A 116,560-nucleotide genomic window follows, 5' to 3' on the forward strand; every position below is an offset into this window, starting at 1 on the left:
GGATGTGGATAACGATTTGGCCGCCGTTGAATACGTTGAAGATATATACAAGTTCTACAAGCTGGCAGAGGTGAATGGTTTTCTCTTAATCTGTAATTTTCTCCTTAATTGGTGTAATTTTCTCTTAATCCGTGTAACTGTGTCGCTGCAGAATGAGAGCAGAGTCCACGATTACATGGACTCACAACCGGAGATCAACGAGAGAATGAGATCCATTCTGGTGGATTGGCTGATAGAAGTTCACCTCAAGTTCGAGCTGATGCCGGAGACTCTGTATCTGACCGCAAACATCGTTGATCGGTACCTTGCTTCGACGACGGTGCGGAGGCGGGAGCTGCAGCTTCTGGGCATGGCCGCCATGCTCATCGCCTCCAAATACGAGGAAATCTGGGCCCCGGAAGTGAACGATTTCGTCTGCATCTCCGACAGAGCTTACACCAACGAACAGGTGTTGGTAATGGAGAAAAGCATCCTGGGAAGTCTCGAATGGAACCTCACTGTCCCCACGCCTTACGTCTTCCTCGCCCGCTTCATCAAGGCCTCGGTCCCCGACCAAGACGTAAGCAGCGGCCTTCAGTTTTTTGTTTTCGGTTTTTCAGTCTTCAGTATTCCTTTTCACTGTCCTAAAACTGTTCAGGTTGAAAACATGGCGTATTTTCTGGGGGAGTTGGGGATTATGGGCTACGACGCCATAATCTTCTGCCCGTCGATGCTGGCCGCCTCGGCCGTGTACGCCGCTCGGTGCACCCTCAGCAAGAGCCCCCTCTGGAACGAGACGCTGAAGCTGCACACTGGCTTCTCAGAGCCACAGCTGATGTGAGTTTTCCAATCCAAAGGGTCTCTGTCTCTCTCATTCTTTCTTTCTTGTGTGAATCAATCAAATGCTGATGAATTTTCTCCTGAACAACAGGGACTGTGCCAAGCTTCTGGTTGGTTTCCACTCGGGAGCAGCAGAAAGCAAGCTCAAGGCCATCTATAGGAAGTACTCGAAGCCTGAGAAGGGCAGCGTTGCATTGCTGCCACCGGCCAAAGCTTTGTTGGCCGCCACCACATCATGAACAAACTCTTGTTTCTTCATCTTAATGTATTTTTTGCGTCATTGAGAAATCCATTGACCAAGATGTCGCTGACTGTTCAAACTTGCTTTCTACTTCATTCATGCAAATTGATCAAAAATCCATGATATCCAACCCGACTTATAAATGGATTAAGACCCATGTCCCAGAATAATGAACTTGGGTCCAATACAAATGAATTTAGAATGAAGTATATTATTTGTCAGATCTAAATCTCCCAGTCCATGACACGCAATACTTCCATTAGAAGTTTTACTTTCTTCTTCCAAACAAAAATACTTCCCCCTTTTGTACTAACTTATCAATGGAATCCCGTTTGGTGGGTGGCACAGTTAAGCAATAAACGTGGATTAGATTTATATAAGAAGGCAGGAATCTTGGAATGGAAGTCAAAAGCTGGGTATTAAATGGGCAAATACAAGAAGGGGGGGGGGGGGGGGGGGGGGGGGGCCTTACTATCACCGCAACCAAACAGAGGCGCAGGGGGGTTTATTATTGGGGATCATGAAAAAAGCATCTTTTGTGGGTTGGATGAGATAATTGAGTGATGATCTTAAAAATCAAAGCCCTCGTTTGATTCATTCCCACATCATATCTATTATCCACAGAGCTCACGCGCTCCCAAAGTCACCCACCCTTTTAAAGCATTTCTCTAATCCCAATCATGTCCCCTCCCTTGCCTTCTTCTCCTTCACCTCCCACTCTCCACCCCACTCCACGCGCCCATCAATATCCATTTGATTAGGGCTTAAGAACAACCACCCCTACCCCTAGTTAAGGTTAGAGACAAGGTAAGCAAGACCTTCTCCCACTCTATCTTATTGTCGTCACTAGTGAAAAGTATCATCTATAAGTATCATCTATGATACATATTATGAGTTAAGGTTAGAGACAAGGTAGGCCAAGACCTTCCCCCACCCTATCTTATTGTCATCACTAGTGAAAAGTATCATCTATGATATATATGAATTAATATGAACCAAGGGAGAAATTATCGATAATTTTTCAATGACGCAAGTTGTCATTTTTTGAGAAAAAAAAAATTGTGAAAGACCCTCAAATGCTATGAATATGATTGTCCAAAGAGTTGTGAGAAAAAGCATAACAATGAAACAAACAGTGAATAACAAAGGATAATGAATTTTTTCAAAGTATAGGAAAAACTAATCTATCTCGTACTTATTGATATTTATCCTCTTATATTTGTGAAAGTTTATTTATTAGTAAAAATTTATACTTTTAAGAGTCTTAGATTTATGATATGATGATATACATTAGTCTCTCTTATCTTATATGGTGAGACTATGTTGAATTAAATATATCATCTTTAATTTTCCTAAATTAGTCGGGCAACTTCTCATTTTAATTTACAATCCTAAAATATCAAATGTGTATGCGTCACATAAATATGTTAGACTTGCCTCTTCTATTACATATGTTTATGTACAATCATTATATAATGTTCGATCACTATAAAATATTAATATGATTAAAATTATGTTGTTTGAACTAAATCTTAGACTTGCGATATTTGTACACATGCTTTGCACATGCTTTGGAGAGTGGAATGCTGTGATAATAAGTGATATATAATGCCACAGTTTTTATTAGTTAAATGATGAAATTACTTATATTTATTGTCGTCACATTAATAATAAACACTCATATAATAAATGATTATTTAAATAATTATAAAATATTAATGTGATAAAATCATCACATATTTGTTAATATAATGACACATGATATAATCTTGTCGAATGAACATTCTACTATTATTTACAATATAACATGCTATATGATCATTTACTAGTATAAAGATTGAAAAAAGAAAAGAAAAGATGAAGGTCGGCTTAATTGAATGTTAACGGAGAAGTAGGAGTGGGATGGATGAGTTGCACGCGCTGTGGAGAGAAATGGGGAGTGGGAATGTATGTGAAAAGGGGGAAGAGAATAATAGGAGTGTGGAATAACGCTCGCTCACTCTCAGGTAGTAAGGAAGGAAGGAAAAGAGCCCCAAATCCCGGAAAAATAAAACCTCATGGAAATCGCATAGAAAGGAGAGAGAGAGGAGAGCATCAGCAACAGTAGCCCATAATAAAAGCTGCAGAGAAGAAAACAAGATCCACCTCGAGCACCTCTCCACCACCAACTTCCTAATTTCATCCCTTCAATCTCTTCCCCCACCCCAGACCCCCCCCTCAATTTCATTCTTCAATCTCCACTTTTCCCTCAATTCACCATGCCAATCGAGTCAAAACCCACGATTTAGCCCTTTCCTTGCTTGCTCTCCTTTCGTCCGTTGCAAAATCACAATCCCCAGAAATCTCGAGCCCTTAGAGAGAGAGAGACGGAAATTTGGTGGATAGATTAACTAATTCTCAATTGGGTTTTCTAGATTTTTGGGAGGATTGAATTGGGTTTTTCTGGGTGGGAGCGGATTCATTATGAGGGAAGAGGATTGTAATTGGTTCTCCAAGTGGGAAGAGGAGCTGCCGTCGCCGGAAGAGCTTATGCCCTTGTCTCAAACCCTGATTACGCCCGATCTCGCCATCGCTTTCGATATTCCAAACCCCAATAGTAGCTCCCAACCACAAGCCCCGCCGCCGCCGCCTCCTCCGCCTCCGCCTCCTTCGTCGGCGGAATTCGACTCGGCCGAGCTGGGAACGGGATCCGCCGGCGACGAGCCCGCCCGGACCCTCAAACGGCCACGCCTCGTCTGGACGCCGCAGCTCCACAAGCGGTTCGTGGACGCCGTAGCCCACTTGGGCATCAAGAACGCCGTCCCCAAGACCATAATGCAGCTCATGAGCGTCGACGGCTTGACGCGCGAGAACGTCGCCAGCCATCTCCAGAAGTACCGCCTCTACTTGAAGCGTATGCAAGGGATTTCGACAGGAGGAGGCGCCAACGGCGCTGCCGGTGGCGCTGGCGGAGCGTTGGCTCCCGGCGGGGACCCCGCCACCGATCATTTGTTCGCGAGCTCGCCGGTGCCGCCGCATTTCTTGCCGTATGTTCCGGTGGCGGCGCTGCAGCACCACCCGCAGATGGCGGCGGTGGCTGGGCATCCGCAGCTGCAGTCGCCGTATCGGCAAATGGGGCATTATGGGTCGCAGCCGCACGGGCAATTCGAGCATCCGTTTATCAGTAGGCAATCACAGCCTGTTCAAAGAATGGGGGCGCCACTGCACAATTCTGTAGCTTCCTACGCGGAGGACGTTGATTCGGGCACGGCGGTGAATGGGAGGAAAGTCCTCACTCTGTTTCCAACTGGGGAGGATTGAATTTGGGTAAAATTTGCCTTCTTTTTCCACCTTTCCTTGTCAATTTGGTGTCTGGGTCACTTTGTGCATGGACTTACTTCTTAGAGTTTGGCATTAGAGCTTTTCTTCTTGTTAGTGTTAATGGGAGTAATTGGCATTGGGATCTCATGCAATTCCAGATGGACTAGATGGAGCTAATGCTATCTGTCTGCCAATTTGGTTAATTTTGTCATAACTAATGTTGGAAGGGTAGACTCAATTCCAGTGTCTTTTAAGTTACTTGACTTTCTGTGCTTGTAATTAAGTAATTGGTAGTCAGTAGTCTATTTTCTCTAGTTGGCTTCTAGTGAGTGATATTCGTAGTGATGTCACTCTTGTGGGGCGAATAACTCTCTGGACACGTCGATTATTGCAGTCATAGTGGTGTCTTGTTCATGCTGTTTCCCATCACTTCCATGCTAGTTTAAGTTGCTGTGTTTTCTTACAACGGAGTCTTCATCTTTTGGGAGAATTGATATCAGTGGTGGTGATTTTTGTGGCTCAGTGAAGATTTACAACATCACAAGCTTGCAGGTAGAGATGAATAATGCTCGCACAGAACTATATATACTCCCTAGAGATCATACAGTGGCATTTATGTCATGGACAGCATAATTGAATTTGATATCGGGTTTCCTGGCAACTTCAAGTAGTCTAGTGTTACATATCTAGTTCTTTGTTTCCTAATTAGTGTCATGTAGATGTGAGTCCTGCTTGTTGTAAATTGTGTGTCATCGAAGAGAACTTGAACCTGATATTTTGGCAACTAAGACAAATTCAGTTTGATATTATTAGAATGTGAATGTTGCTTTAATGCTCCATGATTGGTAGCCGCATTTACCACAAATATTTGTTTTTAGGTAGCTTATTTTTCAAGCTCTTGTTAAATGGTATGTTTTCATTCATTGTATGTTATATCATTTCTTTCTTTCTTTTTTTCTTATTAACTATGTGTCTTAATTTTCATAAAATATGAAATATATTACAAATCAGTACCAAATCTTTAGTTATCAGCATAAACAACCGTTTCTAAGCCAAGAGCAAAGAATGTTGAGTGAAGAGTGTTAAGTGAACTATTTGTGATTGAATTGGCTGCTTCAAAATAGGGTAAGCATTTGCTATCTCTTAGTATATGCAGTTCAAGGCAGCTTTACAATTGCCATCTGATAAGCTAATAGTTTTTTTTTTTTTTTGGATAGATTGATTAAGCTAATAGTTAACATAACCTTTTAGTGGATTAGAGCTAGCTTATTGGAAGCTCATTATACCGTATAATTCTATTTGCTTACTCAAAAAATGCATATAGCATTCATTAGTGAAGTTTCAGTTGATATTTCTGTTTTTGATTATGGTTCTGTTTAGTGCTCATTGAAAAATGATATGCATAATTAATGAGCCAAACCATGGCTGGTATTCCCTTTGTTGCTAAGAAACAGGAAATAAAAACTTTAAAATCTTTAAACCATTCAGGTTTTAGTATTTCTTCTGGTTCCAACTATAATTTCACGTTTCCTCTTACTTCCTGGCAACCAAATTCAGCATCTGGTGCATATCATGCTTTATGGTGGTCATAGATTGCAGAGGTCCAGAGCATCACCCAAGACATTCAGTTTTCAAATTCAAAAATGATTTTACCCAGAATTTACTCTTTATGATAGCACTATACGCATCCATTGAAGTGTCATATTACTTGGTTGTATGCCACTATTTCTCCCATAGTAAATGGAAAGACAGTATCAGCATCAATTTATATGTCTTCCTTTTTGTTATTATTGTTATTTTTAATTTTAAATCTTGCGATAACTGGATATCCTTGTGGATCCACCCAAGGAAGCAAAGAACTTATTTGTTCTTGGGTTTCTACTGTAATTCTCAAGTTTCTGCTTGTTTGTTTTGGTCTAGTTGATAGAATTTTCATAATTCAGTGCCCATTGTTTTCATTGATTCATTTTCTTGTTTAGATGAAGTTCTTCATCTCCCAAAGTTTATGAGACAAAATGTAGTCTACCATTTGACTGATTAGAATGAAACATTGTTGTATTCACCCCAAGTTTGTAGTATGATGAGCAGATAGATTCCTCTCTCTTAGAATTCCTGCCTGAATATTGTAGATTTTTTATTCAAGTATTTTATCAAGGGCTATAGAAGTGTCATCCCCTCTTTCCTGAAACCCTTTTTCTTCTGCTTGCTAGGTTTCAGAGCATTAGGGCCAAGGTCCTTTGATTTGAGTGTATTTCCAAGTGATATTTCAAGATTTGGTATTTTGATTTGACAACTCATTTCAAGCCTGTTTGAATGTATTTGCAGTGTTCATCCAAGGTGATTTTTTCTCTATTAATTACTTTTCCATATGAAGATGGTGTTGAAATTTCATCTCCTCATTCCCTCAGTGTCAGGAAAGGCACCCAACATAAAATTTTGCCACGTTGTTCTTTTGCATGGGTTGTATTGTTAATGTAACTTTTACAAGTCAATTGACATTAAAATGTCGTACCACCGATAAGGTGCAATTAATGATGATAAATTATGATTACTTTAATGATCTAGAATTTAATACTATGCAGTCTAGAACTTCAGGATCTTGCTCAGTACATCCAGGATGGTGGGAACACCCAAATTTTTGGTTACCTCATTGATCTGGGAATTTAATATTTGCTTGGTCTATCATGGATTACATTTGTTACCTTGTTTGGTTGTACTTCGATTGCTCATCAAACTTAGATTTCAAAAAATGACTATACTGGAGATTGCTAAAGATGCCTTTATTGTAAAAACAACTAGGACTGAAGAAGTTCTTGAGAGTCTAAATATGTTCGATAACTGCCCATTTCTTGAGAGTCCAGATTTGTCTGATAGTTGTTCATTTGAAATTAGGATTTATCAATGGAAAGTAAGAGGAAAAGAAAATGAAATAATGTATATATGCATCTTGGCATGCACACAAGAAGAATTATTTTCTTTTCATTTTCCTGTTCTTCCACAATCCTGTTCCAAACATGGTGTAAGGGTTTATCTTGGATTCCCATTCTCTTGTTCTTCCAGAACAATAGTTCAACAACATTCATCAACCGGCAGAAAGCATTGCCATTTTGTGTTATTTTCCTCTAATGCACCCTTTTAGGGCTTCCCTACTCTATTTCACTTCCTCCGGCACGCTATCAGCAAAAAATTTGCCTTTCCTTTTTCGGTCAAGTGTTCTGATTGATTGTCACAGCAGAGGAAGTAGGGGAAAAGGCAAAATTGCTAACAAGCAGTTTATTAGACAACTGGTGTTTCGTTGTGATTTTCTGGCTTCTTGTGATGTAATGTTAGACGGAGTTTTCACATTACTGTTTGGTTACTGTTTTTTTTTTTTTTCTGTTTGGATGAATGACTGCTTGTCAAATTCACTGCAAGTGTTCTTGAACTCTTGAAAATTTTCCACTTCATCTTTTTGCCCTGTTACAATGTAGCATGTTGCACGCACGAGGGAGAGTTTTGGTAGCAATAGTAATGTTGTTCCTTTGCGAATGGAAAAGCGACAGGTTCTGAGTCGAGAAAATAGCCTTTTTGCAAAGCAAAGGTAAGTCTCGATAACAAAACTACCCTTCTCCAATTCTCTCTCAAAGCGGGCGTCCCGTACACAAGGACGACCTTTTTTTTAGAGTCTATGTAGCATGTGCGCTAACAGATGAACAAAGCTTCTAGGCAGCCCTGTGCTTTCCTTGAAGCCTGGACTCCATGGAAATGCTCCACATGCATACCCACTGGTTTTCTTTCTTTGCATTTTCATTCATATATGTTAAAGAGTAGATGCCATGTTTGTAGTAAACAACCCCTTTTTGTGCACTTATGCAAGTATCGTGTCACTAAATAACTGCTAATGGCCATTAAACAATCCCAGCATCAACACTCAGCCCTGCACATGGTTATGCAGCTCACGCCAGCCTATATGCTAGAGCTTGAGACTAGGCAGCCCTGAACTAGTAATTAAATAACACTAGCTGCCAGTTGGTACCACATTATTAGTATTATTATTATGTAAGGAACCCTTGTTGCATCTTTGTGTTATCAGTCAATAAATGATGCCCATGTGAATTTTCAAACCCTAATTAGCCACTAAATGGATTTTGCATAGATATCATAGTTGTTGGCTCTTTTATGAATTTTACAATGATAAAATTGTTCTTTTATAATCAGAAGGTCATTTGTTTGAGTTAATAGACAATATCTCTTGTAAGTCCATGTACTAAACATCAAACCTAACTCTCTCCCTTCTATTAATTATATCTCATTTGACAGTTCATGGATGGTAGGATGCATGCGGAGTTTGCCATGCCATTGGGCATCCCCATGTGCTTTCACCTCATATTTTACATTAGGAGGCACTTTACAATTGAGCCATATTCCATTCCATGATCTAGCCCTATTAATTAAAAATAGTGGCATCTCTCATCCAATGGGATAGATACTGTCCTAAATTATTATTCTTTAAGGTGGATGGTTGTTTTTTGGAATCTACAATTAAATATATTTTTTTTATAATCATTGTGAATATATTTTAAATTTTCAAAAGAGAGAAATAGTTCTCCATATTTAATGATAAAACATGTTTTCCTTTTATTTTTTTTTAAACTAAGGATAAAAGTGAGAGAAAACTAAAATTAGTTTGGACTCATCAAAACAATATTGCTAGACGTCTTTTTGATCTGAATAGTGTTATTTTGCTTGATAGATCAACTGAGAGAGTTATTGAAATGTGTCAAAAAAATCAAAATATCTTCGCTGAAATTGCAAATTTTCAAAATCTGTCACTATCTTACTTGTTACTCTCTCTTTTCTCCATAGCCGTCGATGCAACCACCGACTGCTACTGTCTTCGCTTTGTTGCCTTGTTGACCGCCCCTGAGGCGATGCAACAGCGGTTGGCGAGGCGATGGTAACGAGGCTACAGTGACGAGGTGGCAAGGTGAAGGCAGTGGCGATTGGTGGTTGCATCAGCAATCATGGAGAAAGGAGAGAGCAACGAGCAAGACGTGGCATATTTTGCAAATATGTAATTTGGGTGAGGACATTTTGGTCTTTTTGACTCCTTTTGGTAACTTTCTCGATTGATTTGTTGAGTAAAGTAGATTAATTCTTTGATCTTTCTTCTTTCCCATTCTTCTCTTCTTTGCTTGTCTTCTTTTTTTTGCTATCTGGGAACGAGAAGATGAAGCATTGGCAAGCAATAGTAAAGAAGACAAAGATGATGTGATGTTGGAGATGATAGGGCGAATGAACAAGAAGAAACAACGTAGGCAATGGCAAAATAGGCAGCATAAAGAAGCAACGTAGGCAAAGGCACAAGCGCAGTTTGCAAATTTAGGTTATGCGACGTCCCTTATTTGCCACAGGGGCTTCATCTTCCTCGGTCCATTCGTAGATTTGCAAACTGGGCATGCGTCGTTGCTTGCATTGATTCTTCTCATCACCTATTTCGCCATCACCTACATTGCTTCTTTTCGTTCATTGTTGGTGCTTTATCTTCCTAGGGGGTGTTTGTTAACCAAGATAAGAGGGAGAAAATGTCAGATATGTGAAACATTTCGGATGTTTGGCCTTTCCAACATATTTGTTAAACTTATCTGGCCATCTCCGAAAAAGTTCTCATCTAAGAGCTTTTTGTAGGTAAGTCTCAATTACCTATATGTCCCTTGTATGATGGAAATCTTGGAATGTTTTTCAGTATTATTTTAACCTTCTATATTTTGGTCCGAAAAATATTCCAAACTTATCTTGATGTCTTTTATCTTGTTCATTTTAACAAATGCTCCCTAGGTCCATTTGCCTCATCATCTTCGGCGTCACAATGTTTCATCATCTCCATCATCTTTGCATTGTCATCTCTGGCGTCACAATGTCCCATCATCTCCATCTTTTTTATTGTTGCTTGCTAGCATTGTTGGTGCTTTATCTTCTCGTTCCCAAACTACAAAAAGAGAATAAGAGCAATAGGAAGTAAGGAAAGGAGAAGAGAATGATCAAAGCCATGTCATTGTTATAAAGTTTGAATTATAATTTCTTATATAATTCAGACTGATTTAAGCTATTCTCAAAGTAAAAAGATAAAGAGATGTAAAATTGAAAGTATAGTATATGTAAACAAAAGTTACCTAAAAAGTCAAGAATTATGTTACTTGTACTCCTTGGGCTACAAAAAAGACTGCACATATGTAAAAATGATGGAAATACCCTTTTCTTCTCTACGAATTTACTTTCCCTCACTTAGTGATGCCACGACCACCTCTTTCCCCCCTTTCCATGGTCATCTCCAGCAATCGTCAGTCGTTGTCATCTTGTCGTCACATTGACTGTCGCTAAGGATGCATAGGTGAGACAACACGAGACGACGAGGTAAAGACGGTGACAAGATGTCAAGGATAAGAAATTGTTAGAAGCGACCATGGAAAATGGGGGAGAGATGAGAGAAAGGAAGAACAAGAAATGGACTTTTGCAATTTTGCAAATTGAGCAAGAGTATTTTTGTCATTTAAGCTACTTTTTGTAGTCCAAAGGGGTACAAGTAACATTTTTAAAAAATCAACTCTTTGTTACTTTTTTTAATCTTTATGGGCTAAACTTCTTGTATCTCGTTCCAAGCCTAATTTCATAGCTCATTGACCGTTTAAGAGTTATTGTTTTGGAAGCCCATTATTCTCATTTTAAGGCCCAAATTGGCCCATTTCTTATATTTTGGCCCAATTTTGAATTTTGCTCACGCTATTGTATCGTGACCGACAAATAATTAATTATTTAATTACATAATTTTATAGATTATTGGTATGATCATCAATAAATGAATTTTGAGCTGTTTATTTATAGACATCGTTAATTAGATTAGGTTTTCTATATTAATCCTTATTCCCTATTTATAATTAAATTAAATTTAAGTGAATACTTAATCTCAATTAGATGTAAATTTGAGGAGGTATATAATCTTGGCCAGATGAGAATCAGGAGGGACAAAATTGTCATTTCGTGTGAGATTTTTTTCTAAAAAATTAAATTTCTATTTTCTTTTTTTTTTCTTGAGTTCGTCGAACTAAGACAGGATTTCTTTAAAGATAAAAATATAAAGTGCCAAATAAGTTCTCATACTTTACGAAGGGTCAAACAAGTTACTATATTTTTAGACTCGAGGCTAATTTGACCATTGTACTTTAAAATGCATTGAACGAGTCATTATATTTTCACACTCGTCCAACGACGTGTTAATTTTGTTAATAGCACGAAATCTTTCCCAATCAAAATTAACCTGACATAGAAAATCTAGTGATAGTGCGTAATCTAAAAAAAAAAAAAAAATTAATCCCACACAATCATAAACGTGGTTCGCCCATTCGCAATTTGTTTTTTTGAAGATACGATGGTTAATTGACCCTAACTTTTAAATTACAGTAGTTTATTTGACTTTTTCAAAATAACATGGTCAAATATATATTTTAACCTCTATTTTTGTATTTTTTTATTTAGATGTTTATACTTTTTGTTATTTTAAATATATTCCTAAATTATGTAATTTTAATTTTTTGTTATTTCAATTACACGTCTAAACTCTGTAATTTCGGGTTAATTGCACATGTTAACAAATTTATTGAGAATAATAAATTCAGGCATATAATTGAAATAATAAAAAGTTTAAGAGTACAATTGATTTAAAATTATAAATTTAAGGGTGTTTTTGAAATAATAAAAAGTTTGAATTTTTAAATAAAATAAAAAAAAAACATGCAAAGTATGTAGGTTAAGATATGTATTTTGCCAAGTAAGATGATGCATTTGATCTTAAAATAAAAGGAATAACTTATTTGATAGTTTGGCTAAGTTAAAGATAAAAAGTGTTACGAAATTTGGATCAAATATAAATCATCAATCATACACATAAATACATAATTTAACGTGAAAAATTTAAATTGAAAAAAATCACAGACAATAAGAACAAAATATCATTAAGCAAATATTACTAGTACAAAAGTGATATTAGCACACAAAATTTTATGGTATTGCATACCTATTTATAGAGTTAAAATCATCTTTAGATGTACATAAGAAATTATATTCTGATCAGAAAATGATTCATGAGGATAATCTTTTAGATAAGATAAATCCCACATAAAATCGAATTTGGCAACATCATAATCATAATCAAATTCGAAGTCATGATCGTCAAATTAGGAAACCTAATTACAGATGAATTAGGATTTTGAATCACAATTATCACAAATCTCCACTTTGACTCAAAATCCACAAATGGTATTATTCAGAATTTTTTCTTCCAATAAAATCACGAAAAAATCATGAAAAAATAATCTCCCTGATGAATACCAACCAAATCCACTCAATGTTCAATATTTGTAATAGGTAGGGACTTAGTCAACATATCTATATGATTATCATAAGTGCTAGTTTTTTTTACAGTAACTTCACCATGAGCAATAATCTCCTAAATAAAATAATATCACATATCAATGTGCTTCATTCTCTCGTGAAACATTTGATCTTTAGTGAGGAAAATAGCATTTTGATTGTCACAATGGACCATACTGTCTTGAAGGTTCTCATTGATTTCACCAATCAACCATTTCAACCAAATAACTACTTTTAACGGCCTCAATAATTGCCATATATTCTGTTTTTGAGTAGATAAGGCAACGGTGGACTGTAAGGTAGCCTTGCAATTGATAGCACAATCACCAATGGTGAATACATACTAGTAAGCGATATTCTCTTATTAGGATTACCTGCAAAATCAGAATTAACAAAGCCTATAACTCAATTTCTAGAGTTTTCGAACTATAAACATGCATCAACGGTACCACGTGAAAGGTTATGATGTATGATGTCGCCACGGCTAGTAGGCACAAATGCTTAGCAGCAGATGCAAGAAGACAAACCGATTTTTAATTTTTTTTCAAAAACCATACAAATAAATAGCAGAAGCAGATCGCTTCTTGCATGATACAATGATAGTAGCCATATTGCATATATAAAAACATAACCATTCATAATGGAAATGCAATAAACGGTAAATGGTACCTTAAGCTCAAAAAGCATGCCAGTTGTTTCTATTACACACTTAACCCGAACTCTCCAGTCTCCTGGTTGAGCTCCCACAATCCATCACATACCAGCTCACTATCTTACTTCTCAAATAAGTTCCTCGTCTGCTCCGGTACTTGTTCTTGGCTGACCAAGCCACCCCTACAAGTGTAGGGGATCAAGTCAGTCCATCCATAGGCCGCCTTGAAACCTTTGCTGAAGTTGTGCTAGGATTATCTCAACAAAGATGAATAAGAACTGGGACCGTTTCTCCAAAAGAGATTGTCCATCCAATGGACCTTAAAGTGGGATATAACAAAAGGGTGGTGGCTAGAAATTCACCACCAGCAACTCTTACCGGACAGCCACCGAGAACTCGCCGAAAAACCCAATCGCTATACCAACAACAACTTTTGTTATCACAGTTGTCGAGACCACCAGGGTATGAACCACAACCACCACAGGCTGTCGGCAATAACCCACTCATGGTTGCTGACAACTTTTGTCGCGCCATTGATGTTGTATTCGGCTACCCGCGTCGGTCTACTCGAACCGCCACAATGAATGCTATCGCTGGAGCATCCAACAACTGTCCATTCTTTCGACTATAAATATTTTCGGCCACGAGCTTCTGTTCGTCCCTAGAGCATCCAACAACTGCAACTCTTTGCAATTGAATTTCTTCTCCACACCAATAGATCCAATCCGCCGTGGATAAAACCAGACACCACTCCAAGCTACTACCAGCACACTGCTTCTTCTTTCAAATATATATATATATCTAATATATATTAAATCGAGAGAGGGAGAGGAAGTTGTGCCGCCTATTGCTGCAATATATATCCCATATATATTTGTATTCACTCAGTGGAACAGACGGACAGAATCGAATGAAGAATGAGACAGAATGACGACTACTGGTATTTTTGGGAATGAGAAGAAGAACGCACGATTGTGCACAACACGTTCTCTACTGGAAAAATAAGCAAGGAGAGAGAGAGAAGAGGACGAGGCTTCTTCTTCTATGTGTGTCCAACGCACTGGAGAAGAAATCAAGAAAAGAGAGAGATGGAGAATGGGCTTCCATGTGCGTCCAACGCATTACCTAGCGACTGCTTTCTTTTAATAAATTAATATATTATATACAATATAATACATATATAGGGTTAATTACACCAATAATCACTGAACTTTGCATTTTGTTAGAACCGCAGCACAATATGTTCGTAAACTAAACAGCTAATCAATGTCCCAAAATGACACGACTAAAGCAGAGTCCCAAAGAAGCCAACAACAGCAATATATATATATATATATATATATTCAGTTCACCAACTACAGCAGATAGCAACACAATGTAACAGCAGTAGCTAGCAAGAAATGATAGAGGCTTAAACTCAAACTCAGAACCTGGACATCGCAAACCGCATAAGGGAAGAAGACATAGACCGAGGCCGCTTGGAAGCGCCGACCTAAAGACAGACTCGCCCTGCTCTAGTCACTGGCAGGCTCCGACAACTGTCAAAGCAGGATACAACGGTCTTGCTTCGGCGAACGACGACCTCGAATGACCGGATCTGGCAGAACTGAAGGGGGTTACTCTCTGTGGAATAGAATATGAATGAGGAGGGAAGGCAAACGCTACAACTCGGATGATCAAAACAGGGGGCTCGACCAGCCTTTTATAGGCTGTGTCGAGGGCACCGAGACGACGATCATTCAAGTCAGCATTGATCGCAGCTTGAATGCCCGACTCTTGAGGAAGATGAACAAGTAGCGAAATTAGGAAGGAAGCCACTTTGAGTATCCAGACATGCTTCCAGAAGAAGCAAAAATAAAGTTAAAGAAAATAATTTATTTTTAAATTTTCTTTATATAAAAATATATCTATATGACCTGACCCACCCACCCGACCGACCGGACGACGGCGATGTGCGCGTGGGCCAAGAGGTTTGCCCGCTCACAAAATCTGGGTGCCCGTTAGGACCCAAACCCAAGTGTGAGGGAGGAGTATAAATACCCACTCTCACCTCTTTACACAACCAATGTGGGACAACCACTCACACACTAGGAAAAACAACAATCCCCCACATGAGTGTAAGTGTGTTAAACCAAACAGACCGACACGACACCACAGAGAGCAAACAACAAGTTATGCATCAAGGAATGTGTCTTTTGGACTTGAACCTCCCTTAGTGAGTACCTGTCGAACTTACTAAAGAAGTAGTGAGCCCAGCTCTTGAACTACCCTCCTGATGGTAAATCAAGACAACAGATATCACACACAACTCATCTTACACCTTCGAGTTCTATACGATTGCGTCCATTTTGGTCCTGGACAGTATCCTAAATTCATGAGAGCTCTAGAGAACCCAAGCCTTTAGAACAGTTCTCATAGAAGCGACCCACTTCTACTCTCACATAGGTAATCATTGATTAAGAGCACTCTGTTAATACTCCTCTTATAACAAGATACCAATATTACCTGTACCATCAACAGAATACACACTCTTACTACTGGGAACTGGGAAGGAACTATAAGTTCCTTGGTGTGTAAACTATGAATTATCCCAGCTAGTTTGCCTATTTAACCCAGATCTTGGGATCTCCAGTCAACTAGGTTAGGTTACCACTGGGTAATTCATTTCACAGGCTTTAACCCCATTCCCTTCGATGCAGAAGTGACTTGGTTCCTCGTCACTCCTTTTGTCTAAGGATCTGCCAAATTTTCCTTCGACTTCACATAATTAATAGAAATTATTCCATTGGTGAGCAACTGTCTTATAGAATTATGCATACGCCTTATGTGTCTCGACTTTCCATTGTAGACATTATTTTTAGCTCGCATAGAAGCAGCTAAGTTGTCACAGTAGACACATATGGCATTTACAGGCTTAGGCCACAATGGAATGTCTTCAAGGAAATTTCGAAGCCATTCTGCTTCTTCTCCTACTTTATCTAGAGCAAGCAATAAACTCTGACTCCATAGTAGACCGTGCAATGCACGTCTGTTTCGAAGACTTCCATGATATAGCGGCTCCACCTAAGGTAAACACATACCCACTAGTCGATTTAGTCTCCATGCTATCCGAGATCCAATTAGCATCACTAAACCCTTCCAGTACAGGTGGATACCTCATGTAATGCAACCCATACTCTAATGTGTACTTCAAGTACCTGAGTACCCTGACCAGAGCATCCCAATGGTCATGTCCAAGATTGCTCGTGTATCTTGCCAACCTTCCTACCGAGTAGGCAATATCGGGTCTTGTACAATTCATGATGTACATCAAACTTCCAATGACCCGAGCATACTCCAAATGAGATACACCTTCACCATTGTTCTTCTTTAGTTTAGAATTTGGATCAAATGGAGTAATCGCGGGCTTACTCTCGAAATGACCAAATCTACACAACACTTTCTCGATATAGTGTGATTGAGAAAATATATATCCTTCAGCATTCTTTGTTATGCGAATACCAAGAATGACATCAACAAGACCCAGGTCTTTCATATCAAAGTTGGAATTCAACATCCCTTTTGTGAATTCTATGACACTCCTATCAGTGCCCATTATCAGCATATCATCCACATACAAGCACACAACAACACATTCGTGATTTATGGTTTTAACATAAACACATTTATCACAGTCATTTATCTTGAACCCATTTGCAAGTATAGTGTGATCAAATTTCTCATGCCATTGCTTTGGTGCCTGTTTCAGTCCATAAAGGGACTTTATAAGTTTGCACACTTTTTTTTCATGTCCCTTTATGACAAACCCTTCAGGTTGTTCCATATACACTTCTTCCTTTAAGTCTTCATTTAAAAATGCAGTCTTTACATCCATCTGGTGAATTTCCAAATTGTGTAACGCTGCGATTGCGATCAACACCCTTATAGATGTGATTCTCATCACTGGAGAATAGGTATCGAAGAAGTCTTGCCCTTCCTTTTGGCGATAGCCTTTAGCTACTAGACAGGCCTTGTACTTATCAATAGTACCATCAGCCCTTAGTTTCTTTTTAAATATCCATTTGCACCCAATTGGCTTACTTCTCGAAGGTAAGTTAACTAACACCCATGTTTGGTTTTGCATAATGGACTCCATCTCACTATTAATCGCCTCCTTCCAATACGGAGCATCAAACGATGTCATAGCCTCATTAAAAGTTTGAGGCTCATCTTCTACCATATAGGTTAGGAAATCTGGTCCAAAAGAAGTAGCTTTCTTAGCTCTTTTACTCCTTCTAGGTTCAACCTCGGTCTCCTAACCAACTTGACCCTCAGAAGAGCTCGCCTCATACTTCTTCTTGGAACCACCGTCACTGTGTCTTTCTTCCTTAAAAGGGAATATGTTCTCAAAGAACTCCACTTCTATTGACTCCATTATGGTGTTATTATTAATATTAGGAATTTTTTATTTTATCACTAGGAACCTATAGGCAGCACTGTGTAGAGCATAGCCAATAAAGACACAATCTATCGTCTTTGGTCCAAGTTTGATCCTTTTCGGTAAAGGAACTTGCACCTTAGCCAAACACCCCCACACTTTGAGGATTTTATACGAGGGTTGCTTCCCATTCCACACTTCATAAGGAGATTTGTCAGTCTTCTTATGTGGAATTCAATTCAAAACTAAGTTTGTTGTAAGCAACGCTTCCCCCCACAAGTTGTGGGGTAAACCTGAACTGTTAAGCATGCAATTAACCATGTCCTTCAACGTTCGATTTTTCCTTTCAGCTACACCATTTTGTTGTGGTGTGTACTGTGCTGTGGTTTGATGGATTATGCCATTAACCTCACAGAACTCAGTGAGAGACGACGATTCATACTCACCACATCTATCTGATCTCTTCACCTTCACTTTCTTCCCAAGTTGATTTTCAACTTCTGCCTTATATGTCTTGAAAACATCTAAGGTCTCATCCTTACTGTGTAATAAATACACATAGCAATATTTGCTACAATCATCTATGAATGTGACAAAGTACTTTTTCCCACCTCTAGTAAGAGTATTTTTCATATCACATAAATCATTGTGAATTAAATCGAGTAACTCACTATTTCTTTCCACAGATGGAAACGGTTTCCTCGTGAATTTTGACTCGACATAGACTTCACATTTGTGCCCTTTGTCAAAGATGAAATTAGGCAATAGTCCTAAATTTACCATTCTTTGGAGAGAACGATAATTGACGTGCCCTAACCGAGAGTGCCACACATAACACAACTCAACAGAATAAGTGAAAGCCTTGTTCTTATTCTCATTATTTTTGGGAACCTAGGCTAGTACATTAAGTTTGAACATACCATCAAGTAAATAACCCCATCCCACATACATACCCCACTTAGTAAAAGTGAACTTGTCTTACTCAAACACTAGTTTGAACCCATTTTTATTCAGCAGGGTTCCAGACACCAAGTTCTTCCGGATTTCTGACACGTGGCACACGTCATTAAGGGTAAGTATCTTCCCAAAGGTCCACTTCAGCAAGACCTTGCCTTTTCCGATCACATGAGATGCAGAGGCATTCCCCATGTATAGCTTCTCAGAGCCGTTAGCACTTTCATATGTGGCGAACAGAGCCCTGTCATTGCAGATGTGCTTAGTAGCCCCAATGTCTATCCACCAGCCCTTGGCATTTGACACCATGTAGACATCTGTGACAATTGCAATCAGGTCGACATCTTCTTCCATCATGTTGGCCTAATTGTTCTTGTGCTGGTTGTTGGCAGAGCCCTGTCCTTTCTTGTGAAGGCAATCAATGGCCCTATGGCCCGTCTTGTCGCACACCCAACAACTCCCTTGGATGCGCTTGGTGAAGGTCTTATTTTTGGGACCCATGTTCACGTTCTTCTTCTTGCCTTGTTGTTTCTTGGGCTGAGGTTTAGAAGCTTCAACCACGTTGGCTCTTGCTTCCATCTTGAGATGAGCTTTATCTCCCTTCCAGTTGTCCTCTTCAATGTGGAGTCTGACAGCCAGATCCTCCATGGATAGCTCTTTTCGCTTGTGCTTGAGGTAATTATTGAAGTCTTTCCACGAGGGTGGTAACTTCTCAATCACAACGACAACTTGGAATGGTTCATTTATAACCAATCCCTCACTCAACAAGTCACTGAAAAGCACTTACAGTTCTTCCAACTGGTTGACCACCAACTTGGAATCAACCATCTTGTAGTTAAGAAATTTCCCCACGAGGAATTTCTTAGTACCAGCATCCTCCAGTTTGTACTTCTTATCCAGAGCATCCCACGGTTCCTTGGCTGTCGGGTAGGCGGTACAATATACGTTGTACAGTGAGTCCGCCAAGGCACTCAGTATATAGTTCCGGCACAGGAAGTCCATATGCATCCATGCTTCCTTGGCAGCAACTTCCTCCGCAGTTGCATTCTCCAGGATAACTGGGCATGCTTCCTTCAGGATATGCGCCAGGTTCAGAGTGGCTAGATAAAAGACCATCTTTTGTTGCCATCTCTTAAAGTCCTCCCCATTGAACTGTTGTGGCTTCTCAACATGAGTTGTTGGTTTGGAAACAGCTAGACCAACAACAGAGGCCGTAGGGACGTTGGTGTTAGGGGCAGCCATCTTCAACTTATGGAAAGAATTTTCAGTTTATTTTCCTTTCAAAAGTCTGTCTTCAGAATGTTAGAACCGTAGCACAATATGTTCGTAAACTAAACAGCTAATCAATGTCCCAAAACGACACGACTAAAGTAGAGTCCCAAAAAAGCCAACAGCAGCAATATATATATATATATATATATATATTCAGTTCACCAACTACAGCAGATAACAACACAACGTAACAGCAGTAGCCAGCAAGAAATGATAGAGGCTTAAACTCAAACTTAGAACTTGGACATCGCAAACCGCATAAGGGAAGAAGACATAGACCGAGGCACGCTTGGAAGCGCTGACCTGAAGATAGACTCGGCCTGCTCCGATCACTGGCAAGCTCCGGCGGCTGTCAAAGCAGGATACAACGGTCTTGCTTCGGCGAATGGCGACCTCAAACGACCGGATCTGGTAAAACTGAAGGGGGTTGCTCTCTGTGGAATAGAATACGAATGAGGAGGGAAGGCAGACGCTACAACTCGAATGATTAGAACAGGGGGCTCGACCAACCTTTCATAGGCTGTGTCGAGGGCACCGAGACGACGATCATTCAAGTCGGTATTGATCGCAACTTGAATGCCCGACGCTTGAGGAAGATGAACAGGCAGCGAAATTAACAAGGAAGCTGTTTCGGGTATCCAGACCTGCTTCTAGAAGAAGCAAAAATAAAGTTAAAGAAAATAATTTATTTTTAAATTTTCTTTATATAAAAATATATCTATATGACCCGACCCGCCCGCCCGTCCGACCGACCGACCGGATGAACGGCTAGCGTGTGGGCCAAGAGGTTTGCCTGCTCACAAAATCTGGGTGCCCCTTAGGGCCCAAACCCAAGTGTGAGGGAGGAGTATAAATACTCACTCTCACCTCTTTACACAACCAATGTGGGACAACCACCCACACACACACTTATACTCACACACTAGGAAAAACAACAGTTATCACTTGGTCATTGAACTTTAAAATGTTACATGTTACTCACTCATCTTTCAACATCATTTCTTATCTGTCATTCATTAGCTATCTGTTAGTTAGAGTTAACCATATCAAACGAAAAACACACGTGACGTTGATGTGGATTGATAGTGGCATTAATTGCCAATCATAATCTGTCACGTGTCCAACCCCCCCACCCCTACCTCCCTCATTCTCCATACCTCTCTCATTCTCTTTCTATCTCTTGCCTTTAGTTTCATCAGCAGTAGCAGACTCGTCATTCACCACTGTTGCACCTATCCCCATAGCCTCCATCGGCGTTTGCTACCATAGCCTACATCGATGATCGCCGCCGTAGCCTTCATTGACAGAGGCGAATAGCTACCACTGCAAACCAGAAACAAAGAGGGAAACAGAGAAGCAAAGAAAAATGACAAATTTTGCAATACAAGCAGAGCCACAGTGATGAGAGAGAGCGAAGAATATTAGATGGTGCTTTTTTAAGGGTGCAAGGAGACTAGGAAGAACACCATTGGATGGGACAACAAGGTTGAAAATGACAGCAGACTCAGCCACAAGTCTGGCCTTTCTCCATTTTGGAAATGGTGAGAAGCTCTTCCACTGCCATCTCACAACCTCCAACATCATCGTCGACTTCTTGGGCAACGCCTGCATCTCATATGCCGACCTCCACCATCTCTTCCCAATCCCACCTCCTCTTTCTCAGACGATACTTACAGAGCACCAGAGTTGGCCCACAACACCCCGTCAGCGGTGCTCACAACACCAAGTTCTTGCAAGCATGCAACATCTACACCTTCAGGGAAGTGCTGCTGGAGATCTTGACAGGAAAAATCGTCGATGGCGACGAAGCAGGAACTAGCTTGGCCAAGTGATGCGAGCAAATGAAGATCTCTTTGATTGCATCTAAAAACCCACAAACAATATAAGCATCATCTAGAGGAAGTTAAACCAAATCTAAGCAAACGAAACAAAAAAATAGAAAAAAAAATTATATAAATGCCACACTCCAGAATAAGAGAAGAAGAAGTTGGGAGTGATAAGCCTTGGAAATTGAACGCCACAGGATTGGAACAATCTTGATGAGTCTCAAGTTCTTGGAAAAGCCAAATGGGAAAGTTCTTCTTTCAAGAAGCACAAAAAATAACTAACCTTTTGAAGTGTTTATAGTCCCCTTTAAATAGAAAAGGAAATATGAAATAACTACTAATCTAAAATAACTACCCATAAACTCAATAACTACCCAAATGCTCTATAACTACTAGCCACACACACACCCCACTACCTTAATGACTGGCCCCCTCTTTCTCCATGCCTATAAATATAATTTAACAAATTAAAATTATAAATTAGATAACTATTTTTGGTCGGGTACACATGGGCATGAGCTTGGCTGCAACGTGTCATCTTCTAATAGGTTGATGCATCAATTTAGGTCCACTAGCATGCTGATTAAATGGACATAGACTTGACTTCCACTTGTTTTTTTCCAATTGGTAGATGCATTAGTAAAGACTTGTTTGGCTCGAATGTCTTCAATTTGCCCATTAAGTGTCTCTCTCATTTTCTTTTCCTTTGCTCGGGTGATTGGACCTCATTGTAGGCTTAGAGGATCTTTCGCTTCTTCATTGATCTCATTAGTCCCCCTCTCCTCAAGAGGATTCGTCCATGAATCATCACCTACATCAAAAGGGGTTAAATCAAAAACAATAAAGGTGGCACTTATATTATACTCACCAGGTAGGTCCAACTTGTAGGCGTTGTCATTAATCCTAGCAATCACTTGAAATGGTCCATCACCCCTAGGATGCAACTTAGAAGGCCTTAGAGTTTGGTATCTCTCTTTGCTCATATGTACCCAAACCCAATCACCTGGTTCAAAAACCAGTTTCTTTTGGCCTTTGTTGGCTTGAGTAGCATATTGTTCGGTTTTTCTTTGAATGTGATGCTGGACTTTCTCATGCATTTGTTTCACCATTTTTGCTTTTCGCTTTCCATCTAAGTGATACCATTTCTGATTTTCGCTTTTCATCTGCTAGCATCAATTTTGGTATTAGAGCCAGGTTCTAAATCAGGTTTGGAATCATCTAAAAAAAAAAAAAAACACTTCAAGTTTATGGAATCTGTTAATTTCCATATTTTGAATAGGTTCTAACCCTGTTGTTTTTGTTTTTGTTGTTTCCTTTATTCCAAATTCCAATTTTGTTCTTATGTTCTTCTTTTCTACCCTTTGAATTTTGTTCTCGTTGGTCTCCTTTTATTCATCCTTTGACTCTATTCTTATTGTACTTATTTTTTTTTTCATGCGTTGTTTTGTGTCTATGCTTAAATGTTACTAGGTTACTTTTGATGCCTCGTGATCTGTTCATCTTGATTTTGTGAACTCTAATAGCCTTCATTATTGTCGTTTGTGTGAATCAATTGAACCCGCACACCCATACATAAAGAGGTGCTAGATTTCAAGAATCAAACCAATATTCAAATAGCGAAATTTTTGTGCTTATAAAAAAAAAAAAATTCAATCAAGCACATTAAAAAAAAACATACAAAAAATCAGTGGGTACATAGCATTTTAACACACAACCAGAGTTTATTTTCTCCCTAATTCATGCAAGGCTTTGGAGACTTTGACGAATCTGGTTTTTTTTTTTATTTCCCAAGTCCATCCATTGTTATTAAATTTCATGTTCAAAATTTACTCAATTATGTGTTCCTTGTTCCAATCTAACCCGATTTATAACTCTTTGCAAATTGGGTTGTCCATAGATTTAACTTTCTTAATTATAGTTGTTGAGTTCTTTTAAAAGCTAATTGAGAAAGTTGAGTGGTATCAGAGTCGGCCTCATGGCTCCCAGTGCAAGCGAGCGGCGATGAAAGTGATGTCGGCATTGCAGTGTTCACCCAATACTAGCAGTGGCTAGTGCACAGCCTGCCATCGTGGGTGCCAGGCTACAAAGCGTGGTGGTATATTATGGTCCACTGCAAGGTATGAGACTTGTCCCACATTGGAAGTTATGCTCTATTCTTGCCCCTCAAAGACAACAAACCACTTGGAATGTCATTGGAAAAGACATCATCAAACTCCTGCAAAAGAGATTTAACACCACTAGGCAAAGAAATGTTAAATTCATTAGTATTTAAGCATGTCTCTTTGTATAAGAGTACAAACATAGGCTGCCTAACATAAAAAAACACTCCTCATATCTCTCTCTTTTGTATAAAAACTTCATTTTTTCTCTCTATTTTTCCCTTTTCACTCTTTGAATTTTTTTCATTTTTATTGTCATTGTTCCTTTTTTCAACCTTCTTTCTTCTCTATGAATTTCTTTCCTTTTGAATCCCCTTAGATTCACTCTCTTCTTCCTTACTCTTTTGTTCTCCCTCCTTTTTATTTCCCTTATTCTCATTCCCTCTTTTCTTTTCATTCTCTTTTTTAACCCTCATATGATCTTCATATATCTGTTGGGGTATCAAGGGTACAAGAGTAACGGACTTCCCATTCATTACAAAAGAGTATTTGTTAGTGTATTCGTCATGCTTAACCCGCCTATCAAACTGCCATGGCCTCCCTAAGAGGATATGACCAAATTGCATTGGCATAACATCACAAAAAACCTCATCACAATACCTACCAATGGAAAATGAAATCAGCACTTGTTTATTTACCTTAATCTCACCACAATCATTCAACCATTGTAGCTTGTATAGCCGGGGATGTGTTTGAGTTGGCAAATTCAGCTTCTCCACCAATTTTGTGCAAGCTACATTGGTGCAACTTCCTCCATCAATAATCATTCTACAGGCTCTCTCTTTGATGTGGCACTTTGTGCGAAAAATGTTACCACGTTGCACCTCATTCTCTTCTCTTGCCTGCAAATTCAAAGCTTTCCTTGTCACCAAAGCGACTCCATCCGCGGGACGCTCTTCTCCATCACTCTCATCCATTAGTGGTAAAAATTCAACCTCTATCTCACATTTAGTTTCTACCTCTCCATTGCTCCTTAAAACCATTGTCCTTTTGCTTGGACATTGAGATGCAATATGCTCATTTCCTAAACACTTAAAACATTTTATATCCCTATTTCTATTAGATTGAGGTTCAGGAGTACCTTTCTCCTTGCTAGCACTTCCTTGCCCTTGTAAGGCTTGGGCTCAAATTTGGTTTCCAAGTAGAAGATGAACCCAAAATGTGTCCCACTCGTGCAACACCTTTTCTTTTAAGCTGCCTCTAAACCTTCATGGCCATGTATACCATATCCTCTAACTCAACATAATGTTGCAGCTCCACCACATTAGCAATGTCTCTATTTAGCCCTTATAAAAACCTAGCCATGGTTGCCTCTCTATCTTCCTCCACATTGGCTCAGATCATGGCAACCTCTATTTCTTTGTGGTAATCCTCCACATTCTGGGCACCTTGAGTGAGGCCTTGCAGCCGCTGGTACAAGTCTCGATAGTGTATGACTTGGAATAAATCTCTTTCTCATGATTGACTTCATTTGCTCCCAAGTGCCCATGGGGCCTTCATGGTTTCTTCTTTTATTCAAAACAACTTGATCCCACCAAATTATAACATATTCAGTAAATTCAACCACAACAAGTTTTACCTTTTTGTCCTCGAAGTAGTTGTGACAGTCAAACACAAGTTCCACTTTCTTTTTCCACTCTAAGTAGGCTTCCGTATCATTCTTTCCTTGAAATAAAGGAATATTTATTTTAATACTCCCCAAGTCACGATCATAGGTGTCCCTCCTTCCCGAATTCCCCCCACCAAATCTGTTAGCCCATTCATTACCCTATCTGTTTGTGGCTTGATCCTCAAATTCAAGCTCTTCATCTCCATCTCGATCTAGAGTTCCTAGCCTCCTCAAATTTCTCCTTCCAAATATGTGGTCGAATCTTGGCAAAGTAGATTGATCATCAAAGTCTAGGTCATCTTCTCCATAATACTGATATCCATCAAGATAACTTTGTCTCCCCAAGTTAGCACTTTCACGAGCTATTCCTCTTCTCACATCGCATTACAAGAAAAATTAGTTTTAGTGACGGAAAAATCCGTTACTAAAAATAAAAATTTCGTCACTAAATTTTTTAGTGACAGGTTTAGTGATGGGTAAGGAATCTGTCACTAAAGTGGGCGTCACTAAATTTTAGTGACGGATTTTTGGATTTCGTCACATTTTAGTAAAAGGGTTGCAGAGCCGTCACAGTCTGTGACAGGAATTCCTTGTCATAGATCCTTTTAAAAAATTAAAAAAAATAAAAATTTTAAATTAATTTTAAAGTAAAAAAATAAAAAATTAATAAATAACAAAAATAGTTTTAAAATTTTAAATTATAGATATAATAAATAAAAAATTAAAATTAATTATAGAAATAATTAAAATTTTACATTAAAAAGAAAATATTAAAAATTTGAAATTGAATACTTTTAGTGTTTTAAATAAAAAAATAATATTTATTAATATAATTACATAACAAAATAAGATACATTTATACCATGACTACTAAATAATAATCAATAAATTTTACATTTTAATTTCTAAATGTAACAAATAATATAAACAATTAAACTAAAACTAAACTACACAAAATACCTAAAATTAAACTAATACAAAACAATTAACTTTAAACAATTAAAGTAAACTAACTAACAACACTGAATAACACAAAATAACTAAAATTAAACTAACAAAAAATAACTAACTTTAAACAATTAAACTAAACTAAACTAAAATACAGAATAATTAAAATTAAACTAACATAAAATAACTATTAACTGAATAATAAAACTAACTTTAAATTAAATTACCTCCAAAAGATTGAAAAAGCGATAGTAATAGCATAGAGGCAGCAACGGACGAAGAAAACAACGAGGGGGGAGATGTGGGAGAAGAGAGAAATCGCAGAGGGAGATGGGGAAAAAGAAAACAATGCAGAGGGAGATGTGGGAGAAGAGAGAAATTGTAGAGGAAGATGGGGAAAAAGAAAACAGCGCGGGGAAAAGAGAGGGAGGGCAGGATTTTAAAGTCATTGTTTAGTGACGAGGCTGATAGCCCGTCACAAAATCTGTGATGGGGGCTGACATCCCCGTCACTAAACAACGAGTTTAGTGACGGGACTGTCAGCCCCTGTCACTAAATTTGTGACGGGACTGACAGCCCGTCACTAAATCTGTGACGGGGGCTGATAGCCCCGTTACTAAATTTGTGACGGGGTTGACAGCCCGTCACTAAATCTGTGACGGGGGATGATTGCCCCATCACTAAATCTGAAATTTTATATAAAACTAACCTTAAATTTTTTAATGACCGGTGTCTGTCACTAATTTGTGACGGGTATGTTCCCGTCACTAAATTTAAATTTTCTTGTAGTGTCGGTTGGGGCAACTTCTCGCATTTCTATTCGATCAGCCAATTCTCCAAACATAACATTGAGGTGTTCAAAGTGTTGTTGCATTGCTTGGATCAGAAATGAATTGTCCCTACTCCCTTCTTCTCTAACTCGTTTGTCCTTTGGATCCATGTTAGTATCCTGCATTAAAATTCAGATATAATCTCACAAGCACTCCCTCGCATGTTTTCTCTCAATTTGTTTGATTCACTCAACCCTCGTGTATAGCACTCTTTATCGGCTTTTCTTTTAATGCGCTTACACTCTTGCCTTTTACCACTCAACTTTCTCAATTAGCTCTTGAAAGAACTCAGCAAGTATAATTAAGAAAGTTAAATCTATGGATAACTCAATTTGCAAAGAGTTATAAATCTGGTTAGATTGGAACAAGGAACACATAATTGAGTAAATTTTGAACACGTAATTTAATAACAATGGATGGACTTAGGAAATAAAAAAAAAAAAAACCAGATTCGTCAAAGTCTCTAAAAGCTTGTATGAATTAGGGAGAAAGTAAGCTCTGGTTGTGTGTTAAAATGCTATGTACCCACTGATTTGTAGTTTTTTTTTTTCATGTGCTTTACTGATTTTTTTTTTTTTTTGTAAGCACGAAAATTCCACTATTTGAATATTGGTTTGATTCTTGAAATCCAACACCTCTTTATGTGTGGGTGTGCGGGTTCAGTTGATTCACACAAACAACAACAAAGAAGGTGACTAGAGTTCACAAAATCGAGATGAACAGATCACAAGGCATCAAAAGTAACCAAGTAACACTTAAAATAGACACAAAACAACGCAAGAAAAAAAAAATGAAGTACAACAAGAACAGAGTCGAAGGACGAATAAAAGGAGACCAACGAGAACAAAATTCAAAGGGTAGAAAAGAAGAACATAGGAATGAAATTGGAATTTGGAAGAAATGAAACAACAAAAACAACAAGATTAGAACCTATTCAAAATTTGAAAATTAACAGATTCTAGAAACTTGAAGTGTTTTTTTTTTTTAAATGATTTCGAACTTGATTTAGAACTTGGCTCTGATACCAAAAATGATTCGAGCAGATGAAGATCCCTTTGATTGGATCTAAAAACCCACGAACAAGATGAGTATCATCCCAATGAAGCTAAACCAGATTCAAGCAAACAAAACAAAAAGTAGGAAAAAATGATATAAACGCCACACTCCAGAATAAGAGAAGAAAAAGTTGGGACTGATAAGCCTTGGAAATTGGACGCCACAAGATTGGAATAATCTTGATAAGTCTCGAGTTTTTGGAAAAACCAAATGGGAAAGTTCTCATTTCAAGAAGCACGAAAAATAACCAATGTTTTGAAGTGTTTACAGTCCCCTTTAAATAGAAAAGAAAATATGAAATAACTACGCATAAACTCAATAACTACCAAAATGCTCAATAACTACCATCCACACACACACCACTACTTTAATGGTTGGCCCTCTCTTTCTCCATGCTTATAAATACAATTTAACAAATTAAAATTACAAATTATACAACTATTTTTGGTCATCTACACATGGGCATGAGCTTGGTTGCCATGTTTCATCTTCTAATGGGTTGATGCATCAATTTAGGTCAGCTAGCATGCTGATTAAATGGACATAGGCTTGACTTCCACTTGTTGTCTTCCAATTGGTAGATGCATCAATAAAGGCTTGTTTGGCTTGAATGTCTTCAATTAGCCCATTGAGTGTCTCTCTCATTTTCCTTGCCTTTGCTCGGGTGATTAGACCTCTTTGTAGGCTTAAAGGATCTTTCACATCTTCATTGATCTCATTACCAAGTGGGTTAAGCTCATGGTTGAAGAGAAGGAATGTGGGAATTGCTTGATTTCAAGCTACTCGAGTACAAAGAGATGGACAAGGAGATGGTGGTGTTTTTGCATGTGGCTTTGCTTTGTTGTGGTGGCGGGTGCAATGGTGGAAAATGGCGGGTCTGCTACCGTCAACAAAACCAGAGACAAGAGATAGAGAGAGAGATAGGAGGGAGACAAGGAGAAAGAGATAGGTTGGGAGAGTGGACTTGGACACATGGCATAATATGATTGGCAATTAATACCACTATTAGTCAATATCAACGCCCCGTATGTTTTTCGTTTGACATTGTTAACTTTAATTAACAGGTAGCTAACAAGTGACAAAAGGAAAATAATTTTAAAAAATAAGTAAAGAGCAACATTTTAAAGTTAAATAATCAAATAATATCAACATACAAAGTTAACTGATTTTCCTTACATATATAAAGAGGTATTAAATGGACAGCCCATGTGCATCAAATGCAATTAAATCGGAATGAAGAGGGTGCTCAAGTCCACTGCCCACGCGTCCCGCAGCACAGCCACAGACTTCTTGTTTTATTTCTTTTTATTTCTTTTTTTAATAATATAATATCATATCTATTAGAAAAGCAATGCACCCACGATGTCTCCAATTCTGTCCCACTCATTAATTAAATACTATTCTTTAATTTGATCCATTTCCAATCTCACTGGCCATCCCACTTCCAATTGTTTCCCCTTTATTAATTAAATAATTAATTTTTATAATATTATATATATATAATAATTATACACATAATATTATATCCAAATTAATTTACACACTGAAAATATTTTTCATAAATAATATCCCGCTAAAAACATCTTTAACTCTTAATAATATTTTTATCAATCATTAAGATTTAATGGTAATTTAGTCTCCATTAATTCCTAATAGTAGAAGTATAGTCAACCAGTTCGGATTCACTATTCTATAACATTACCTACTTAGGGTGTGAAACTTTAGATTCACAGTTATGTAGCAATCAGGACAGGTCAAACTCTTGATGCCGCCCGAACCCTTTGCTAAAAGGATTTCTCTAAATCCTAAAACTTTCTGAAAGATCATGAGTATCCTTTAACTAGGATTCAGGACGATTCTAATGACAATGAAGTCAAAACTTCTTGTAAACCCATTAGAGCTCTTAATTATCGTGCACTATAGTCCCTCCACTACTAGCATCCTGACCAAGTGAGAGTCATGGACTGATTAAACACATAAGAATCGATAACTATGCTGGATCTAGTCTAGGGTGATTGAGATAACATATTGGAACTCTTTTCGACACCAAAAACTCATTTCCGATCATACATACCTTGGCCAAGGACTTCCACAATCACCAACCGACTCAAAATGCATAGGACAATCACTTCCATCCAATGGAAGACAATGGATTCCATTAGCGAGCATTTGCCTCCATACACCACTACACAAAGACCACACAGAGAACATTCTCACCTTTCACATCGGATAGTTCTGCTCAATGAAAAATATTGGACACAAGTACACAAGACAACTCTATCGCTTCCGGTCAAAGGACCAGACACACAATCGATAACCAACATAGATCATTAATTCTCAAAGCTATGTGATCTGTCGCAAGCGTTACATTAAGTGGATATTCAACTAATTCTCACCCACATATCTACTATATGCATCACATACAATGTGGCGTGTGACTCACCACCTCATCCCATGTTAAACAATGATAATAACCCATGTGCCAGTCCATTAATCGACAAATCATAATCCCTTTCTGATAAATTTAAGGATTGAGAATATTCTTAAGAAATCTTGAACTAGAGATCCATGTCACACAATCTTAACATCTTGAAAGTAGGACCTCTATCAAGAAATCTAAGGACTCATTCATAATAATAAGATGGAGAGTTATGAATGAAGATATGACCATGTAAAATTATATCATTAGGTCCAATACTCATACGAGACGTCATCTAAATTTAATATTAAAGACACTAACAACAACACCACGCAAATATTTGAGAATTCATTAAATTGTCTTCCAATATTCTTTACTAGAGTTAGTCATGTATCTATTTACTACGCTCATTACATGAGCTAAATCAGCGCATATACAAATTATATCATATATAAAACAACTCATTGTACTAGAATATGAAATTTTTATATTTTTTCAATTTCGGTATCTCACCGAAGAAATAAGCTCGATGAAAATTTAAAATATATAACTAATAGAATACTGACAGATTTAACCTCTCCATATTGGATTTTTCCATAACTTTCTCAATGTATCCCGTTTCCCTTCCACTTAATACCTCATAACATATAATATATATATATATATATATATATTTCATTGAATATTTTATCCTAAAAATACACTCTCAGCAAGTGGGTTAGAAGAGTGGAAGATTACAGAAGAGTTTGGAAGAAAGAAGAATGCACACTGCTATGCCAACTTCAACTGGCTTCTCTTTTCTAAATAATAATAATAAGTTATTTCTCAATCTTTCGTCATTTGTATTCTTAATTTCGATGATATATGAGATAAATCATAAATAAAAATTTCATCTCATTACACAAGACAAGCAATCGAATCCATAATTTATTGATACGAATCATAACTTATCATAATCTAATTATTTAACTTGTGTACTAAAAATTAGTGTAGATATTACTTCTTTATATATATATATATATATATATGTTGGAAGTATGCACTGCAGCTCCTTAATTCCCTTATTATTAATATAATATTTAATATGTTATCAATATAATATATTATCATATACATATGCATCCATTTATGCACGGCCACCCCATTCTAAATTGCCAGCACGTCCTTCATTTAATTATTTTATTATATCTTATTTGCTACATAATGAATATTATTATTATTATATTTTATCTATCTTGAACGCTTAATGATAATTTAGACCCCGACAATTCTACAACTCCCAATCACTTCTCAATTCAAAAAATATATTAAATTTAATATTCTCTATTAAATTTCTTAAAATCACAAATCTTCAACAAATTATAAAAGTTACGGGAATTCATTTTCTTCTAAAATATCAAGTTGTTACACCATTTCTCATATTCAACATAATTAACTGCTTTAGAATAAGTGGAAGACTTTTCACTGTAGTTAATATCTTTAGCCACACTCACGGTATAGGCAACAAGATCAGTTTCACCATATATTTGAGGTGATTTGATATTTTTTTTAGGTCTATCTTTAATAATACAATAATCTGATAGATCGACACTTATTTTCGGATTTGACTTGGGGCTTGACTTAACCTAAAATGATGATGATGGATCAGATGTTTGACTCTTGTTAATTTCAAACTCCACTTGAATATCAGAACTCTGGTGACTTGTAGGGTTAGATTTTTTTGTATAGACCACGAAGCATAGCAATTTTATCAAAACTAACATCTCTATTAATCATAACTTTTGACGCTTTTGGATCATATAACTTATAACTCTTAACACCAGATTTATAACCAAGAAATAAACACCATTTAAACCTTGGTTCTAATTTACCATTATCAACATGAACAAATACATGACATCCAAAAATTTTCAAATCAGAATAATTCGCAGGAGTACTTGACCATAACTTTTTCGGAGTTTTTTTATCAATAGCAAACAAATGAGACCGATTAATCAGAAAACATGCTATATAAGTAGCCTTGGCCCAAAAAGACTTAGATAGATCAAAATTAGATAACATACACTGTACCTTTTCCATCAAGCTTATGTTCATCCACTCAGCTACACAATTTTTTTGTGACGTACCTGCAACTGTTAGAGGCCTTAGAATTCATTCTTTCCTGTAGAAATCATTAAATTCACGTGAACAAGATTATGAACCATTATCAATGTGGAGACCCTTAATCTGTCTTTCGACTTGTTTCTCAATTATAGTATTTCACTACTTGAAAGTAGCAAAAACATCAGCCTTTTATTTCAAGAAGAATATCCAAACTTTACTAAAAAAATCATCAATGAAAGTCAACATGTATTTGGCACCACTTTAAGAAGGTACTCTAGATAAACCCCAGAGATTATAATGGACATAATCTAGTATACCTTTAGTATTGTAAATGCATTTATTAAATTTGATCCGTTTTTGCTTATCGAAAACGCAGTGCTCATAGAACTCTAATTTTTCAGTGCTCTGCCTTTCAAGAATTCCTTCTTCTTTTTTTTCTCAATTCAACCATACTTATTTCACTCATATGTCTAAGATGCATATGTCATAATTGAGTGATATCGATATCAAATAAAGAATAAATAGAAACAAAAGTATCACCTGTAACGATAAAACCCTGCAGAACACATAATCGATCGTATTGTTTTATACCTTTCATCACAACAAGAACATATTCAAATCAAGAGTACTTAATGAAATAAGATTTCTTTTGAGATCGTGAACATGTCTGACATTAGTTAAATTTTGAAGGATACCATCAAACATCTTAATTTTAACTATTCCAATACCAGCAATTTTACAAGAATAATTATTACCAATCGACACATCTCTAAAAGTCAAAGTTTTATATATGCTGAAAATCAATCCCTATTAGGAGACATATGAAACGTTTATACTGTGTTGAGAATCCAATTTTCACTAGGTTTAGTAACCTCATTAATAGTCACCATAAGTTCTCCATCACTACTGTTATTTTCAATAATAATGGTTTCACCAAAAGTTTCTAGTTTTTTTGTGGTCTGATTCTTGTCTCTTCAGTTTGTTCTACAGCTTATAACACTCCTTCTTTATGTGTCATTTCTTCTTAAAGTAATTACAAGTTTTTTTTTTATTTCTAGACTTAGATCTACTTTTCCCTTTACTACCATAATTTCCATCATGCGTTCTCCCTCTAATCAACATACCGTCTCCCTAATTTTCATAATTTTTCAATAATTGCTTATTAATTTTTTCTTTCATGAACAAAACATCATAAACTTCATCTAGGGTAAGAGTATCCCGACTATAAAGTATGGTGTCTCTAAAAGTTAAATACGAGACTGGTAGAGAACATAACAAAATTAGACCCAAATCCTCATCGTCATAATTAACCTCTATGTTTTTCAAATCAGAAACAATTTCTTTAAAAGCGGTTAAATGGCTTCCAATAGATGTATCTTCATCCATTTGATGAGAATATAGCCTCTGCTTGAAATGGAACTTACTAGTTAAACTTTTCATCATACACAGCTATTCCAGTTTCAATTATAGAGCGAGAACGATTTTTTCTTTAAAAACATCCTACAAAATTTGATTCGATAAATGCAAATGTATTTCTGACAAGGCCTTATAATCCTTAACTATTTTTCTTCAATACTCCATGATTGTTGCATTTTTTCAAAACCAAACGTTCATTATCTAAATTCATATGTGCCAAAATTACACTCATCCTAACTTGTTATAGCGAAAATCTAATATTTCAATCCAACAAGATAGTACCATACTTTAACATAGTTATTAAATAACCTTGAATGATATCAAATAATTGGTAAATAAGAAACCCAATTAAAATAGATCAAAAAATACCAAATTTGGGAAAAAAAAATATATCTAGATCTGTTAATCTAGCTAACCAAATCTAAAGAAGGTCTGGATGGGATTGTGACCTGGTGGTCCGGTCAACCTAGATCTGGGCTGAGATTTGGGTTGGCTAATGCTTGTTGTTAATAGAAGAGACTTGAAGCTTCTTCAATGGCAAAAGCTTGTAGGCAACACTAGTGGCGATGGAAGCGATCGGCGACAATGGGCAAATGATTGACGAGGATAAGGCGACAGACAAGGATGTCGTCGGTCGATCGAATAGAAAGGAAAAAACATATCAGAAACGTGACAAGGTGATGGACGGTAGACAACAGATGGCGTAGGCAACGACAAAGGCAAAGGGGGTTGTCGGCGTAGGCAGTCAGGAAAAGGCCGATGGCTAAAGGTCTAGACATCAACAGTTGCTGGGTGAAACAACGGATGACGAGGTTGTGTTGTGAATGCGGTAAAGGCTGTGACGGTGTGTGGCGGTCAATCGATGACAACATGCTGCAATCGGTCGATGACGACTCAAACAGCGGTGGAGAAAGTGTTCGATGGCGGTGGTAATGGTGGCAGCGACAACGACTAGGGCTGAGCAACCTATAACCAGTTGAGGAAAATGATTATGATGATGAAGCAGATCCAATAACTGAGATATGTTAAACGTAATAGTTTGATCCAACAACTCTGATATTAGTTTCAGAGCCGGCGCCCCGTCCGTTAAGCCAAGTAGGCGGTCGCCTAAGGCCCCCAACAATAAGAAGGCCCCCAAAGTCAAAAAGTCATAAGTTATATATGTATACTTTATTAAAAAATTAAAATACAATATATATATAATCTAAACCTTCGATCTTCCTTCCCAATTCCCCATTCTTTGTTTTTAAACATTGTCAGTCAAATCAATCTTCAACTTCAAGATTTTAAGCTAATATGTGCTTGTTCATCTCCCTCCCTCCCTCCCCCTTCTCTCTCTCTCTCTCTCTCTCTCTCTCTCTCTCTCTCTCTCGCTTCAAGCTTTATCACTGCTTGCTTTGCTACAGCATATGTTGAGTGTTGTGTTAATTAGTGTTACGCTATTAGTGTATTACTATTGTGCTATGTATTGAGTCTATTGACAGTATAGTTCAGCATTTGCATTCATTGTTTGATCGACATCAACGGTCACTTCTTCAGTGAATCAATGTTTCTGGGTTAGTTCTGACCCCCCCTCTCTCTCTGTTGCAAGTCAAGGTCACACGTTGCAAACTGCCTCCTTCGCTTCAGCCTTCATATTTCAGTAACAACAATCGCTTCTTCAGAATCGGTACACACTTTGATTTCTTTTTAGTTTAACTTTTGTTTTTGGCTGTGTTATTTTTTAGGTGTTGTGGTATGGGTGTTTTTTATTAAAGTGTATATTTTTTGGTGCTCTTTTGTTTCTAGGTGTGTTCTTTTATGTTTTTGGCTTTAATTTGTTCGAAATTGAGTCCAATCCATGATTTAAGTTTAATTTTACAAAGATTATGTCTATTGTGGTTTAAAACTAAAATTTCATATTTGCCCAATTTGTATTTATATTCTTCTATGAAATTGAATGCTAATATTTAATTGATTTTCATTCAATTAACACTCAAAATTTTATTTTTGTTCATATTAGGATTCAATTGATTTGATCATCATTGAGGAAAATCACTTGAAGAGTCTAATTTGAATTTTGAAAAAATTTGGAATTGCTATATACTTGGAGCTTATAAAACTTTTCAGGTGATACATTTCTTTTTACTCAATTTCTTAATTTTTATCGCCAAGTTAATATTTCTAATAGAAAATATCCATCAATGTATGAGAAACTTAAAAAAAAAAAAAAAAAAAGAGTAGAATAGATAGTTTGATTCAATCTCAAAAGGACGCCCTTGAAAAATTTATCACGAGTAATAAGAGATATCTAAATAGCCAAAGTAATGAAACAACTAAACAAACAACTTTAAATGAAATAGGAGATAATGAGATGATGGTAGATCAAACTATAGAAAATTATAATGATGAAATCTATGATAATAATATGGTTAGTGAAGAATGTCAAGAAAATACAGAAGAAAAGGAAATTAATATGGAAACTAAGGATATTGATAATAACCCGAGTAATGTTTCTATTAATATCTATAATCTGGGAAGATGAGAAAAAATTGATATTAAATTAAGAGACTTGTTAGTCAAAAAATGTCCAATTAGGGAAAGTGATTTAGATTTTTCGAATGATGAAACTTCTAGGCATTTCTTCACTTTTTATTATACGAGGAGGCTATTAAATGGGAAAACTCGTTATAAGAGATGGTTGGTATATTCAAACGATTTTGACAAAATTTATTGCTTTTGTTGCAAACTGTTTGGTACAAGACCTAGTGGAAGCCAATTTGGCAATGAAGGAACAAATGATTAGAAAAATCTTAGTATTAAGTTGAAAAGTAATGAAACAAGTAAAGAGCACTTACTTAACATAAATGCTTGGTTTGATTTAGAATTGAGATTTTTTAAGAGTAAAGAAATTGATAGGGATGTGCAAGTAAGAATTAGTAAAGAAAAAGAACATTGGAGAAATGTTTTAAAAAGAATCATTGATGTGGTAAAAGCTCTAGCTAAAAATAATTTGGCATTTCGTGGAACTAATGAAAAGATCTATCATGTGAATAATGAAAATTTTTTAAGTCTTATTGAGATGATAGCTGAATTTGATCCAGTATTATAAGAACATGTCCGACATATTTAAAATGGTGAAATTCATAATCATTACTTGGAACATAAAATTCAAAGTGAATTGATATAGATGTTAGCACATGAAGTCAAGAGTACGATTTTAAAAAAAATTAAAGAGGAAAAATATTTTTCCATTATACTTGAGTGTACTCCAGATTTAAGTCACCAAGAACAAATGTTTCTCATATTAAGGTATATGGATATTTCAACTAGTCCCATAATAATTGAAGAATACTTTGTAAGATTTTTAAAAGTGGATGACACTTCTAGAAAATGCCTCTTTAGTGAACTTATAAGAGAAATTGAAAATTTGGATCTTGATATCAATTATATAAGAGGACAAGGATATGATAATGGGTTTAACATGAAGGGAAAGCAACAAGGTGTGCAGAAAAGACTATTGGAGATAAATTCTAGAGTATTATATACATCATGTAGTTGTCATAGTCTTAATTTAGTAATTTCTGATGTTGTCCCCTCTTGTGTTAGAGTTGTATCATTTTTCGGAGTTTTACAACACATATATTCATTATTTTCTTCTTCACCTAAGAGATAGAAAATATTAAAGAATAACATATCTAATTTAACTATCAAATCATTATCACAAACTTGCTGGGAAAATCGTATTGAAAGTATCAAGACAATTAGATTTCAAGCTTAAAAAAGAAACGTGATGCTTTGTTTGAATTAGCACAAAGTAATGATGATCCTAAAATAAAGAATGAAGTTAGATGTCTTGCAATGTATGAATTAGAGAATTTTGAATTTTTATTGGGTATGACTATTTGGTATGATATTTTGTATGCGGTTAATTCAATTAATAAAAGTTTTCAAAGTGAAGGTATGCATATTGATGTTACTATAGATCAATTAAAAGGTTTCTTTCTTTTTGTGAAATTTATAGGCAAAATAGATTTGAATCTACTATGATTTATGCCAAAGAACTTGTAAATGAAATGGAAGTAGAACCCATATTTCATGAAAAACGTGTTATTCGTAGGGAAAAATAATTTGATAAAAACGTTAATGATAAAACACAATCTGCTAAAAAATCTTTTAGATTTGATTATTTTATATACATAATTAATCAAGTCATTTCTTCAATTAGAAATAGGTTTGAGCAATTTGGAATATATGAAAAAAAATGGATTTCTATATAATTTTAAGAAATTAAAATCAATTAATGAAGATATTTTAAAAGAATATTATTTGAATCTTGAAAACGTTCTTAAATTTTATGAAATTTCTGATATAGATGGTTTAGATTTATTTTTAGAATTAAAAATGTTAAGAGAAACTTTTCAAGAGTAAAAAATTAGTTCAATGAAAATTCTTCATTATATTAAAAGAGTCGATTATTTTCTAAATGTATATATTACTTATGGAATATTGTTTACAATTTCAATTTCAGTAGTTTCTGCAAATAAAGAAGTTTTTTAAAATTGAAATTAATAAAATCATATTTGAGGTCAACTATATCTCAAGAAAAATTGAATAGATTACCTATATTATCTATTGAACATAATTTATTAAATAAACTTGATTATGAAGATTTAATTAGTAATTTTGCATCTCAAAAGGTAAGAAAATTTGATTTTACAGACGGTTGAATATAATTCAACATATGTTTGTAGAATGAAAAGTTACTCATTATTGGTGAATTTTATTCTTTTAATGTTATCAGTTTAATATTTTGTTTTGTTTCCTTTGGAGAATCAAGAATGTATAGTTTTTTATTCGGTTTGTATTGACCTTTTAAGGGTTTTAATAAAAATTAGTTTTATTTTTCTTTGTTTGTTTAGTAGTTTTTTTTTTTATTTCTGAGAGATTATATTTTAGTTAAAAATTTATTTATTATTAGTAAGAGATTATTGTATTTTGTAGTTGATTGAACTTCAATTTTTTTTTTAATTTAGTAAAATGATGATTTTTTTTTTTTTTGAAAAAGGTATATTATTTATTTTTTTTATAAAAGTAAATTAATAATTTGAAAAGACCTCGATAAACTTTTTCACCTAAGGCCTCCAAACTCATTGGGCCGGCTCTGATTAGTTTGTTAAGAAATTTGAATCAAATACAAATAACGATCAAACCATCAATTACACACACAAACATAAAATTTAATATTTAAAACCCAAATATAAAAAATACGGACAAAAAAAATAAAATATCGCTAAACAAATATTACTAGTATAAAAGTGATATTGTTACACAAAATTTCATGACATTAGGCAACCATTTATAAATCTAAAATCATATGTAGAAATACACAAAAAATCGTATTATTATCAAAAGATGATTCGTGAGAATATTTCTTCAGATGAGATAAATTTCATATAAAATTAAATTTAACAATATCATAATCATAATCAAATTTAAAATTATAATCAAAATTAAATTAAAAAACTTAATTATAAATAAATTAGAATTTTAAATCACAATATGCAATCAAAATACATCATTTTATTTTGGTTCTCAATTTTTTAAAATGAAAAGAATTAATAAAAGGGGGGCCCAGTCTAGTCCGCCAAACACGCCAGGGATTGTATGGGGAAAGTCAAGCGTAGTCGTAACGGAAAGAGAACTGAAAGCGGAAATAAAAAAAAAAAAAAAAATAAGAAGAAGTTTCCAGAGATAAGAGCTGAGTCAATCGTGATGCCCAACCCCAACAGCCCAAGTGGTCTTCCCTACCCCTTCCCTTCCCGTACACGTCCTCTCCTCTGCTTTCAAATTCTCCATTTCTTTCCACCACGCGCCCACCGCCTACGCGCCAACCCAACCTTCTTTTTCTTTATACATATATAATTGATTGATTATTTTCAATTTAGATTATATTTATTTCTTTAATTTTAGTTATAAAATATTTTAAATAATTTAATATTTTGATATTAATATTTTAAGTAAAAGTGAAGTGACGCCTTTTTGGGGCGCGTGGGAAACTTAAATTTCCCCATCTTGAGTGAGCCCATGCCAATTTCACTTCTCTCTCTCTCTCTCTCTACATGGACTCATCCATATAGTCGTCGTCGTCGTCCTTACTGTGGTTCTGGAAAGCTCCCAAAATGGCCGACCCACCGTCTATGGCGGAACCCATGCCTCCTGACCCTAACGTACTTGCCGCAGACTGCGATTGGATGCCGTCTCCGGTGAATGACGACGACTCCACTATGCTTTCGGACTTGCTCCTCTTCGACGGCGACCTTGATTTCAACTTCGACTTCGATCTCGATCTCGGCCTCCCTCCCGACGCGCCGTACTTACTCGACGATCCTTCTTTTTCTGCTCCTCAGATCCGGCCTTCCTCGTCCGATTCGGATGCCGGCGGCCTCGTTGAGCCTTGTAGGATTTTGAATTCCCCGTCCGCCGTTGATCGAAGCTCCGACGTCTCTAAGTTTCTCTCGCAGGAGGCTTCTCAGGAGACGGATCTGGCTGGGCTTTTGGCGTGTCCCTCTTCCGAGTCGGAGGCTCTCGATCGGCAAGCTTCTGGCCCCGCCTCGTCTCAGGGTTCCGGCAATAATTCTGCTGCGAACTATTATCCATCGCCGGACTCGGAAAATTCCGCTCGTTCGGCTGCCTCTTCGCCGAACTATGCCAATTCCATGAATGGCGTTGTTGATCAGAAGATTAAGTTGGAGGAAGAGGGCAATAATTGCTTGATGAAGAGGAAAAAGCATACTAATGAAGACGCTAATTCCGAATCGAGGACAAGCAAGTACCAGAGGGCAAATGCGGAAGACAACCCCAAGAATCCGACGTATAGTTCCCCCAGAGAAATGACCGCGACGGGCGATGGGGAAAATAAGAGGAAGGCGAGGTTGATGAGGAACCGTGAAAGCGCTCAGCTTTCTAGGCAGAGGAAGAAGCAGTATGTGGAGGAGTTAGAGGATAAGGTAAGATCCATGCATTCCACCATTCAAGATTTGAACTCTAAGATTTCGTATATAATGGCTGAAAATGCAACTCTCCGGCAACAATTCAGTGGCGGTGCCATGTGCCCAGCCCCCGTGCCACCACCTGGTGCCATGTACCATCCTCATCCGGCTATGCCTTATCCCTGGATGCCCTGTCCTCCTTATGTTGTTAAACCACAAGGTTCTCAAGTTCCATTAGTCCCCATACCCAAATTGAAGCCGCAGCAGCCTTCCTCTGCTCCAAAATCTAAGAAGTTTGAGGGTAAGAAGAAGGAGAGCAAAACGAAGAAGGTTGCAAGTGTTAGTTTTCTTGGTCTGTTGCTTTTTATTCTTCTGTTTGGTGGGTTGGTGCCAGTAGTAAACGTGAAATTTGGAGCAATGCAGGATGGTGGATCGGGTTGGTTTGGTAATAGGTTTTATGAACATCAATATCGTGGGAGGATATTCAATGTTAAAGGTCACCTGAATACTTCCGAGCACAGCTTAGGAATGGGATTTTCTGATGGGAGATTTGCTACTGGAAACAATTATGCCAGTAGAATTGATTGTGGGAGAGATAATTGTAGGGGATCAGAATTGAAAGCTGGGGAGAAAGAAGGATCACAGCCTTTTCCTGCGTCAAACAAATTTGTGCAGCCAGGCAATTCTAGTGAACCTCTTGTTGCCTCTTTGTACGTGCCAAGGAATGATAAGCTTGTAAAGATTGATGGCAACTTGATAATTCATTCTGTTCTGGCTTGTGAAAAATCCATGGCATCTTGTAGAAAAACTGATGAAACAACGAGCAGTAAGGAAACTGGTTTGGCAGTTGCGGGAAACAGGCCTCCTGCTATCCCTCTTACTGGGAGGAATAATGGCAGATACCCCCAATACAGGAATCCATCTGAACAGAAAAGAGCTCTTGGTTCTGGTTCTATGGATAAGGATAAGCTGAAGTCAACAACTGCTGATGGTGAATTGCAGCAGTGGTTCCGGGAAGGCCTCGCAGGTATCAGTTAACTCACATTCACAGTTTAATATAAGTTAGTTTCGTTGATTTATTATTCAAATTTACCTGCTGTCTATTTTGTGTGATTACTTAAACTGCCTAAATTGTTTTGGCACGGGAAAGGTCATACCATTTTGTGTGATCGTGTTCCTTGTGCAAGGCCTTTATCCATACCTTTATATAGGTTGCTCTAGTTTAGATTCCTACTGTTGAATTGGTTGGTCAGGCTCTAGGATCTTATCAAGGCATTCACTACACTCATACTTGCACAAAGTGGCAATATACCCAACATTCATTGATTTTTATGCTGTAATCTTTTAGAGGACGTTATTGCTGTAATCTTTTGGACTTCAGTCTTTGTGAACTTTTGTGCTATGTTCAAAAGAGAGGACCAGTGCCTTAACTAGTGTAAAATATGGCGTCATTTACAAGTCTGCAATAATATTTGATGGTTAAAGGGAAAAGAAAAAAGAGGGGGGGGGCGCAGATTGTGTATTTTTGCTATGTTATCTGGCCAAATATCACTTGACAAATGAAACATGGTCATACATAAGAAGTGCAAACTCTTTTAAAAGTGTTTCATACCATATCCGGACATTTTATCAAACAAGGCCAACAGAACACTTGTAGAAGTGATTGTGTCCCATCACCTGCTTGTTCAAACGTGTCTTAGTATTTCAAGATCAATTAGAACACTAAAAACAACATTGATTTATTCCATTTTCCTCCCTCTAAATTTTTCAGGTTCAAGAATTGAGCCCAAAAACTTTCAATGAATGTGCTCTCTCTCTCTCTCTTCCCCCCGAAAAAAAAAAAAAAATTACTATTCCTTTTCCATCATCACCACTGGCCAACCCATAATTCATATTGGAATTATGGTACTTTTCTTTCAAAATTTTCTAGTGTTATATTTGGTTATTCCATTCATAAAGATTGCTAATAAAAAATATAGAAACATTTTTATTTCATACGGCATGTTTGTTTCCTTATCCAAGCTTCTTGAACTTTCATCTTCTTTATGGATAGATCTGGAAAAAGAAAGTACTGGGTTTTGCCATCATATTGCACCCATGATGCATATGCTTTGTATGTGATCAACTTGTGTCATCCTTACATGGCAACTTAAGGTAATTGCAGGTTTCAAACAAACAAAAGTATATGACAATGAGTTGGATGACTACATGAGTCATTTTTAAGGTGGAAATCTTGTTATTACTGTTCTTATCATTACTACCTTGTAATTATTGTGTTGCCGCTGCTGCTTTGTGGTTGTGGATGTGGGGAATTAAATAGGGAGACAATTTTTTTTTTTAAAAAAAGCCCATTTTTTCTTAAATGCCATCACATTACTTTGTTCAACCACTTGGAAGTATGACTTGACTGCCCAAAGTTCGATGTTACAAATATAGCAGCAGAACTTCAACAACCAAGTTCCTACAATCTTATTGTTAAACTTTAAGTTTAAATTGATTCTCGCCCCCGTCCAAAAAAAAAAAAAAAAACAACTTATCCAGTCTTTATCCCACTATGTGGGGTCGGCTACATGAATTTTAAACTTCCATGTATTTCTGTCTTTTGGCATATCTTCATTTAGGTCCATATACTTCATATCAAACTTTAATGTCTCTCTCAAAGTCTTTTTGAGTCTATTTCTACCCATTTTTTTTTATTAATTAATTGTTTCATTTCCTCAACTCTCCTTACAGGAAGGTCTCTTGGTTTTCTTCTCACATGACCAAACCATCTTAGTCTAGTCTCTCTCATCTTCTCCTCGATTGGCACTACACCTACCTTATTACGAATAACCTTATTTCTAATTTTATCTTTTCTTATATGACCGCACATCGATCTTAGCATCCTCATCTCAGCTACGTTCGTCTTTTGCTCATGTTGGTATTTGATTACCCAATATTCTGAGTCATACAACAAGATTGGTCTTATAGTTGTCCTATAGAATTTTTCTTTTAATTTTAATAAGATTTTACCATCACATAACACTCCCGATGCAATTCTCCATTTTAGCCAACCTGCCTTGATTCTATGCATGACATCCTCGTGAATTTCTCCATCTTTTTGAATCACTGATCCCAAATATCGAAAATGATTTTTTCTTTATATGATTTGGTCTTTCAATTTTATTATAACATCCTCCATTTTGCATTCTTATTAAATTTACATTCCATATATTATGTTTTCTTTCTACTTAATTTAAATCTCTTAGATTCTAAATTGTTTCATCACAACTCAAGTTTAGTGTTTACTCCCTTTTTTGTTTCATCCACCAGCATTATGTCATCTGCAAATAACATACACTATGGCACCACATAGAAGAATTTCAAAGATATTTTGCATAAGCTCTCCATAAGGGAGAAAACGAAGCTCTTTTTTTATTGTTGGTTCAAAGTTGCCTTTCTACCACTGACACTATGCTCTTCGCAGGGCCAATGTTGAGTTCAGGCATGTGCACTGAAGTGTTCCAGTTTGATGTCTCACCAACTCCGGGAGCCATAATTCCAGCAACCTCAGTTATGAATGTTTCTGCGGACAACCGGCCTAATGCTACGCATCTCGCCAAGGGGCGGAATAGACGGATTCGTCCTGGGGCTGCCATTCCTCTTGCCGGGTCTCAGAACAACATTACCAAAGAACATGTAGGAAGAACAACAAAGGAAGAAAACTTCCATGGAAATAATTCTCTTTCACAGATGGTGGTTTCTGTGCTTGTTGACCCGAGGGAGATCGGGGATGTTGACAGCGATAGTGTGATGGGACCAAAGTCCCTCCCTCGGATTTTTGTTGTTGTTCTAATAGACAGCATCAAGTATGTCACTTATTCGTGTATGCTTCCGCTAAAGGGATCAGGCGTCCTAGTAACTACTTGAGGATGGGAACAGAATCGCAGAGCCTTGGAGAACTATATATTATCCATCTTCGTATCCAGTTTTGTACATAGTTAAAAGTTTCAACAGTTAGCAGCTGAGTACAAGTCCTCTAGCTATCTTCATATCTTTATGTAGCTTTATCAGCATCTTTATGTACTCTTGAGAAATTGCTTGTCATCAAGTTCTTAACCATGGACATGAGTAACATTGTTGGACGATAAAATCATAGATTTAGTATCCTCTTAGTAACTATTTTGTAGTTTGTTATTGTCATTTCTTAATGCTTAATCATGCACAATTTCGGGGGCAACTCATAATTATGTCAGCGGAGCAATATTAACTGTAAACTTCTTGACCTTTTCAAACTAAAATTTCACAGTTGATACAAATGGGTATGAATTTTATCGCAGAAAACAATCTTGCTGTGTCATATGTGCCAAATATAAATAAAGGAACTGAGTGTAAGTGTAACCCTAAACATTTTAGTTTTCAGGGAAAAGAAAATTACACTTGGAAGGAATCAAGGATGGCTTTGAGTGTTTTCTGGGATGACTGCCACTGTTTATCATTTGCACTGGCCACAAACAAGATGACTGTGTTTCCTTTTGCAGTTGCCTTGGCAAGATTGTGTGATCCCGTCAGAGCATATGGAGTCTCAAGAACATATTTGTAATACTGCACACAAAATGATCACGAAATTTACAATCATATCAGTCAAGGAACGGGCTTTTACTAAAGTTTATTCACAGAAATTGTCCCAAGAAATCACAGACGTCCAGTGGATCTGAAAATGATTGTTGAACGTATAAAACCCGGCTAACAGGGAGGGCATTCCAGTACATTATCATCCTGTCTCAATTCAATTATATATTGTCACACATATTTTATTTTAAATACACTGCGGTAGGTGGGTCAAATTCTTTCTTTGTAAATTTATCAAAAACTATGCACTGTAATGTATTAGAGAGCAAGATAAAACTGAATTATGATACCATGTCAGCATAATAATGCAATACTAAAGTTGCATTAGTATTTTCTTGTAGATTTCGACAATAAGACTATTAGTCTCATAACTGTTGCATTTTAGAGGGTAAATTGCATGCACACCCCATGTGGTTTGGCACATTTTCAGTGACCCACCTGTGTACTTTAAGATTGGCCTTGAAAGACCCAATGTGTTCAATTCTTTGCAAATACACTGTCAATTTTAAGAGCTAAGGTTGTCTATAATAAGATTAGTCACATAAAAACTAAATCTAAATAAAATAAAAATTAATCAGAAAAACAAAAAAGAATTGCTAGCTGGAACCATTTTGGTCGGCGACAAACTTCTTGCCAATGGATGACCCACCGATAACAAGTTCTAGAGAACCAACACAGAGAAAGGAGAGGAAAAGAAAGGGGAGGAGGAAGAAAGAAGAAGAACCCCTCTGTGATTCAATCGAACCATCTCTAGAACAAATGAACGCACGAGGATGTACCCAAATCGATTCGTCAAAGATGAACTGATCTGATTTTGTTCTAGATCTGGAACGAACCCAAATCAGTTTGCAAAGAATTGAAAGCACAAAGGATTCCAGGGCCAATTTTGAAATACAGGGGTGTCATTGAAAACGCTTTAAACCACATGGGGTGTATATGCAATTTACCCCATTTTAAACAGGCTGATGTAAAGATGATAGAAAAGGCTGAACTCTTTTCCCTAGTTGCAACAAAGAGCAAGACATTCTTGTCATTGGAGCTGAAGGGATAGACCTTGACATTTGGAGAAGCTTCAAATTCCATATCTTAATCGTTTGTCATCGCATCTCATATTGCCTTGTCATGGCTTGCCGGAGGCCAGGATTTAGGAGGTCTTTTGTTTTCTTCTTAAATCTATATGCCGAATCTCACTAAAAGAGCGTTGGCTCCCCTCTTTGCAAGGGTCAAAGGAGGGGAATGAGGGCCTTACCCATGCTTTGCAAGGAGGCTATTTCTACAAGTCAAACCCGTGATCTTCCAGTCCAAAACGAGTAACCTGATACGTTATAATGAACAAGAGTTCAAATTTGGATCAAGAGGCTGATCTGATGTCCCAAATTCTGTACCTACAGCTAGTGAGAACCAAGAAAAATTTCTCTGCTAGTGTGCATGTGGCAAGGATGCTGTTTAGAAGTCAGGATTGCAGGTCATTTTTGCATCTCTCTTTCTCAACAGAAAACTAAAAGTTGGAAGGTAAAGCAGTTTGTGTTAAATAAACCAGTGGAAGTATGATATAAACTTGAAGGTTTGAAAATACATACTGTTTGATCACCCTGCTTCTCAATTGTTGTATCAAACAGCTCATCTGGGTCATATGTGTTGCCAGTGACAAAGGGGCCAAGGGAAGCAATGACCTTCTCAGGACTTCCAATGTCTTCAATTGTTGCATTTGGTTTGTTAGTCAGGCGTATCAAAGGAGAAGCCACTACCTGAACTTTTCCTTGATTTTCACCTTCAAATTTCACCTCCACCCAAGGCTCTGCACACTTGGGTTGACAGTAATTACCAGAGAGAATGTTGGCTACACGTGTCTGTTTCCATGTAGGAGGAAGAATGAACTGGTATGGCTGCACATTTCCTGCAAGAAAACTAGATTGGAACTTTCATTGAGACAAAGAAGCAACAAAAATGCTGAAACTCGAAGAAGGAAAAAGTCAGAGACAAATAGGAAGAGCGGTTGCAAAATTGCAATGTTTGGCTGCCAATATTCTTTTTCTAGAATGCAGCTTCCATGGGTCATGACATTTTCCTAAATAAATTATACTTTGATGAAAGAACACCTTGAATAAAAAATAAAAATGATTTTCACATTCTCCTGTCAATCTTCTAATCACTTCTTGATTGTTGTTGCTTCAAAAATAATGTGGAAGAACCTGCAGTGATCAATTCTATACCTTCTTTAGAACAGTTACCACAAAATTCTGACATAATAATGAAAATATGTTTCATCTTATTTCTTGTTCACCCTTTTCTTTTGTTTGGGTCTTGTCCATTTACATTTACCCTGCCTTTTGACCCTGATAATGATCAGAAGAAAACAAGTTTTGCAAAATGCATGCTAGAGGAATTTTGCAACACAGAAATTCCACCTACTGCCGGTGCTCTGGGACATGACTGATTCACATTTTCTCCTTGAATCACTTCCACTGCCCTGACCCTCATAAAGTTGGTTAAGTCATTTCCCCCATAATTCAATATCAGTTTAAGAGATAGAATTGGAAAGGATGAAAGTCTTAAGTCTCTTATGGTAGGTCAGTAGCTTAGGTTGCATTCAAGTATGTTTGTTTGAGAGGTTGAATATTGCCACAAGTCTCTTAGGGTACTTCAGTAGCTTAGGTTGCTTTCTTCGATAGAAAGACTAAGACTAGAGTTCAAGTTCTAGTAAGTAAATCAATAACAAAACTCTTCAATTACACAATGAAATGTCATGGATGCAAGTATTCATGGGTAAAAAGCACACCAAACTGACAAACTCCAAGCAAAGTTACAAAAGCTTATGAGAATTTATATCAATGACTTGATACAAAAGATGGAAAAAGGGACATGTGTGTGTGTGTGCATGTGCATGTATATATATAAACTAGCTAAATTAAGAGAAAGGAAACAAGAGATTTAAGCCCAAGGAAATGCATAAAGATGAAAACCAAAAAGTATTGGTAAATGAGGGGGCGATCAAGGAGAGATAGAAAGAGTTTCTCGAAGTTATTCAATGAATGTAAAAAAACAAGTGTTATGTTGGGGCATCTTAAGTAACTCTGAAGAAGATAGATATTACATATTCTATAGATTTATATGTCCAAATGGAATAATGCAAGTGTTGAAAAAGATGAAGAATAGTTAAGTAGTTGGACAAAATAATATTCAGTAGAAGTTTGGAAATGTATGAGAGAAGACGCATTTTTTGGTTAACGAAATTATTCAATGTGATCTAAAATCAAAAAGATGTTGAACAAGTGGAGGAAGAGCAATTTAGTGCCTATTTACAAGAACAAAGGAGATACATTGTTCAGAATTGTGGAAATTATAAAGGAATCAAGTTAATGAGCCACACTATGAAACTTTGGGAGAGAGATTTAGCAAAGATTAAGAAGAAAAACCAAGGTATCAAAAAACCAATTTGGCTTTATGCCTGGTAGGTCAAAATAGAAGCAATAGATTTGTTGAGTCACCTAATAGAAAGGTATAGAGAGAACTAAAAGGATATACATATGGTGTTAATCAAGAGAAAGCTTATGACAAAGTGCCTAGAGAAATCTTATGAAGGTTTTAGAGCAGAAAGGAATCTAAGTTGCTTATTGTTAAATAAGATAAATGAAAGGGTATTAGTGTAATTAATTTTAAATACGTATATGTATATATATATACACTTGTACTGTACACTTGTGGGTAATATACATAGTTTATTTTATTTACATAACATGGCATCAGAGTCTTCCAAACCCTAACCTAACCCTAGCAGCCGTCGCTGTCGCCGTCAACCAACACCATCATCGTCGGTCGCTTCACCTGCTACCGCTATCATGCCGGTCGCTTCATCCGTCGCTGGTTTCGTTGGTCACGCAATCGTTTCTTTGATATCGCAACCTCTTCTTCTTCAGATCCGGCCATCTTCTTCAGGCCACCCCCAGATCTCGCCCTCGCTATCGCCGCACCTATCCAGATCTGGCTATCTCTCCGTCGCCATCGCCACACCTGTCCAGATCTGACCATCATCAAGCAACCCCAGATCTTGCCGTCAGTCTTCAGATCAGGCCGCTCCCACCTAGATTTGGCCACCTTGCCATCTATCGTTGTTTCAAATCCGATAACTCTCAGTTTTTGTGAGCCCAGATCTACCATTGTTCCAGATTTGTTCTTTTTTCTCTTCGGTCATGCAATTCGACCTGCGTCTGGGCTGGTGTGTCGCATTCAAAAATCTTTATACGATTTAAAACAGTCTCCTCAAGCTGGTTTGGTCAATTTAGGAGTTTGGATTAACTTGGAGTGAAGCTGATTATTCTGTTTTTTGTCACTCCCAGTCTGACCGCCACATTCTTCTAATGGTATATGTTGATGATATAGTACTTATAGAGGATGATGATGTTGGTATTACTGAATTGAAGGCACATCTTCACCAACAGTTTCAAACTAAGGATTTGAGTCTTTTGAGATATTTTTTGGGTATTGAGATAGCTTGGTCAAAGTAAGGCATCTATATCTCTCAAATGAAGTATGCCTTGGATATGCTAGAGGAGACAGAATTGCTTGGAGGTAAGCCTACATATACCCCTATGGATCCAAATATCAGACTGTTACCGAGACAGGGGGAGACTCTTTCTAATCATGGGCACTACCGTCAACTAGTTGGGAAACTTAATTACCTCACAGTCACTCGTCCTGATATTTCATTTGTTGTGAGTGTGGTAAGTCAGTTCTTGGATTCACCATGTAACAGTCATTGGGATGCAGTGGTCCGTATTCTTCGGTATATTAAAGCTACCCCTAGTTAGGGTGTATTGTATCAAAATCATGGGCATAATCAAATTGTGGGATATACGGATGCTAATTGGGAAGGATCACCTAGTGACAAGCGATCCACATATGGATACTGTGTATTTGTGGGTGGAAACCTAGTCTCTTGAAAAAGTAAGAAGCAAATTGTTGTCACCGAATCCAATGTTGAGGCTGAATACAGGGCAATGACCGTAACAACATGTGAGCTAGTGTGGTTGAAACAATTAATTGAGGAGTTAGGAGTTACACAGATTAAATCTATGCAATTGGTTTGTGACAACCAGGCTGTAACACATCAACAACAACATATCTAGCCTTTATCCCACTATGTGGGGTTGGCTACATGAATTCTAGACTTCCATGTATTTCTATCTTTTGTCATATTTTCATTGAGATCCATACACTTCATATCAAACTTTAATGTCTCCCTCAAAGTCTTCTTAGGTCTGCCTCTACCTCTTTTTTTGATTAATTGTTCAATTTCATCAACTCTCCTCACAGGAGCGTCTCTTGGTCTCCTTCTCACATGACCAAACCATCTTAGTCTAGTCTCTCTCATCTTCTCCTCTATTGGCACTACTCCTATCTTATTACGAATAACTTCATTTCTAATTTTATCTTTTCTTGTATGGCCGCACATCCATCTTAACATCCTCATCTCCGCTACACTCGTCTTTTGCTCGTGTTGGTATTTGACTGCCCAACATTCTGAGTCGTACAACAAAACTGGTCTTATAGCTATCCTATAGAATTTTCCTTTCAATTTTAATGGGATTTTATCATCACATAACACCCCCGATGCATTTCTCCATTTTAGCCAACCTGCCTTAATTCTATGCGTGACATCCTCGTGAATTTTTCCATCTTTTTGAATCACTGATCCCAAATATCGAAAATGGTCTTTTCTTTGTAAGATTTGGTCTTCCAATTTTATTATAACATCCTCCACTCTTGCATTCTTACTAAATTTACATTCCATATATTCTGTTTTCTTTCTGCTTAATTTAAATCCCTTAGATTCTAAATTGTTTCTCCATAACTCAAGCTTAGTGTTCACTCATTCTTTTGTTTCATCCACCAACACTATGTCGTCTGCAAATAGCATACACCATGGCACATCTGTCTGAATATCTTTAGTGAGTTCATCCATTACTAAAGCAAATAAGTATGGACTTAGTGCAGAACCTTGATGCAATCCTATTGTAATTTTAAACGGTTTAGTATCCCCTCCGCATGTTCTGACCCTTGTCTCTGCACCATGATACATGTCCTTAAGGGCTTGTATATAGGCTATTCGGACTCCTTTCTTCTCTAAAACCCTCCATAATACTTCTCTAGGGACCCTATCATAGGCTTTTTCTAGATCTATAAACACCATATGTAGGTCCTTCTGATGATCCCGATACCTTTCCATTAGGCGCCTCAGTAGGTATATAGCTTCCATTGTTGACCTACCGAGCATGAAACCAAACTGATTTTCTGAGACCTCTGTTTCTTTTCTGAGCCTCTGTTCTATTACTCTCTCCCAGAGTTTCATGGTATGGCTCATTAACTTAATTTCTCTGTAATTTTCACAGTTTTGAACATTTCCTTTGTTCTTATATATAGGAACCAAAATACTCTTCCTCCACTCATCTGGCATCTTTTTTTATTTAAGAATCGCGTTAAATAATTTCGTTAGCCAGGAGATATCCTCTCCTCCCATGCATTTCCATACTTCTATTGGTATATTATCCGATCCCATCGCCTTATGATTTTTCATCTTTTTTAATGTTTGCCTTATTTCATTTGGACTTATGCGTCGATAAAATGTATAGCTCACGTTCCCTTCGGAGTTACTAAGATGTCCCAACCTAACTCTTGTGTCGCCATCATCATTGAATAATTTTGTGAAATACTCCTTCCATCTCTCCTTAATCGCTCCCTCATTCACTAATACATTTTGATTTTCATCTTTTATGCATTTCACTTGATTTAAATCCCTTGTTTTTCTTTCTCTTGCTTTAGCTAATTTATATATATCCCTTTCTCCATCTTTTGTATCAAGTCGTTTATATAGATTCTCGTATGCTTTTGACCTTGCTTCACTAACAGCTTTTTTTGCTGCCTTTTTTTATTCTTTATAATTTTTTTGATTTTCTTCATTGTTGCACTGATATACAGCCTTATAGCAATTTTTCTTATTTTTAATTTTCAATTGCACTTCTTCATTGCACCACCAAGACTCCTTAAGGTTAGGGGCTCTACCATTTGTCTCTCCAAGCACTACCTTTGCTGTGTTTCTCAGGGTATTAGCCATTTCTCTTCACATTTGGTTTGTCTGTCATTCTCCATTCCATTCTCTTCTACCCCTTAATTTTTCTTTGAAGATTAGTTGTTTCTCCCCTTTTAAATCCCACCACCTGATTCTTGGATTTTGTTTATGTGATTTTTTCTCTTCCAATTTCTTACTTAGACGTCAATTTCTTACTGTAACACATATTACTTCTAATCTTGTGTTTCCTGAGAGAATCAAGCATATTGAAATTGATTGCCATTTTGTTAGAGAAAATGTGCTCTCTAGGGATATAATTACAACATATGTGGGTTCCAACGATCAACTAGTTGATTTACTCACCAAGTCGTTTAGAGGGTCTCATGTGAATTATATTTGTACCAAGTTGGGCATGCTCAATATATATGCTCCAGCTTGAGGGAGAGTGTTAAATAAGATAAGTAAAAGGGTATTAGTGTAATTAATTTTAAATACGTGTATGTATATATATACACTTGTGGATAATATACACAGTTTATTTTATTCACATAACACTTGTATACAAGTTGCTAAAGAGTAAAGACACATATCATGGAGTAGAAGTGTTAAAACATGCGAAAGAGATACTGAAGCTTTTCCTATTACAACTGGGATATATTAAGGATCTACATATATAGAAAAAATTCTCCTAAGAGTGGCCTCGAACCCTTCCCCTATTAAAGTTGTGGGGGACTAGAATAGATCTAAATTATTTAAAAATAGATATGTATATATAGAGAGAGAATACTCTGATATCATCTCCAAGAAAGAATAACTATAGTGGAAGTTATTCTACAATATAAACTAAATACTATTTATTATAGCTCCATTGCAAAAGATAATTTAGGTAGATAGGAAATATAATCTCAACTTTCATTCTATATCATGCTATATAATCCAAAAACAAATGCCATGCTAAGAAAAGACTACTGCAAAGAACAAATGAATTTACAAGTGAAACAAGACAAGGTTTTGTCCTCTTATTTGATCCTCCTCAGGATAACTCTAACCCATCATGTTACACTTATAGTTACTTCTTTGCACCTGTAGGTCCTGTCCACTAGCAACTATGATCTATCCTGAAGTACTAATATAGTGACCCATTAATAGGTTCAGGTTAAATTTGATATTTTATCGTATGGGTTGTAGTTGGCATAGTTGACTTAAAGGTTTGAATTGTTTAATGTTAATGTTAATGTTTATGGCAAGATGGGTTAAATGAGTGGAACTGTATAAGTTAAAAATGGCTAAGTGAAGAGTGGCTAAAACCTTAAAGGTGGAAAAGTCAAATGGTGTAGATTTGGCTTAGTGGAAAATTCAAAGTAGCATGTGTTGAAAAGTCAAAATAAGTGGGCTAAATTGGAAATGTGATTTCAGGTTGGCAAATTCTATTCGCAGTCAGGTTTTTGCTCTTCGCAGCCAGGTTTTTGCTCTTTGCAGCCATAAATAAGAAAAAATGTATGATTACTTTTCGCAACCACTTTTATTACTTTTTGCAGCCACTTATATTTCAAAACTACTCTCTCCCACATATTCTATACCTCGCGCACAACCACAACCCTCGCACACTCGCTGTCGCCCTCTCTGCTATGTCACCTGTTGTAACTGGAGTTACCTCGTCTCACCAGAGTTTCTTCCAGGTAATGAATTTGGATTTTCAATTTTGCGACGGGCTTCAACGCGGGGTTCGTAGGTTTCAACACGGTGGTCGGAGGTGGACTCTTTGCCTCCGATTGCGGGGGTTCGGAGGCGAACCACCGCCTCCAAACCCAGGCAAACTAATCCATAATTTCAAATATGTTTATGTGAAAAATAGTAACTAGAACTTATACGGCGATTGCCACTATTATGTTATCATCAAAGGTTGATAAATCCATTTGCATGACTACACTATGAATACTTTTAGAGAAGATTCAACTGAGCTATATACCTTGTTTGTTTCAAGCAGACATTGATATACCAGAACCATCCTCAATTGAATTTTGACTTCATGAATTTAGTTAAGTAACCAATGGCCTGCAACAAAATAAATACAAGAAATATTGGAACTTCCAGAATTTGCAATGCAATGAGTAACTGAAGGATCACCTTTGACCTTCAACGCGTCTCCCAAACCTACAGCGGTCATACCCTGCACTTGGGAATGAACCCATACTGCAAGGGGAGTCCAGCTCACCCACTACACTGTAGTCATCATATATACAACCTGTTGCCATAACCATGGCTCCACCATTAAGATTACACGTAATTCATACGCATGTGCAATGCACATGAAATCATGCCATTATGCTGCTATAAACCTTTCATGCATAAATCATTTAACATGCTGCATGTAATAAAGCATATAGTTCACCTTACCTTAGCCAATGCAAACTTTTTACTTCAGCTCCTTGCTTCTCTCAGCAAACCTTTCCTTTTTCAGCAGAATGTCTTCTCTTTCCTTATTTTGTCCCTCACTTTTCTCTCTCTCTCCTTTTTTTTTTTTTTGTTGGGAGCTTCTCTCTACCTCACTGTACTGAAATCAAATGGGTAGGGGTCTTATTTATAAGATTCCCAAGCAGCTCATGAGCTGCTGCTATGCGGGTTGTTCCGTGGCTGCCATGTGTCACCCCTATGATGGCATTCTCATCTCTTGACAAGTGAAGAGCTCCTTCAGCAATAAGGAGTTGGTTCATCATTCATCTAGAAGGCTCCTAGTCCTCCTATGTCCTCCATGTTTCCCGAATCCTGGGATTCAGGAAAGTTCCCGAATCCAATTTCCCCACCTCCTACAACAGACACTAATACATATAGATATTATTATAACTCTCAAAACTCGTTTACTTACTTGTCCATCGAATAATTTGTGGTGTTAGTTGTTATCTTCCAAACTCTACCCACGTCGTCATCAACATTTGATTGTAGTAATCCATGGCTAACTCCGACTGGCTGAGAGAAAATAACTAAGTAATGGTAGGCGTGAAACAAAAGGAATGAGTGACCTCTCTGCTGTGGTAAAGAGAAAATAGCTTTGCGATGGCGGCATGAAATAATACGAATTACAGAGTTTGGCCGGTGAGAAGAAAATGTGATGGTAGGTGGTTGCTTAATGTGAGTGGTTGAGCATTGAAGAAAATGGAAGGTAAAATTGAATTTTCGTTCAAGGCTATTTTAGGTGTATTGAAAAGTGGCTGCGAAGAGCAAAAAGCATGGCTGTGAATAGAATTTCTCTTTTCGGTTATGTGTGTGTGGGTTTTATAACTTTAACAAGGGGCAATTTAGGAAATGGCAAAAGGGGAGAAAAAAAAAGGAAAAAAGAAATAAGAATATATATATATATATGGAAATGCCTCATTTTTCTCTCTCTCATCTCCCATTTTTCTTCTCCTCTTGCTCTTCTCTTTCTCCTTTGCTCCTCAATCTTTCCCTTGAATTTGGAAGATCTTGGAAGTGGAAGCTAGTGGCTTTAGGGTTTTTGTGCTTCAAATCAATCATCAAGAGGTTTTTAAAGGCAAGTTCTTTCCTCTTGTTTCTTTCGGTGTGATTTCCTTTGAATATGAGAATTTCTTGGTGTCGGTTTTGTTATTGTTTCCCTCTTTGAAGTAATAGCTAAATTGTTCCCTTGGTTGTGGTGTCTTGAATGGCTGTTTTTGAAGGCCGAACGCTGGTGAAATTCCTTCTTTGGTAGAAGGGTTTCCATTTCTAGTTGTTTGCGTTTCGTGTTGTTTTTCTTATACTTTCGAATAACCGTGCATATCATCTTGACGAGGAATTGTTCTTCCCCAATTCTTTGGAAGAAATGGCGTATTTGTTGATAGTGTGTAGTTGCATGCAAGTTTTTGGCGTTACTTGCATGTATTTTTTAGGGTTGGAATCGAGTGGAAGCTTCTGTCTGTCAACAAAAGGAGTCGGGTTGTCGACAGATGGCCTTCCAGCATTCTGTCGACAGAATGGGTATTTAAGTGGGATCGGTCGACAAATAAGGTTTAGCATGTCGATAAATTGGGCGTTTGAATGGGATCAGTCAACAGATACCCTCTCATCTGTCGACATATTGGGTTCTGAGCTTCGGTCGGTCGACAAATCCTATTTTTCCTATAGACCGATTTGCTTCCAATTTGTCCTGAACTATATTTTGGTGCTTCTAACTTGTTCTAGGCCCTTATTTAAACTCTTAGCAAGCCCTCCACCAATACTAGCTTCGATTATCATCCTTAGAGGGTTGTTCTTGTGTGGATACTCTTATTGGGTTGACTTTATAATGGGATTTTTAAGTACCATAAATGAAAGAGGCTAAATGTAGATAGGAAATACCTTCATAAAACTACTGGAACAGTTATTGAAGTAAAATGGGCATTGTGCATAAAGCGCATGATGAGATTGAGTGCAGATATACATGTTAGATGCATTGGCATATGTGTGCAAACTATATTGAATGTGTGGCTGCAAATTCGCATGATAAAAACGATATCCAACCAAGCTGGCAAGCTTATGCCTAACCATGGGAGCTACAACTCATAATGCTGCCTAGCATGGTCTAGGTGTGGAGGGGGGTGGATAACAGTCCACCAAATTTCAATGTACATACCATTTGCATATAATGCATCATTGCTATTGAGATTCCTTGATGAATAGCATGGCTAATATAAATTATTGATAACTTGTCATAACCAGATGTAATGGTTGCTACTGTTCATGGTAAGGCGATAAGTCATATCGGGAAGTGGGCTTCATGATTGTGTTTATCTCGTTGTACCTTTCTCCTTTACCTGTATTATCATTGCATATACTTGCTGAACCTTGTGGCTCATATTGTTTGCTTACGTCATTTTAGGTAAAGATAAAGGTAAAGCTAGGAGAAGGGCGAATTTAGTGGAGTTTGAGTCAGTATAGCATGTGTACAGAGTCACCCTAAGCTAAGGGATCCTGGGAGGAGGCCTGGTGGGCAAAAGAGTATAGCAGTCTTTTATAATTTTGTCTTCTTTTGCCTCAATTTGGTATTGTGTAAAAAGTGAAGAGGTTAGCGAGTGCTCTTATATAAATTGAAAGATTGTGTTGGGTTGTGAAGTCTTTAAGTAATGTGAAAGTCTATGAATGTTTGGTTATATTGTTCTGCTCCATCTTTTAGCGACCCTCTCACGGATTTTCTAGGATAGCGAGTGCTCCGGGAGGCAGGCCATTACAACTAACTCCAAAAAACAGCAAGCCGAAGTTTGTGCAACTTTTATATTTTCCTGATGAACAAGGTGCCAGGCCTATTAAAGCACTTGAGTAGTCCAGTGCACATAATCTGTCTCCAAAAGAACAGACAATAATGTATATATCCCTGTAGATGGTCCCAATATAATGAATTGAGCATAAGACTCTTGCTGTTCCAGGCATCTCTCCTTCTTCCCTTGTGCATGTTCGGATCTTGATGTTGGAATTCAGGTCAGATCCAGGCTCCCATTGTAACACCCTAATTCTTATAAGAAGCTTAGGAGAATAAGGCTAAAAAGTAAGCTAACGCAAAATTGGATTAAGAAGTGGTTGGAATGGCACATAGCTAATGAATATCTTGAAAATTTGGGAACTGACCTCAGCTACAAGCCAGTTCAAGGAACCCTACTTAAATAGCTTGTAGTAACTCGGTATTGAACAAAGAAGATTAGGCTAAAATTATGCTAAGAAATGTAAGCCTAAATGTAGAAGAAAATGGCTCTAAAATGCTTGGAGGAAGTGATGAGCCATGAAGCTCAAGTGATCCTAACTAAAATCAGATTTTGGGAGTATGCTCAGATTCAATGGTCAGCCATAGAGTGGAGAAAACTGCCAAAAATGCAAGCAGCTTGCTGTCCCAGCCTACTTTCTGAAAATCTGAAGCCAAAAAAAGCCAAGAAAATGGTACTCTAGGGCTTCCTAAGAATCTATAAAGGGTACCCTAATGCCTTAACAGTAGTTAGAGAGCATGGAAATCTGATTAGAAGGGAAGGAATAGCAGCCAAAAGCTGCTGGAATTTCTGAAAGAAAAAGGGGGCTGATTGAGGCTTAATCTGTGACCAAGTGTGAGACCAAAACCCAAACCTGGAAGAGGGAAATTGAGTCTTGAACTTAAGGTTTGAGTTATTCAAATAGCCTCTTTGGAAAGCAAGGCTAAGGCTTCATACACAGACAACCCTCCCCCTGACCCTCACAAAGCAAGAAGCCTCAAGCACTGGAGACACCCTATAATTGACTCATAAAAAGATGTTGGAAAAGAAAAGGACAGCTTGAGGCTGTAGCGGAGCTGCAGATTTGAGGAGGCTTGCTGAGCTGGGGATCAGCTGGCTACAACCCAGGCAAGCCAAATGAGACTAGAGAAGACTCCAAAAAATGCAGCTGCATCCAGTTGCAACAGAAAGGTTCTAGAAACTTTTTCTTTTGCAGCCAGGTTTCCTTGTGGCCCAGACAAGATATACATCTATTATAGGAAGAAATAATTCTAGAAAAAAGGCTAGGTCACTATTAGGTGGAGGGGGAATCAAATCTGGAGTAAGAGAAGCCAACAGAAGTTCCTCTGCTAAGTGCTACAAAGAAGGAAAAAGAAAAGAAGCAACAGATAGAAGATGGGATCCAGCCCTTGGAGACCAACAATAGAGTTTTGAGGAGGCTCTTCAGAGAGCATTAAGCTTGAAGAAAAGACAAAGATGTAATCCAAAAGGTCTCTTCAAGGGTAAATCCATTGCATGGTTGATTTCTTGCATTTACATGCTGTCATTCTGTTTTGTGATGCATTAATGAGTTTTTCATGAAGTGCTAAACCTCTAAGGTTGGGATATAGATGGTTAGAGGCTCCTCTAGGGATACAGAGGGCTTCCATGCCGTTAAACTAAGGATTGAGTCACATTTCTGGTATGCACTCCATTGTGTGTTTTTCATGCATATCAGAGTACGGGATCCATTAGGGAAGGAATAGTCGGTTCTGAAACAATCCCTCTCTAATTTAAGCATCGGATAGTATTTCCAAGCACTCCCCAGGCAGTTCTCCTTTGTGATTGTAGGTTAACAAAACAATCATCCAACAGTGATTCTTAACCTTTAATTACTTGGTTGTAACTCGAAAATGTGGTGCTTGAGAGCAATTCATACAGTGGAAGATATCTGTGTTTGGCTTCTGTAATGGAATTCAACTGCAAGTACCCATTTGCAGATTTTCAGATTTCTCTGAGTTCAAATAGGTTAGACAAACCCAAGCTTGATTACATGGTTTGATTACATTGTCCTAGAAGATACGATTCCGTATGTCCATCACTTGGATTTCTCAGAGGAATGTAACATGAAATTAGTTATGCACATTAGTAATTTTTAATGTTCTTATCAGTTGTCACCGTCCTATACAACCAAGAGGAATGAAAGAATAAGCAAATTAATTGTTCCCCTTCATTTTCTCAACCCAGTACTAACATTCGCATTCCTGAAAATGCACAACACTAAACAAGCAGGCGAACTAATTATTGGTCTCCACCTCAGATTGAGGTCATTACAAAAACACAATTAAACAGCCACTACAACCAAATTGCAAAATTCAGACAGCACACTAAAAATTGGGGGGCAAAGAAAAAGGAAAAATAGAGAAGCAGGGAAATACAATAGAGACGAGTGCAATATGGTGAATGAGCAGCATGACATGATAGGGTTTAAACCTGCTCGAAGAGCCGGAGTGTCACTGGGGGAGGCCTTGAAGAGGACGAAAGAAGGGTCGGACGGCGAGGGCGGGAGATAGGAACCGACCTCCACCTCGCGAGCTTCCGCTCGTCGCTGCAAAGCGATGAGAAGCGCCGCCAATCCACCTCCGAGGAACTCTCGTCTCGGACTCCGATTGCCATTGTTGTTAGTGCCGAGTGCTGTGGAATTAGGTCGAGCCTTGAGATTCTGAGTATGGATTTTGATGGAAGATGGCGGCGGATGAGAATTTGGAGGTTTTGGAGTTGAAGAAGCTGAGAAGATGGAAGCGGAGGACAGTGGTGTCAAGCACGCCGTAGCCATTTTACAGCCATACAGATTGCAGAGAGCTAGGCCGAACTCTCCCGCTTTTAATCGGTATTATGGATGAGGTTTGAGCTCCATTCCGATGACTACCCTCCAGTGGGTCCCGGGGAGCTGTCAAGAGGATCATGGTCCCACCAAATAAGATGTATAAATTCGATTAATAGATCGAAATTTATCATAGAATTTCATGAATTGAATTTCATCGTCAATGATCAAGTTTCATCAATCATGAAGCCTAATCGAGTTTCATCCAAAAACAATAACGATAAATTAGGTAATGATATTTTTTGAATTTTTACACTTTCAATCATCATTTCAATAACCTAATTATTTGTCCAAATAATATTTTTTAGTCAAGATAACTCAAATAATAACTTACTCAGAGGTTAAAACCCACTATTTTTTAATTTTTATTTTTTATATTCATAAAATTATAAATATTTTGTAATAAATTATTTATAATTTTCAAAAATTAAAAATACTTTAATTTTTAAATTATTTATAATTTTTAAAAAATAGTTAATAATCTATAAAAGTACTAATTAGTATTTATAATTTTATACATGTCAAAGTTAATGAATTATATTTAAACATAATTCAAACAAATAAAACATCTAAATAAGAATCAACATTGAACAATCAACTTAATACAACACTCTAAATTAAATTAATTAACATTTAGCTCCATGAAATAAATTAAAAAATTGTCAACAAACATTCTTTTGAAATGAACTGAATCATCAAATTAACAAATGTCTAAGACAATTTGACAATTAGGTTGTACAAAAATGAGAAACAAATATAATTTAAAATTGAAATAAAAAAAACATCATTTTTCAAAAAAATAAGAAATGAAAACTCGAAAAAATGTATAAATAAAAAAATATAGAGGGCCTTTTTTTATAAATATAAATTTTAATATAAAAAATAATTAATATAAAAATAATAATGTATTCAAACAATTTTTTAAAAAAATTAAGAATTTTGCACTAGAGACGAAAAAAATTTATTTTTACTTGCAAGTGGAAATGAGATTTCAAATCATAAAAGTTTTCACATTTAAACACTAGAAAAATAGAGAGAGAGATATTGAGGCGGGTTTTAAGTGGAGATGATGGGAATTACCCTTATTATTGTTATTTTTTTCATTTTATAAACATTAGAGAGATAAATTATGTTCAATTTTTATTTTTCTCTTAGAAAACTAGAGAGAGAATTAGATATTTTAAAAAATAATGGTTAAGGGTATTTTGGAAATACAAAAGTTGCATTATGAGAATTGAAAAAAGTTTAAATAAACCATGCATAGCATTTGCTTGGGTAATAATAGGGGCTGTGTTTGTGTGGCCATAAGATACAAATTAAGTGGTTGAGTCACAATAAATTGAGATTCATACTAGTAGGTTGTGAATTTAATTTATTGACCAGCATAACGAGGCAAAGCCTATGCAACAAAACAAAGCCTTCATCTACAATTTACCTTCTATGTCGAAATCGAAAGCACGAGCAATAGGAGACCGCACAAGAACAATATCCCAAGGGATTACGTTTGTGTAAAAAGAATAAAAAAATAAATAAAAACTTTACATTTGATAATAATAATTTACTTTAAAACTTTTTATGCAAAGTTTTAAATAGAATGAGTATTGAGTAATGTTAGAAGTCATATTATTAATCATGTATTACATCCTCATTAAAAGAGAATTTAGATAGAATAGATGACACATAATTTTCTTAATCTATTTTAATAAAAATGCGTCGCATAACTTATACATAATCATTAATCAACAATATTCATAAGTATTGATATAATAGTAAAGTTTGAGAAATTAGTTATCCTTTATGGCTCGTAAATTCAAATCTTATTAACATAATTAATTTTTATTTAAAAAAATATAAATAAATAAATTTTATTTAAAGGATATTATTTTAATTCTCATCCACTCTTTGAATTAAAAAATAATTTTAACTCAAATTTCTGCCCCAATTTTAGTCGGGTCATCGAGCGGGATACCATTTGGACTCACACCATGTTTGGTAAGAATAAATTATAAAAATTTTTGTGAAATTTATTTTTGATTTTGAGTTTTATATTTAGAGAAAAAAAAGTTAAATTTCAATTATAGGAATTGAATTGCAAATGAATTCCGTAAATTTAAATAAATAAATTTTATGGACAAAAATACCCATAATTTTTATTTCCACTTATTACTCCAAGAATAATTTTAAAAAATAAATAAAATTTCAATTCTAAGCTTATTTAAACTATAAATAGAGAAAGAATTTTAGATTTCAAATTCTTTAACACCAAACGCAGCGTAAATCATAGAAAACATCGGAAACCAATTAATCGTTAAAAACATCGGGAACATCATAAGAAGCGAAAGCAAGGCCAAGAAAGTGACGGAAAATCTTCGGGAAAAAGTTTTCCTCTTGGGCTGAGGGTGAAGAGGAAACGGGCGACGATTGTCGGAGCGTCAGTGAGTTCTCTGTCGCGATCAATTCTCTGTTTCCTGTTTGGTTTCTTTCAATATATATCATACATCTTTCTATTGGGACTTGAATTCTGGCATTTGCTTCCCAATCTTGGTTTATAATTTGTGCCGACTTTCTCTTTCTGAATTTCCTATTTAGTAGTTTCCAAGTGAGAATCATTTGGTACATGTGTTTGTTTTCAAGCAAAATTTCACTAGAGAATCGTTCAATGCATGTAAGGGTGCCGTACCGCTCTAACACTCTCTCTTCCTTTCGCGATTTCACCCCCGATTGGAAGCATGACCGAAACCCTAAAACCCGCATTTTTCCTATCAATTTGGTCCCGCTTTTCAAACATGAGATCTCTGGTTTTTGCACTGTTTCGGTATTTGGAGGGCCACCCTGTTCTGATTCTGATTTGATTCCTACCTGGCCGATTCCAATCCTTTTGAAGAAGAGGAACTGAACCCGTGTAAGCTTGAAATATCTATAAATATACATTTTCGTGTTTGATCGTGAACAGAAAATTTTGAATATTACAATGGTTGGACATATTTTACGGTGGAATTATGTGTGTATATTATCGAGCTTGGATATGTCGTGGGAACTAATCTTGGTTTATATGCATTTTAGAATATTTTGCTTATATGTATTTGGATTGTTTTATTTTATGGTTGATTTTGATGATTTTGTGTCTGATTGTCCTGTCTGTTTACTTTTATTTGGGTAGTGAATGCCGTTCTTATCGCTGTTGTTGAACTGCTTCTGCATTTTCATGATAGTCCACATTTGCTATTTGGCAGCTGAGTATAAAAAGATAGGAAAAGGAAAAAAAAAAAAAAGAGGAATTGAAATTTGAATTAAAGAAGTTTCAGAAAGGACTTCTGGCAAACACCCAAAACGAGCCCGATAGTATTGTCATGTGTGATTGAGCTGAATTAAAACATATGCAAGTCTGTTTTATTTTCTTAGCATTTAACCGTTTGTGTAATTGTATTTATGCTAACACTAATTATATATGTGCAGTCACTAATGTTTTTAAAAAGCCTTTTTGTCTCCCTATTATAAGTCTCAATATTTTTTTATCTTTCCAGTTGTAAGTTCTAATTTAATGGGATAGAACTTACTGTGTATCCTTTTTCTTTTTTCTCTATTTTTTGTTTTTGCAGGGTTGATTGGACCATGAGTGCAAAACCCAAGAGGAGAGCTGTAACAGAGAATGGGGATGCAGCAGAGGACCTGGTCCTTGCAACTTTGATTGGAAATGGCGAGGACTTGGGTCCTATGGTCAAGCATGCTTTTGAGATGGGAAGGCCTGAAGCCCTCCTTCAACAACTCAAATTTGTTGTTAAGAAGAAGGAAACTGAGATCGAGGAGCTGTGTAAGCTCCATTATGAGGAATTTATTCGTGCTGTTGATGAACTCCGTGGTGTCTTAGTTGATGCTGAAGAGCTAAAAAGTGAACTTGCCAGCAATAATTTCAGGCTACAAGAGGTTGGCAGCGCTCTTCTTCACAAACTTGAGGAGCTTTTGGAATCTTATTCAATCAAGAAGAATATTACTGAAGCTATTAAAATGTCAAAGAACTGCGTTCAGGCGTTGGATCTATGTGTTAAGTGTAACAAACACATTACTGAAGGCCGGTTTTACCCTGCTCTGAAAACGGTTGATCTGATTGAAAAAAAGTATTTACTGAATATTCCTGTTAAAACACTCAGGGTGCTTGTAGAGAAGAGAATACCAATCATAAAATCACATATAGAGAAGAAGGTCACCAGTCAAGTTAATGAATGGCTAGTTCACATAAGGAGCACTGCAAAAGATATTGGACAAACAGCAATAGGTTATGCTGCATCTGCACGTCAGAGGGATGAGGATATGCTAGCTCGTCAGAGGAAAGCTGAGGAACAGAGTTGTTCAGGGTCTGGGGATTTTATATATACGTTAGACGTTGAAGAAATTGATGAAGATTCTGTTCTAAAGTTTGATCTTACACCCATTTATCGGGCATATCACATTCATTCATGCTTGGGAATCCAAGAGCAGTTTCGTGATTACTATTATGAGAATCGCTTCTTGCAGTTAAGTTCAGACTTGCAAATATCTTCTACTCTACCATTTCTTGAATCTCATCAGACCTTTTTAGCTCAAGTTGCGGGATATTTTGTCGTGGAGGATAGGGTCCTAAGGACTTCTGGAGGACTATTGTTGGCTAACCAAGTTGAGACTATGTGGGAAACTGCCATGGCTAAAATGACATCACTGTTGAATGAACACTTCTCTCACATGGATACTGCAAGCCATCTCCTACTGGTCAAGGATTATGTGACCCTTCTTGGTGCAACTCTTAAACAATATGGATATGAAGTGGGACCAATTCTCGAGACTCTCAATGGCAGCCGTGAAAAGTATCATGAGCTTCTTTTAGCAGAGTGTCAACAACAAATCACTAATGTCCTTGCCAATGACACTTTTGAACAGATGGTAATGAAGAAGGAGTCAGACTACCAAGCAAATGTCTTGATATTCCATCTTCAAACCTCTGATATAATGCCAGCCTTCCCCTATATTGCTCCTTTCTCTGTCATGGTTCCTGAGTGCTGCCGCATCGTTAGATCATTCATAAAGGACTCGGTCAATTACTTGTCTTATGGCGGCCAAATAAATTTTTTTAATTTTGTGAAGAAGTATTTGGATAAGCTCTTGATTGATATACTAAATGAAGTTCTACTTGATAAGATTCACAGTGGTACCACTGGTGTCTCTCAAGCAATGCAGATTGCTGCAAACATCGCTGCTCTTGAAAGAGCTTGTGACTTTTTTCTGCAACATGCAGCCCAGCAATGCGGGATCCCTATCCGGTCAGTTGAAAGGCCTCAGTCTAATTTAACGGCGAAGATAGTTCTTAAAACCTCAAGAGATGCTGCATATCTTGCTCTTCTGAGTTTGGTTAACACCAAGTTAGATGAATTTATGTCACTTACAGAAAATGTAAATTGGATTCCCGATGAGACACCTTCAGGTCCCCATGACTACATAAATGAGGTGGTTATTTACCTTGACACTGTCCTGTCCACTGCTCAGCAAATCTTGCCTCTGGATGCATTATACAAGGTTGGGAGTGGGGCTCTTGATCATATTTCATACTCCATTGTGTCTGCTTTTGTTAGTGATAGTGTGAAAAGATTCAATGCTAATGCAGTTATGGGCATAAACAATGATCTCGAGGTGTTAGAATCATTTGCAGATGACAGGTTCCATAGTACTGGACTGAGTGAGATATACAAGGAAGGTAGTTTTCTAGACTTCTTGATTGAGGCAAGGCAATTGATAAACCTTCTTTTAAGCAGTCAGCCTGAGAACTTCATGAATCCTGTAATAAGGGAGAGAAACTACAATTCTTTGGACTACAAGAAGGTTGCTGCTATTTGTGACAAGTTCAAGGATTCTCCTGATAGTCTCTTTGGAAGCCTCTCTAGCAGAAATACGAAGCAGAATAATACACGCAAGAAGTCTATGGATGTGTTGAAAAGAAGGCTGCGGGATTTCAACTAAAAGAGGTTGCAGCCTATCTGCAATAGAAATAGCTCAACCTTTTTTAGGATGATGCATATGAATTAATTTCCTAAAATAAGGTTTTTCACCGTGCTTGTTTCAACATTGAATCCTTTTCTGGTTAAATTTGTTACTTTCCTTCTGAAAATTTATTTTCTTGAATGATTTGAATTAGTACAGATATATCTTGCAAATTAAGCACTTTTGATTCTTTAAATGCTGTAACTTCTTGGGATGAGGGTATTTGGATATTCGAATGCAACTCCTAGGCAATTTTTTGCACAATTCTCCCCTTCACGCTACCAAAAAGTGTGGTTCTTGCTGAATCCAATCCCCATTAGGAAACTGTTAGCCAGCAGGGTCAGCCACTTGTCCATTCAAACTAGTGAGCAAAGCCACACCTATTCAGAATATTAATGAAAAAATGGATTTTTTTATCTTGTGAAAGAGGAAAAATTACCTGTTGAACTGGAGGCTTTTACTTTTATTCTTTATTGTGGTTATTCAACTGAGTTACTTACAGTTCTGGGAACACGGCTGCCACATGTATTTATTATCTTGGTTGCTCTGACACTCTTGTGCTTTGCGATGAGTATGTCGTCATTACTGATTTGTATTACAAGGTTTTCTGGGAAGACTTCTAATTTCATTTTGGGACGCTTATTAGTTGAGCAAGGAAAAGAGCCATTGCATAAGCTGCAAGGAGTAGTACATTCTTCTTTCCCCACATCTCTGATGCACTTGCACCATTTCAATCCATACTAAAAGAGCCATTAGTCTATGCTTCAACCACAAGATTGTTTTCGTTCATGAGTTATATGTTTGCAATTGGAACTGAAGTTGCAATTTTGTTGGTGAATTAATTAATCATCGGTTATTACTACTGCATACTGACAGCTGCTTTATTTTCCCACGGTTTCTTTCTTTGGTGTACTTCTATGCATAAACATTGATGACTAGGATTTCAGGATCTGTCACGACCAGGGCAGTTAATTAATTTATTTTTACTGCAGTTTAGTTTTTTTTTGCAAGAGGAGTTAGTTATTACTGTAACTCTCAGTTATGGATTGATTTAGGAGGTTATGGAGTCATTTAGGAGCAGTTATTGGTAGTGGAGGAGTGGTAACTGCCCCTTAAAATCTGTGGATGGCTTATATATAAAGCTATAACCACATGGCCAAGAATCATTATGATTATTGTGAATTAAAGATCTTCCTTTTTCTCTGCAGTTCTCCCTTTCTCTCAGATCTCTCTATTTTTCCCTATTCCGTCTAATTTCCCTATTCTGTCTAAATTCTCCTTTTTGTCTCTCTCAGTTCTCAATTCTCAGTTCTCCCTCTTAATCAGTCTGATTCTTCCCACTTTTTTTTTTTTCCCTCTATTTCTCCCTCTCTTCCAATTCTCTCATCAAAGGAATTACAGTTAGGCTCGGGTTCCTGACAGGATCCTGCTTTGTGATGCATTAGCATGAAATATTGTTGTCCTTCATGGCCTTAGGATTTTGTTCCATACCATAATTTTAGAATTGCCTGACTTGATTGTTTCCTTGAAGAATGTGAAAGTTTCCCCAACTAGAGAACACTTGTGCCCCATGAATGTGATGATTTTGTCTTAATCTCTTTAATTGCTTTCAAAATGAAATGTTTTCAAATGTTATCAAATTTTGTTGCTCACTAAGTTTAAAGATTTCTGTGTTATTTGATTGAAAGCAGGGATATGCAAGATTTGGGAACTTTTAACAAATCTTGGTTCAGGGGGAGAAAATCTGTTTCTTTTACAAGCTTATATGGGGTTAGGCTTTTCTTGTTCTGTGGGGGGTAATTCCCCAACAAAATAACTTGTCTTTGTGTCTAGAGATAGTACCCAAAAAATGAAAAGAGTGAGAAAGATTCATTCTTATCGATGGGGATGGCCCATTCATATCAATTCATTTTCTTTTCTGTTACATTAAAGATCAGCTTCTGTCTTCATAAACTCGTATGTTTTTCTAATCCAGTTGGTATGAACTAGCTGATTGTTGCAATGTCTATTAGCTACTAAAACCTTATCTAATGGTAAGGCTCGCTATCCTCAGAGATTTATGGATATTGACATTAACTTTCAACTTATGGTTTTTGGAAATAGATTTCTGGGCAACAACTGCTCCCTGGTATGTGGTGCTTATTTGGTACATAAGGGAATCTATCAAATTGTAATGTAGCTTAAAAGAATGAATTTATTATTCACTGTTTTCGATTTTGAAAAACTGAAAAAAAAAAAAAAAAAAAAAAGAACTTTATCATGAGTTGTTTTAGTCAGGATGTTAGACTTGTGACCATACAAGAAAGAACCTAACAAAAAGGTGATTAGCTGTAATAAGGTTGAAGTGGTTCGTACTAGGGATAAGATATATGAAACATGATCAAGATGGTTTGATCATATTTGAAGGGGACAAATAGATGCTCCTATAAGGAGAGTGGAAAAAATTTATAGTAAAATGGTAGGGAGAGATTGGGAAAAACTTGGTGAGGAACTCTTAGTTCATGACAAAGTTGTAATGACATCATAGATAATATGATTATGGATAGAAATAATTGATGAACTAGAATCTATATAGTCGAGCCCATTTAATAGGATTTGGTATATTATTATGGTTATGGTTATAGGTGCTCATAAGTTGGGTTGTTGGACTGAATCAATCTTGAGTAAGTCTGAAATTTTAGACCTACAACTGACTCGATCATGAAGTAAAAATGAACCGACCCAACTCAATTAAATTCAGGTTTTTGATCAAGTTTTTGATTGAGTTGGGTTTTGATTCTAAAATCTATTCATTCATATGAAATTTTTATGGTCCAAAACCTGTTTCACACCAAAATATTAAGATTTATAGAAAAACCTATTTTAACATACATTTTGGAAAAAATAAAAAAACCACATGTAAAACAAATAGGAAAATGCTATTGGTACACCTTTGTGTACACCTTGGGCTACACAAAGGTGTATTAATGACAAAAATATCCCTCTGAGGCGCATAGAGGCGCGTGAGGCGCATGGAGAGGCGCAGGGTATTTTTGTCATTGATACACCTTGTGTAGCCCAAGATGTACAAAAATGATGTACATGTAGCATGACTCAAACAAATAAGCATAAAAATTATATTAATAAATATTGGGCTTTTAAGATTGTTTAGAAAAGTTGGGTTGGATTGGGTATGTAGACCCAATGGTCTAACTTAGACTAGATTAGATGTTGGTTGAGTCTGAAAAAATAGAACTGAAATTGCACTTAATTGGAAAAAATACTCTTAACTAAACCTCGAAATCATATTGGTTTTCAATCGTTCTCGGTCTACTTGAACCTTATACACACCTATTAATTGGTATCATGATTTATTTTGCCAAGAAAATGGAGAAAAATGATACAATTTATGTAGCCATAATCAATTGGACGTAAAATTAATAAATCAATCACACAAAAGACATTGGATTTTTGCCTAATCAGATAGGGAAAAAATCATAAACAATCTCTCACTAATGTAATGACATTTTTTCTGGCATGACATTAGTGAAACGGTGGATTTTTTCTCGCATGTCTTTTTGTTGAAGATGAAAAAAACTATAAACAATCTCTAAGAAAGCTAGTGTTGCTTGTAAAGTCCTTTGAATCAGTGGTTCCACAATCTGATGAGCAACAGATCCAGGTGACATTTCCTAAGATCAAAGGTATTAAACCTGAATGCTGTCACATAGTTACCGGGAACATGGTATGGGGTATGTTAATATGCTAATTTTGTGGCATGGAGAGAATAGGCTTAATTGGTTTGTTATTTCATGTCGTGGTACATTTTATAGTTGTACTCAAGTCAAAATTAGTTAGATTAATACTTGGCTATTATAGAAGTTGGTTTGTTTTGTTTTGTTTTGAATTCTGTTCTTGTATGACTTCTGAAATGAAGAATCCTATGCAAACAAAGTTAGGTTTGAACTTTGAAATGCTTTAAAATGCAATAGAATATAGAAGAAATTGAGGTAAGCAAGATTTCTTCTTTAATGTTCTTTGAAAATTATTCTGACTTTAATTTCTTCCCTAGTTTTTAGTTGTTTTAACTAAATTCGTGCATCGCTCTTTGGGATCTAGATCGCGTTCCTTGTGGTCTCAGGATGCAAAAGAACCGCAATGTGGAATCTGTGACCCGAATTGTGATTCCAGTTGGGGGGGGGGGGAGGTAGTGTAACTATGGCTGTTTGCATCAAAAGTGAAACAGGTGATGGGTATCTGAAGCTAGTTTCAGAGACACAGAAGTTGAGTGCATTGTGAAATCTAACCTTGATGATTGGGAGAGAAATGCTTTCATCAATGACAAGCAATCTACTGTAAGTAAGCTCTATATGTCTTAAGAAATGTTAAATCTGTTGCTTGTTTGTATTTATCAAAGATGACATGGTGACCTTTTTCTGTTTGTGGATGTTAGTGGATGGAAAAACCAAGCAAGAAATGTGAGAGAATTATAACAACTTCAGATGAATCAGCTGTCACGCATTATGGTCTTGGCGGGACATCGACCTTTTATTGGCAGATTTGAACTGTTTTCTTAGTCATTTCCTTTATGTTATGTTATTATGTTTTATTTACTTTATGCTTTGGTATTAGTTTGGATATTACAGCTGTAAAGGGAATAGGATATTTTAAGGGGGGAGGTCTAAGTGTAAAGGGGCCTGGGGAAAAAGACAAAAGAGTTAGTTATTGGGGATGGGATCTGCTGTGGCAGCACCCCTGCTAGTGGGTTATATACCCCTATACTCAGATTGTAACGGCATGAAGAATATCGAGAACAGAATTCTATCCTTTCTCTGCCAACTATTCTCTCTATCTCTTCTTCCTTTCCTCCTAATCTCTCTCTCTCTATCTCTTTTATCTGTGTCATCTCCTTCTAAGATGCCTATCTGATCTCTCTAATTCATATTGGATTAGGGGGTGGATTCATTGTCGCATTTGGGTTTGTGACATCAACAGCCAGATAATACTCTGACATCAGAGGAACTGAAACAGGAGAGGAGGATGGGGATCCTGAACTGCATACACAAAATGAAGAGTGCATGGGCAATGCCAAGACATTGTCTGCAACTGAAAGTTCTACTTCTACTTTGACTACTGTGCTTCATGTCCAGATAAAGAGACAGAATATCACGACACTGGACGGTCAAGAGTTTGAAATCCACAAGATTTTTGCCACCAAGATGGTGTGAGAAGCAATTGACTACTGCTACTGTCTTAGACTTGGAAGACGATAAAGCATCACCAAAAGTACAGAACAAATCTGATAAGAAAACACCCAAAGGCTGGAGTTATCTGAAAAAGTGAATCCTTCTCAATAGATTCATCAAAGAATTGGGATAAGGTCAAGAAGTTCAACTGAAGGGAACCGAGCCATCTGCCATCAGAACCTAGTCCACACAAGTAGAAAAGGTTTGTGTCTGATGAATCAGCTGATTTGGAGTATGAATCTGCTGATTTTCTTTAAGCGTGGCTTTGATCTGGCCTGAAAGCAATATCTGTGGTTTGAGGTTTACTATTTTTTCGGCTATGAATTTTCTGATTTAGTATGATTTTTAGCCTGCTGCTTGAGATTGTTTTGTTTGAAAATGGATTTTGCTTTCACTGCAGTCAAGGTTTATGGGAGCTGTACAAGTTTCAGTTTTCTTTCTTTCTTTTTTTTTGGGGGGGTGGGGGGGGCGGGGGTGGTTAGGTAGTGTTGTCTAAGTTGGAGGATGGTGTGTTCTGTCACTGCCCTTGGTTTAGGGTTGTGTCTTCTGTTTAGGTTTATATGTAGGCTCCATAAGGTTGCTTGTTGTCCTCATTATGGTGCTGCTCTTGGCCTTTTGCTAGGCTCTTAGGATCTGTATTTTCTTGGATTGGAGGCTCTTGTTTTGATTTCGGGAATTGGCTGGTGTTTATCTTGATAGGCTTTGTTTTGTGCCACCTTGCGAGTGTCTCGTGGTCTGAATTTCTTGGTCTCTTAGGGAGTTAAAGAACAGAGGATCAGTGTGTTGTTGGTCTTGTTCTGGGACCTAGGAGAAGAGCAACCATGGGTCACTTAACTTGAACTTGGTGTGTCGGGCTCAAGAGAGCTACCACCTACCATTAGGCTATTCTACCACCACTGCTCTTAACTTTCACCAGCTTTTTCCAGTTTTTCCTTCCAGCTTAGCTGCTGTTATTAGTCTTTCAGAGTTTGGCCGTGATCTTCACTTACATCTTCAGATGCTTCTTCAGATGGTCAATCTAATGCATGCATGTCTGATTTGGTTAGAGTTTCATTTGGTGGATGGTCAAAACCTTGGTTCAGCCTGAGTTGCGCGCGCGCTCACATACACTCTAACATGGATCTGCATATGGAACTAATTATTTAAGCTAAGTTTGCTTTGGACAAATAATATGATCTTTGCCAATAATGTTTTAGATTTTATATGGATTATGTATTTATGATTTGATTGTTTTTAGCATGGGCGGATTTAGGAATTTAGAACGCAGGGACTGGTATGTGAACGAATGGGCTGGGTGGCCCATGGGCCCGCCTCTCAGCCCGGCCTGATACTATAGCAAATGGGTTGGGCTAGCCTGCCCCAAGAATGTAGGGCCGTATCGGGCCAGTGCTTTGTGGCCTGGCCCAACCCACTAAAAATGGGTGTGGTGACCAAAATTGAGGTAGCCCACCAAAATGGCCTGGCCTGACCCGATTATTAATGGCCATAGCGTTGTGTCGACCCCCATTTCCTATTGTCCGACCTAGCCCACAAAATGGGTGGGCTAAGCGGGAGGCGGGCTGGGTCGGGCGGCCCGCCCATTTTCCAACTCTAGTGAACGTGAAGGGAGAGAGAGAGAATGGAAAGGCAGTCTATGGCCTCCTCTTCTCCTTATGCAGGAGCAATTAATTTTTTTTGAGCTTTGGATAATTTGAAGTGAAGATAACCCAATGCTAAAATTCAAACTTTCATCTTTATCTCGATTTTAATTTGAAAATTGTCTTAAATTAACCTTTAAATTGCTATAATCACTTTTAATTGAGTAAGGCTATGAAGCACGGAAATGGCTCGGAGATGCCGTTTCGACGTTTTCGAACTGTTTCTCGTTTCGAAAACGGGAAAAATGACTCGAAATTTTTTTTGGGTTGTTTGTGTAATTTTCAAAAAATTATGAGCTGTTTCAGAATTTACCAAAATTTGCTAGCTGGAAACGCGTTTCTGCCACACAATTTGATGAAGTCCTAATCTAAACCCCTTTTTTCCTCGCTTCTTCTTCTTCTTCTTCCAATTCGATCGTCCTCGTTGTCATCTGCTTCCAATCCGATTGCTTCGTCGCCCTCGCCGTTGTCTACTTCGTCGCACTCACCGCCGTCTGCTTCAAGAGCCTCTCGCTTCGGTGCACCCTTGATTCCGGTCGTCCTTGCCGTTTGCTTCCGGAGCTAGTTCATGAAACCCAATGAACTCCAGAAATTCGATGCCGCCATGATGGGGACATGGACACTTCTTCGACTGCCTCAGGGTCCAACTGGATATGTTGGGACAATGATCTTGATGGTGGAAAAGTGGAACAATAGATTTCGAATGATCTATGTCAAGTTGGCAAGCATGTGTTTAGAATATAAGTTAAGATTTTGATTTTTTGTTAGGCTATTTAATTGTATGTTTGATGACGCAATTAATCAATTGGCGATTTAGATTTGTGTTTTATGTTTCTAATTTTCGTCCCTAAATAAAGATTACACGTCGTATTGAAGGGTAAGATAAATTCATGCACTCATTTCCTTTAATTTATAATCCCTTGATTCATTTTGGTTGATACTTATTTCATGGTTGCTCAAGAGTCCTAGTTGTTCAGTTCTTGGGCTACTTGGCGTTGCAACTTGATTGGTCAGACCTATGATCTATTATTCTCTATTGTATAACACAGATCTGTTAGTTTTTTGGTGTTGTAGGGATGATTATTATGATGTCTTTTTTTTGTTGAACAAGATGACCTCCAAAGAACCATAGTGCACCAAGAAGAGCCCAGTCTGGGCACATTCTTGGTGTGGGTTTGGTGACAATTGTAGCCAAGAGAAATTGATGGTTGTAACTTGAAGATATATGGATTTGGTTATTGTTAAAGACATTGTAAGTGATCTAGAGTCTAGAGAGAAAAGGGTCTAGTTTTTATTTTTATTTTTATTTTTTTTTTTTTGATTCATGTCTATAGTACTTTCTTGAGATTTATGTCCTCTTGCAGACATCTCATACCATCAAGCCTCAACAGATAGTGTAAGAGGTAAATTAGGGAATTTGGTGGTCCTCAATTTTGATTCCGGAGCAACATTCTAATCATTACGAAGTATGCTCCAAAAGGAGTCGCTAAGACCATCAGGTTATGCATTCCTGGACATGTTTATGGTACTCTCTTCTCTTATAGCACATTGTCATGTTCTATATTTTTTTTTTTATTTTTTATGTTAAAACTTTTATATTTATCTCTATTAAAAATTTAAAAGTTTATCTTAAGTTAAAATTTAAAATGCTATAACACTTTCAGTTGACTTAGTGACCCTTTATGCTAATCACTTATATGGTGTGGCCACCAAGTCATGCAACTGGCTCAAATAGTGCTTCTCTTCCTTCGGTTTCTACACCCAGCTAGATAAGTTGGGTTAGTGATGTTGACGGTGGAAAGGCGAGACCTAAGATTTCAAATGATCTCTCTTGAGTTGGAGATGCATTTGGTGAGAGTGTGATTTAAGATTTTGATTTTTTTAGAGTATTTGATTGTTTGTTTGATGATACAGTTGGAGATGCATGGCTTTTCTTCCTTTCTTTTTTGGCAGGATCAGTCAACAAGATATGTTGGGGTAGTGATCATAATGGTGGAAAGGTGGTACACTAGATTTTGAACGATCTATGTAGGGTTGGTGATGCATGTGGTGAGAATATAATTTAAGATTTTGATTTTTTGGAATGATTGTCTTGGCGTGGTCTCTCGTGCTCTCGATTACGTCGAGGTAGATAAATTACAAGTGTGAGATTTTGTCTCACTACGTAAGAAAATATTCGAACTCGCGCCCCATTAGATTGATAAAGACATAGCAATTATTCTTGCCAATTGACCCATGTCTTGAGGGAAAGATTTTGATTTTTTGTTATTTAATTGTTTGTTTGTTTATGTAATTAATTGATTAACGATTGAGATTGATGTTTTATTCTTTTAATTTTCTTTTATAGATACAAATTACACATTGGATTAGAGGGGACGAAAATTCTTGCATTTGTTGTCTTTACTTTGTGATCCCTTGATTCATTTTTCGATATTTTTTTATAGATGTTGAAGAGTCTTAATTGTTTTTCTTTTTTTCTCTTTCACAGTGAAATATTTCGTCCTCCAAAACAACTTTGATATATGTTAATGGTACTCTTTTATCTTAAAAAGGACGCATTGTTACACCCTATTTATTTTGACATCAAGCTTTCATGTATAACTCTATTAAAAATTTAAAATTTTAGTCTAAATTATAATTTAAAATGTCATATATACATTTTTAATTAACTTAGTGGACTCTTATGCTGATCACTTATATGAATAGCATGGCCACTAAGTCACACAACCAGCTCAACACAAGTGGTCCAATTGTTTTATAGCAAGTGTAGATCAATTTCTATCAAAATGATCTCACTTGTTCATTAGTCATACCCTATTTATATAAATTAGGGTTTTTCTCAATTTCAAGCTTTCTAACAATATGTCAACTTTATTTCTTGTTGGGAATTTAATGGAATTCCCCTACCATATTTTTTTTTAAATTATGCATTTATCCTCTATTTTTTATGAAATTTCATGAGTAACCTATAGTTTATTTATTATTGTGATTATACCTATTAAATTGTATAAATTGCAATTAGCACATGATAATTATGCATGTTATAACATGACATGTGAATTCATTATATATGAAAACTCAAATTTCATGGCATGCATACATATATGGCTATATTACGCTTATGACTTGGCGGATAACAAGGGGATGGATTGATTAGTAAAGAGTGATGGATTGGGTACGTTTGCTAAACCATTGCGATGGTCCCATTAGTCATAAGAGATACTATAGTAATATATATTTATAGTAATATATATCACGATTTTTTTGTTCATGTGCATAAGAAAATATTTTGGAATTGTCAATAAGTGGTCCATCATCTAACCAACATATTCTCACATGTCAATAGGCAATCCAAAAGCGTCGAAAGGAAAATATTCATATTTTATTTTTAGTCAATGTATTTTATCTCTTGTAATTTTTGTGAAAGATGGACCCAAATTGGACATGTAATAGATTTATTTTTAATGAAATTGCTTAATGTTGATATATTATTTAGGTTCGATATAGACTTTATTCTGTGCTGAACTTTGATTAATCATCTTAATTATGATTAAAGGATAAAAGGTGAATTCATGGAAATTATTGAGTGTAAAGGTGAATAAGAAAAAATAAAAATAAAATTTTCCTAAATTTTTTATGAAATCATACACTGAAGAAGCGAGGCATTACAACTTTTTACTAATTTGGGTCATGATTTCATCTACGGGAATGCATGTTGTAGTAATAGTTTTTTTTTTTTTTTTTCTATTATAATATATTGATGGATTTATGCATTATATTAAATGGATGCCTTATTTTTTGGTGATATAATAAATGTTTATTATTTCCACATTTATTGTTATCAACTTATCATTTAGGTTCGATCTATATCATCTTTCTATACTTGACGTAATTATTGAGAAATTAGGTATTAGAAAAAAAAAATCCTTACTTTCTAAGATAATAACATCCTTAGAAAGTGGGGTGTTATATGCTTAGGGATTTATAATTTATTACCTTTAAGTTTGTTCACTTAATCCCCTTCTTTATAAGTTTTCTTTACTCATACTAACTTATTGACTTCACAAATCCTTCACTTATCACGTATCTCAAACTCTGATACTATAAACCTTGAACAAACCGTATTATCATTATGTTCGTTAACTTCCATTGTCATAATTCTTAACCATTTGTCACCATATGATATCTTAATTTTCCTAATGGACTCCAAAAATGTGTATATAAGTGACTTCGAATACCTTTTTTTTATTATAAGTGCAAAGGTATTAGTTGATGCCCACACATTATTCCACTTAACTCATGTTGGATTTGTTGTTCACTACCTCATCACACTATTAGTGTATCATCTTTTAGGCTTTCAAACTTTCATAGCAAGTTAATGGTAATTTGGTACTTCGATCCCTCCCAACTTAGACCTCAATTCAAATACAATTCTATCAGGTTGTTCTAAGTTTTTGATATCTGACGATCTTTAGTAATATATTTTAATGCTCTAATTGTGGGTCTTTTGGCTCACACAAGTTGCCTAAATAATCATATGTCATTTGATCCTTAGCATTCAATTTGTCACTGTGATTTGTGATCATTATATATCTAAAAAATAAGTAACTATTAGAAAAAAAAATAAAAAAGATCTAGAATCACCAAGAATTAATCAAAATAAAGTTGATCATGAAGTTTTAGTAAGAGATTAACGCTAAATTGAAGATCAAATAAGGGGCTTGTATCTAGATGATGCTATAAAAGATCAAAGCCTAAGTATCAAAGAAAACTTTAATACCATATAAAAGAAACAAGGTACTCAAAACAATAAATTATACATTGCTCTGAATTATTTTTATTGTTGACAAATGCACTTAGGTATATTTATACAATATAATTATAAATCTAATCAAGAAATAAATTCTAAAGAATATCTACAATCAAGATGAATCTAATTTAATTCAAATTTAATAAAATTCTAATTCTATTATTGACATCAACGTTCAATCACACTAAATGAAATACAAAAAGACCAATATATATATACTGGTTGAGTATCACCGCATTTAAATAGGCGATTTGAGATTGGGAATATTGAGCCAATTTGCTCATATTAATTAAGTTTTGATGATTAACAAAAATATTTTTTTGATATAAATATATTTCTTTCTCATATAAAAAAAAATTATTTTGAATTAAAAGTGAGTACAAATAGTAAATTTATTTTAAACTAAAGGTGGATTGTCTTTAAACATGTCTCATTCTTTTTAATCATTTATGTCTTAAAAGTTTATTTTTTAATTTTCATTTATTAATAAATATTTTTATTACTTATGCAAAAAGTATATTTATTTTGAATTAAAGGATAATTATTTTAAGACATGTTTTCTCTTTCTCATATAAAAAGTAAATTTATTTTGAATTAAAGAGAATTGATTTTAGACATGTTTTTTGTTACTCATGCAAAAAGTAAATTTATTTTAAATTAAAGGAGATTTCTTTTAAACATGTTTTCTTGTTTTAATCATTTATATCTCAAAAACTTATATTTGAATTTTCAAATCTTGATTTCTTAGGTAAAAAGTAAATTTATTTTAAATTAAAGGTGAGACATATTTTCTCATTATTTGAGAAAATTTAAACATTTTTTAAATTTCAAACTTCATATTAACTGTTATACGTTATTCCCGCATCATTCCTTATGGGCCGGCCCAATCACCCGGAGCCTAGAAAGCCCAGGCGACCTTGCCAAATAAAATCCATACACCATCGAAATCCGAATCTCATAAAGCAAGCACCTTACGAGCTCCCGGCAAAACCCCTAGCGAGCTCTCAGCGATCGACTAACGAGCAAAACCCTCAATTCACTGAATCATCCACATCACTGGCCTAAAGACTCCAGCTCTCATAAGTGGCAAAGTTGCTAAGAAGTCAGGGGTAAGGTCCATTTACTTTACCTGCAACAGCCCATGCTCCTCGTAATGAGGATCCCATTCCCGGTTTTGTGTAGATGATAAGGGTTGTTTGTCCCAAAAAATGTCATCTTTATATTTCTATATGTTATCTAAATTGTAAAGTTCACTCAGTATAAATAGGAGTCAGAGATATCATAAGGGGTAGAGACAAGGAGAATAATCAGACACCGCCATTCTGAGAGAATAATCAGAGTGCGGTCGTGGAGTAGGCATCGTTCTGGCCGAACCACGTGAAAATCGCTTGTGTTGACTCACATCTGAGATCTTTGTTTTCCTCTTCTTGGCATTTTTGGATTCACTCACCGCGGCCCAAAACGAATCACGGTCGGCTGAAATTGAACGTCGACATTAACCATTTCTTTAGTGGCTAAAATATTTATAAATATTTCCCAAACTCATTTTTTGAGTATCCATTGCACATCCAAAGCTCTCAAAAGCTCTCAAGCTAATTTTCAAGTATTCCAAAACTCTTAAAGATTCATTGTTCATCTACCGAAGAGTCACAAGGCAAGAGAAGAAAAAGATATCGCAAAGCCGAATCCGATCTTCTCCATTCAAACTAAGGTCACTGTTTATTTATTTATTTAAATATTATTGCCTTGTATAATTTATTTTTAATTATTTATTTGTGTCCAAGTGTGGACAAATTATTTGTAACATTTAAATTACTATTGTGGATTGTATAGGTTTCCTAGAACCGTTAAAATCTATGTGAATCTAGTTTTCAAGATAAGCTAAGGAGAAAACTTTGGTATTGGTGGTTTTCTTATAACCCATTGTAATTTAGAAGTGCATCTAGTTTTCAATGTGAGATAGTGTAAAAACCTTGATAAAATTAGCGAAACCGCAATGGTGGTTGAGACATTGGGAGAGTGGAGTAGGTGTGTGTGGAGACACCGAACCACTATAAATTATCTTGTGCTTCATTTATTTATTCTTACTATATCTTGTGGCTTGCAATTTATTAATCTCAAACTTACATATACATAGTTATAAAATCTTAATTTGTTTAAAATTAAATAACAATAATTTAATTAAAAGAAATAATTTATATATATTCTTAGATAAAATAATTAATCAATAATATTTATTAAAATGGAGAAAAATTTTAAACATTCAATTCATCCTCCTCTTGAGTGGCCATACCTTAAGAGACCAACTGGAACCCACAAAGATCATAATTTCTTTTTCTTCTTCATTGTCGCTGCCACCTCCTACAATGTTATTAATGTATTCTCCTCACTCTTCCTTTCATGCAATCCTGACCCCTTGTTATTAGGCTACATTTTCTCTCATCAAGACTTTTATATCCGCACAGAATTGATATGTTGCCAGACATGAGCCTTACCCTACCCCAACAGTGCCCTCCATGTGCTCGCATCACCCCACTGCCTTTGCACCTCACCCCGTGCAACCCTCTTCCCGTAGGGCCTGTGTCGGGCAACAGATCAGTTATCTATATCCAAAAGCGACCTTACACATAAAATTATTAATAACACCACATCAAAGGCATAGATGTCCAACTTCTTGGTTAGCCTACGAGTCATGTAATACTCTAGATACAAGTAGCCAAACGTGTCTTTAATGTCCATGTTAATGTGTGTTTGGCTATGGGGTGTGGTAATTTTGGACAAACCAAAATCTAAAATCTTGGCCACCTAATTCTCATCCAGCAAAATATTTGAGGTCTTGACATCCTTGTGTGCGACCCTTTGCCTTGTATTTATACGAAGGAAAGCCGATCCCTAAGCAACACCAATGCAAATGTTGAGTTTCTATTCCCAAGTGAAACATCGATGGATAATTATATCAATGGCTTTCTCTTTTCTAAATTTATAGAGATGATCGTCAAGGGTTTCATTTAACATGTACTCGTAAACAAGTATCATCTTGTTGGAGTCATCGCAATAGCCATAAAGGGTGACGAAATGAAGGTGTCAAAGATTGGAGGGGTTTTGATCTCAAACCAAAACTCTAGCACCTTACTTGGACTCAGCATTTAGCTTCTTAATCACAACCATACTAATGGGTTTATTTAGTTGCATTATAGTTAATTATTTGTGATTTGTAGTTCGAGACTTCATTCATTCAATCTATTTATGTACTTAATTAATTTGAATATACCTTGTACTTATAAAAAAAATTAATTTGATCTTCTTTAATATGCCAAATGAGAATAATATGAAATAATATTCATTATTTTTTTGACTAATTTTTCAATAAGGTTTTAAACTGCAATGAAATGTCTAATTTCTATACATAATTATAAAAATATTGTTAACATTTTATATAATATTAAGAATTAAACATTTAAAAATGACAATGAATATTCATCATTAGGAGTACTTACAAGACTTAATGGAAAGAAAGGGTTTAAGTTCTAATTCACATAATATTGGAATGAGTTTAACATAAAATTTTATTAAGAATAAACTCTTAATTGGGAATAAGTAAGTAAACAAGATGGGGTTTAAAGATATGCAAATAGTGAGTTTAGTTACTAAATCGATCGAAATTTATTAACTGATTAAATCGATATTGAGGAGCAAAATTGAACCGAATCGATCGATTAACTCGAAAAATTGAAATAATCGATAATCGAAAAAATTGAACCCAATTTGTATAAACTAAACTGAATCGAAAAAATGTACAAAAAAAAAAAAAAATTAAAAACCTTAAGTAACCAATAGAAAACACACAAAATTTCAAAAAATAATGTCATTTTATAAATATCAAAATAATATTATTTTAAAATTCGATTAGTTTGGTTCTTCCAACCAAATCGAAAATCAAAAATTGAATTTTTGAGAAAAATTAATCGAACCAAACCAATACAAAAAAAAAATTGAATTGAACTAATAAGTTCGATCGGTTTGATTCGATTAATTCTGATAAATTGAACTTTTACTTTATCGTAACGGAGTTTAAGGGTTCTAACTGACAAATATTTTTAAATAATTTCTTATTTTGTACTACTTAATTATATAATTTTATTTAAAAATCATTATTTAATCTTTAGATATACTCGTTGCCCTAACAATACATTATTTTATTTTTATTTTCAGAGCTCAATAATAATTCGAGATATAATTTTTATAAAAACTAAAAATATTGAGAGTCCGCAGCCTGAAAGCCCCCCTCCACTACCATAAAGAAACGATGCTTAAACGGTTAGACGCTTAAACCCTATGCTACTGCTTATCCCCGTTATCCCCACCGCGACCACCGCCTTCACGACAGCCCCTGCCCGCCGCCACATTGCCTCACGGTTTGTGATGCTCTTCGTTTCTATGGCGTCTGCGAACTGAGAAAGGGCCTTCTCGAGTACTCGTCGTCGGTGGCCCTTGCGAGCCTTCCGACGGAGCGTGGGAACTCTCCTCCGCATGGTTTACACACTGACTCAAACGAACACTGTAATTCAGAGAGATTACCATTGTTATGGATTCGATGGTATTTTTGCGTTAGATTAATGGTATTTTTCAGTGTTTTTGTTATTAATATTGTCATACTTTGAATGGCATATTGAATTGAATCACTGGAATTACGTTTTATGTTTCGAATGGTTATTATGTTAGCGGTATTACCAATAAGAATGTAAAAAAGATTTTTTTTTTGTGTGGGTATCCTGCCATATTGCATGCCTTTTGAAATTCGCATAGCATATGGTGTGGACTCTTGGTATCACCTCATTTACATCATTTTGCTAATGTAGTGTTTCTTAAGTGCCCAAGACTTCGTGCCGTAGTTTCAGTTAAAAGAGGCAAGGCAGATTCTAGAGTAACAACAGTTGTTACTTTTTGAAATGTAGGCTTGGCACTCTTCATTGCCTTCTATCCTTGTGCTGTTTATTTATTTATTTTTATTTTCATGTTTGTCGCTTCCCCTCTTTTCTCGGTGACAAGTTGTGATGTTTATTTCTAAATGTTGTTACAGTTGCAGAAGAAGTTGTGGAGTTACAATTGCTCTTACTTCCCGCATTCAACACTTTCCATTGGCAATAAATCTGCAATGTCTTTCCAGCTTAAATTTAGAAAGACCATGGTATCTTGTGTCGTCAAAGCCAATCAACCAAGAGTTTTCACACTTATCTGTCAACGAAATTTTCATTCTTTCAGAAGCTTTGTTGATGGGTACAGATGGGCATCTATTAGTTGGCCTGGACTTAAAGTTGGGTATTCTTGTGATCGACCTTTGGATGTTTGGGGTAGTGGTTTTAGATCACCTTATACTTGTGCTTATACAAAGAGGCCTTTCTCTCAGATTCCAAGAGCAATAATGAATAAAGTCAATAACATTGGTGATGGAGATGGTAGTAATTGTGGGAGAACTTCAGCATCCAAGCTTTCCAATAAGCACTGGATAAGGGCAAAGTCATTGGCTGCTCACAAGAGAAATGGGGAAGTCAAGGTGCGAGTTGCAGCATCAAAGCAGGTACAAGGGATGAATGCTTCTAAATCTACAAATTCACCTCCTGTGGATAAGGATGCGGTGCACTCAAGTGAGCAGGTACTTGGAAATGGGTCTTCACCTGTTGGCAATAGCAAGAAGGTCAACAAAGCCAAAGGAAAGCAGAACAAACAGTCAGGAAACAAGAAAAGCAAAGAAAAAGCCTCAGGTTCTACAGCCGTTTCTGATGCAGCAGCTCAGCCAGAAGGTTCTGGAAAAGATCCTCAAGCAAAAAAATCCAGTATGACCAAGAAGAAACAATCATCCCCTACTGCAAAGGTTAGCAAATTTAAATGTTGTATCTATTTCTTTAGTTTTTATGTCATTGAAATATATTAACTAACATGCAGTTTTTCAGAAGAATTCTACTGGGATAAAGTCTATGGATGTACCTGACAATCCTGTTTTGACTAAACAGAGGTTTGAAGGGACAAGTGGAAGATCATCCAGAAGCGCAAAATCTATGAAAGGAGCCAAGGCTCTAGTTGAAACGCCTGACTTGGCAAATGTTTCATCTAGCAATGAGTCGACGCAGAAACAAAAATCCCATGCAATTATCAAGGCTAAGCCTCAGGGACAAAAGACAATGCCGCCACTGTATCCTCCTACTGGGAAATCTATCGTGGTTGTGGAGTCTGTCACAAAGGCAAAAGTTATTCAGGGCTACCTTGGTGACATGTTTGAGGTCTTACCGAGCTATGGTCATGTAAGAGACTTGGCTGCACGGTCAGGATCTGTGCGGCCTCATGATGACTTTAGCATGGTGTGGGAGGTTCCATCTGCAGCCTGGACTCATCTTAAGAGTATCAAGGTTGCTATAAGAGGGTATGGTGTATCTTTCTTGACAATAACTATTGTTACCAAGCTACTTTTGTCCCCCCCCCCCCCCCCCCAACCCAATTTATGGATGTGTTTTCTATGTCTAATATTTTTGTTAAAGTAATTTGTGTATGAAAAAGGTGAAACATTTTTTTTCTTGTATTTTTGTTCCTATTTTGTACCGTTAACTATTTATGGATGACATAGACAAAGTGATTCAATGAGACAAATATCAATTATTAGTGTAAAGAAAACTGGGAAGGTTTGTGCATAATAGATTCAATACTGAGGGGTCACCTATTATGTTTAACAATTAAAAGGTTGTGGAGATAATGCAGTTTTTTTTTTTACACTTAGATTGAGTGTAGTGGTGGCATCCATTTTTGAATTCCTGTTGTTGAAATAGATCTCGCCAAATTCACACACACACGATTTGCTCTCACAGCTGAACACAACCCTTCACTACTTAACCCAGAACCGAAACCAGAAAGATACAAGAACACAACATCAAACCACAAGCACTCACACAACAACAAAAGGATTTATCCTGGTTCAGAACTCTTGGAAGAGATCCTACATGCAGACTGTTATGACCTTGCTTTCACTATCTTGGAAAAACCGGAATACAAGATTACATATGCTGTTCGCACACCCTCAGCCCAATTACCAGACTAAGAACTAACCAGAGATTACAAAGAAATACCCTTTACTCTCACCTTTGACAGCACATACTCTTCCCACAAGATAGACCGCAAAACCTTCTACCCTAAGAGACACTCACGCCCTTCTATTTATAGAACATAGAGGGCGAGAATACAAGATAGGAAAAATAACCGCCTATTGCTATTACAAGACTGCCCCTGATTTACATGCTTCTAGAAGTTTTATTGTAACAACTTCTAACTAACACTATACAACTGAGCCCTAGACTAATCCTTAAGCAAATATTTCAACACCTGTTATGTGCATATGCATTTCATTTAGAATAAAATTTCAAAGTAATTTATTTGTGGATTATTATTACCTTATGTGAACAATAAAGAGATAAACAGTGGATAAAATAAGCAACAAAAATTTAAAGAGAATAGGTACACATGTTGTTCTTAACCAACAAGAGTGACTTAACTTTACACAGGTTTAGCCTACCATAGTGGACAAATTTGTTTCTTTATTTAGCATTTCCTCTGATATTTCTTCGGAGAGTTGGTTGTATAAACAAATAATCCATTTTTATTCTATTATTCAAGTTTCTGCATTTGTAAAATGTAGTATGTTTGTGTCATTTGGATGTGTTGTTTTATAGTTTATACGTATCATTAAGTACTTACCACAATTGAGAAGGATGATGCATTTTATAGAATTTAAGGAATATAATGTATGGTCTTTCCTCTTATACTTCTGTAAAGACTATGAGCAATTAATCTTAAGATAAGATTTGAATGTGTTTGTTCTTATGGTTGAAGAAATCAGAAGATAGTCATTGAATTTAAAATTCTTATGAAAAATTCAGGTGCATTTCATTGAATTGAGCTCTAAAAGCTTGGAGGAGTAATTTTTTAATAAACCATTATGTAAAAATGAAGTAAGCCATTTATCTTAATTTACAGATATATGCACGTGTATATATATTATATCACACAGAATAGATAAAAGAGAAATTATTTTGAGTAGCTTATAACAAGAAGAGAGTAAACAAGTGAAAGAAATCAAAGAAAAAGCCAAGTACCTCTCGTTCTCTCTCTCTATCTCTTTATCTATCTATGCTATGTCAATGTAGCGATAATTTTACATGAAATTCAAACCACCACATATATCCTTGTTTGGGCAAATTTCTCTGTGAGAGAAACTACTTAATTAAATACAGGACACCCACTTGATGTAAGTCACTTGTTACCACCAGTAATATGTAAATGGCTATAATAAAAATTTTGCTAATTGGTTGATGAATTAGGGCCCGTGGATGATCTTCTGTAATTCTATAAAATATCATTTTCCGGTCATATATGAATTTGTTAATTTTTTTATGTAGTTTATCTTTTTATCCAGTTTATCACTTATTTTGATGCCAATTTCTCACTTGCTTTGAGTTGTCCTCAGAGCAAAAAATCTTATTCTTGCATCAGATCCTGATCGTGAAGGAGAAGCTATTGCATGGCACATCATTGAGATGTTGCAGCAACAAGAAGCTTTGCATGAAAATATCAATGTGGCCAGGGTTGTTTTTAATGAAATAACTGAGTCATCTGTCAAAAGTGCCTTGAAGTTTCCACGGGGAATTGACGTAAACTTGGTTCATGCTTACCTTGCACGTAGGGCTCTTGATTACCTGATTGGATTCAACATTTCACCCTTGTTATGGAGGAAATTACCTGGCTGCCAGTCAGCTGGACGAGTCCAATCTGCTGCTCTGTCCCTAATATGCGATAGAGAACTGGAAATTGATAAATTCAAACCACAGGAGTATTGGACAGTTGATGTTGAGTTTAACCAAAGGGAACTGGGTTCATTAATGAACAACTTTTCTTTTTCATCTCATTTGACACATTTTGATTCCAAAAAGTTAAACCAATTCTCAATTGGTTCTCAATCTGAGGCCCTGGAAATTGAACAAAGGATTAAACAATCAAGCTTTAAAGTGGTTGGATCTAAGAGAAACAAAATCCATAGAAACCCTCCTACTCCATTTATCACATCAACACTTCAGCAGGATGCTGCCAACAAATTACATTTTACAGCTTCCTATACAATGAAACTGGCACAGAAACTATATGAAGGGGTTGAATTATCAGGTGGCAATGCAGCAGGATTGATAACATACATGAGAACGGATGGATTATATATTTCTGATGAAGCTATAAAGGACATTCGCATGCTGGTCATTGAAAGATATGGGCAGGATTTTGCACCAGAGAGTGGTCGTAAATATTTTAAAAAGGTGAAGAATGCTCAGGAGGCTCACGAGGCAATTAGACCCACAGATATAAGGAGATTACCCTCAATGCTTGTTGGAATAGTTGATGAAGATTCTTTAAAGTTATATAGTCTTATTTGGGCACGTACAATGGCGTGCCAAATGGTACCCACTATTGTCGATCAGATTCAACTTGACATTCGGAATGCTGATGAGTCCATTGCTTTTAGATCAACATGCTCAGTAGTTGGGTTTCTTGGATACCAAGCAGTTTATGAGGATTTGGAATCTAAAGCAGTAAGATCAGATGAGAATGAAGGAAATGATCGCGCTGAAGCCTTCAAAGTTTACAGGAATCTGAATGTAGGAGATTTATTGGATCTTGGTGAAGTGGAACTCAAGCAGCACCATACACAGCCTCCTTCACGCTACTCCGAAGGATCATTGGTTAAAAAGTTGGAAGAGCTTGGTATAGGCAGGCCTTCCACATATGCAACAACTTTGAAAGTTTTACAGGATAGACATTACGTGACAGTAAAAAACCGCATATTAGACCCGGAATTTCGTGGTCGCATGGTCTCTGCATTTCTTTCCCAGAATTTCTCGGAGGTCACAGATTATAGTTTTACTGCTGATATGGAAACAGAGCTCGACAATGTTTCTGCAGGATTGACTGAATGGAAAGGCCTACTCAGAGATTATTGGACAAGGTTCAGCAGGTATTGTGAGCGTGCTGCCAACCTCCATATTCATCAGGTCGAGAAGATGTTGGAGAAAACATTTGGAGATTTCTTGTTTGCTGCTCTCCCAGATAAAAGCAGGACATGCCCATCTTGTTTGGAAGGCACACTGATCTTCAAAGTTAGTAGGTTTGGTGCTGGTTATTTTATAGGCTGTGATCAGCACCCAAAGTGCAAGTGAGTATGATCTTGCAAGATTTAAAATTTTTCCTCCCACTTTTCAGACACACAAGCATGCATGAAATTACATTTTATTATCTTGTCAATTTATCTCTCTCTCTCTCTCTCTGTGTCACTCATTATATTTGTTGTGGTATTTAGTTAATCTCTCTGTTTCTTTTTTCATCTTTTTTGTGACCGGAGGGTCACAGGATTGAGCTGTGAGAGCAACCTCTTTGCAAAAATGCTAGGGGAAGGCTGCGCATGAATATGACCCTCCTCCGGTCACAGGTTTGAGCTGTGGAAGCAACCTGTTTGCAAAAAAGAAGGGGAAGTCTGCATACAAATATCCCTACTTTAACCTTTGCAAAGTGGGAAGCCTCATGCATTAGAGATGCCCTTTTTTGTCTTGTCTTTTTTGGTTTGGTACAGAACTGCCTTTTGTTTTTGAAGGTTTTTTTTTTTTTTTAGGGGGGGGGGTTGGTTAAGGCATGTTATGGAAGTGTCTAACTTTTGTGACCAGTGACAACTATTTGTCGTGTACCTAGGGTTTAGCTTAGGGTTGGATTGGCAATTGGAAGGATCCGATTGAATAGAATGATTGGAGAGAGAATTTGGATAGAAAGGAGGGAGAAATTAGAGAGAAATGAGGGAGAGTTATAGAGAGATACGAGAGGGAGATTGGGAGAGAATTCTAGAGAGAGAAATGAGAATATTCATTTATCATTCAACATACCTTTCCATCCTCTCTAGCTGTGGCTTATATAGCCTCACAGCATTGCACATGCACCCATGTGCAGTTACAACCGTGTCCATAATTGCTTATAGGTAAAACAAATATCTATAACAGAAAAAGGAAAGGAAATTACAAAAATGTGGTAATGCATGTAAATTAAATACTATTATATTTCCTACTCTATCCTTGGGGATCCTTGGGGTCATGTCAATTCCCCCCTTCTTGAGAAAGTTCTTCTCCCCAAGAACTTCAACAATTGGTCACTGCTCTTACCCAATACTAGCTCTCTCAATCTATTTCATTCCTCTTTCTCCTTCTAGGCCTCTTCGTCTTCATTCTTAGTTTTCTAAGATCAATTCCAAGCCTAAGTTGACCCAAAACTTCCATAGGGAAAACTTCATCGAGTTCAAGCCCAATACAACCACCCTCGGTAATAGCTATCCAATCAAGCTTGGTCTCCAATCTGTGGACATGATTAGCCACTTCCAGATTGACATAATTAGTAGCTAAACCTTGGAGTCCAATAGAAGGACTATTTGTGTCCGTGACTTCCGTTAGTACTTCATTACCGTCCAATAAAAGTAAGGGTGGCAGATCTACATCCATAGTTGCAGTTATTGTATCCCCATTTAACCCACGGCTATGCTTTGTTGCAAAAATATCAGCAACATTCTGGAAATGCAACAATGGAAATTTGTAGACTTGCCTTGGATACTCAGACCAAGGCTATCCGTGAGCATTAGAATTAGGAGCTGTTGCGACTTCAATCCCAACCAACGGTTCCTCTGGGGTTGCCATAAGGCCTTCATCCCGACCTCCTTTCCCAACATGATTTATAGCCAAATTATTTGATGAAACAATATCTTTGCTCGAACTATCAATTGTATGGAAGCCATCTATATAATAGTTCTCTCCTCCAATCTGCTGTATAGATTGATTATCACCTGAATCATCAGCTTCCAGTTCTTGTAAAGTGTGGTCTACATAGATCTCTTCATCCAATCTTCTTTCCTCTTCAGAATCCTAAGTTACCATTGATGAGTTCACTTCGGTTCCAACACCAACTTCCTTAATATTGATTGAATTTTCAGTTAAAACCTCCTGATTCCATGCAAACAATTCAATAACTAATTTTTCCTTGTGTTTGTTGGAATTTCTCTCTATATGAACTTCTTTTTCAACAATATCAGATTGTCCCTTTGCATTTGCTGCCCTATCAACTTGTTCGTTACAAATTCCCTTTGGATAATGCCATTCACCACCAATATCGTCACTAATGTTGCAGTCCTCATTCTTGATAATTCTGCCTAAATTAAAATACTCCTTGTAGCGGTCCCTGCCTAAACCGGAATACTTCTTCTGCTCAACATCGGAGGTGAGCAATGAATCTGATTCCCACCAACTTGACTTCTCCTTTGGTTGCTCCATTTTTAGGAATTCCTCTCTGTTAAAACTTCCGTGATAATCATCAAAGAATTCAACTGGAAAGTTGTAATAATACTTCTTAGTCAGTATCATCGCAAACTCCTGCAACTGCTTGTGTAACATACGGCCAAATTCCTCGCACATTTCATGTACCACACTTCTTGTTTCCTTGTTCAATTGGCTGATCTCATTATCAAACTTCTTTTCCCATGCTTGAGGCTTATGGCTAAACCCATGTTGTCTGCCTCCAACTGAAAATGCAGCATTTTTTTTGCTACAATTGCGACCTCATTTGTTTCATGTGTGCACTGCTCCCCATGGCCTCATGAGCAGGACATCCCCCTGAAAATGCAGCATCCTTTTGCTGCAATTAAGACTCCATTGGTCTCATACATACATTCCTCCCTATGGTTGATTTAGTGGAAGCAGTATACTTCGGTGACTAAGGCATAGAAGTTCTGTACATCTGAATCCCATACTTCCGTGAGCTAATCGACTCTAAATTAGAATTGCCTCAATGTAATTTAATAGCCTAGAAGCACCCGCTTCTCTTCATCTTACCAATTCGAACAAGTTAACCAGATTTCAAAGTCGAAATTTAGAGTTGCTCATTGCAGTGGCCTATTGTATTGCTTCTAACTTAGCAATTATCTGCTTGAATCTGATTATTGTGTTGATTGACCAACCATGGAATTGTCAAACCCTTGAATTAGGGCTTACAAATTGGTAAATTGTGAACGTAAGAACTGATAGAAAGAGAGAACAGAAAGATAGAGGAGAGAGAGATAAAGAATCAAGAGAGGGAATTTGATTATTCATTTCCAAACCAACCCACAAAGTGTTGTAGGTCCATGTTTTATAGGACCTCTAGTTGCCTCAACAACTTCTAACTATTGACGGCTTAGTTCAACTGTTTTGCAACCTTTCTGTTATTCCTTTATTTCCTCCTTTAGACCCTACATTTTTATAATATTACACACTACTCCCCTAGGGTCGTGACAAATCCCCGCCCCTTCAAATCATTCTTGTCCCCAAGAATGTCAAAGAAGGCCTACACCTCGGGGAAACTGCTTCAGGAGGTCTAGAAGAAACTCCCAAGCAGTCTTGTCCAGTGGTAAATGAGACCACTACACTCTCACTTGAACTAGAGGTAGCTGCCCTTGGTAGTGTACCCGTTTCCCCACCACTGCTCGGGGTTCAATTATCTCCTCTTCCTCTTCTGCACTTGATGGTAGGTCCTGTCCATTCGATGCAACTACTCCTGTTGCCCTTTTTAGCAAGGATACATGGAATACGGGATGTTGGTTCACCCCTTCCGGGAGTTGCAACCTATAAACCATTGGGCCTACCTTGGCCACAATTTGATAAGGTCCAAAATACTTTGGACTTAGTTTTAAGACTGGTAGGGGGATGTATCGGGTTGCTGTAAAAACCGCCTTACCTTGAGGTAGATCATATGGGTGGCAAAACGGGTTGGAGGGTTATAATCGTGTCGTGTTGAGACACGTGTATAACACGATTATGACAAACACGAACACAACACAATTAACTAATCGTGTTAAAACCCTCAACCCTAACATGGGCATGTTTATTAAACGGGTTATACGACACGACATGCGTAACTCGTTTAACAAACAAGTTAAATAGAACACACACGACACGACACGACACGGTAATCCACTTATTAAACATACACAACACGACACGTTAACACGAATAAAAACCTATTAACACAAATGTTAGAGTATCTCACAGCTTTCCACTCTATTCTCTCAACCCAACCAGCTTCCTACTACAAGAATATATTGATAACACAGAACAGAAAAGAGAACAACACAACCACACGAGACAACAGCAAGATTTATCCTGGTTCGGTCTTGAAATCCAAGACCTACATCCAGACTGCTTAGGAGCCACTGAAATCCACTATCTTGAAGTCACCAAGGATGATTACAATGAGAGCTTAATCCCTCCCGCCCATATACACTGAAAGCTATAGGGATTATAGGAAATACAAGCTAGAACCAGCCACTCCCAACCTCTCGCACTCAAACCCAACTTAAGACAGTAAAACTGAAAACAGTCCTTCACGATTTCTGGCACACTAAGACTCTCTCACTTACAAACCTATCCACGACCCCTATTTATAGGGTATAGGGGGTGGTTGAGCACAAGGAATAAAACTAACTAACAGCCTAACCGAATAACTAACACATAAAGCTGGCAGCCTTCTTCTAGAAACAGACCTTCTAGAAGAACAATTAAATCTAACACTAAATCAGGAATTAAAGATATGCACCAATACAAAAAATACATGATTACATTTAATCTAATCTAATACAAATGTTACAACAACAAATAAAACACGTTTAACCTGTTAAAATAGGAATATCCTCAACAATTAACACATAATAAAAGTCATCTAACATGCAAAATAAAATACAGTCATCCAAGAAGAAAATAAAATACAATCATCCCAATAATAAAATAAAATACAGTCATCCAACAATAAAATAAAATGTTCTAAATTAGATATTACACAATCTAATCAACAGTGAAAGAATTAGAGCATTGAGTTGAAGGAGTGTTTTCCTTAGAAATATCCAATTTCTTATATAATCGTGTTAACGTGTTTGGGTCAACCCGTTAACTCGTTTAATTAAACGGGTTATTACGTGTCTAAATGGGTTAGACGAGTTGACCTGCCTAAGACACGAAAATAACCGTGTCATAAACAGGTTGACCCGTTTATGACCCGAACCCGATTAGCCCCAACCCTAACCCGCTTAACTCTGTGTCGTTTCGTGTAATCGGGTTGTATTAAAAATTGCCAGCCCTAGTAGACCATATCTCCTACCTCAAAAGTCCTCTCACTGCGTCTTTTATCCGTTGTTTGTTTCATTCTGTTACGGGCAGTGGCTAATTCTCTTTTTAGGACTTTTAATAGCTGTTGTCTCTGTTGGAAATATTGCTCCACATCCGCCATAGTAGGTTGATTCCCTTGTAGTGCAGGCAGTAATGTAGGTTTATAGCCAAACATAGCTTCGTAAGGGCTTCTTTTGATGGCGCTATGATAAGTGGAATTATACCACCATTGTGCTAATGGTAGCCACTTATTCCAACTCTTGGGGTGGTTGAAGCACATACACCTCAAATATGCCTCCAAACACTAGTTCACTCGTTCCGTTTGGCCATCCGTTTGAGGGTGGTAGGCTGTTGACAAGCATAATCCCACTCCTAGTTTTTTGAATAATTCTTGTCAAAATGAACTAGTGAAAGCTTTATCTCTATTCGAGATAATTGTTTTAGGAATACCATGGAAGTTGGCCACTTGGTCCCGAAATGTTCTAGCCACTTCTCGGGCAGTAAATGGGTGAGATAAGCTAAGGAAATGTCCAAACTTAGTCAATCGATCAACTATCACTAGAATTACATCTTTTCTTTCTGATTTAAGTAGACCTTCTACAAAGTCCATGGAAATGCTTTCCCATGTTTGTTGTGGTATTGCCAGGGGCTGTAGCAGACCCGGATACAGTACTTGTTTGTGTTTGCATTGCTGGCATACTGCACATGCCATTACAAACTTCAATACTTCCGTTTTTTGTTTTGGCTAAAAGAATAGCTGCTTTACCTTTTGATAAGTGGCACGAATTCTTAAATGCCCGCCTATTTGAGAACAATGTAGTGCTTTAAGAATCTTCTCTTTTAGGATAGTGTCATCTCCCACCACCAATCGTCCTTTGTATCTCACGAGCCCATTTGCCAAGGTTTAATTAGGGATTGCAGTAGGATTCACTATTAGTTGTGCCAAAATTTCCTTGAGCCACTCAACTTTTTCATAACTATCTTCCAACTCCTTCATCCACTCTGGCACTACAGTTGTAATAGCCTGACAAGCTGCATTCTCATCTCGTCTTGAAAGTGCATCAGTCACTACATTCTCCTTGCCCCTTCGGTAGTGAATAGTAAAATCCAATCCCATGAGTTTTGAAACTCCCTTCCGCTGGAGATGTGTGTGCTATTTCTGCTGAACTAAAAACTACAAGCTCTCATGATCCGTTTTGATCATGAATGGACTTCCTTCTAGGTAATGCCGCCATTTATCAACAACTCTTAATACCGCTAATAGTTCTTTGTCATAAACACTTAAGCTTAAGTGTTTTTGAGAAAGGGCCTGGCTGATAAAGGCCAAGGGACGCCCTTGCTGAACCAATATAGGCCCAATTCTCAAGTCACACGCATCAATCTCCACTGTAAAAGGCTTGGAAACATCTGGTAAAGCAAGAACCAGGGCCATAGTCATGGCTTTCTTGAGGGTGATAAAGGCTGCTTCTGCCCTTGGATTCCATTAAAAACCCTCCTTCTTTAACAGCTCAGTAATTGGTTTGCTGATCATTCCATAGTACTGGACAAATTTCTGGTAATAACCGGTCAAACCCAAAAATCCTCTCAACTCCTTTATTGTCTTAGGCTTGGGCCATTCGCTCATAGCTTCCACTTTCTTAGGATCTGTTCTCACTCCTTCACCACAAATTATATGGCCCAAGTACTCAACTTCCTTGGCAGCAAAAGTACATTTAGAAAACTTAACAAACAATTGGTGAGATTTAAGGATCTCAAATGTGGTATGAAGGTGTGATAGATGCTGGTCAAGAGTGGAACTATAAACGAGGATGTCATAAAAAAAAATTAGGATGAACTTCCTTAAATGGGGTAAGAAAATTTGGTTCATCAAGGCTTGAAAAGTGGTAGGGGCGTTGGTTAAGCCAAACGACATAACAGTGAATTCGTATAAGCCTTGATGAGTTCTAAAGGCTGTTTTAGGTATGTCTGATGGTGCCATTCAAATCTGGTGGTAACCAGACCTAAGGTTTAGCTTAGAGAATATTTTTGCACCAAACAACTCATCCAAGAGGTTATCAATCAAAGGTATGGGAAACTTGTTCTTTATTATATTTGAATTGAGTTGTCTATAATCTATGCAAAACCTCCAAGTTCCATCCTTCTTCTTATCTAGGAGAACGGGAGAAGCATAGGGGCTTTGACTTGGCTGGATTATGGCCGAGTCTAGCATGGTTTTTACTTGTTTCTCAATTTTTGTTTTCTGGATAGGGGGATACCTATATGCTCGAATGTTAATAGGATTTGAGTTAGGTTTAAGGTGGATTGCATGGTCTAAGGGCCTTAGGAGGATGTGGACGGCAATGATAAACCTAAAGGGGACGTTCAGGGACAGTAAGAGCAATATCGAAGGAAGGAGAACAAAGGTAAGGAGTGGGAAGAATCTCAGAAACTGGACAACTCTCGACAGGGGAGGAGAGAAAGAAGGGAGATGCCTCAAAAAAGGTAATATCAACAAAGATAAAATAACGCTGGTGATCAGGAGAGTAACGCTGATAGCCTTTCGTGATTAACCAAGGAAAATGCACTTGATAGCCTTGGCTTAAAGTTTGGGATGACCAGGGGTCATGCCATGAACGAAACAAGTGCACCCAAAAACATGAAGTGGAAGGATATAAAGACTTTGAGTAGGGAAAAGGATAAAGTGAGGGACCTCATGCTATAAGATAGAGGAAGGCATCCGGTTAATGAGATAACATGCAGTGAGAACAACATCAGCCCAAAAAATGAAAAGGAGCATGGCTATGCAGTAAAAGAGTGTGAGCGGTTTCAATCAAATGATGATTTTTGCACTTAGTAACACTATTTTGCTGGGGTGTATAGGCACATGAGGATTGATGTAAAATACCCTTAGAAGCCATGAAAGTCGTGATAGGAGCTGAGAAATATTCTCTAGCATTGCCACTGCAAAAGGCACGAATAGAAACATTAAATTGAGTTTGAATTTCAGCACAGAAGTCCTTAAAGATAGTAAATAACCCTGAACGGTTTTTCAGTAAAAACACCCAAGTACATCGAGAGTAATCATCGATGAAAGTGACAAAGTACCGAAAACCTAAAACAAGAGGAACATGACAAGGACCCCAAACATCACTATGGAAAGTTCAAAAGGGTACGTAGCTCGATTATTGACATGCTTTGGAAACGAAGTACGAGACTGTTTTCCAATCTGACATGACTCACAATTTAAAGTGGAAATAGTGGAAAGATGCGGGACCATCTTTTGTAATTTGGATAGACTTGGATGCCCCAAACGATTTTGAAGAAGAGTTGGAGATTCAGTAGAAATGCAGGTTACTGGTGAAGATGGCTTGTCGAGACAATAAAGTCCATGTGACTCATGCCCGACGCCAATCATCGATCCTGTACCCCGGTCTTGTATGACAACAGAATCAATAAAAAGGGTTATGGAGCAATGAAGAGTATGTGTCAGTTTACTAACAGAAGCAAGATTAAAAGGGCTTTCGAGAACATATAAAACATAATCTAAAGGTAACGAAGGGAGCAGTCATGTTTGACCAATGCCTGTAGCAAATGTTTTGGAACCATTGGCAAGAGTAATAGTTGGAAAACAAAAAGAAGTAGAAAGATAGGAAAAGACTTTGGTGACCAGAGAGATGATCAGTTGCACTAGAATCAAGAACCCATGGTCCAGGAGTAGTAGACTGAGTAACACAAGCAATAGAATTACCAGTGTGCACCACAGAAGCAGTGGATGACGACACAGTTTGTTTAGAAGCCTGATACTGAAGGTAGTCCTCGTAATCACTTATAGTCAAAATAAGGGAAGGAGAAGAATGATTCTTAAAATGTGCTGATGGGAAATTGGTTGTGACAAACTGAGCCACATTAGCAACACTTGGTGGTCGACCATGTAGTTTGTGGCACTGTTCTCAAAGATGGCCCCACCTATGACAATAACTATTAACTGCATTTAAGACAATTATCTCGTTGTGAGTTACTACCTTGGTTGTTCCCTTGTTCTCTTTTGCCAAAGGTTTGTGATGCCAAGACGGAGGAGCCATCGATGACTGAAGACGAGGAAGATACCTGAAGAACATCTGCGTCAAAACAGTGGGACTGGATAATATTTGATCCCGGACTGAAGCAAGGTCAGATCAAATGGTAGTTAATCCCAAAACCATAAAAAACTTATCTCGTTGTTGCAACTGTTCTTTTGCAGTATTACCAACTAGTAACAGAGAGTTGAACTCTTCCTTTAGGGATTCTAAACGGCCAAGAAATTCAGACATATCCATGTCTTGTTGTTTCAAATGAACGATAGTGGAAACAATAGAGTAGAGACGTTGAATATCATTTGTATAAAGAGATTTAGCCTTTGTCCATACCTAAACACAAGTCTTGTATGCCTTGTAAATGACATATAGTTTTGGGATCAATGGTTTGCCATAACATATTGCAAAGAAGAGCATCAGTTTTCTTCCACGTTGCTATCTCAACAACAAGAATGTCATCGACTTTCTTAAGTGATCTTCCATTCCTTGGCCCATGAACCATAACTCAACAAAGGCAGCCCAAGACATGTAATTCCAACTAGTTTGTCAAAAGTGAGGAAGAAAAAGGAGAAGAGAAACATGCAGATTTAGATCCCAAAGTGACTAAAGATGATAGGCTCTCCATATTTTGGATGGAAGGCAGTTTGGAAGCGTCTTTGATGGCAGATATGTCAGAAGGACTCTCCATATTTTTGGATGAAAGGTAGTTTTTGAAGTGTCTTCAATGACAAATCTGTTAGAACTAGAGTGGATCTAGTTTAGGCGGGTCTGAACAGTTCTAGCAGGTCAAATCTAGTTTGATGGGTCAGTTCTAGGCTTAACAGATTTGAAACGGATCGTGCTTAGCGAGTCGGGTTAGACCTAGATCTAGATTGAGATATGAGTGGGTAGCAGCTTGCTCCTTTTTAGGGAGTGCTTTTGACTCCTCAAATTAAAAATCTAGCTTCTGCTTCAAAGGCTGAAAACGTAGAAGTTTTGGGGCGATGAAGGTTGAGGAGGTCACGAACAGTGGAGATTTGAAAGACGCGGCCAGATATGAAGGTTGATGGCCGGCGAGAGATGGCAGCAACAACAAATCTTGTCCAGATCTGAAGGTTAGCGACTACAACTTCTTGCAGCAACCGCAGTCAGTGGCCGGATCTGGGTGGATCAAGGGTGGCGACAATCGGATCTAGGCGGAAGAGCTAGCGATGGCCGTGGCATCTGGGACCCGACGAAGGCCTCGAGGTGCTGTGAGCTGCAGTAGGAGGACAGCGGTTGTGTGCTGTGGCGACGGACGGCGATGACAGTTGTAGGTTGCGGCATTGCAGTGGAGAACAATGACGACGGTTGCGTGTGAAAAAGGATCAACAACAATGCTCGGATGAGATCTCTTCTAGATCCAGACGAGATTTGACAGAATCTCTTCAGCGAGGTAGCGAGGGGCTGGAGGTAGCTATAGCGGTGTCGAAGATTCCACGCTGGGGAGGAAACGACTACTGCTGGAAGGAAGGGGATGCACGCCGTAGGTGGAGGAGACTCACGTAGTGGAGGCTAGATCTAGGGTTTGTATGGTAGCTCTAATGCCAAGTTGAATTGGAGAACTTAGTGAGGTCTAGCCTCTTTCTATTTAGATTTATAGTAGGAATGTACAATAATTAAGGCTAAAATTACTCCTAAAATTATGGCCTAGTTGTCTACTTGTTTACTATTCATAGACAGTCTAATAGCTAATTGACAACTAATCCAACAAGAAGGATCTGATTGAATAGAATCGAAAACAGAACGATTGAAGAGGGCATTTGGACAGAATTGGGGGAGAAATTAGAGAGAAATGAGGGAGAGTTACAAAGGAACACAAGAGGGAGATTGGGAGAGAATTCTAGAGGGAGAAATGAGAATATTCATTTATCATTCAACATATCTTTCCATCCTCTGTAGCTGTGGCTTATATGGCCTCACAGCATTGCACATGCACCTATGCGTAGTTACAACAGTGACCATAACTGCCTATAGTTAAAATAAATATCTATAACAGAAAAAGGAAAGGAAATTACAAAATTTGGTAATGCATGTAAGCTAAATACCATTATATTTCCTACTCTATCCTCGGGGATCCTTGGGGTCATGACACTATTTAGTAATCTATCTATTTTTGCTTCAATCATTGACATGTAAACTGGTTAGCATAGTAGTTCATAGATAGAAATTGATGTTGCCTACTTAAAAATAAAATTTTCCTAGTTGTGGTTTTGGAGGTGCCATGCAGATGTACAAAGACTAGATATCTTTATAGTGATAGAGATATCTCTATTGGAAATTGAGGAAAGTACAACAATAAATTTCACTAGAATTTTACTCTTAAGAAGCACAAACACTCCTGTGAAGGTGCCACATCATGTTGGGCATTGATGCTTCCAAATGTATGTTTGATTGTTGTTCGAACTTCTTTTATTTATTTTTTTACTACTAGATATTTTATGGACACCTGGAGACACTTGTGGTGACCAGGATCTTTCCTGATCATCGCTTAAAAGCTAAGTAAGCCTACCTTTTAATTTTAAAAACATAAGCTGAAGGTTTTACTTCTGATATTAGAGAGTGGAAAGGATATTCCAAGTGGATTTGAAGACTTTTGATGTTTAAGAAAAAGGGTGGAGGTTTCTTCTTAGTTGCTAAAAGGAGGAGAGAGCTGTGCTGTGAAATTTTGATGCAAACCTGTACATAATTTTCATTTTCATGTATTTTTTTTCCAAAGTAGGTCTTAGGGGTATTTGGTAATTTGCAGCTTTTGGGGCATATTTTGGTGTAAGTTTTGTGGTCCTTTTTGTAATTTTGAGGTGTCTTTGTAAGACCAATTGTTTTGTTGGGGTTCCCTAAAAAAGATTAATGGCTTCTAGGAAGGGTTATTTGCAAAATAGGAGTTGGCTTCTCTTGGAAGCTTGACGGAGGTATAAGTAGAGGTTCTCAGCCACTTTATAACTGTTTTCAGCATTATTCGAGGGAGTAATTCTCTACAGAGAGTTTCAGCTCCAAACCGCCATGATTTTGAAGATCTAGAGGCTTGGGTTTTGAAGATTCAACACCGTGAGGCCTACCAGTCCCTCCACCTCTTCCATAGGTGCGAGAGGCTAGCAAGAACCTGTGGTTACTGGTCAGTTCTAGGTCTGGAACATTGTAAAATTCAGGTACTTGTGATATGATATAATATTTGTCTAATTAGTGAGATTTGGACACATGCCCCTTCTTGACACCACTTGGCTCCATCCTTAATTTCGAACAAGGTCCATATTCTCTGTTAGGATTTGCATTAGTTAGCATTCAAATCATCGGGAGAGGGTTTTAAATCTAGTTAGAAATAATTTTATATTTTATATTTTATGAGTTTAAAATATAGCGGAACTAATTCTCATAAGTTTGTTTCCAGTAGTCCCATTTATTTCTTGTATTTGCATTTAAGTCCCTATTGTAACCACCTCTTATCTCTTATAAATAGAGGCTGATAGGTTCTTTGTTCTTCGTTCAGCATTCATTTTGTTCATTTTGATTAATCTTGCATGGGCTCTAGAGAGAATAGAGAGAGAGCGGAGAGCTCGGTGCTTGTATTCTTGGGAGGAAGGCTACAATTGATAGCCAAGTGTGTGCGAGAGGAAGTGTTGTATCCTATTGCTTTCTAGTGGATTCTGTCAGGACTCCAGCAATTTGGATGTAGGGCATTTTATGCTTGAACCAGGATAAGTTTCTTTCCTTTTTTTCTTTTTGTTATTGTTTTGATTCACTCTAAATATCTGTTAGTCTATTTCGGTTTCTAGTGATTGTGAATTGGCTGTGAGAAGTGAGATTTCTTGTGTGATAATCGGTCCTATAGTCAACATTCTCCTTTGAATTGATCATTTCCTTCTAGAGAAAATGAGAGAAAAGAAAAAGTTTATTAGATGATTCTCTAGGTTTCAAAGCAACTCATTGTTTCCAACTGTTTTCTAGTGTTTCAGTGGGTCTTGGTGGAAACAGTGGAATTTTTTCATTAACATCTTATGTTTTTTCCTAACAAATATAAGCCTTTTAACCATTTTGAGGTTTATGGAACATAAATTATAAATTCTTCCTGCCTTCCCTCACCCAAATTTCATCTATTGTTGATGGAGGGAGAGTGATTGGTAATAAGTCCCCATTGCTAAGACATCTATTGTACTTTGGTCATTGTAAATAGCTTGGATGGTTTCCTTGTTTCAGGTACATTGCTAAGACATTGTATGGTGATGACGAAGAAGAGATTAGTCCTCCAAATAACCAAACAGTTGAGAAGCCACAATTGTTAGGTCTTCATCCAGGATCAAATGAGAAGGTTCTTGTTTTTATTTCATGTTTAACTGTATGAAGAACAAATCTTTGTCATGTTGAAAAAGCTTAGAGCTGCTTCTAATTGTGTACTGAAAATTACTTTTATTTTCAGATTCTCTTGAAGAATGGCCCTTATGGCTTTTATATTCAACTTGGTGAGGACAGGAAGGGATACTTGCCTAAAAGAGCCTCCCTTTCACATGTGTGTATACCCCTTGATTCTATCTATGCCATAATTGCTAAAAATTTTCAGCCTTATGTCACGAGTAGGACCATGGTTTATGGGATTTTTAAATTTTTTACTGCTATAATTTCAGTTGTTATTAGTTTGTAGCCATGTGCAAGTGGTTATAGTGTAGTGGAAGGTTGTTACAACCGTGGAAGAGTGTAGAATCCACCTCAACAAGGATCCACTCTTCCGACACCTTGTATAAATCCCCAACGACCTTCGTGGATTGAGGTATCCAGAATATTGAAGAGAATTCTATCTTCTCCCTCACCATTCTCTAATTCTTTCTCTCTCTTTCTTCCTCCTTTCTCATTCTACATTGCTCTCTGTCCTTGCTCTTTGTTCTGTGCCTTCCTAATTCATACCGAATTAGGACGAAGACTATTGTCAAGCTTAGGCCGTGACAATTTTGGTATTAGTGCTCAATTCTCAGTCGTAGTTTTTTTGAAATCAAACTGATGGCGGAGGGAACCCGCATGAAGAATCTCAAATTGCAATTGCAACAAATCAACTTGACTATGATAGGATCAATTGGAGATTGGGTCTACACGAAATCACAAAGCGATCATGGTGATGGATTGCAAGATGGAGAGTTCAATAGAGGGGTTAGAACGACATTTGGATGGAGCTCTCGCTCAGATGCAAAGGATGGGAGCACAATTGCAGCAATTCATGGTGATGTTTACTTGCCAAAATTCGGTAAGGATTTCTCCCGATTTTCCTCCTAGGGAGAGAACAGAACAGAGCCTATTCTAAAGGGAATAGGATGAATCGTATGAATGGGACCTCTGAAATTGAGGTGGATTTGGAAGAGGAAGTAGAATCAGTGATGGACATGGGAAGGGATGGTCATACCAACCCTCATCATCTGGGGTTCCCCATGCCTCGGATGGATATCCTTGTGTTTGAGGAGACTGTTAGAAGTTTGCCTCGAGTCAAGCCTAGGATCAATGAAGGCAGTCAAGTTAAGCAACTAAGTATAGATAAACAGTTTTTTATTCCCCAATGGTAATTCAATTAGTTGGGGAGGGTTAAAACCAGTAATGTCAAACATGATTAAGTTGTCTTGGGTTGTCTGCCCCTTAATTCTATAAATAAAAGGCAGTGTTGGAGAGTGCATGTTATGAGGGAGTGCAATATTGTATGAGAGGAAAGGCTAGATTTTGATAGTTCTTTGTAATCTTGGGGTGGTCAAGTTGTACTCGTGGTTCACAGCTAGTTGTTCTGATCAATTTCTAAATAAAGCAAAGGCTGCCCTTAGAGAGGTTCTAAGGCTGGACGTTGGATCGTTCCAAGAACGATCTGAACTAGGATAAAGATTAGTGTTTCTCGTGTGGTTTGCTTTCTGTTCTTGTTGTTTTCAATTTCTGTTATTATTCTGTCAATACATACGTGAGTGTGTGCGGTTGTGAGAGGTTTAATCCATCTAAAGAACTGAATTCCAGTGCTCCCTTGTTAACAGGGACCAATCCCAAATGGTGGTTGAGGAAATGTCAAGGGATGTTCAATTGGTATAACATACTAGAGGGTCAGAGAGTAACCTTAGCCACGACATACTTAAATGATGTAGTGGATGCCTGGTTTCAAGGATGGACTAGAGTAAGGGGAAACTATACTTGGGAGGAATTCTTTGAAAAATTGTGCGAACGTTTTGGTGAAAGGAGTATAACGGATGTTATAGAGGAGTTTAACAAGCTGAGACAATTTAGAGAAGTGAGGGCTTATCAACGAAGGTTTGAGGAATTGAGGTCTCTAATGATTAACCACAATCCTCATCTTTCGAAGCCTTTTGTGTTCAGTTTCATAAGTGGTCTTTGCGATGACCTTAGACCTATGGTTAAAATGATAAGGCCTCGAACAGTGGAGTAGGCAGCTGAGAGTGCCCTGTTGCAGGAGATGGTGGTGGAAGCTTTGATGAGGAAGCAAAGGCAACAACAAATTGAAGTGACACTGGGGACATCCAATCAAGGAGGAAAAGGCTATAACCAGGAGTTAGTGAAAGGAAGTACAGGGGTGAAGAGTTTGGGTGGATCAAGCTCAGGCCACAATACAACATCGCAAGGAGGGAGATTGATTGAGCAAAGAAGGCAAGCTGGCTTGTGCTTTAGGGGTGGGGATAAATATTATCCTGGACACCAATGCAAACGTCAACTTGTTTTTGGAAGGAGAGGATGGGGAAATGCTGGAAGAAGAAGGGACTAGTGAGTGTGAAGAATTGGGGGAGGGAGACAATGGAGAGATCTCACTATATGCTTTCAAAGGGGTAGCCAATAACAAGATTATCAAGGTAGAAGAAAGAGTGAAGGACTGCTGCATTATGATTTTAATAGATAGTGGGAGCACCCACAATTTTCTGGATGAAGGCACAGCTAAAAGGTTGAAATGTCAGCTCATGGGTATCCAACCCTTGAGCGTGACAGTGGCTAATGAAAACATAGTGGTAAGTAAGTTAGTTTGTAATGGCTTTTGTTGGGAGATGCAAGGGGAGGAGTTTGAGGCTGATCTCAGACTTCTACAATTGGGGGTTGTGACATAGTGCTAGGGGTAGATTGGATGAAGGGGGTGAGTCCCATAAGTTTTGACTTCAATCGGATAGAGGTCACTTTTGAGAAAGAAGGGAGGAAAATGACTATCACAGGAGGGAAAGAAGAGGGAAAGAAGCTGGGACTTGTAAAATGATTACTGGGAGGAGGCTACAGAGGATCTTCAAGAGCAAATGGAATCAACTAACACAATTGTTCTCTATTGTGGCAATAGAGGGCCATAACAGCAAGGTAGTGCAAGGGGAATTCTACTTAACAGTCAGCACATCTCTGGGGAGGCATGATTAAGTACACCAACTACACCTTCTTGATGAATTTATTTGAGGACCTTTTCATGGAACCTACAACCCTTCCTCCTACTCGAGTGTTTGACCATGCTCTTAACCTCAAACCTAATGTTGAACCTATCAACATTAGGTCCTAATGGCTAATGCTATTCCCCAGTCCAAAAGATAGAAATTGAGAAGATGGTTAGGGAGATGTTACACCAATCTTTCATTAGATCTAGCCAAAATCCTTTTGCTTCCCCAGTTTTATTAGTCAAGAAAAAGGATGGATCATGGTGTTTTTGTGTGGATTATCGCCACCTTAATGCCATGACTATCAAGGACAAATTTCATATACCTCTTGTGGAAGACCTTTTAGATGAACTACACCATGTCAAATTCTTCTCTAAGCTTGACCTACGCTCGGGCTATCACCAAAGTAGAATAAAACCTGAGGATATACACAAAAACAACCTTTAGAACATACCATGGACACTTTTGAATTTTTGGTGATGCAATTTGGGCTCACCAATGCACCAACTACCTTTTAGTCTCTCATGAACCAAATTTTTGAACCCTATCTACAGAAATTTATACTCGTATTCTTTGATGACATACTTGTTTACAACTCTACCTTTGACCAGCACTTGGCTCACTTAAGAACCACATTTGAGATCCTCGGGTCTAATCAACTCTTTATCAAAAGGACTAAGTATGCTTTTTGTCAAGGTCAGGTGGAGTATTTGGAGCACTTAATATCAGGGGATGGAGTTAGCACTGATCCAAGAACGGTGGAAGCCATGGTGGCTTGGTCCAAACCAACTACGGTAAGGGCTTTGAGGGGATTTCTTGGGTTAATCGGGTATTACCAGCGGTTTGTGAAGGATTATGGGGTTATCAGTAAACCCCTGATAGAGCTCTTAAAGAAAGAAGGATTCAGTTGGGGGAAGGAGGCAGAGAAGGCTTTTGAGAGGCTGAAAGGGGCTGTGAGCAAGGTGCTTGTCCTAGGGTTGCCTGATTTCAGCAAACCCTTTGATTTAGAGACATGCTTGTGGGAAAGGAATTGAAGCAGCATTGACGCAGGAAGGAAGGCCATTGGCATTTCTTAGCCAGGCCTTGAGTCCTAGGCACATGGGGTTCAGTATATTTGATAAGGAATTCCTAGCAGTGTTAATGACTATAGAAAAATGGAGACATTATTTGGAGGGAGGCAGGTTTATAATTAAAACAGATCATGAGTTTGAAATTTTTGTTGCAATAGAAATTGCATACTCAGCTACAGAAGAAAGAAATGGCCAAGCTGATGGGATTGGACTATACTATATAGTACAAAAAGGGCAGGGAAAATGTGGCAGCAAATGCACTCTCAAGGTGCCATGAGGAAGGAAGCTTAGTTACTATAACCACTATAGTACCTGAGTGGTGCCAAGAAGTAGTAACCAGCTATGAGGGAGATGAAAAAGTAAGGGAATTGCTGGAAAGATTGTTTGTGGGTTCCAATGAGGAAGATGGATACACCTTGGTGGAAGGTATGTCAAGATATCAAGGCAGATTGGTGATTGGGAACAATGCTGGTCTCAAGAGGAGAATAATGCAGGCCTTACATGAGTCTCCATTGGAGGGGCATTCAAGGATTTAAAATACCTATCTTCGAGTGAGGCAATTGTTTTATTGGCCCAAGCTTAAAACAGAGGTAAAGGAGTTTGTGTTATCTTGTGACACTTGTGAGAGGTGTAAATATGAAGTGGTGGCTTACCCGGGCCTCTTACAACCTCTATCTATCCCCAACCAAGCATGGACTAGTGTGTCTATGGATTTCATTGAGGGTTTACAAAAATCAAAAGGGAGGGCAGCATATTGGTGGTTGTTGATAGGCTAACAAAATTTGCCCATTTTATAGGGCTTACTCATCCCTACATAGCCCAAGAGGTGGCTAGGGTTTTTCTAGATCAAATGGTGAAATTATATGGGACTCCTAAGTCTATAATTTCAAATTGTGATAAGATCTTTACTAGTCTGATGTGGTAGGAACTTATGAAGGCTTTGGGAACCAAGTTGAATATGTCCACAGCCTATCACCCCCAATCTGATGGGCAAACTGAAAGGGTGAACCAAAGCTTGGAAACCCACTTAAGGTGTATTTGCTTCCTACAACCTAAAGGGTGGCACTGGTGGTTGTCTTTGCCTCATTGTGGTATAACTCTAATCACCATACCTCCCTCAAAATGTCCCCATTTGAGGCCCTATTTGGGTACAAACCTCCCATTTTGTCGGATGTAGGAGAATGCACTAAAATGTTGCTATGAATACTCCCTAACGACTCTTGGTGCTTCAGTCCACCAAGCAATGGCAATTGGTAGTTCATATGAATATATACAAAGCCTGTTTCTTACTGGTCACCTTCCAACCTATGGGGGAAAGGAAATAATGAGATGTCATATTTGCCTTCCAACATTCTTAATAGCCTATATCTGTTTTAAAATTTAGCTCATACATGATTAAAGATGTTTACTTTTTCAGATAAAAGATGCACACTCCATTACCCTAGAGGATGCTATTGAGCTGCTGCAATATCCTTTGACATTGGTATGTGTTCATTTTTTATGTTGGTTTCCTTCTTTTTTTTTTTTAGTCTTGTCACCATCAAACTCATCTTGCCCGACTTCATTTAAGGGAAACCACCCTGAGGATGGCAGACCAGTAATACTGAAGCTTGCAAGGTTTGGATTTACCATCAGATATGGTCGCAACATTGTGTCTGTGCCCAAGGTATATTGTTCTTCATGCCTTTGTCAAATGTTTATGGGTTTGTCTATTTTATTTTTATTTGTTTAATAATATTATTGTTTTTACAGCACTTATTTCCTCTGAGTTCAACTTCAATCTTGTACCCCTAGCCAGTTTATTTTACACATTCAACTGTTTGAAGCTAATTTGGCTGATTAGCTAGTAGCAACCAAGTTAGCCTACTGTAGCAAACATTTGCTGGTGCATTTTTGACTACTAGCAGAGGCAGCTCAGTTCAATGTTGGGCCCCCATATAATTGGTTAAGAGCAATTTTATCAGTTTGTGAGGTTTTAGAGATTATTAATACTTTTTTGCCCCCCTTCCCCCTGTAAAAGTATTGACACAGAAAACCACCACCACAAGGTTAGCTACATGAATTTTAGACCTCCATCTATATCTATCAATTGCCATATTTTCTCTAAGAACATTGTATCCTATGTTATGTTTAGGGTTTCCCACTAAATTTTCTTTGGTCTCTTGCTTTCTCTTTTGCTACAAACTTCTTCCAACACTTGAAGGAAACTATGTCTCTACATATATAGGAAGTCCTGGTGAACAATTTAGCATTTATAGTCATCTTGAGGTCCCAAAGTACAAAAATATCAACAAACATGCCTTACACTGAAATTGCAATGCAACAAAACAAGTAGTGTAGGCAAAGCAAGGGAACAGATTTCAATAAGTGATGCTTGTCAAATACCAAGAGCCTTTAGTGATCATTATTTATTGGATCATCTTGTAATAAAATGAATACAGTGGTTTGACTAATAATATGTTGTTTTCGTTGTTGATTTCTCTGAAAATATTGGAGACGTCTGCAAATATACTTTAATATGATATGTGTTAGTGATTCAAAGTTCAAACATTAGATTACTGACGAATGTCTCTGTGAATATGTTACAATATGATGTATTTAAATAAGTCAAACATTTGATCAGCCTCACATGAAAATATTTTGAATTTTCAATCATTTAAATAAGGAAAAAAACATTTTGTATTTCTTTCCACTGATTCCACATGCTTTGGTGTGACTGCCTTTAGGGACAAGTAATGGTGTACAACTTTCCTTCAAAAACCAAATAATCTGCTAAAGTTGTAGCCTTCAGGAAAGAATGCTTAGGAGAAAAATCTTCCTAGTGGAGTGGAAGACCTTTGATGTGGTTCTATGGCTTTTGTGTTGTTTGGTGAGTTCCACCCTGTAGGATCAAGATTCCTCTTGACAGGCAATAGAAGTCTGGCAAATAGTGGAGGAAGGTACCCGGCCATTGTTTGCCAGCCCCAAGGGAGTGAAGGTTCATTGTTTGTCTGGTAACTGGGTTTTGTTTAACTCCAGAAGCTTTAGGTTTGGAAGGGTGGAAGGAGTTGGCTCTTGTTCTTAGAAATTTTATAATAGTAGGTTCTTTGTGATTCAAAGCAGTCAGTTCCTCCTACCAGGTGGTGGCTAGATAAAACTCTTGGCCTTTTGTAGACCTGAAGGTCTTTGATAGTGGTGGGTAGAAGGTCCCCTCGTCATTGACCCAGATTCAGTAGGTGAGCTGATGACTTTCTTCAAACAAACCTTTGTTTTGTTCTCTAGTTGGGAGGAGAGGGACCATTTTTGGATGCTGTAGATTTGGAAGCTTGGGTTGTCAGACACTGGAGGGTGCTGACTGAAACGGAGGTGAAAGACCTCAACAGTGTCGAGGTATGCTCTTCTCCTCTCTATCTGCCTGGAGATGCCAAGATGAACTCCCAAGATTTGGGCTCTGAAATGCATGCATTAAGGCTCAAATTGAGCTCGCAAACAAGGGGTTGTAACTCTGGGAAAGATGAGTTAGGTAGGAAACGGGCCAGAACAGAAGGTATTCTGACATGTCTTTTGGGTTTGGAAGTCTTTGAAGTTTGAAGCCATTTTCAATTGTCATGGACGCTTCATGGGTCTAGGTGAAGCTACAATGAATGAAGTTCATTTCTGGTGAGCTAGACTGTGTGTGAGCATTATTCTAGAATCAATCAGTATAGAGGTTAGCAGCATCTCCTTCAAAATGCTGACCTGGTTGGAAGTAGGAGCTAGATGGTTGGATTGGCTACCAGATTCCCATCAGAGCCAGATGATTGCCAAGTCATCTTAACAGGTATGAGAATTGCAGATTGACAATCTAGTGTTGCATGCTGACTACAGAAGGGATATAAGATTAAACTTACCTCATTTGAGCCCATCATGAACAACTATTCATGGAGTTGTTAATTTGACTTAATTGATCTGTTTTTAAAGGTTTCAGAATTAAACAATAAATATAAAAGTATGGTTGATTAGAAAATAGAGTAAAGTTAAAGGACTTCCAATATGATATTTATCCCATCAATTGTAAATACAGCCTTGAGATGGGGATTTGACTACGTGTACAGACTCCTATACTTTATGAAGTCATTCTTCAGAGCTCCCTTATGAGGGGGTGGGAGTATATTTCTAGTTGTATATTCTCTAAGGGAGGGAATAGTTTGAGGGGTTGACTTCGGTTGGTGCAGTAGATGTTGTACATTGGTTGGGCATCTACTGTCGTCATATGCCCCTCTGTGATCTTTTCTCAGCTCTCTTTCTCTTTGCTGTTAATAAGGAGATGAATGTGGCTGATCATTCCTTAATATCTGTCTTGGGACTTGCATGGTCTCTGCATTTCAGGCCCAGATTTGAGGACTTGGAATATTGTCTTCTGTTTCTGGTCTGCTTCTGATTATCCCATGATTGGGCAAGGGGGTGCACAAATGAATTTGGTGCATATGCTGGGGGGTGCATTTCCTATTTGCTCTGTTTTATGACAAAGAATATCTGGCTTTCCTTGGAAAGCAGTTTGAAAAATGAGTGCTCCTCCCAGAGTTGCCTTGTGTGGTGATCTTTCCTTGGAGAAATTCTTGTCTTCCATAACCTAAGAAAATGAAAGTAGGTCTTGTTAGATTGCTGTTATATGCAGAAGCAGCCACAAGTTGGGGGATCATATTTTCTCCATGTCTAAGTAGCTAGAGTTGTTGGTGTTCTGTTTTCTTGATTGTAAGAGTACATTGGCTTATGCTAGCTTTTGTTTCGGATTTGTGCATTCTCGGGGCTGTAAAGGTTCCTTTTGGTCAATTATTCCTGTGTTTTGTGGAGCATCTGGGGAAAATGATTAGGAAAGTGTTCAAGGGTGTGAATAGTTCCATCTTCCTTGCAAAGGTTTATATTTTACCTACCTTCTTCTTTTAACGGTTAAGTGTGTACCATTTTTTGTTTCTCTAGTGTATAGTTTTTACCACCTTAAGGCCCCTTTTTGTTCTACTTTGCTTTATTTTGCTTTTAAAAAACAAGTATATATTTGTTCTTTAACTAAAAATGTATATTGCTTTCTTCTTTTTATGGTTTGTTGTGATTGTGAGGTCATTTTATCAATTATGTAACTTATAGAAGTTTTTGAGTACTTGATGTATGAAGGATATAGGTCTCTGTTGTAACCTTCTTTTTTATGCGAGTGTTATCCCCTTTCTACTTTCTACCTTCTTATATACGCCTCTTGCTCACTTAAAAACTGTCACAATTTATTTGGTTTCATCCATATCCAATATTTTTTGTTGGTACATAATTTCTGGTGCTATAAAACCATCTCTTAATGGTTCTAATTTGATTGAATGTGCATAAGATGTTCACAATTATCTTGTCTTCATTTCAGTAAAAAACGTCTCCGGTATTCCCTTTAGGCTTGCCATCCAGAAAGGGACTTTTGTCAATATAGAACAGGTTAATGTGAAAATTCTTTGAATTGGATAGGTGAGAGATAACGTTTTGAGAACCTTGAAGCATCGAGAATCATATGGCACAACATAAGTTGTTAAATGAACCCATGATATTTTTTTATAATATACTCTTGTGCCCTGGGTGGTCATGCTGACCAAAAATGTTAAAAGCTGCCACTTAACCAGTAAATAGTTTTAGCCAAATTTAACTTTGCATCCAAACCCACCAAAAAATAAATTAAAAAAAGAAAGAAAAATTGGTCCAGGTAATGAGTGTGTTACAGAAATATGGTGGTTCCTACACAAGCACTCTTGTGCTGGAGATGAACAAGCTGATAAAATGGTGCATGGGTACAATAGCAGGATCCATTGGTTTTGTTGGGCGTGTAAATACATGAACCTTTAGGAGTGTGCAGTCTTATAGATTAATGGTGGTTGTTTGGAATGGATGTCATCTCACAATGTCAAAGGAACATAGATCACAACTTCGACAAACATCCATTTGGTGAATTATATCATTTGATTTTTTAGTAACTCTGAAAAAGATAGAAATTAAATGATCTATAGAGGTATCTGTCTAAACAATATAAAACAAGTTATGAAAAAGATGAAGAATATTAAAGCAGTTGGACTAGATGATATCCCAATAAAAGGATGGAAGTGCATGGGAGAAGATGGCATTTTTTGGTTAATAAAATTATTTAATGTGATTTTGAGACAAAAGTGATGGTAAATGAGTGGAAAAGAGCACTTTGGGCCTATTTATAAGAATATAGAAGATTGTTCGAAGATGTGAAAATTATAGAGAGATCAAGCTAATGAGTTGTGGAGAGAAATTAAGATATATGAAAACCAATTTAATTTTATATTTGGTAAGTTAACAATGAAAGCTATCTAGTTACGGAGACATCTAATAAAAAGGTTTAGAGATAAACAAAAAGATTTGAATTTTCTATTTTATTAACTTGGAAAAAAAGCTTATAAGATTCTCTAGAGAAGTCTTGTGCAAGGTGTTGGAGAAGTAATGAGTCCAGATATCTTATATGTATGTATTTAGGACGTATCATTTAGCAAAAGCATGTGTTAAGACTAGTGATGGCGATACTGAGTCATTTCCAATGGCAGTTGGATTAAGAACACGTTAACTATATAGCTGTTTTCCATTCTCTATTTGTCACTTTTGACATGTATTTGATGTATATGCTAATATGTACGAAGTTTTGTGGGTTTTATATCCTTGAACTTTGTGCACAGAACATGAAGCCCAATGAGATGACCCTGGATCAAGCATTGGAGCTCTTGTCAAGCAAAAATGTAAGACAATGTGGCCGACCCAAGAGCAATAAGTCAAAGCTTGAAGAAGCGGTTGAAGCTTTATAGGCATCCAGTATTATAGCTCCTTGCAGGTGATTCAAATGACTGCACGATATGTCTGTCATCCATTCACAGGATCTCATCCTGCAATGCCCCTTCCATTGTAGAAGTCTGATCGAGGCCAGGCTGGAAAGTACGTAAGAGCACCCGGTGGATGCCATGATATTCTTTTATAAGCTATGCTGCAAGTGTTGTTGCACAACGAATCCTATTGCTGCATCATAGTTTGATGGGCGATTTCCTAATTATGGTGCAAATGGGGACTTAGTAAATAGCCTGGCTGAGAGGGTATTTAATGGGCATCACTTGGCTAAGAAGGCCATGCTGGGCTCTAATTTAGATAGCTAATGCGTTGGACAGGTACCTTCATACACACACATGTACATGAAGGCTATGATTACCGTGGCATATTTAATGTTTATACTTTTAGGACGTATACGAGTACGTGAGGGCAAGGATGCTTCTTTGTTTAGGTAGCGTTCGTTAAAATGAGCAAGATAAGGGAGTATCAAGATAAATTTGGAATGATTTTTGGATCAAAATATGGAATAGTCAAGATAAAGTTGGGAAGCATTCTAAAATTTTTATCAAGTTTGTTAAATTTTTTGGAATGTATTAGAGAACACATGCGTTATTTTTTTTTTATATGTAGAGACTAATATATGCTTATTTTAAGAGAAAGAGAGATATGCATATATTGAAAAATAAAGATAAGAGATCCCAAGATAGTTTTCTTAAGAATTGTCAGATAAGCTTAACAAATATGTTAGAAATGATAGAAGTTCGAGATGTATTTCATATCTTGACTTTTTCATCTTATATCTTGATTAACAAACGTCCCTTAAGTAATTAACTTCAAGTGTGATTTCGCAGCGAAATGATAAAAGTTCAAGATGTATTTCATATCTTGACTTTTTCATCTCATATCTTGATTAATAAACGTCCCCTAAGTAATTAACTTCAAGTGTGGTTTCACAGCGAAATGATAGAAGTTCGAGATGTATTCTATATCTTGACTTTTTCATCTCATATTTTGATTAACAAACGCCCCCTAAGTAATTAACTTCAAGTGTGGCTTCGCAGCGATCCTCCATCATGGATCAAATAAAACCTTCACTTGGAGAAATATGATTTTCATTTAAGTTTATGATATTGTACCAGTAATCTCTCTCTCTCTCTCTCTCTCTCTCAATTTTTTTCATGTTGGTTTAACCCAAAAATAGCATGAATGATACCAATGATTTGTTTGCCATCGTCAAACTTTCTTTATACAGGTAAATATATTGTTAAAGATATCTATGATGAGTTAGGTTTAATTTAACTCAGTATTATAACAAGTGAGTTAAATTTAATTCATCCCTTTATATAGGATTGAGTTGAGCGTAGCATTTCTAGGCATGTAACACCGCTTAAGCTCAATTAAATTTTAATTTAATTTTATAAAAGTATAAATAATGTAATTTTGAATTCAAATTTTAATATTTTATTTAATAATTCTAATTTTTTAAAAATTATATAGATAATACATCATAAATTACTATGGCAATCAATAAATTTTCAAAAATTTATATTTCATGCATAATTTTATATTTTTTTTATAAAAAATACAAAAATCATAATTACTTTCAAAAATTTTAAATAAATAAATTTCGAATAAGTAACTTTGGATAGGTAGAGTTTGAATCTGAAATATGATGTAATTTTTATAATATTTAAATATTTATAAAATTTAATATAGTTTTAAAAGCCACATAATTAGATTGTTAGAAACACTTCAATTTTCAAAGTTTGAACTAGGGTGCGTTTGATTGCAAGGATGAAATTTGAGTGGAAAGAAAATAAATTCCAAAGAATTAAATTCTTGAGAAAATGAATTTCTGGAAATTGAAACTTTAACCTATTTAATTGGTATAATTTTTTACCTGAAAAATAATATTATTTTCCATCTTTTGGTGTTTGATTGGTAATATTTTTCACAAAATTTGGTCATTTTCCTGACATTTTGTGTTTGATAGGCATTATTTTCTATGGAAAATAACACATTTTTCATGGAATTAATTGGTGAAAATGTATTGAAAAATACTGAATCCCTATACAGACATACATATTGTCGACGTTCAATTTCAGCCGACCTCGATTTGTTTTTGGGCCACAGTGAGTGAGTTCAAAGTGCCAAGAAGAAGAAAACAAAAAGATCTCGGACGTAAATCGACACCATAATTTTTACGTGGTTCAGCTAGAACAATACGTACTCCATGACCGTACTCTGATTATTTTTTTAGAATGGCGGTGTGTCTCATTTTCTTTTTGTCCCTCTGACCCCTATTTGTACTGAGGGGTCCTTACAATTTAGATAATATATAGAAATATAAAGACTACATAATGGGAGACAAATAACCCTTATCGTTTACACAAAATCGGGAGTGAGATTCCCATTACGAGGAGCATGGGCTCTTGCAAATAAAGTAAATGGACTCTATCTCTGATTTCTCAGCAGCTTTGCCGCTTATGCGAGTTGGAGGTTTTAGGCCAGCGAGCTGGATGGTCCAGCGAACTGAAAGGCATTGCCGAGAGCTCGTTAGTTGATATCTGAGAGCTCGCTGGGAGCTTCTCGGGAGTTCGTCAGGTGCTCGCTTTATGAGTTTCGGATTTCGATGGTGGCTGGACTTTCTTTAACGAGGTCGTCCAGGCCTTCTTGGCTTCGGGTGATTGGGCCGGTCCATTGGATCGAGTCTGACCCATGTGGAGTGATACAAGAAATACATATAACACATATATACATATACGCACACTGATACACACATATATATCAACATTGAAAATTCTTCATCTTCATCTCTACATACACACAGACATATATATATACATAAATATATACATATACACACACAGATACACATATATATATACGCACACATACATACATATATGTATATATATACACACACACAGAGACCCTCTCTCGCTGCCTCTCTCTCATTCGCTTGCCCTCCCTCTTGTTCACACACACACACACATATATATATATACGCACACATACATACAGATCTGCTGTCTCACCCACCCGTTGTCGTTCATCGTTGCTGACCCACTCGCTCGCTCGCCCTCTCTCTCGCTCGCTCGCTCTCCCTCTCGTTCGCTCTCTGTCTCTCTCGCTGCAGATCTCCATATAA

At 37.0% G+C, this 116,560-nt stretch overlaps 6 protein-coding genes and 1 long non-coding RNA gene across 19 annotated transcripts in view; 6 read left to right on the top strand and 1 right to left on the bottom strand.

The window, feature by feature from the left end:
- LOC127788837 (G2/mitotic-specific cyclin S13-7-like) overlaps window positions 1-1,139 on the top strand; it is a 2,304-nt gene extending 1,165 nt beyond the window's left edge. For all 3 annotated transcript variants that reach the window (XM_052317473.1, XM_052317474.1, XM_052317475.1), the window contains exons 4-7: window positions 1-70; window positions 152-559; window positions 638-816; window positions 911-1,139. The exon at window positions 1-70 is cut by the window's left edge and continues 56 nt beyond it. In XM_052317473.1, the coding sequence (XP_052173433.1) occupies window positions 1-70; window positions 152-559; window positions 638-816; window positions 911-1,058 (805 nt within the window). In that variant the 3' untranslated portion in view covers window positions 1,059-1,139. The remainder of the gene's footprint in view (window positions 71-151; window positions 560-637; window positions 817-910) is intronic.
- Window positions 1,140-3,063: 1,924 nt separating this feature from the next.
- On the top strand, window positions 3,064-9,221 carry LOC127788838 (transcription factor MYBC1-like). Of its 5 annotated transcripts, none has more exons than XR_008020460.1 (3): window positions 3,064-4,366; window positions 7,831-7,940; window positions 9,206-9,221. XR_008020460.1 is itself a non-coding variant. In XM_052317477.1 (2 exons), exon 1 carries the CDS (start codon window positions 3,524-3,526, stop codon window positions 4,358-4,360), a length of 837 nt encoding a protein of 278 aa, XP_052173437.1. In that variant the 5' UTR covers window positions 3,064-3,523; the 3' UTR covers window positions 4,361-4,366; window positions 6,571-6,911. The 5 variants fall into 5 exon arrangements, 2 of the variants coding, with proteins under 2 accessions (XP_052173437.1, XP_052173436.1); XR_008020459.1 differs by lacking the exon at window positions 9,206-9,221 and adding an exon at window positions 8,660-9,171; XR_008020458.1 differs by lacking the exon at window positions 9,206-9,221 and adding an exon at window positions 6,571-6,697 and having other exon boundaries at window positions 7,831-8,639.
- A 31,288-nt stretch (window positions 9,222-40,509) lies between these two features.
- Window positions 40,510-45,544, top strand: LOC127788355 (bZIP transcription factor 17-like). The gene is made up of 2 exons (XM_052316526.1): window positions 40,510-42,425; window positions 44,865-45,544. Exons 1-2 carry the CDS (start codon window positions 40,589-40,591, stop codon window positions 45,305-45,307), a joined length of 2,280 nt encoding a protein of 759 aa, XP_052172486.1. The 5' UTR covers window positions 40,510-40,588; the 3' UTR covers window positions 45,308-45,544.
- An 81-nt stretch (window positions 45,545-45,625) lies between these two features.
- On the bottom strand, window positions 45,626-61,154 carry LOC127788357 (psbP domain-containing protein 6, chloroplastic). The gene is made up of 3 exons (XM_052316527.1): window positions 60,755-61,154; window positions 47,590-47,906; window positions 45,626-45,982 (listed from the first exon to the last, which is right to left on the bottom strand). Exons 1-3 carry the CDS (start codon window positions 61,095-61,097, stop codon window positions 45,812-45,814), a joined length of 831 nt encoding a protein of 276 aa, XP_052172487.1. The 5' UTR covers window positions 61,098-61,154; the 3' UTR covers window positions 45,626-45,811.
- A 2,265-nt stretch (window positions 61,155-63,419) lies between these two features.
- LOC127789015 (exocyst complex component SEC15A) lies at window positions 63,420-71,956 on the top strand. Of its 3 annotated transcripts, XR_008020477.1 has the most exons (4): window positions 63,420-63,580; window positions 64,745-67,135; window positions 71,250-71,485; window positions 71,584-71,956. XR_008020477.1 is itself a non-coding variant. In XM_052317746.1 (2 exons), the coding sequence occupies exon 2, from the start codon at window positions 64,758-64,760 to the stop codon at window positions 67,128-67,130; it is 2,373 nt and encodes a 790-aa protein (XP_052173706.1). In that variant the 5' UTR covers window positions 63,420-63,580; window positions 64,745-64,757; the 3' UTR covers window positions 67,131-69,408. The 3 variants fall into 3 exon arrangements, 2 of the variants coding, with proteins under 2 accessions (XP_052173706.1, XP_052173707.1); XM_052317746.1 differs by lacking the exons at window positions 71,250-71,485; window positions 71,584-71,956 and having other exon boundaries at window positions 64,745-69,408; XM_052317747.1 differs by lacking the exons at window positions 63,420-63,580; window positions 71,250-71,485; window positions 71,584-71,956 and adding an exon at window positions 63,652-64,047 and having other exon boundaries at window positions 64,745-69,408.
- A 2,333-nt stretch (window positions 71,957-74,289) lies between these two features.
- Window positions 74,290-76,877, top strand: LOC127788271 (uncharacterized). Its single transcript, XR_008020310.1, has 3 exons — window positions 74,290-75,265; window positions 75,378-75,864; window positions 75,967-76,877. It is a non-coding gene; the product is annotated as an uncharacterized LOC127788271 (long non-coding RNA).
- A 6,231-nt stretch (window positions 76,878-83,108) lies between these two features.
- Window positions 83,109-113,974, top strand: LOC127788620 (uncharacterized). 5 transcript variants are annotated; one of them, XM_052317113.1, is made up of 9 exons: window positions 83,109-83,442; window positions 83,904-84,695; window positions 84,775-85,241; window positions 87,333-89,063; window positions 102,336-102,447; window positions 102,556-102,645; window positions 108,002-108,067; window positions 108,155-108,250; window positions 113,268-113,974. In XM_052317113.1, exons 1-9 carry the CDS (start codon window positions 83,440-83,442, stop codon window positions 113,391-113,393), a joined length of 3,483 nt encoding a protein of 1,160 aa, XP_052173073.1. In that variant the 5' UTR covers window positions 83,109-83,439; the 3' UTR covers window positions 113,394-113,974. The 5 variants fall into 5 exon arrangements, 4 of the variants coding, with proteins under 4 accessions (XP_052173073.1, XP_052173072.1, XP_052173071.1 ...); XM_052317112.1 differs by having other exon boundaries at window positions 83,109-83,420; XM_052317111.1 differs by having other exon boundaries at window positions 83,109-83,383.
- The last annotated feature ends 2,586 nt before the right edge of the window (window positions 113,975-116,560 follow it).

The sequence above is a fragment of the Diospyros lotus genome, chromosome 13, assembly GCF_014633365.1.
Source record: "Diospyros lotus cultivar Yz01 chromosome 13, ASM1463336v1, whole genome shotgun sequence".
Taxonomy (NCBI): domain Eukaryota; kingdom Viridiplantae; phylum Streptophyta; class Magnoliopsida; order Ericales; family Ebenaceae; genus Diospyros; species Diospyros lotus.

What these genes read in the sequence shown, in the direction of transcription:
- LOC127788357 (XM_052316527.1), bottom strand. Translation starts at nt 61,097, where the DNA reads ATGGCTACGGCGTGCTTGACACCACTGTCCTCCGCTTCCATCTTCTCA. An exon ending in CACTCCGGCTCTTCGAGCAG is followed by an intron (nt 47,907 to 60,754) that starts GTTTAAACCCTA and finishes GTTTTCTTGCAG; the next exon opens with GAAATGTGCAGCCATACCAG. An exon ending in AGAAGCAGGGTGATCAAACA is followed by an intron (nt 45,983 to 47,589) that starts GTATGTATTTTC and finishes TTTTGTGTGCAG; the next exon opens with TATTACAAATATGTTCTTGA.
- LOC127788355 (XM_052316526.1), top strand. Translation starts at nt 40,589, where the DNA reads ATGGCCGACCCACCGTCTATGGCGGAACCCATGCCTCCTGACCCTAAC. An exon ending in GTTCCGGGAAGGCCTCGCAG is followed by an intron (nt 42,426 to 44,864) that starts GTATCAGTTAAC and finishes TGCTCTTCGCAG; the next exon opens with GGCCAATGTTGAGTTCAGGC.
- LOC127789015 (XM_052317746.1), top strand. Translation starts at nt 64,758, where the DNA reads ATGAGTGCAAAACCCAAGAGGAGAGCTGTAACAGAGAATGGGGATGCA.
- LOC127788620 (XM_052317111.1), top strand. Translation starts at nt 83,354, where the DNA reads ATGGTTTACACACTGACTCAAACGAACACT. An exon ending in CACTGACTCAAACGAACACT is followed by an intron (nt 83,384 to 83,903) that starts GTAATTCAGAGA and finishes ATGTTGTTACAG; the next exon opens with TTGCAGAAGAAGTTGTGGAG. An exon ending in AATCATCCCCTACTGCAAAG is followed by an intron (nt 84,696 to 84,774) that starts GTTAGCAAATTT and finishes GCAGTTTTTCAG; the next exon opens with AAGAATTCTACTGGGATAAA.
- LOC127788838 (XM_052317477.1), top strand. Translation starts at nt 3,524, where the DNA reads ATGAGGGAAGAGGATTGTAATTGGTTCTCCAAGTGGGAAGAGGAGCTG.